This window comes from Ambystoma mexicanum, chromosome 9 (genome assembly GCF_040938575.1).
Source record: "Ambystoma mexicanum isolate Mex_15411 chromosome 9, UKY_AmexF1_1, whole genome shotgun sequence".
NCBI classification, from domain to species: Eukaryota; Metazoa; Chordata; class Amphibia; order Caudata; family Ambystomatidae; genus Ambystoma; species Ambystoma mexicanum.
This window is the reverse complement of record NC_090931.1, coordinates 157900213-158044391: the sequence shown is the minus strand read 5'-3', so window position 1 is coordinate 158044391 and position 144179 is coordinate 157900213.

Here is a 144179-nt window from a genome sequence, read left to right as displayed (position 1 = left end):
ACCTATACATACGTTACAACCTTCCATATGTAGTGCGAAACTCGATTTTACATCAGAAAATGGCACAATCTTTTACTGTATACGGCCTACATCAATGCTACTTCCAATACGATGGTATGAGAAAAATAAACACTCCCGATTGTTTTGGTGACATGGCCCTCTGAGGGTCTCCCGATTTTTCGAAATTGTCCTTATAATAAGAAACTACTGAAATGTTTCCCAGCAACTATAATGAGCTATCGATTACAAACCTCTCTGCTATACATAACAGAGCTTAAAAGAAACAAGGCATTTTCATAATCTTAAAATTGTACTCATTTCTAAATCACTTGCAACTGACATACTGCAAGTAACATACAAAGGCAGCACATAGTGAAGTTAAATGCACACATGCACTCTGTTAAATATCAAACAAGAATACTCAGACGACAGATGCAAAATTAACATGTACAGTAACATCACTGCTTTAAACACACAAAGTTACTAACTTTTTCTTTTTACAATCGCAGTGAAGACTACTGTCCTGAAAATCAACAGCATCTACATTGCAAACGACATATCCGAAGAAACCTGGTAAGTCTGCAAAAGTACAGCACAACCTTTATTTTCTAACTATTCCTGAAACAGAGTGTGTCGGTTATGTATTTAATTTGTGCACCAAACCTAACGGTGATTTCTGAACCATTCTACCCACAAATTCCCATTTATTAAACACAGATAAACAGGCAGAATGGCTCACAAATCCCTGTCTGTTTGGAACCCAAATAATATACAAACGCCTTACAATGTTAGTACTAGAAAAGAAATAGCTGTTTCAATTTAATGCCATTATGTTTACTATTAATGCATCTCCTCACCACTAGACCTCTTTGTATTCTCATCTAAAGCACATTTTAGTAGTATACAAACCAAAAAATACCCGCCCCAAATCATTGTAAGAGACCAATACACATTCACACACCACCACAACGAGTTTCCCCATTAAACTCATGCACGCATGCAGACAGCACACATACATTGTACAACACACCAAACCATGCCTTCTTTTTTCTACAGACCCCAAAGAATGCCTATCAAAAAGCAAGTCCGTAGAAAGTAACGCAGAAATAGAGCCAATAAAAATAAAAGTGTCCAACCTAACCATCCATCTGTAACAGAGTTTGTAGAGAACGTTGGAACAATACAGCTAGCACAGTCATTTAGCAAAACAAAGGAAGCTTCAACTAACAAAACTTTACCTCCTCCAACAAAATGTGGCAAGAAAGACAAAACTCCTCACAAAAAATCGTCTACCAGTACTCCTAACAATGCTACTATTAATCCTGATATAGTGACAAGAAACTATAGTAAAAAAAGTATTTTAGCCAAAATGTTTCGCCATAGAGTCCTTCAGAATCTAATAAGAAGAAGAACGAAATCATCCTCAACTCTTAAAATCTACTGTAGAAAATTAATCGTACAAGCTCTTGCAGACAGTGCAATCCTTCTGAAAAGGAAGCTGTTTATATTAGTATTAAATAGGATGAAACCAATAACAAAACTAAGTACCAAACTACAAAAGAAACTTATCAATAAACAGAGTGTGAACAAAAATAACTTCTTTCATATTTGTGGAGGTGAATGGAGTCACACAACAACCACAGAACCATATTTTAATGAAGAAGCATACAAAAGAAATCAAACAAACACAATTGCCATCCATAGCAGTGGACGAGAGTATGAAAAAATCAACCACAGCATCATGGAACAAGAAACACTGCTTACAAAAGTTTCCCTTGAAAACTCAGAATTACCTCTCGCTTTGACTGAACCAGACCATCCAATGTACAAATGGCCGTGCACATCAATGTGTGCCATTCCTAACAAATTATTCAAATCTTTACGTCAGTTTCTCAATCAGTATGTGAAAGGTACAGACAAAATCAAAATTAAAGTGCTGCAAAATATAGATATCTGTTCAGTGCGCAAATACACAGGACTACAAGGACATTCATTAGCCTGCATTTCTGGACCTATTTGCAAAAGCACTTTCCATGATATCAAAAGGATAGCAATACATCATGCAATTGACATCTAGTGTATAAAATATACTATGCTAAAAGTCCAGCTTCAGAATTAGCCAATTTAAAACCCACTCTTCTACATGGTACACCCAAATATCTACAAGAAGAAATGGACCGTATTCTGAGAAAATATTTTGGAAGTGAAACCCACTTACAAAATGCAACAGTTGGAGAACAGAGTACCAACAATTCTGCACATAGCAACCTTCTATTACACACATACAAAAAAGAAATACTAAAATTTAAAAGTGCATCAGCTGAAATACCAAACCATGTGTGTTTGTTTTGCCGCAGAAAGTTTTACAAAAGGAACACAAAAAATAAAGGCGTAAAATTCAAATAGAAGACAATGAACATTCCAAATGGTTTGAATTAGCTCTCTACCTTTTACCTGAAAACAAATATCAAATAAATGAACCACTTATATGTTGCAGTTACTGCCCTACAAAACTAGACAACAACCAAACTCCTTCACGTGCTTTGACAAATCATTTGGAATTGTTCCCACTACCAGAAAGCCTGCAACAACTCAATTTGTATGAGAGCATCATAATTCAAACAGTTCACCCATTTCCAGCAATTATACACCTTCATCCAAAAACAGTAAAAGAACCTCCCTCTGAATTGGTGGAAGGCATTTGTGGCAAAGTAGTTTACTTGCCATTAGAACTAACAGAAAATGTACACACTCTAGGAGTGCAACGTTCAATAAAGCATTCTTTAATTGTCTTGGTAAATGGTGTACCAACAAAGAAAAAATAATTGGCAACAACTGGTGGACTTACATAAAGTTAGAGAAGCCTTGCAATATCTAAAAGACAATAACGAATACTACAAGGAAATAAATATTGAAGAAAGCTTAGGGGAAATAGCTGAAATAATGGAATAAGCAACAGAAACTGGACAATTCGAACTTCTAGATCCTGCTGCAGTATCCACTCTTTTGGACCAGTACACAATTCATCCATTGCATTCCAATGAAAGCATAGATGATGCACTAGAAACATGCCAAATGCGACAAATCAAAGGTTCACCAATGAGCATATGGGAAAAAAGTATAGAAGCACGTGCTTTTCCACTGCTATTGCGTACTGGCAAAGGTGGAAGATACAATGATAGACCCACTCAAATTACAGCATCAGAATACCGCTCATTACGAATGTATTCGCAAGATCCCAGGTTTAGACAAAATGTAGAATACATATTCCACCTGCTCTTTGAAGGTGAACTAGCAACCCTATGTTACGGAGTTGCACACATGTTGAAATCTGGAACCAACTTTCAAAATATGTCAGCTACGTAATTAATACAAAAAGTACAAGAAAAAGATGAGGTTTTACAATCAAATATAACAAATTTGTTTGCAAACATGCGTGGTACAAAAGAATACTGGTTCCGACGGCACGGAGACGTACGTTGTATTATCAGAAACATTGGAACATCAACTTGGTTTGTTACACTAAGTTGTGCAGAATATGCATGGGAGAATATGCATGGGAAGATTTACATGAGTTCCTATGCATATCAAACAACAACAGAACCGACATACATTTATTAACACCTGGAGAACTTTGCTCTCTAGATCCAGTTAATGTGTCAAGATATTTCCATCATCGTTTCATTGCTATGCTACACTTTATTTACAATAAAACTGTTCCTCCACTCGGAGAAGTGCAACACTTCTTTTGGAGAAAAGAATACCAAGCGAGAGGAGCACCACATATTCACATGCTGTTATGGATCAAAGGTGCACCCAAATTTGGTCACAACACTGATGCCACTGTTTTTCAGTTCATCCAAAAATATGTCACTTGTGAAATCCTTTCACAACAGACACATAGTGACCTGCATAGGCAGATTTTACAATTTCAAAGACACAATAATGTGGCAAATATGGTCGTTGCAAATACAAAAACAAAGGAAAATTCGACACCAAATGCTGCTTTGGTTTCCCTATGCCAGTTACAGAAACAGGTGAAGTGAACAACTTCATGTCTTCAGTTTGACATAGTGTTAAAAGTAAATCACCTAAGAACACATATTACATAAATAGAAAAGAAGAATCAAATTACATCAATGATTACAATGCAATCATTGCCCTCTTATGGAATTCAAACATAGATGTGCAGTACATTGCAGACAATTCCCCTACTGTTGCACGATATGTTACAGTCGACTTACCAAAGGCAGAAAATACAGAGCTTCAAGTCCTCTGGGATGACCTATCATCAGACAAAACACTATCTCAGAAATGGTACAGTCTAGGCATAAGAATACTCTCTCATAGAGAATGTGGTGCCCATGAAGCAGCAGATTGTTTAACTGGTACTGCTTTGTATGGAAAATCAGACAACATATTATGGCTAAGTCTTGGTCCTGCTAAATGTAGAAAAAGAGTTCTGAAATCATATGAGGACATAGAAACAATTGCCAGAAATGATCTCAACAGCGAAGACATTTTAAAAAACAATTTACTGGACACATACTATCCGAACAGGAGTATGACTTTGGAAAACATGTGTCTATACCACATAGCTCAAAACTTTGCATACAAAAATAATATAAAACCCGATGAAAACAAAGGCAGATATAGAGTTACAGATTGTGAAAGTAGCTTAGTTAAACTTACCAAACGTAGCTTAATAAATCATGTTAAATTGTCATTAAAACTCCTCAACAGAAAGAACTATTTTACGTGTCTCTGCTACAACTTTTTAAACCATGGAGAAAAGAGGAAGAGATACTAGATAACTATGACTGCTATGAAGATGCATTCAAAGCAAATGAAAGTGCTATCACCGATGTGAACTTTACGCAGTACAAAACAATGTTGCACAATGAACAGCAACACGAAGAAGAACTTCATGCCCAGTTAGATAAGGACTCTTCCGACAGTAGTCAACCTCTGTAACAGGAAGCCAAGAACCACTAGGACAGCCACTAGTAACAAATGAGGCAGAATTAGCTATGACAAAAGTGGAAAACACATGTGTCATTATCAAGAAAAGATAGAAGACTTAACTGTACAACAAGCAAAACTTAACAAAGGTCAGCGCACCATTTTTGAAGACGTAACAAAACAAATACTACATGGTGTACAGCACGAAAATAAAGAATGTACCTGCCAAAATTACAAACCAATACTACTGTACATCAGTGGTGAAGTTGGGTCAGGAAAAACATTCTTAATCAAAATCATCAGCAAGTTCCTTCAGCAATTGACAAACAACAAATTGTCAGCGGTTGTAACTGCCCCCACAGGTTTAGCTGCCTACAACATAGGCTGTGTCACTTTACACCAATTATAACTTCTTCCAGTAGAATACCAAAACAAATTAGACTATTACAAACTTTCTGCAGAAGCTGCAATGGAACTACCCAGAGTATTAAAGCAAATTAAAATGCTATTAATAGATGAAGTGAGCATGGTCTCCAACCTAATGTTTGTTTTGATTCACCTCAGATTGCAACAAGTACTTAAAACAAACTACAAAGAGCTCTTTGCAGGGAAACACATTATCGTTTTCGGAGATCTTCTACATTTGACACCAGTGAAAGGGGAACCTATTTTTAAAATCTTAGGACACAAACTCTGCCGCAAAACAGTTGGCAGCATAGGAAATTTCAACCTTTGGCAACATTTCCAATACAGAGAATTAACAGAAAACATGTGGCAATCTGCAGATCTCACTTATGCCAACATCCTAAAAAATATAAGAGTTGGTGTACTATCTCAAGAAGCACAAACAATATTGAGAAACCGGCACATTCATTCACTTTAGGGCGATAGTGCATGTGCTACTGATGTTATGGAACAATTAGCACACAAAAATGTCAATTGTATGGCCTTAATGCCGACTCTTTCAAGCTGTTTCAAATTCAATGAAACAATGTTAAATAAAGAAATGCAACCAACAATGCAAATTTGCGCCACAGACAAACTAGATGTACATGGCATGACACTACCAATGTGTGTGCAAGCCTCAACAAGACTAAATAGCTGAGAAAATTCAATCTCCAACACAGGGTTGGAAAAATATTAAAATTATCCTTAAATTGTAGAGTAATGCTTAAACGCAACCTTGAGTAGAGCAAGGGCTAGTGAATTGAGCGCTGGGTACAGTTGTTGGCTTTCAGTCATACCCACGTGACACCAACATTTAGTTTGTCAATATTCGCTTTGACAAACTTTCAGAAGTGAAAAGGATAGGGTGCTCAACTGCTCGATTCCTGCTATTCAAAGACATGTATGTATGTAGAGAACAATTTTCTCTAACTCTTGCATATGCAGTCACCATTCATAAATCCCAAGGTCTTACTCTAGACAAAGCATTGATAGATATAGGAAACACAGTCTTTAAAGAAGGCAAGAGCTACGTGGTACTATCATGCTTACGTACAATTGACGGTCTATTTCTAATCAACTATGATGCAATTAAAGTGAACGCTGCTATTCCTTGCATTTTAGAATACAATAGACTACGTTCACTGTACAGCCCCCATCTCAAACAATATCCTGTTCCAGAAAAAGTAAAACGTGGTAAAAGAAAAGTAATTGAAACAGAAATGCAACAGAATCTCACAGCAAATCCTTCAAAGAAAACAAAGGAAGGTAAAGGTTCCTCAAGTACCACAAGGAAAGAAGAACCTATTAGGGAAAGTAAACCAGGTACTTCTTCAAAGAAGGAAGACAAACTCCGAAAAAAGCACTCAGATACAGAACTAGCTGGTCCATTCAAATTTGCAAATGAAAGTGGTGTAAGTTGCTATGCAAATGTAGCAATAAATATTCTATTGCAATTGTCACCAATTGTTAACAACATTTACTTACACAGTACAGACCAATTGTGTTTACAACTGTTAGTCCTTCATAAAAACGCAACAAACATTCCTGACAGCACGTACAGTGTTCACGTAATAAGACAAGATTTGGACTACTGTGCTGGAATAGTAAAATTAACTATAAACTCACTTGAAGATCCACAAGAATGTCTAATGTACTTACTAGAAGTAATGGAAAACAAAAGCATACCTATAATTGAAATCTTCCAGATTTCATACATGTGGAACCATACATCCACTCTCTGTAGCAATGTGGTACAGGAACAAATCCCAAATGACGATTTGTGTATTTATCCATACCTAATTGTGATTCCATTCAATTTCAGCATCTTGTACAGAATGCAAACCATGGCAGATTATGTACTATGTGTAATTCAGACAATCGGTCCACCTTAGTAATACAAACACTTAGTAAGTACATAATACTTATGCTGCTACGTTATAAAGCAGATGGTACCAAAAACATCTGCTGCAAGCTGACTGGATTCACACAGGGTCAAGTGTCACTTGGAAAGAAAACCTTTACAACAGTAGGTATAATCTACCACGCAGGAGCTACAACCAATGCAGGTCACTACACTGCATACATTAAAAAGAAATGTGGATGGTTTGAATGTAATGATAGCACCATTACTCTAAAGCAGAGATTACCAGCAAATCTTACAAATGCGTATTTAATCTTCTTGAAGCCAAAGCTTAATAACTAATGAGTACTTCTACATTACCAAAAAACTAACTGAAAAAGTACAAACAGTTAGAATACGCCATCAGGTATCTATCTGCCCAACACTGTATAACAAGGACACAGATAAATGAATACCGCAGAACTGTAACAATAAATGCACAATTAGAATACGCCAACAGGTATCTAACTGTTGTTAAAGATCGGCAACAAGGCAACAAACGTAACATTAAGCAGAAAGAACAAGGAAACATTCAAAGAAAACAAACAAATAGTTTGTAGCATAGCAAATTAAATTTTTTTTTAATCCAACAAGGATTTCTTTCCCCCAGACTCAAGGATTAGAAAAACAAACACAGAAATTGAGCATAATGCACAGTACACTGGTTTGTGAACTAAATATGAGGGTCAAAACAAAAAAATGAACTGTCTATTATACTTTGTAAACAATCTTTATAAAATGCAAATACTAACATTCTTTTTTCTTTTAAAACAGAAATTAAAAAAGGCTACTTTCGACAAGTACTGCAATCATGTAACACATGTATGGATTCTGAACAAATTAAACAGTAAGTATAATAACAGTTATTTCTTACTTATGCGAATGTACACGGCTATTCTATATCAATAATATGGTACAGAGCCTTCAGGCAGGCCTAGCATCTTTGATAAACAACTTACCACCTACACCCTACAGCCAATCAAGCAATACTATAGGTCCTACCCAGAACCATCACTCCATATTAAAGCCATGCTGCTTCTATTTTCAATACTTCTAAGTGTACTTTTTGGTGCATGCTCTGCAGCCATGCAGCCAAGACACTACAACGTGTACACACCCACCGCACCACACCACACCCATGTTCACTTATAACCTCACTGTTTATGACTTCAGTGTTGGGTGCATGCCCTTTGGCCATGCACCCAAGCCTCTGGGTGCTGCCCAGAAGCACCAAAGCATAGCGCAACCATTGTGGCATATACTTTCAGTATGTATAAAGTTGGTTTAGGGAGCAGGGCCTTCGGCCATGCTCCCAAAACGATATGCCCTCCCCACAACCACCTGAGTAATGTTTCATAGCACGAGTGTACCTATACCTGTGATATGCTGCAGTAGTTGTGGCAACAGCATACACACTTGGCTGTAAGTCCATAGATTTCTCGATGTATGGGTATGCAGCATATAAAATCCATAGAGAGTTACATCTGCAGTGCTTATGACTTTGTTCTTGGCTGCATGCCCTTCGGCCGTGCACCAAAGACTCTACATCTAGGCCACAACTACCACACTGTAGCATACCCATTGTGCTTTTAACAACACTACGTATGGATGGGCTGTTGGGTGCATGGCCTTTGGCCATGCACCCATGACTGCAGGCCCTCCCCACAGTCACCTGACTGATGTTCAAAACTACGGATGTATCTATAGCTGTGACATGCTGCAGTGATTGTGGCCAGGGCCTACAGTCTTGGAAGTATGGCCTTCGTCCTACGGCCTACAGCCATGCATCCAAGACTCTAGGCCCTGGCCACAACCACCACAGCATGACACACCCAAGGCGGGGTAGTAATAAACATCACACCCATTGGGAAAAGTAATGTAATAGCTATATGTAGTCAATTGCAATGTTCGCTAACACCACAGGTGTCCTTAACACAGTTTCAAGGTGCCTTTCCACAGCACTCAATGCCCCCATGGCGGCGTTTGTAGTAGCGATATGTAGTCAATTGCAATGTTCGCTAACACCACGCTGTCCTTAGAACAGTTTCAAGGTGTCTTTCCACAGCACTCACTGCACCCATGGCGGCGTACTAATGAACAGCACACGCATATGAAAAAATAATGTAATAACGATATGTACTCAATTTCAATGTTCACTAACCCCACGCATGTCCTTAGAAGAGTTTCAAGGTGCCTTTGCACAGTACTGACTGCACCCTTGGTGGCGTACTAATCAACAGCACACCCATAGGAAAAAATAATGTCATGACGATATATACTCAATTTCAATGTTCGCTAAACATCACGCGTGTCCTTAGAACAGTTTCAACGTCCCTTTCCACAGCACTGTGTGAAATACGACCCTTATTAAACCCGTCATTTTCTGTAGGTGCAAACATTTCGAACAAGGCGAGCATATAAAATACATCATTAACACCTACCGCCTAAACAAATACAGTTTTTCACCCATCTCTAATGTCACTGAACATCCCATTGTAATGCTTGAAGCTTTTTCAATAGCAAATATAGCAACAGCTAGCGCTTGTTCTCAAGGGTAGTGCCCTTTCATTACTGGATCTACAATCCCACTATAATAAGGCAATGAAGTGTGTCAATTTCATAATGTAACTTTCTGTGTGAAACTTTCACTGCTGTCATAACTTCTCAATTTGAATGGGAAAATAAGTAAAATTCTTCATGATAGGCTGGAATTCTTAACACTGGGGCTGTACTGATTGCCTTTTTTATGTCTTCAAATCTGTCAACCTATATCCTTCACGGAGGGCTATTACTGCTCCCCATCCTCTTCCCTTGTCATCTGTCCCATGGACAACCACCCTTTCTTCTCTGACCACTGCTGCTTCTAACTCTAAGGGAATAACCTGCCCTTCTTCATCATCCATAGGTATTTCTGGTCTAAACAAAAGCTCTTCTGGTGTTCTCAACCTTGTACCTACCAACCTGGGTAACCACATTAATAAAACAATCACTCCATACAAAAATACTTCGGATCTAAAGGGACTCTTTGTAATGCCTTCTGGCCTGTAAAGGCTAATATAAACTCGTTCACATTCATATAATGTATCCCTGGAGTGTAGCACAGTATTCCTTCATCAGTAAAAGATATTGCCATGTTAAGTTTTGTCATCAAGTCATGCCCTAATATGTTAACTGGTGTCTGCCAAGGATACAATAATGTCATTGATACACATATTCTCCTAGAGATTTTGGTTATTTGCCTGTACAAGTAACTATGCTCATCGCCCCAGAGAATCCCTGCACATTCATGGCAATGTCTGACATTGGGATTTTTCCTCACAGACACAGGAACGGGTTTCTCCAGTGTATACAAGGAACGAAAATGTATTGCCCCTATCGTTACCTTGATCCTTTGTCCTATTTGGGAGTCCGGTGTCACTTATAATACTGAGCACATCAGGTCCCTCTGTGGGCTGTCCTATTGTGGATATAAATGCATCCCTGTACCTGTGAAAGGATTTTCTCCTACCAAGGTCACACACCCAATTCTATGTGCATGTGTTTGTGGGACTCCTGCATTCATATTCCATGGTGGTACCGTGGCCTGATATGTCTGCGCTTGCTGGGTTTGTATCTGTTGTGTTTGCATAGGCACTTGCTCTAGTTGCCCTTGTGGTGATTGCATTTGTAAATGAGCTTGCTGTGTTTGCTCTGGTTGTGGTGCACCTTTCCGTTTCTGCGTGTGATCTTAGCCATAATATGCCTGTGGTTCTGTATTGTATTGTGGAACATAGCCCTTCCCCCTCTTGGAGTTTGTCAATTTTTCTGCATGCCCCCTCTAGTTCTACATGCTCTGGCTATATGTCCCATCCTCCCACAATTGCAACATTGTTCAGGCTGTCTGCCATTAAATCCTCTTCGTCCCTGAGGGTTTTGATATCCAACTAGTCCTCCCCCAGCTCAATTCCCTCTCCCTCTAGGTAAAAACTGTGCCCACTTCAATCCATAGGTTACATTAAATTGCTTTGCTGCCCTGTGCTCCTGTGTTGTCAAACCATCACCAGTAGTCAATACCGCTCCCTCGATGGCCAGTTTTGACAATTGTTTCTGCACTAACTTTGCTTCATCTTGCTTTCTACTCTCTGCTTTCTTCTTATTCTTCTCCTGCAACAATCGACATTGATGTACGATAGTCAACTGTATTTCTGGCCATGGCTCTGCTTCCATCCCTACTTGTTTCTTCATCTGCGGTTGCACTGGCTCAAGCAGTCCCTGACAAAAAATGTGGCAAAATAATGGTACTGATTAATCCCATGATGCTCTCTTCTTGAGACACCATTGCTCTTGAATCTCCTGAATAAAGGCAACAGGATCTTCATCCTCACCCATCTTCCTAGCCAAGATCGCACCCATGTATGATGTATCAAGATATTGTACCCTGAGAGCCCACCAAACATCTGCTCTGTAATTGTTAAATGGTGCTCCATCGGGTGTTGTGTTTGTGCTGTCACTCCCCCATACCCGGCACATTTGCAAATGTCATCAGCCCTCTGCCCAAGAATGGCTGCAAGCAGGCCTTTTAATTCACCTATTGCAACGTCATTCCTGATGTCATTCTCTCTAGCTCATTAATCAATTTTCTTCTACCTGAAGTCGAACTAGGTAATTTACATTTCAAATTACCCTTGTCCATTTGTGACCATGCTATATATTGTGGTTGTCCTCCCACTTTCTCTAATAATGGGAATTGTGAAAATCCAGATCCATATTCATACCCACCTAGACTTCTTGATTTCCAGGTAGCGCCAGTCTACCCTGTTTGTCTCCATCCTGGCAGTGACCTTCATCTGCTTACATAAGGTGGGCATATATCCCCTTTACTGCACAATCATGCTTGTGGGCGCTCAGTGTATGGTATCGGTTCTGATGTTTTTTTGTCTTTAGGATCTTCTAAGTCTAACCATTTCAGGCCTTGTTCTACATTTGAGTCTTTCGAAAAACCGCATGTGCCCTATTTTTGTGCTTTCTTGTTCTCTTCCCTTTCTTCGTCTGAGATCGTTATGCCCAAGCTTGTATGGCTTTTTCCCTTTCCATATCATCAAGATCTAGTCTACTTAAAGACAACGTTATATGTTTGTCTATTATGATGTCATCTGACCTTCCTCCTGTTTCCCTCGATAAAGATCCTTTGACATTATTTTTGGTTTTATACACATAACTATCCTTATTTTCCTATAGAAATCTCCAATTCTTTTCCCTATGTTTTCTGCTTCCTGCTCATCAGCCCATGTTTGTACTCTCTGTATCCATTGAGCTCCCTGCTTCAATTGGCACCATGACTTTATTGAATAGATCATCTATTTCATCATCCCTTGGTCCCCTACTTGTGTTCATCTCTTCTTCCTCTTGCCTTCTTTGCAACCTATGTACTTTCAATCTCTGTGTTTCTATCTCCTCTCATATCTTCTCTTCAAGTCTCTAATTTATTGTCCTTGCCTCATACCATCTGTGTTCTTCCTGTTTGCTTCCTCTCTTTTTACTTCTGTTCCTCGTATGCTTTCTCTTATTCTCTTTCTTTCTTTTCCTGCTCTTCTCGTTCTTCTCTTTGTCAAACCCCATCAATGTCCTTGTTATCTACTTTGAGTAAAATCTGTCCTCCCATCCATTCATTTTGTACTATCGTCACTCCCTTAGCCTTGATCTTCACTTCTCTTTGTCACTTTGCTTCTTCCTCTTTCTCTAGCTGTCTGTCCTGTCTGTTCTTTCTCTCATCACACTGTTTACTTTCATCACGTGTTGACATATATTTGCATTCTCTACTTTTGTTCTCTACTTTTGTTCTCATCCATATTGCCCTCGTTGTTGTAAGTGGGGGGCACATATGTTGGATTAACATACCCCGCAGCTGCTTTAAATTCCTTTAAAGGATACAATCCAAAATGTTCACTATCTGCACTTTTGTTTTCAGATGGGGAAAGAGGAGCCAAAGAGGTTACATCCTCTCCTTTATGCTGATTAAGCATCTACTCCTTCTCAGGCAGATCTTCTTTCTCAGTCTGGTACATCTTCCATAACTCTAAAACGGCCAGCCTTTTCTGTAACTTCTTCCCCTTATATGTAGCATGCAAGAATGTTGTCATGTGTTGCAATACTGTTTTTGACAACAAGTCTTCTTGGTGCCATGGTGTAAGTGTTTTATTAGTCGTGCCCTTCACCCACTCCACGTGATACTGACTTAATTTGTATGTATATCTTGGCAGTTTTCTGCATAGATATAAAAGGGGTGTGCCCCCCATGGTGACAAGTCGATTTTGACTGCTAATACTTATCAGATCTTTTATTCTTTTATTTACTGATCAAATGTACCACACTGATTGATTTGAGCAAGCACCATCAATCAACAGCCATTACCAAAAAACAAGGTTTTACTAATTAAAAAAAAATCATATGCAGTGGTGTTCTTTGTATTCCATTGTTTACAGTTTCTATACATTTTGGCTGCCTTGTTTTATTGTTGACACTTTACGAATGTCTTCTTTATGTATTTATTATTTTCCTTTGAAGTTTTTCCTCCTGATTGATGTCAATCTCTTGATTTAAAAATCTGATGGTCACCTTAATTTTTTACTATTGTTTTATATCTCCTAATCTAGACACAATTACATTTTTATACTGACATATTTATAACCCCATACACATGTGCACTTTATTTTAATTTGTTTTATTTTAATAGCATTTAGGTTTACAAAAATGAAAACCTTTAGCTATTTCGTATTTGATTTTCAATTCAAAGATAGAAATAAAGATCAGAAAAGAAAGCTACCATACAGTCATTTTCACATAAAATACAAAATATGATAAAAGAAAATCAATACCCCCTGGCACAATTTTTCTCAGAAAAGGCATCCAAGACCACAGTCAGATTTCTACCACTCTAGATCATTAGAACCCATTCATTCTTTTTTATTCCTTGCCGTTTAAAACTCTCTAGAATGATGGTCTTGCCAGATAGCACCCAAATGTAGCTGTCTTTCTTCTCTAAGATTAGTGCATTCAAGTGTCAAATGTTTCAAAGTTTCCAACGTATTGATGTCTTGGCACAATCTACAATATTTAGGTTCTTTTAGGATTCTTTTCCGATACTGATCATCTCTACAGGGAAAAATATTGAGGTGAAATCTTAAGCAGTAAAACCGCAGAAACCAGTTTGGAAATAATGACAAGTATTTCGGTAATTGATCCAATTTTCTTGATTGGCACCAAAAATCTTCATGACTTCAGTACTTATAGATGTCTTCCTGTGTTTGGATCCAATCTTTCATGAACATCTATTTTTCAACTTTGACCAGTTTCTTGAATAGCGTGTCATCCGATTCATTTAGATCCTCTAAGATAGAGTGGCAAATTGTTTCCCATTCTGTGAGTGTTCAATCCGAGTGGTCCTCAATTGCCTTTTTCAAGATTTTGAATCCACCAGTTGATGACTCTTCCAAGCATTTTCAATAAAACAAGATTACTTTCCAGTCCGCTATTGCTCTTAAAGATGTTAGTGCCAGCTCTTTTCTGAGTATTTGGATAGGGAATGATTTCGGCAATGGTAAAACTGTTTTCCGAAATACTCCTTCCAATATTGCCCATATTTTAGCTGACAACATAAATGACATTTCTGCTCCGTAAGTCAGGATTGGCACGACCTTTGATCTGTAGAATACCACCAAAGGCCTCAAGGTGAATCGACAGAATTGTTATGACCCCATACAGGCGCTGGTCTTGTTTGCGCTATAGGAGGGTGTACTGCATTTATTCACTTCCAGGTTTCCCTCCCAAGATGGCTGCCGTTTTACCTCCCTTTGCTGGTACGATATGCATGCTAGCTGTTGGAGAGGAACTCTGACGGCGTTCACCGCTCCCAGCTTATCAGCAGTAGCGAGCTGTGGAACAGTGCGTCGCTACTGCAGCATCTGACACTTCAAAGTACGTGCCTAGACTTTCTAGGAATTTCTGTACTGTTTCCCCCTTTTCTCCCCAGCTCTCTACGCTGTTATCCTAGTTACTTACCGTTCGTTCTGTCCTACTAGGAATCTCACCTCCGTTACACGAAGAGATCAAACAGACATTGCAGACATCCACTTTTTATTCCCTTCTGCCTTTCGGGCTTCCTACAGAGACCACCACCTTCGCAAATCGCTAAGCGTTTACCCGCACTATCGGCTAGCCCCTCCCCCCCAAGTACTTCTCGTACTAACTGTTCCTCCTTTCCCACCTGCAGCATATTCCTGCCCTCCTGAACATGCTACAGCCGCTAATCCCTACAGACCACATTAAAGCAGACACTAGCATCAGTGCAGGTTAGGATTAGACCCTCCCAGCTCCTTCTATCCATCCTCTAATCAGTTTCTTTACACTAATCTACTGTCTCCATACTATTCAGTGACCCAGTGACTTAAAGGCTATCCCGGACACCATCCTTCGAGGCGCAGGGGTAACTCCAGTGACTTCAGAACGTTTCCTGTCTGCTGAAATCCAGAAGACCTTGCATTCAAATCCAGTGTCCAGGTTTTTTTTACCCCAGAGGGTTTCCCTGCGGCCCCTGTTCCTCTTTGTACCTTTTAGATAGGGCAGGGGATACAGGGGTTTTGGGGAGACCTCTCAATAACTGCTGCTTCATTTGATCCAGGGTACTGGGTTTAAATTCTCACTTATCAGTTGATTACAAGCATATCCACGTTTATATGACAAGAATCTTCTTAATAGGATTTTTGCTTGACTGGTCAAGTTTTTGACCTTATTCCTGAGATCAGCTATCCTTGGAGCTTCACTTGTGGTGTTATTCACACAGACACCTAGATAGTTAAAGGAGTTCACCTCTAGATTTTCTTCTCCTTCAAGAACCAACCACATTTTTTTGTGTCTTTCCTTCTACCAACATCGCCCAGTCTGACCATTCTTGATTTCTGTGGGTTAATGGTTAAACTATTGGTATCCACAAAGTCCTGAAGAGCCTTTAGTTGGTGTTGAAGCCCTATTGGTATCTGATCAATCAGGACTATGTCTTCCGCGTATATCATCCTCCCAACCGATTTTCCGGCAATCTTTGGAGGGAAAGTTCATATAGAGCCAAATGCTTCATCCACATCTGACGTGAAAAGGTTGTACAATTCAGGCGCTTGCTTTAGCCCGATGTTCGTAGCTACTTTTTTTGTCAAGTGGCCTGTCTTGTCCAACCTTATCTTGATTGAGGTGTCTTTATGTAGGTCTATCAGATGTTCGATCACCACTTCTGGGCAATTCCAATTTCTTAGTTTCGTCCATAGGGCAGATCTTTTACCATGTCAAAGGCCTTTGATACGTCTATAAAGGCAATGTCGAATGTCAGTTCTTTGTTTCTTGCTGCTCTTGCTTTCAGTAAGTTCAGTATTAAGAAATTTAGGGAGGCTCCCCTCCCCTTGATAAATCCTGATTGCCATGGGTCTCTGTATCCTGTTGATTCACTCCAATTTATTAGGGTTTTAAGCAATATTGAGGCATAGATCTTACCAGCAACATCCAATAAGGCTATCCGCCTATAATTTTCTGGGTTTGTTATTAGGCTTTTTTTAAAGATTGGGACTACAACACTCTCTTTCCAGGATTTTGGTACACTTCCTGCTGTTAAAATGTATTTGAACAGGTGGTGTAAAAATTCTGCCCATTACTCTGGATAGTTTTTTAATACCTCATTCGTCAACCTGTCTTGGCCCGGGGCTCTTGAGTTATTTAATTTTCTGTTGAGACTTTCTATTGTCCATCCAGCATCGTGGAGCAAACAAGGCAATCGTACCTTGTTGTTGGATCTGCACTAACCTAAAACAAAAGATTTCTGATTGATAATCTGAACTTTTCCGAAAATAAAGGATAACACAAACAACCAAGGAATTTAAACCAAATTATGGAAGGAAGAAAATATCGATAAGGAAATCTCTCCTGAAGAACCATGGCTAAAGCTATGGGAAAACACGTGTTGGGAGATTAACAGGAGATTAACCAAAGTCAGAAGGATGAGCAATGTATGAAACTAATACGTGGAATGGAAAATTAACCAGAATCAGAAGGATGATTAATGTATAGAACAAATACATGGAATAAATTGATGATTAATGTATGGAACTTATACATGGAATAAATTGAAATATTTACAATTTTGACTACTATATTTTCTCTGAGGATCGCACCAGGAGTACCAACTTCCTCTTTTAGACTTTCTATTGTATTTATCTCAATATCTATAAGATTGTTGCCATCTTTGCCCTAATGTGCCTTTGTTGCTACAGAGACCTTTGAGTCTTGCAGTTGGTTATAATAAATACGCCACTGAGTTTCTGAAATCGGGATGGCAGTGAGGTAGTTATGAGGGGCCTCCATTTTGTTAATCAACGCCCAGATACCTGCAGTGGTCCTTTTCCCATGGTTTGTAAGAAAATGGTTCAGAGTCTTGATTTGACATTGTTTTTTTGTGCATTCATAGCCAGTTATGGTGTTTCTGTTTGATTTATCAAATTTCCAATTGTTTAGTATCTAAGGGAATATTTTCCAGTTGTTTGATGATAGCCCTTAGTGCTTTTTTTCTTTTTGACAAATGCTCTATCATAGACATGACGATGTAATATTATCGGTTTAGTGATTTCTTTTTTTGAAATTGTCTGAAACATTGTCAATAATGGCACATAATCTATGGTTTGTGATGCATCATTTTGTTGTAATTGCGTAATTGTGAACTTTAGTTTTTCATTCAGAATTGGATTTTGTTCTGTTTGGATTCTCAATCTGTTTCTCCCCGGGTTTATTGACACCGGGTATCTATATAGCTGTTGCTCATACGTTAGCATGTTACAGCAGGATACTTTAACTGGGCTGTGATCACTGGACTCTGTGGCAATAACTTCTAGTTTTTGTATAAAGTTGGACAGGTTTGATGAAATTGTGATATAGTCAAAAATGTCTGCAGATTCTTTTCCGTGCCACGTATGTTTCCCCGGAATGTCTCCTTTTGTTATCCCGTTGAGGATTATACAGTCTCTTGATTGCAAAGCAAGATGCCATGCCACATCCCGGTTTTGTTTTTCTGTTGGTCTCAGCAAATGGTCTACAAATTCATTATTATTTTTATCAATGCAGGTGCAGTTCAAGTCCCCTGCAATTATCATAAACAGATCGATCCATTTTTCTTTCTGTTCGTCTATTAGGTGGAGAACTTCTGACAGGAGCGTTTTGTTCTGGGCAATCACTGGGTTCCAATATATATTGATTACTAATAAAATCTGCTTTTTCTAAGCATTGGATAGTGTAGGAAGTTCGAGTGCCACCATTTGCATATATGATGTCGGATTTTCGCAATACAGAATATTCCAATTCAAATCATTTCTAACTGCGGTAATTAATCTGCCCATTGATCTTCGTGTGGTGACTTTCAAGGCAGGGTTTATCAAAACATCCATCAATGCAATGTCCCTTAACCAGGTTTCCTTTAGGCATATGATTTCAGAGCCTTGTTTTCCAAACTCGTTTTTCATCATCAAATGACTAACGCCTCTAGTGTTCCATGTTGTAAGGGACCATTCTTTTTTTGGAAGTTCTTTGACCGTTACTGTGTTTGCATCCTTTCTGCTACCAAGTTTGCCAACCACTTCCATTTGGCCTGTTCCTCATCACGTGTATGCTTATTTTGATTCTGTTGCATTGATGATTTATGGTTTTCATAATCCTCTTGAAATTGCTGCTTCTGTTGCTGCTTTAAGGGGTCTTTTTCCATTTCGACCGGTAATTATATGATTTTTACATTTATGTTGAGCCCATTTGTTTCAATGTTGTGCTTGCATCAATAAAAGTTGGTTCACTAAACTTGACACAGTATGAATACGAACACGATCTGTGTGTTGCTCATCTGGAAATTCTATTAGGGTGAAGTCTTTTGATGTGATTAATCTCAAAGCTGGCACTTGATGGAACAATCTCACCACATAAATTGTGGTTTAAGATCAGAACATCATTTATTTGTAAAATTATTTCCAAAAAGAGTCCTTTTCCCTCTTCTGTTTGGCCAAGCATGATTTTTGGAGACACCAATAACTTTGCTGCTGATCCTGGATTACCCATTTTCTTGCAGAGTTTATTGTCAGCATTCTCTTTTGGTTCAACTCCTACATATTTTTGAGGTGGGCCTCTCAGGTCTACTTCTGTTTTCTGTATTTTGTCTCTGTCATCCGACTCCCGGTTTAGTTTGTTACTTCCTATGTTTTTTTTTGCGCTACTCTTTAATTCTTCAGATGGTCCTTTTCTGTTTTTGGAAATTTTGCAAGTTGGTTTAGATTTATTGAGCAACAATTTCTTGTTTTTTTTTGTTTTTGAATTTGTGCACAATTTTCTGTTGCAGATTTGTTCTGTCATTTCCATTTCTTCACTTTCACTATCAGTTGAGTCTTCTAATGTTGTATTTTCTTACCTATTTGTCCTTTCTTCTTCCGATATTGTGTAAGTAAACATATCTATCAAATTTTTAATAGATGAATCCAATACGTTCATTTCTTTCATTTCAAGAGATTTGTTTTGTTGGGGAGCCGCTTTGCCATTACTCTCAGCTAGGGGGATTGTAGTGTGCAATTTAGATTCCCTCCGCAGTGTTAAACTTTTGATAAATGTTAGATTTCTATTTAATTTTTTAACAGTCTGCGGGGGTTGATTTTTAGATTGTTTCTCTCTTTGCACTTTTGAAGGTAGTATCTTTAACAAGATCTTATTTTGCCCTTTTCCTACATTTACTGGGTCTTGTTGTTTTCTTGTTTGTGTCATTGCTGTTTTAGGGAATATTTCATACATTTTCGTGATGATGATCTCTTTAGTTTGAGTTGGTACAAGCGTTTGAGACTCATGTACGATGGTGTTTATTTGTTAAGTAACCATTATTGAGCCATTTGATTTACGCAGGGGATTGATGGATTGATTGTCCTTGCTTCCAGATTCTTGTTTACTATTTCTCAAGCTCATCCTTTTTTTGTTGTTATCTTTCAAATTCTTTGTTCCATCCTTTTTTCCCTAGATTGATTTAGAGGAGTATCATTCGTCACTTCACCCGTGTGTAATCGTTCTTTTTGGTTTTTCCTCTTTGTTTTTAGCGGGTCATCCTGAGTTGATAAGATTACATCGTTAAGCGATCTGTTTGATGCACTCTGATCGCTTGTAACTTCCTCCCCCGCGGATGTCATTGTTCCAGTAGAATTTTTGATTCCAGATTTCTCTTGTGTAGGGGATGTCATTGATTTAGTCAGAGCTTCACTTTTACTGTTCATATAGTCTTATTTGTTTATTCTCTCAGATTGTTGGATTTTCTCTCTTAATGTATCGGTCGCAACATTTTTGTCTGGTGTTTTTTTAGTGGATACCCCAAAATGGTCCCCAGGCCTCATTGGGCCTTCTCTTCTCAGTTGCTTCCATATGTCTCTCTTTTCCTTCATAATTGTCTCCAAAATTGTGTGAAGTAATTGTGAAATCCTCTGTTCAGTATTGTCCATGTTATTTTGAAGAGCGTTAATAAAGCCTTCCATGAAGTTCATTTTCAAATGAACCATTGCTAAAAGAGTCGTGTGGTCCTTTAGTGTCCCTGTAGCATCTTCATGTAACTTCATAAATGGAGCTAGAATAGCCGACATTGTGGATACTAGTAAAAAATGATCGTGTTCGGCGATTTCACATGGCTTGTCTTGTGTTGTAGAGTCCAGATTATTCTCAGAAGCCCTCAAGGCTGGTGCATCGATCAGTAAAGATGGGCTAATTACCCGCAAATCTTCAACGATTAGTATTTGAAAGGCTTGATCAGCTTTTTGACCCAATTTTTGCTCACTTTCTTGAGAGGGGGAGTCCATACTGCCTAAGGATTGCGTTGCTGAATCCACCTTCTCATGTTTTTGTTTCCATCATCATGGAGGTTTCAAGTAGAAGTGCATCAGATGTTTTACCCTCTGATCACATTTGATTTTGATTCCGGTTTTGAGATGTGAACACAAATCTACTCTGTACATTTCCAGTCGGTTTTAGTTTGAAGAAAGCGTTAATTGCACCAGGGACTTCAGTCATGGACAATCTGCATGGTTTACAACTATTTTTTTTCACTCCCTTGATATAGTAGATGTTGTCTGTCCAGTTTACTGTGACCCCTTCCTCTGTTTGTGATTTGTTGTTTCCATAAGGTTAAGTCATGATTTATGAATAATGGATCTTTTGTTTGGGGCCAGCTTTTCAATATGTATCTTTCTGTCGGATTGGTCGCCCTATCAACTGTTTCTTTTGAGATAACTTCTTCATTGTCATCAAAGACGGGAAACTTTTCGTCTTCCTCTATATTTGGGTTACTGGGTGCATCTGGTTCTTCCAATCGCCCCTTTAGAAGCCCATCAATCACTTTGTTAGTGTCTATTTCCTTAAGTTGTCAGTTATCCTCGGCTGTACTAACTTGTAGGTCAATTTGTTTTTTCTCAATGTTTAATTGGTCTAATTCGCCTTTGTCCGTCGGTGGTTCTATGACTCTTTTGTTATTCTGAGTTAGATAATGCCAGTCTTTTTCTTTGGCAACATTTCTTGATATTTGATCGTGCAGACCACTCTTTTCTTTTTCTTTAAGTTGTTTTAGCAGCATGTGAATGGGAGAACCAGTATGCGGCCCAATATTAACTTTTATGGTGAACGGGCAGAAAGTCTTGTCAGGGTTAGAATCCAAATAGATATTTTCATTTGAGGAAAGCATGTCTGTCTCTTTTAGAATAAAGCAATTTTCTTCCAAATTTAGATCGTTAAAGAACTCGCTCATGCGAGACGCATGGGCCACTGTTGAATTTAAGAGGGGTTTAGTTGGAAGTTCCAAAGTCTCTAAAATTGGCCCTGAATTAGATTCCATGTCACTGTATTCACTTCCCAGTTGTAAGATCATGGCCTTCTCCTTCCTCCGCCAACGCCTGACACCGGACGCTCAGCTGCACTCCGCTACGCTTCGCTAAGCAGCAGGTTTATGACTGCTAGTAGGCGATAGCAGAAGGCAGAGCGTTCCAGGCCAGGCAACTGCCAGTGCAAACAGACTTTGTTCCTGTTTTCCTGTTTTCCACTTTGCTACGTTCGTCCATGGTAGTCTCTTCAATATTAGCTGCAATCCGGGTCCTTTTAATATTACCAGCACAAATACTCAACGGAACTCCACAGAAATATTGCAGAATGTTCGGCACACCGGACACTCAGCTGCACTCCGCCCTGCACTTTAAATTTTTGGTGTACGCCTTGCTTTAATATCTCTAGTAAATGTATCTCATCTCTCGTTTTACCACATTCTGGAGTTTGATACACACTCTTCTTTTTGTTCTTGCCTCAGGAATCCTTAATACCCCTACATGGAGTCTATTTGAGTGCGTATCCTTCTGCACCTCTTGGAACCAGGAAACAAGGTATCTATTCCTTTTCTTTCTAATCCCCAACAATCCTGCCACTTATATGCATACATTTATAATACAGTCCCTCTACCTATATTTGCCACTTTCGCTCCTCTACTTACATGCATGGCTCAGCTTGAGTCCCTCGGCATCGACTCTTCCCCAATCGACCAGTTTGCCTTCAGTTCACAGGGTGCCTGCGGAGGCTGGACAGGAATTTCTTCAAAGAGTCACCTGCCTACCCATACTTTTCACATGTGTGTATTGTGCACCGCTTTCCACCGGAAGCTCCACGATCTTCTGGCTAATGGCAAAAATAGTCGATAGTCCAAGAGACTAGATCTAGGCCCAGGTCGACTGTACCAGAACCATCCACTATGCTACCAAAATGTGCTCTAGCACCTTGAAGCATCTCATGTGCTGGATGGAATTACCAATTATGATCTCAGACCCAAATAACCGGACAGATTCAAAAAATAAAGCAAAGTACTACTTTATTGTCAGCTTAAATAAAGTAGGGCAATCTGGTGAACAACAAACTGTACTGCATGCGCTCACACTTCAATTTTGATGACACAAAGATTTTATATCTCAATGTATGTCAGCTATGACGTCATCCTACCTGGCAAACTATAAAACCTATTGAAGGGAGGGATTGGTTACGGGAACATATATGCCTAAATATATCATATAAGTATTAGTAATATCACTGGATGCCCATTATCTAATAGGCATGCCTTGGACCACCTCTAAATATGTATAATACAGATTATAGCAGAATAACATCAGCGGGTAGGCCAGTGCAACATTGTATAGCATGTTGCTACATAGACCCTCTGATTGGTTGTCATTCTCTCCTAACCTTGGACTTTCAGCTCTTTAGCAGCACTTAAGCAAAACAAAACTCAGGTGCAGCGTGCAATGTCATACTGCTACACACTTTCCCAATTAGTCCATCATCTCTCATCAATCAGGCCCCAAGCGAAGGCTTCTTCTTTATAGTTGACCTTGCAGCCTGTTTGCTGTTCTGGGACTTTCAAGGGAGCGTAGGTACACCATTATCTTCGTATGCAGCTTAATGAATAGCCCTTGTTTTCAACTTCTGAGTGTGATGGACACAATTGTGTACATTTTGTCCTTTTATTCACTGCTATTTGATTTAATTAATATGGGTGTCATTACTCCTTTTGGCCTCTGAAGACTTGCTCACTGCACCTTGCATAAGCTTTTTGCATCTTTGATTGTCCAGTACTTGGCTCTTGCAAATGTTTCCTTCTTTGCTTATTCTAATATAAATATGTCTTTCGTACATGGCTCATGCTCGTGGCTCCCTTTGTGCCTTGCCATTATTCCTTAATGTGGCATCCTTGATCCCAGGCCAATAGACTGTTTTTTTGTTTTTCACACAAAGCTGTTTTTCAGCCTCTCCTGACTCTGCAGCCCTGGTCTGTCTCCGAGGTAGCTTGATTGGTTTCAACACAAGTCTGGCGTCCATCTTTTTCTCATGGCGGCCTTAGCCACATTATGTTTTCTTCTGCAGTAGCCTTCTGTATGCCTCAGCTTCCTTGCGTTTCTGCATATGCACATTCACTTTATCTCTCCTCACTTACTTTGTTGGTGCATATGATTTCTTCATCTTCGATTACATGTTTCTCTTATCACTCCAGTTACATCTTTATCTTTTAAGTATTTGCATATTGTTTCAGTGCGTCTTTGTATCTTTCCCTCCTGGCAGCACCTGCTCTCGTCGGATTTCACTTACAGCTCTTCCATGTCCAATGGCGTGTGCAGACATCATTCCACCCTTTCAGTGCGGGGGCACATTTGATACGGTTGTCTGAGCGCATATCTTCTCTCATACACTCGATGCAGTATTGAGACAATAGCTAGTGTCCCACGTAGGGCCCTTCTCCTGCTGTCCGAATATGATCGAGGTCAGGGGGCGGGGGAGCTAGGGATGACTTGTCCATCTGCTCCTCTACAGCAGTGATATTTTAAACATATTGTTCGTAGTGTATTTAGAAAAAATGCTATGTGATCCCATTTCCTGTATTGTCAGGGGGTTAAAGATCGTGTTCCATCACTTCCTATGATGGCACATTGGAGTGGGGTCAAATGACATCACTTCCTGTGATGTCATCAAAGGTGAAGCGTCATCTGTTGTCACTTCCACTACCTCTGGCATTTTGGTGAAGTGATGTGCCTGCGTGTACCCAATTCAATGGCAGTAGTGTTATTCGAATCGCATTGATACTGATATGAGTCCTGGCCCCAGTCGCCCATCCATAAAGTCAACCGATGCCTCGGGTCATCTTCCAAACTCTGGCTGATGTCCCTCCATGGAAGATCAAACATGTTAGGAATTATATCTTTCCATCATTAAAACTCCTCCCTCTGGAACTCTTCCCCACCCCTATTAGCGATTCGACTCAAGGATGAAGGATTACTTGTCATGAACTCTCCTTTTTAATGTGTGTATTTGTTCTGATTTTTATTAGTCAGGAACACAACAGAAGGGCACCATAGTGCCATTTCAAAAATAGCAGTAAAGGGAATCTTACAATGATGCCAATACTAAGAGGTAAACTGTTAAAATAGTTACAATGCTACGTCTCTGTATTCAAGATGGCGCATTACTGTTACTAAACGATAGGGAGTAACCACCGAACTGGGTCTGGTGAGTTATAATCAAAACTTCGACAGGTAAGAAAATATTTTTGACAAGGAAACAATCTATTATCTGAAATTGGACTCAAACATTAATAAAATCTTATGAGTATGCCCCTTTTAAGGAAACTCGACTTTGATTAATAATACCTGTCTCTTTATTATTTTTGCAGGAAATGCAACTGCAATGGGTAAAGAATGGGAAATAGTCGGAAGAACCTATACGAAAGTTTAATGCAGTCAGGCTAACGCCATCAGGAAACAGGTTACAAAACAGCTGCACCACGAGCGGCCCGTGACACACTTGTGGCATGTAAGCACCCCTGCAACAAATGAGAGGACCTTTTGGTGCCAAACCGGGTGCCACATCCTACCTCGAAATCTTATTTAGTCCTGCTGTCTCGCGAAAGAGATCATTAAACCCTTGTCTCCAGAAGCCAGGCATATATTGACTCATCCCTCCTCTCATCCTGAAACCACTCATTCCTCCTCCCAATCTGAAACTACTACTGTATTTTATTGTGAAGTCTCTACTATTGCATCTATAAAGTCAGATAGGACTGAGACGAAGAAGAACCAACGAAACATACAGAACAAGTGTAGAATGGGTTATTCAAGAACTGGGATGAGATGGTCACTACGAGGCATCAAGATAACGTCAGAGGCTTGCAAAACGAATTTTGACGTTACTATGGGCCGCATAAAGCAATAACAGAGAAAGGACAAGAGACGTTCGGGAGCAGGAAGTGCAACGAGGGAAGCTGGATTCTATTCTGCAGGACCCAGGAATGTCAAACAAGATTACTTTCCAGTCCGCTATTGCTCTTAAAGATGTTAGTGCCAGCTCTTTTCTGAGTATTTGGATAGGGAATGATTTCGGCAATGGTAAAACTGTTCTCCAAAATACTCCTTCCAATATTGCCCATATTTTAGCTGACAACATAAATGACATTTCTGCTCCGTAAGTCAGGATTGGCACGACCTTTGATCTGTAGAATACCACCAAAGGCCTCAAGGTGAATCTACAGAATTGTTATGACCCCATACAGGCGCTGGTCTTGTTTGCGCTATAGGAGGGTGTACTGCATTTATTCACTTCCAGGTTTCCCTCCCAAGATGGCTGCCGTTTTACCTCCCTTTGCTGGTACGATATGCATGCTAGCTGTTGGAGAGGAACTCTGACGGCGTTCACCGCTCCCAGCTTATCAGCAGTAGCGAGCTGTGGAACAGTGCGTCGCTACTGCAGCATCTGACACTTCAAAGTACGTGCCTAGACTTTCTAGGAATTTCTGTACTGTTTCCCCCTTTTCTCCCCGGCTCTCTACGCTGTTATCCTAGTTACTTACCGTTCGTTCTGTCCTACTAGGAATCTCACCTCCGTTACACGAAGAGATCAAACAGACATTGCAGACATCCACTTTTTATTCCCTTCTGCCTTTCGGGCTTCCTACAGAGACCACCACCTTCGCAAATCGTTAAGCGTTTACCCGCACTATCGGCTAGCCCCTGCCCCCCAAGTACTTCTCGTACTAACTGTTCCTCCTTTCCCACCTGCAGCATATTCCTGCCCTCCTGAACATGCTACAGCCGCTAATCCCTACAGACCACATTAAAGCAGACACTAGCATCAGTGCAGGTTAGGATTAGACCCTCCCAGCTCCTTCTATCCATCCTCTAATCAGTTTCTTTACACTAATCTACTGTCTCCATACTATTCAGTGACCCAGTGACTTAAAGGCTATCCCGGACACCATCCTTCAAGGCGCAGGGGTAACTCCAGTGACTTCAGAACGTTTCCTGTCTGCTGAAATCCAGAAGACCTTGCATTCAAATCCAGTGTCCAGGTTTTTTTTACCCCAGAGGGTTTCCCTGCGGCCCCTGTTCCTCTTTGTACCTTTTAGATAGGGCAGGGGATACAGGGGTTTCGGGGAGACCTCTCAATAACTGCTGCTTCATTTGATCCAGGGTACTGGGTTTAAATTCTCACTTATCAGTTGATTACAAGCATATCCACGTTTATATGACAAGAATCTTCTTAATAGGATTTTTGCTTGACTGGTCAAGTTTTTGACCTTATTCCTGAGATCAGCTATCCTTGGAGCTTCACTTGTGGTGTTATTCACACAGACACCTAGATAGTTAAAGGAGTTCACCTCTAGATTTTCTTCTCCTTTAAGAACCAACCACATTTTTTTGTGTCTTTCCTTCTACCAACATCGCCCAGTCTGACCATTCTTGATTTCTGTGGGTTAATGGGTAAACTATTGGTATCCACAAAGTCCTGAAGAGCCTTTAGTTGGTGTTGAAGCCCTATTGGTATCTGATCAATCAGGACTATGTCTTCCGCGTATATCATCCTCCCAACCGATTTTCCGGCAATCTTTGGAGGGAAAGTTCATATAGAGCCAAATGCTTCATCCACATTTGACGTGAAAAGGTTGTACAATTCAGGCGCTTGCTTTAGCCCGATGTTCATAGCTACTTTTTTTGTCAAGTGGCCTGCCTTGTCCAACCTTATCTTGATTGAGGTGTCTTTATGTAGGTCTATCAGATGTTCGATCACCACTTCTGGGCAATTCCAATTTCTTAGTTTCGTCCATAGGGCAGATCTTTTACCATGTCAAAGGCCTTTGATACGTCTATAAAGGCAATGTAGAATGTCAGTTCTTTGTTTCTTGCTGCTCTTGCTTTCAGTAAGTTCAGTATTAAGAAATTTAGGGAGGCTCCCCTCCCCTTGATAAATCCTGATTGCCATGGGTCTCTGTGTCCTGTTGATTCACTCCAATTTATTAGGGTTTTAAGCAATATTGAGGCATAGATATTACCAGCAACATCCAATAAGGCTATCCGCCTATAATTTTCTGGGTTTGTTATTAGGCTTTTTTTAAAGATTGGGACTACAACACTCTCTTTCCAGGATTTTGGTACACTTCCTGCTGTTAAAATGTATTTGAACAGGTGGTGTAAAAATTCTGCCCATTACTCTGGATAGTTTTTTAATACCTCATTCGTCAACCTGTCTTGGCCCGGGGCTCTTGAGTTATTTAATTTTCTGTTGAGACTTTCTATTGTCCATCCAGCATCATGGAGCAAACAAGGCAATAGTACCTTATTGTTGGATCTGCACTAACCTAAAACAAAAGATTTCTGATTGATAATCTGAACTTTTCGGAAAATAAAGGATAACACAAACAACCAAGGAATTTAAACCAAATTATGGAAGGAAGAAAATATCGATAAGGAAATCTCTCCTGAAGAACCATGGCTAAAGCTATGGGAAAACACATGTTGGGAGATTAACAGGAGATTAACCAAAGTCAGAAGGATGAGCAATGTATGAAACTAATACGTGGAATGGAAAATTAACCAGAATCAGAAGGATGATTAATGTATGGAACAAATACATGGAATAAATTGATGATTAATGTATGGAACAAATACATGGAATAAATTGATGATTAATGTATGGAACTAATACATGGAATAAATTGAAATATTTACAATTTTGACTACTATATTTTCTCTGAGGATCGCACCAGGAGTACCAACTTCCTCTTTTAGACTTTCTATTGTAGTTATCTCAATATCTATAAGATTGTTGCCATCTTTGCCCTAATGTGCCTTTGTTGCTACAGAGACCTTTGAGTCTTGCAGTTGGTTATAATAAATACGCCACTGAGTTTCTGAAATCGGGATGGCAGTGAGGTAGTTATGAGGGGCCTCCATTTTGTTAATCAACGCCCAGATACCTGCAGTGGTCCTTTTCCCATGGTTTGTAAGAAAATGGTTCTGAGTCTTGATTTGACATTGTTTTTTTGTGCATTCATAGCCAGTTATGGTGTTTCTGTTTGATTTATCAAATTTCCAATTTTTTTAGTATCTAAGGGAATATTTTCCAGTTGTTTGATGATAGCCCTTAGTGCTTTTTTTCTTTTTCACAATTGCTCTATCATAGACATGACAATGTAATATTATCGGTTTAGTGATTTCTTTTTTTGAAAATGTCTGAAACATTGTCAATAATGGCACATAATCTATGGTTTGCGATGGATCATTTTGGTGTAATTGTGTAATTGTGAACTTTAGTTTTTCATTCAGAATTGGATTTTGTTCTGTTTGGATTCTCAATCTGTTTCTCCCCGGGTTTATTGACACCGGGTATCTATATAGCTGTTGCTCATACGTTAGCATGTTACAGCAGGATACTTTAACTGGGCTGTGATCACTGGACTCTGTGGCAATAACTTCTAGTTTTTGTATAAAGTTGGACAGGTTTGATGAAATTGTGATATAGTCAAAAATGTCTGCAGATTCTTTTCCGTGCCACGTATGTTTCCCCGGAATGTCTCCTTTTGTTATCCCGTTGAGGATTATACAGTCTCTTGATTGCAAAGCAAGATGCCATGCCACATCCCGGTTTTGTTTTTCTGTTGGTCTCAGCAAATGGTCTACAAATTCATTATTATTTTTATCAATGCAGGTGCAGTTCAAGTCCCCTGCAATTATCATAAACAGATCGATCCATTTTTCTTTCTGTTCGTCTATTAGGTGGAGAACTTCTGACAGGAGCGTTTTGTTCTGGGCAATCACTGGGTTCCAATATATATTGATTACTAATAAAATCTGCTTTTTCTAAGCATTGGATAGTGTAGGAAGTTCGAGTGCCACCATTTGCATATATGATGTCGGATTTTCGCAATACAGGATATTCCAATTCAAATCATTTCTAACTGCGGTAATTAATCTGCCCATAGATCTTCGTGTGGTGACTTTCAAGGCAGGGTTTATCAAAACATCCATCAATGCAATGTCCCTTAACCAGGTTTCCTGTAGGCATATGATTTCAGAGCCTTGTTTTCCAAACTCGTTTTTCATCATCAAATGACTAACGCCTCTAGTGTTCCATGTTGTAAGGGACCATTCTTTTTTTTGGAAGTTCTTTGGCCATTACTGTGTTTGCATCCTTTCTGCTACAAAGTTTGCCAACCACTTCCATTTGGCCTGTTCCTCATCACGTGTATGCTTATTTTGATTCTGTTGCATTGATGATTTATGATTTTCATAATCCTCTTGAAATTGCTGCTTCTGTTGCTGCTTTAAGGGGTCTTTTTCCATTTCGACCGGTAATTATATGATTTTTACATTTATGTTGAGCCCATTTGTTTCAATGTTGTGCTTGCATCAATAAAAGTTGGTTCACTAAACTTGACACAGTATGAATACGAACACGATCTGTGTGTTGCTCATCTGGAAATTCTATTAGGGTGAAGTATTTTGATGTGATTAATCTCAAAGCTGGCACTTGATGGAACAATCTCACCACGTAAATTGTGGTTTAAGATCAGAACATCATTTATTTGTAAAATTATTTCCAAAAAGAGTCCTTTTCCCTCTTCTGTTTGGCCAAGCATGATTTTTGGAGACACCAATAACTTTGCTGCTGATCCTGGATTACCCATTTTCTTGCAGAGTTTATTGTCAGCATTCTCTTTTGGTTCAACTCCTACATATTTTTGAGGTGGGCCTCTCAGGTCTACTTCTGTTTTCTGTATTTTGTCTCTGTCATCCGACTCCCGGTTTAGTTTGTTACTTCCTATGTTTTTTTTTTTTGCGCTACTCTTTAATTCTTCAGATGGTCCTTTTCTGTTTTTGGAAATTTTGCAAGTTGGTTTAGATTTATTGAGCAACAATTTCTTGTTTTTTTTGTTTTTGAATTTGTGCACAATTTTCTGTTGCAGATTTGTTCTGTCATTTCCATTTCTTCACTTTCACTATCAGTTGAGTCTTCTAATGTTGTATTTTCTTACCTATTTGTCCTTTCTTCTTCCGATATTGTGTAAGGAGACATATCTATCAAATTTTTAATAGATGAATCCAAAACGTTCATTTCTTTCATTTCAAGAGATTTGTTTTGTTGGGGAGCCGCTTTGCCATTACTCTCAGCTAGGGGGATTGTAGTGTGCAATTTAGATTCCCTCCGCAGTGTTAAACTTTTGATAAATGTTAGATTTCTGTTTAATTTTTTAACAGTCTGCGGGGGTTGATTTTTAGATTTTTTCTCTCTTTGCACTTTTGAAGGTAGTATCTTTAACAAGATCTTATTTTGCCCTTTTCCTACATTTACTGGGTCTTGTTGTTTTCTTGTTTGTGTCATTGCTGTTTTAGGGAATATTTCATACATTTTCGTGATACTGATCTCTTCAGTTTGAGATGGTACAAGCGTTTGAGACTCATGTCCGATGGTGTTTATTTGTTAAGTAACCATTATTGAGCCATTTGACTTACGCAGGGGATTGATGGATTGATTGTCCTTGCTTCCAGATTCTTTTTTACTATTTCTCAAGCTCATCCTTTTTTTGTTGTTATCTTTCAAATTCTTTGTTCCATCCTTTTTTCCCTAGATTGATTTAGAGGAGTATCATTCGTCACTTCACCCGTGTGTAATCGTTCTTTTTGGTTTTTCCTCTTTGTTTTTAGTGGGTCATCCTGAGTTGATAAGATTACATCGTTAAGCGATCTGTTTGATTCACTCTGATCGCTTGTAACTTCCTCCCCCGCGGATGTCATTGTTCCAGTAGAATTTTTGATTCCAGATTTCTCTTGTGTAGGGGATGTCATTGATTTAGTCAGAGCTTCACTTTTACTGTTCATATAGTCTTCTTTGTTTATTCTCTCAGATTGTTGGATTTTCTCTCTTAATGTATCGGTCGCAACATTTTTGTCTGGTGTTTTTTTAGGGGATACCCCAAAATGGTCCCCAGGCCCCATTGGGCCTTCTCTTCTCAGTTGCTTCCATATGTCTCTCTTTTCCTTCATAATTGTCTCCAAAATTGTGTGAAGTAATTGTGAAATCCTCTGTTCAGTATTGTCCATGTTATTTTGAAGAGCGTTAATAAAGCCTTCCATGAAGTTCATTGCTAAAAGAGTCGTGTGGACCTTTAGTGTCCCTGTAGCATCTTCATGTAACTTCATAAATGGAGCTAGAATAGCCGACATTGTGGATACTAGTAAAAAATGATCGTGTTCGGCGATTTCACGTGGCTTGTCTTGTGTTGTAGCGTCCAGATTATTCTCAGAAGCCCTCAAGGCTGGTGCATCGATCAGTAAAGATGGGCTAATTACCCGCAAATCTTCAGCTATTAGTGTTTGAAAGGCTTGATCAGCTTTTTGACCCAATTTTTGCTCACTTTCTTGAGAGGGGGAGTCCATACTGCCTAAGGATTGCGTTGCTGAATCCACCTTCTCGTGTTTTTGTTTCCATCATCATGGAGGTTTCAAGTAGAAATGCATCAGATGTTTTACCCTCTGATCACATTTGATTTTGATTCCGGTTTTGAGATGTGAACACAAATCTACTCTGTACATTTCCAGTGGTTTTTAGTTTGAAGAAAGCGTTAATCGCACCAGGGACTTCAGTCATGGACAATCTGCATGGTTTACAACTATTTTTTTTCACTCCCTTGATATAGTAGATGTTGTCTGTCCAGTTTACTGTGAAGCCTTCCTCTGTTCGTGATTTGTTGTTTCCATAAGGTTAAGTCATGATTCATGAATAATGGATCTTTTGTTTGGGGCCAGCTTTTCAATATGTATCTTTCTGTCGGACTGGTCGCCCTATCAACTGTTTCTTTTGAGATAACTTCTTCATTGTCATCAAAGACGGGAAACTTTTCGTCTTCCTCTATATTTGGGTTACTGGGTGCATCTGGTTCTTCCAATCGCCCCTTTAGAAGCCCATCAATCACTTTGTTAGTGTCTATTTCCTTAAGTTGTCAGTTATCCTCGGCTGTAATAACTTGTAGGTCAATTTGTTTTTTCTCAATGTTTAATTGGTCTAATTCGCCTTTGTCCGTCGGTGGTTCTATGACTCTTTTGTTATTTTGAGTTAGATAATGCCAGTCTTTTTCTTTGGCAACATTTCCTGATGTTTGATCGTGCAGACCACTCTTTTCTTTTTCTTTAAGTTGTTTTAGCAGCATGTGAATGGGAGAACCAGTATGCGGCCCAATATTAACTTTTATGGTGAACGGGCAGAAAGTCTTGTCAGGGTTAGAATCCAAATAGATATTTTCATTTGAGGAAAGCATGTCTGTCTCTTTTAGAATAAAGTAATTTTCTTCCAAATTTAGATCGTTAAAGAACTCGCTCATACGAGACGCATGGGTCACTGTCGAATTTAAGAGGGGTTTAGTTGGAAGTTCCAAAGTCTCTAAAATTGGCCCTGAATTAGATTCCATGTCACTGTATTCACTTCCCAGTTGTAAGATCATGGCCTTCTCCTTCCTCCGCCAACGCCTGACACCGGACGCTCAGCTGCACTCCGCTACGCTTCGCTAAGCAGCCGGTTTATGACTGCTAGCGGGCGATAGCAGAAGGCAGAGTGTTCCAGGCCAGGCAACTGCCTGTGAAAACAGACTTTGTTCCTGTTTTCCTGTTTTCCACTTTGCTACGTTCGTCCATGGCAGTCTCTTCAATATTAGCTGCAATCCGGGTCCTTTTAATATTACCAGCACAAATACTCAACGGAACTCCACAGAAATATTGCAGAATGTTCGGCACACCGGAAACTCAGCTGCACTCCGCCCTGCACTTTAAATTTTTGGTGTACGTCTTGCTTTACTATCTCTAGTAAATGTATCTCATCTCTCGTTTTACCCCATTCTGGAGTTTGATACACACTCTTCTTTTTGGTCTTGCCTCAGGAATCTTTAATACCCCTACATGTAGTCTATTTGAGTGCGTATCCTTCTGCACCTCTTGGAACCGGGAAACAAGGTATCTATTCCTTTTCTTTCTAATCCCCAACAATCCTGCCACGTATATGCATACATTTATAGTACAGTCCCTCTACCTATATTTGCCACTTTCGCTGCTCTACTTACATGCGTGGCTCAGCTTGAGTCCCTCGGCATCGACTCTTCCCCAATCGACCAGTTTGCCTTCAGTTCACAGGGTGCCTGCGGAGGCTGGACAGGAATTTCTTCAAAGAGTCACCTGCCTACCCATACTTTTCACATGTGTGTATTGTGCACCGCTCTCCACCGGAAGCTCCACGATCTTCTGGCTAATGGCAAAAATAGTCGATCGTCCAAGAGACTAGATCTAGGCCCAGGTCGACTGTACCAGAACCATCCGCTATGCTACCAAAATGTGCTCTAGCACCTTGAAGCATCTCATGTGCTGGATGGAATTACCAATTATGATCTCAGACCCAAATAACCGGACAGATTCAAAGAATAAAGCAAAGTACTACTTTATTGTCAGCTTAAATAAAGTAGGGCAATCTGGTGAACAACAAACTGTACTCCATGCGCTCACACTTCAATTTTGATGACACAAAGATTTTATACCTCAATGTATGTCAGCTATGACGTCATCCTACCTGGCAAACTATAAAACCTATTGAAGGGAGGGATTGGTTACGGGAACATATATGCCTAATTATATCATATAAGTATTAGTAATATCACTGGATGCCCATTATCTAATAGGCATGCCTTGGACCACCTCTAAATATGTATAATACAGATTATAGCAGAATAACAGCGGGTAGGCCAGTGCAACATTGTATAGCATGTTGCTACATAGACCCTCTGATTGGTTGTCATTCTCTCCCAACCTTGGACTTTCAGCTCTTTAGCAGCACTTAAGCAAAACAAAACTCAGGTGCAGCGAGCAATGTCATATTGCTACACACTTTCCCAATTAGTCCATCATCTCTCATCAATCAGGCCCCAAGCGAAGGCTTCTTCTTTATAGTTGACCTTGCAGCCTGTTTGCTGCTCTGGGACTTTCAAGGGAGCGTAGGTACACCATTATCTTCGTATGCAGCTTAATGAATAGCCCTTGTTTTCAACTTCTGAGTGTGATGGACACAATTGTGTACATTTTGTCCTTTTATTCACTGCTATTTGATTTAATTAATATGGGTGTCATTACTCCTTTTGGCCTCTGAAGTCTTGCTCACTGCACCTTGCATAAGCTTTTTGCATCTTTGATTGTCCAGTACTTGGCTCTTGCAAATGTTTCCTTCTTTGCTTATTCTAATATAAATATGTATTTCGTACATGGCTCATGCTCCTGGCTCCCTTTGTGCCTTGCCATTATTCCTTAATGTGGCATCCTTGATCCCAGGCCAATGGACTGCTTTTTTGTTTTTCACACAAAGCTGTTTTTCAGCCTCTCCTGACTCTGCAGTCCTGGTCTGTCTCCGAGGTAGCTTGATTGGTTTCAACACAAGTCTGGCGTCCATCTTTTTCTCATGGCGGCCTTAGCCACATTATGTTTTCTTCTGCAGTAGCCTTCTGTATGCCTCAGCTTCCTTGCGTTTCTGCATATGCACATTCACTTTATCTCTCCTCACTTACTTTGTTGGTGCATATGATTTCTTCATCTTCGATTGCATGTTTCTCTTATCACTCCAGTTACATCTTTATCTTTTAAGTATTTGCATATTGTTTCAGTGCGTCTTTGTATCTTTCCCTCATGGCAGCACCTGCTCTCGTCGGATTTCACTTACAGCTCTTCCATGTCCAATGGCGTGTGCAGACATCATTCCACCCTTTCAGTGCGGGGGCACATTTGATACGGTTGTCTGAGCGCATATCTTCTCTCATACACTCGATGCAGTATTGGGACAATAGCTAGTGTCCCACGTAGGGCCCTTCTCCTGCTGTTCGAATATGATCGAGGTCAGGGGGCGGGGGAGCTAGGGATGACTTGTCCATCTGCTCCTCTACAGCAGTGATATTTTAAACATATTGTTCGTAGTGTATTTAGAAACAATGCTATGTGATGCCATTTCCTGTATTGTCAGGGGGTTAAAGATCGTGTTCCATCACTTCCTATGATGGCACATTGGAGTGGGGTCAAATGACATCACTTCCTGTGATGTCATCAAAGGTGAAGAGTCATCTGATGTCACTTCCACTACCTCTGGCATTTTGGTGAAGTGATGTGCCTGCGTGTACCCAATTCAATGGCAGTAGTGTTATTCGAATCGCATTGATACTGATATGAGTCCTGGCCCCAGTCGCCCATCCATAAAGTCAACCGATGCCTCGGGTCATCTTCCAAACTCTGGCTGATGTCCCTCCATGGAAGATCAAACATGTTAGGAATTATATCTTTCCATCATTAAAACTCCTCCCTCTGGAACTCTTCCCCACCCCTATTAGCGATTCCATTCAAGGATGAAGGATTACTTGTCGTGAACTCTCCTCTTTAATGTGTGTATTTGTTCTGATTTTTATTAGTCAGGAACACAACAGAAGGGCACCATAGTGCCATTTCAAAAATAGCAGTAATGGGACTCTTACAATGATGCCAGTACTAAGAGTTAAACTGTTAAAATAGTTAAAATGTCATGTTATAGAAGGAAAAAAGAAACAAGCGAGCAGAAAATAACATGGCAGTGACATTTCCACCACTACCAAATTCCCCCAACTCCTTTTCTGTCTAACATCAACAGATGTCCTGAAAATATGATTGCAGAGCAGATGTTCCCCCATAAGCCAGCATCCAAAACCAACCTTTCTTTGTTTTACTGGAAAGACAAACAAATCTGGAGTTCGTCTCAGATCGCCGGTGTGTCTTCCAAAGAAAGAGTAGAATAGGCCAGTTCAGCGAATACGACACAGTGACACAGCGCCACCTTGCAGCAACCACTGGAAGTTCCTCTGCAGATCATAGCCACACAGAAATGCATTATGGGTATGCAATTAAGCTGAAAAGATTGCATCTCTGCATGGACACTCCTTTGCTCCATGCAGAGACTGTTCATTGCCTTGATTCCAAAGAGAGACAGAAGATGATGATAACGCACTGTTTCTTGTGGTGGTCTTTTTATACCTATACCCTCTAAAAGAAGGTGATGCCTACGCCACAAACATCTATAGCTGCATGAAACATGCAGCTGATTGGTTAATTAATCAGTAGAGGATTGTTTACAATCCCAATGGAAGGCATTAGAAAGGGATGAACATTCGATAGACCCATCTCAGGTACTTGTCAGCATCTCACCATGACTGCTGTTGAAGGGGATACTTTCTAAAGGTCGACCTAAAGGCGAAGAAGCAGGAATTTGAGCGTGGGCTCGTCCAAATTCAAGATGAAGAAATATTTTCATCCACCCACTAGATGACTTCGGTAAAGTGAAAGCTTCTAGCCCAGCTCACACAACCCCAGATGTCTGTCTAATGATCAAAGCAGTGTTATAGTGGGGTGTAGGTGTTCATTTCAAAGCAACAATAATGCAGCTTTCAACCAAACCGGCATGGCTATAAGAATAATGGACGATGGATGGCATTGTAAAGTGTTGCCGTCATTTTGTTTTTGTGGATAGAGTGTTGAGTTTTGTGGCACTGTTCAGGGTGTTAAGGACGCGTATGTTCATTAAGGGCCTCATTACATGGATGGCGGAGAACCATGGCGCTATTAGCGCCATGGTTCATGCCGGTAAAATACCGGCACCGCCTTGGTGGAAAGGGGAATTACCACCTCATTCCAAGGTCGGCGGGGCGGTAATTCCCCCTTCCACCATTGCCCTTCCCCATTCCCATTTTTGCCCCATAGGGCATAATGGGAATGGGGAAGGCGCTAATTACGGTACCGCAAATTGCGGTACCGTAATTAGCTCCCTGGGTCCCTTTGCGGGTTGGTTTTTAACGCCTGCAAAAAGCAGGCGTCAAATTCCCCAACCCGCAAAGGGACCTCGTAGTAAGGTGGTAAGGATTTACCGGTATCGGTAAAATACCGGTACCGGTAAATCCTTACCGCCATCCGTGTAATGAGGCCCTAAGAAATGATTGTAGGCTCGGCCAACTCCCGCAGTTAAGTGGTTTCAATATATGGAGCACACATTTTCTCATGCATCTTTCCCCTGATTTGGGCTTTCTTTTGTATGCAGTTACTCTAGCTCCATCCCCCTTTACAAGCACACTATTGATAAACGGTCTGGCCCCTTTGCTTTGCTACGTCTCTGTATTCAAGATGGCGCATTACTGTTACTAAACGATAGGGAGTAACCACCGAACTGGGTCTGGTGAGTTATAATCAAAACTTCGACAGGTAAGAAAATATTTTTGACAAGGAAACAATCTATTATCTGAAATTGGACTCAAACATTAATAAAATCTTATGAGAATGCCCCTTTTAAGGAAACTCGACTTTGATTAATAATACCTGTCTCTTTATTATTTTTGCAGGAAATCCAACTGCAATGGGTAAAGAATGGGAAATAGTCGGAAGAACCTGTACGAAAGTTTAATGCAGTCAGGCTAACGCCATCAGGAAACAGGTTACAAAACACCTGCACCACGAGCGGCCCGTGACACACTTGTGGCATGTAAGCACCCCTGCAACAAATGAGAGGACCTTTTGGTGCCAAACCGGGTGCCACATCCTACCTCGAAATCTCATTCAGTCCTGCTGTCTCGTGAAAGAGCTCATTAAAGCCTTGTCTCCAGAAGCCAGGCATATATTGACTCATCCCTCCTCTCATCCTGAAACCACTCATTCCTCCTCCCAATCTGAAACTACTACTGTATTTTATTGTGAAGTCTATTAATAGATACTATTGCATCTATAAAGTCAGATAGGACTGAGACGAAGAAGAACCAACGAAACATACAGAACAAGTGTAGAATGGGTTATTCAAGAACTGGGATGAGATGGTCACTACGAGGCATCAAGATAACGTCAGAGGCTTGCAAAACCAATTTTGACGTTACTATGGGCCGCATAAAGCAATAACAGAGAAAGGACAAGAGACGTTCGGGAGCAGGAAGTGCAACGAGGGAAGCTGGATTCTATTCTGCAGGACCCGGGAATGTCAAACCCAGGCTGATCAAAGTAGCCAGAGACAGTCGGTCTCTAAGAAAGAGGCCCAGAGGAACTATGTGAGCCGGAAGGAATCCGATTTGCTGCAGAAGCAGGAAGATTCTAGCGGTGGCGTGATCCCTCCAAGGTGAACCGTGTGGTCCATAAAACATGCAGAGACTGCTGTGGCAACAGTTTAGCAGAGCCACAAAGATGTCATGATGCCTACCCCCAGGGACCCAGACCAAGTCCAGCAACCCCGGAAGCAGGCATCAAGTTACCCCAAGCAAGCCCAACAACCCCCGCTAGGGGCTATTTGGATGCAGTCCTGGCGCCTATTGCACCAGGCTCATATGGAGAGTCAGTCCTGGTGCCATAGGCGCCAGGCTCATAGATTAAAACTTACCTGATGCAGACCATGCTGCAAATTTACCTGATGCAGACCATGCTGCAAGAGCTCCAAGCCAAACGAGGCTTGGAAGGGACTATTTTACCTAGGGACTATTTTTTTACTCGGGTGGGGCTGGGGAGGAATACTTACCTGGGACTACTTTGGAGGCTATTTAAACCACGCCCGAAGAGCAGCACACGCTTCGCGTTATTCTGCATCCAGCAGCGTAACGCTCACCATGCCTGCAAGTCTGCATCCAGTCTTCTGCCACGCCCGCCTCCAGTTTGGAGCTCTATAGAAAAAGGGAGAAAGAAGGAGAAAAGGTTAGAACAAGAGCAATACCTTTGATCCTTACCTGAATTCCTGATCCATCGCGCCTTCGAGCTGGAAGAAAGAAGTTATTTTATGCGCGTCGCCTCGCCTGCTGCAGCGTCGCGCTGAACTCACCGGCCTTCGCAACATCTTCACATTTCACCGCATCCTCCTGCATGTTACCGCTGCACTCCGGCACCTAAGGAGAAGACAAGAACAGCAAGGTGAGCCAAGGAATACACAGAGGAATACCCCCCATAGACTTACCTGATTTTACCACCGGGGCTACTATTCTTCTTCACAGGTCGGCGCAGCTTCCACTGCATCCTAGCCAAACCCCGGCCCCTAAGGGGAAACAAAAGGACAGCAAGGTGAAACAAGGGACTAACAAGGGGAACCCTCCTCACCACAAAAGACTTACCTGATTTTACCGCCGGAGGCATCATTCCCCGAGACTTCATACTTTCTCTCAGCGCCTGAGTAAGGGAGAAAGCAACAGGTTACATATGGACATTATTTTATCTAACTGTGTTGGATAATACAAATCCTTACCAGAACATTACTGGTTGCCAGAACGAACTCTTCAGTAGGGTCAAGCTGCAACCTGCAAGGAATCGGACAAGAGTGAAAGTCAGGCATTTGAACTCTTAAGAACTACATACTTACAGCGTCTTGCCGGGAATATCAGAGTCAATATTGTCCTGGAACTCACCAATTCCTTCGAGCCAGTGAAGCAACTGTTTATCTATGGGCCCCTGCGCTCAATGCAGGATGGAGAGCTCATCTTTTCAAATCATCAGATGAGACTATAAGAGGGAACATCCAAGGTGATCAGTGGGGAGAACAGCGGGGTGGGGGGATTTACGCTCAACTCCACGGGTGGTTAATTCCCTTTCTCCACTTGCAGAAGAATATTCCTACGGGCCAAGCAAACGAAGCTAGGTGGGCCAGTCCAGTCTGTCATCTCGGCCCTACGCGTCACATTGGTGGAGACCGCAGCAGTCCAGTCCAGATCGACGCCTCTGTGGGAGCCAGGTGAGCATAACAGAACCCGAAGCCTACCCACAAATACCCACCCGAGCGTTATGGATACCTCAGAGTCTGACCAATTGGCCCAATTACTAGGGGAACTGAGGGCTGAAGTGCATTCCGCCCGTCAAGAAACTAATGCTCTTAGGAGAGAACTGATTTTGTCAAAGGAGCGAACTGATGATCTTGCTAGGCAACTATTGCAAAGCCAGGCGGGACAAGCACCCCTACCTGGTTCCGGGGAAAATCCAGCTCCTGTGTTATCGAGTAACCCTGTGCAAATAAACCTACCAGGACATATTATATTAGCCCCACCCAAACGCTTTGCCGTTGATCCCAAAAGGTTTGCCGTGTTTATGAACAAATGCCGCTTGCACTTTTTTATGCAGACCTGGAGCCTTCCCAAACGATCAAGCCAAGGTAGCCTTTGTATTGTCATATCTCAGCGGCAGTGCAGCTGATTGGTCGATTCCACTAGTTACTCAGGATGACCCAATTCTTCGGGATCTTCAGGGCTTTCAAACTAGCATGGATAGACTATTTGCCCGTCACTCCCAAGGACAGGCCCTGGATAACGAACTTTTGCCCCTACGACAGGGTAACCAGGACCTTCTATCCTACATCACGACCTTCAATAGGTTAATAGTGGAAACTGGATGGCCTGAGGTAAAACGAATTACGTTATTTCATCAAGGGCTTCGAGGAGAACTCAAGGATGTCTTGGCTCAAGTCGTGAACCCACCTCAAGACTGCGCTGAATATATAGACTTAGTGGTCCAGTTAGATCACAGCCTTCAGAACAGAAAGGCTGATGGAGCCAAGTTTGAGAATCGGGGGTTGGTCAAAACCCACGCTAACCCCAAAGGAGCAGATGCTTCAGAACCCATGCAAATCGGAGGGCTTAAAGGACCCTTAACCCAGAAGGAAAGAGAAAGGAGATGGCAAATGCAATTGTGTCTATATTGTGGAACTTCTGGACATTTTCTATGGGATTGCCCTGTAAAACCACCCAAGAAGGTGGTAGGAGCTGCTGATAAAAGCCATATGGATTCAGACTCGGGAAACGACCACACCCGACAAGCGTAGAGGTCCGCTGGCCGAGCTTGAAGAAGGATACTCAGACCTCGCATTTCATCATACCAATGGTCCTCGTAGATCCAGGGCAGCCATCGCGTATGCACGCAGTAAGGGCATACATTGATAGCGGGGCCATAGGAAACTATGTGGACTATGAATTGGCTTCCAGGATGAATCTACCTCTCTGCCGAAAAACCACCTCAGATGTCATCACCACAGTCGATGGAACTGAAATTGCCTCTGGGCCTGTAACTCATTCCACCACAGAGATGACACTATTGGGTCAGGATGGGCATCGAGAGACTATTGTGTTTGATCTAATCAAAGCCCCACAGTTCCAAATAATACTGGGGATACCTTGATTAGAAACACATCATCCTTGTATTGATTGGCGAGAGAAGAGAATAACCTTCCCGAATTGTGCACAAACCTGTTACTCAAAGAAAAATCAGAACGCAGGCCTGGCTACAGTAACCACAGCAGTAATGCGACTACCTTAAGAATACCAAGAATTCTAGGATGTCTTCCAAAAAGAACAGGCAAACACCTTACCTCCTCACAGATCGTACGATTGTCAAATCGATCTCCTACCCGGTGCACAACCCCCTTGTAGCAGGATCTATGCCCTTACGGAACCTGAGAACCTTCACCTACGACAATAATAAGACCAGTACCTTGCCAATGGCTTTATTCGCCCATCCAAGTCCCCTGCATGTTCAGCTTTGTTCTTCGTACCCAAAAAGGAAGGTGACCTCAGAACGTGTATAGACTACTGCGCATTGAACCAGATAACTGTTAAGAACCGATACCCGTTGCCTCTGATCCCTGAACTACTAGACCAAGTGAAGGACGCTTGTATATACACTAAATTAGATCTCCGGGGGCATACCATCTGGTACGTGTAAAAGAGAGTGACGAATGGAAGACTGCTTTCCGCAACAAGTATGGGTTATTCGAATACCAGGTGATGCCTTATGGGTTGTGCAATGCACCAGCAGCCTTCCAATACTTCATGAACGATGTCCTTCGTGAACTCATTGACGTTTGTGTTGTCGTGTATATTGATGATATTCTAGTATACTCTTCTTCAGTATCTGACCATGTGAAGCACGTCCGAGCAGTCCTTGAGAAATTGCGCCAGCACAAACTATATGCAAAACTAGAAAAATGTGTTTTTCATGCCACAGAAGTTGAATTCCTTGGGTTTATCCTGACCCCAAAGGGAGTCCGAATGGACTCACGGAAGGTGGACGCAATCCTTAAGTGGCCATCACCAAGTTCAGTTAAAGGAGTACAAAGCATGCTCGGCTTTGCCAATTTCTACCGCAGATTCATCCCAGATTTTTCACATGTCATACATCCCATCACAGCACTCTTGCGAAAAAATAAACGCTTTATGTGGACTGAAGAAGCTGAAAATGCCTTCCAAGAGCTGAAAGCGAAATTCACGTCTGCACCTGTGTTAAAGCACCCGCTCCCTGAACTTCCATACATAGTGGAAACTGATGCATCCAGTCTAGCCATGGGAGCTGTCCTGTCTCAAAAGGACCCTGAAACTGGCCAGCTTCACCCAGTAGCATTTTGGTCCAGAAAGTTCTCAGCACCTGAGTTAAACTATGCGGTTACCGACACGGAGTTATTAGCCATTAAATCCGCCTTCAAGGCTAGGCGGCACTATCTTCTCGGTGCCAGGCATACCATTACTGTGATCACCGATCACCGGAACTTACAGTATTTAAAAACAGCCAAGGCCCAAACGTCACGTCAACTCCGATGGGCATTGTTCTTTGCCGAGTTCGATTTTGTGATAACCTATCGACCAGGTTGTAAGAATGGTAAAGCAGATGCCTTATCCCGAATAGGGATGGGAGAGGCAGAAGTGAAACCAGAACCAGTACCTATAATTTCCGAACAAAGGATTCTTGGCATGACGACTCTACAGACACTAGAGGACATTCAGGTAAAGATCCAGCAACTCTTTGATCCTACAGACCTGCAGGACTGGGTAAAGAAAGGCCCAGACTACTCTGTCACCAATGATCTGCCTTATTACAAAGGGCAGCTATTTCTGCCACACAAGGAACTACAAGAGCTAGTCATTTCCCGTTATCATGATACCCTAATGGAGGGGCACCCAAGTATTGCAAAAACTGAAGCTAAAATTAAAAGACAATTCTGGTGGCCCACCTGGCGAAAGGATATTAAATCATTTGTGATGTCTTGTGGCATCTGCACCCAAAACAAAAGTCAAAAGAGAAAACCAGCTGGACTCTTACAACCTTTAGACATTCCGCCTACACCATGGCACACCTTATCGTTAGACTTTATTACCGATCTACCACCTTGTAATGGGTTTAACACCATTCTAGTTATTGTGGATCTTTTTTCCAAGATGGCCCACTGTATTCCTTTAAAAGGACTACCTTCAGCCTCAATCCTGGCCAAAGAATTCCTCGAAAACATTGTTTGCATACATGGATTTCCATCCGTGTTGGTCTCTGACCGGGGCAGTCAATTCATTTCACATTTTTGGAAAAAATGCTGTCAATTGGCACAAATCGATGTGAGGTTATCGACCATACACCACCCCCAGACCGATGGTCAAACGGAGAGGGCCAACCAGACTCTCGAACAATACCTGCGTTGTATGTTACATCAGACGGAGAGTAATTGGAAAGACATTCTTTGGATCGCCGAATATGCATACAATAATTCAGTACACTCTGGAACTGGACAAAGCCCCTTTTATACCTTATATGGGCACCATCCTCGAACCTCAGACCTTGACTCACCCCAAGACTTAGAAATGCCCGCAGTGGACCATGCACGGTACGATTACACAAGCCTTTAAGGAAGCAACTACACATTTAAAACAGCGAAAGAAAAATACAAGAAAGATGCTGATCGGCATAGAAATGATTCTCCACAATACCAAATAGGGGACCAAGTATGGTTAGCAACAAAACGTATACCTCTAAAGGGAACACGGACCTTTAACCCCAGATATTTGGGACCTTACTCTATTAAGGCCATTATCAACCCGGTGGCTGTCAAGTTAGACTTACCTGCTAATATGCAAATTCATCCCGTCTTTCATGTGTCACTTTTGAAGCCAGTACAACCAGGGACAAGACTAACCAAGCCACCAGACCCCATCCTTGTAGACGGAGAACCCGAATTTGAAGTTAAGAACACCCTGGACTCCAAGCTGATAAAGTCAAAACTTTTTTATTTAATCGACTGGAAAGGTTACGGACCACAGGAAAGGCATGGGAACCTAGTGACCATGTTCATGCACCCCAATTGGTGAAAAAAGTCCACCGAAATATCCCAGACAAACCGAAACCACAGGGAAGAATGACTTTAGGAGGGGCCTTGGGGGGGAGTGCTGTCATGATGCCTACCCCCGGGGACCCAGACCAAGTCCAGCAACCCCGGAAGCAGGCATCAAGTCACCCCACGCAAGCCCAACAACCCCGCTGGGGGCTATTTGGGTGCAGTCCTGGTGCCTATGGCACCAGGCTCATATGGAGAGTCAGTCCTGGCGCCATAGGCGCCAGGCTCATAGATTAAAACTTACCTGATGCAGACCATGCTGCAAACTTACCTGATGCAGACCATATTGCAAGAGCTCCAAGCCAAACGAGGCTTGAAAGGGACTATTTTACCTAGGGACTATTTTTTTACTCGGGTGGGGCTGGGGAGGAATACTTACCTGGGACTACTTTGGAGGCTATTTAAACCACGCCCGAAGAGCAGCACACGCTTCGCGTTATTCTGCATCCAGCAGCGTAACGCTCACCATGCCTGCAAGTCTGCATCCAGTCTTCTGCCACGCCCGCCTCGAGTTTGGAGCTCCTAGAAAAAGGAAGAAAGAAGGAGAAAAGGTAAGAACAAGAGCAATACCTTTGATCCTTACCTGAATTCCCGATCCATCGCACCTTTGAGCTGGAAGAAAGAAGTTATTTTATGCGCGTCGCCTCGCCTGCTGCAGCGTCGCGCTGAACTCACCGGCCTTCGCAGCATCTTCACATTTCACTGCATCCTCCTGCATGTTCCCGCCGCACTCCGGCACCTAAGGAGAAGACAAGAACAGCAAGGTGAGCCAAGGGAATACACAGAGGAATACCCCCCATAGACTTACCTGATTTTACCACAGGCGGTACTATTCTTCTTCACAGGTCGGCGCAGCTTCCACTGCATCCTAGCCAAACCCCGGCCCCTAAGGGGAAAGAAAAGGACAGAAAGGTGAAACAAGGGACTAACAAGGGGAACCCTCCTCACCACAAAAGACATACCTGATTTTACCGCCGGAGGCATCATTCCCCGAGACTTCATACTTTCTCTCAGCGCCTGAATAAGGGAGAAAGCAACAGGTTACATGTGGACATTATTTTATCGAACTGTGCTGGATAATACAAATCCTTACCAGAACATTACCGGTTGCCACGAGGAACTCTTCAGTAGAGTCAAGCTGCAACCTGCAAGGAATCGGACCAGAGTGAAAGTCAGGCATTTGAACTCTTATGAACTACATACTTACGGCATCTTGCCGGGAATATCGGAGTTAATATTGTCCTGGAACTCACCAATTCCTTCGAGCCAGTGAAGCAACTGGTTATCTACGTGCCCCTGCGCTCAATGCAGGATGGAGAGCTCATCTTTTCAAATCATCAGGTGAGACTATAAGAGGGAACATCCAAGGTGATCAGTGGGGAGAACAGCGGGGTGGGGGGATTTACGCTCAACTCCACGGGTGGTTAATTCCCTTTCTCCACTTGCAGTAGAATATTCCGAAGGACCAAGCAAACGAAGCTAGGTGGGCCAGTACAGTCCGTCATCGCGGCCCTACGCGTCACATTGGTGGAGACCGCAGCAGTCCAGTCCAGATCGACGCCTCTGTGGGAGCCAGGTGAGCGTAACAAAAGACCAGAGAGGAGGACAGCAGGAACATGGGCTGAAGACATGCAGCAGTAACAGCAACCTAAGATCCTGGGAAGAACTGACAGCACTCTCCAGTGATGAAACAGGTAACGAGTTGCAGGAAAGCTGGTTGGGGTACTGGGAGCAGAATGGGCCAAGTATTCTTCAGGAGTGATCTCCCTCATCACAGTAGTGATACCCAAAGGACCAAGACTCAAGAATTCTTCGGGGATTGATCTCCCTTGTCACAGTAGTCACACCCAAAGAACCACGTGTCAAATGTTCTAAGGGAGTAAACTCACACACAGAGCCTTAAGAGTTAAGTATTCCTCAGGAGTGATCTCCCTCATCACAGTAGTGATACACAAAGCCTCAACAGTCAATGACTCTTCTGGAGTAATCTCCCTCGTCCCAATGGTGACACGAGAAACCATACATTTCAAGAGTGCCTCGAGAGTGAACTCCCTCATCACTGTGGGGAACTCAGCATATGTGAAAGATATCAAAAGAAACAACAACTGTCAAGGATTAATCTCCCCAATCGATAGTCAAGATATAAAAAGTGCTGACAAAGCTCCAACAATAAAAAGAAGAGTCAATAAAGTCTTAGCTCTGTTGTTCACAAATCCTTGGGAGCAGTGGCCAAAGCATATGCAAATACGTATTGGTATTATGCTCCCTGCTGAGCTGCCCCCGCTCACCACAAACCCCATCACCATGCCCCCTCCCACCCACAATCCAAACCCCCAAACACATCTGATGTTTACGGGAATGTTCAGTGCAGTGCACTAAATGCAAGTTTCAACTTCTTCCTACACTGTTATTTTAAAACGAAAACATTCCAGAATGGTTTCTTTTTTAAATAAAAGTATAGGAACAGTACAACTTTAAAGAAAACGTAGAGGTGCACCAATCCCAACCACTCCTGTCGCGTTTGGACCACTGCTTGGGAGTAATTAAAGAGAATTCTAAAGACTTGTCCAAAGGACTTTCAGGGACAGTCACCAGAACTGTTCCAGAAAGACAAGGAGAAGTGAGTCAGTCTCTGGGTCTCAGCAGTAAATCAGTCCTTATTGCAAGAGACTGTTGTTAAATCATCAAAAGTTTGGATTGCTTCACCAAGAGAAGGGAGACATTCTCCTGGTGGCTTGGATTAGAAGTTCACTGAGCCTTTTTCTTTTTGGTTTATTTGTTAGTGGTAAGGATAGAGTAGTAGGTTTGGACAGAGGATGCTACTACGGTTTCCTTTGACTTGCATCCTGTCAAGCACCCGAGTTATGCTGTGTTGAGGTAGGGAAACCCCTGTAGGATTAGGGAGGGATATGTTTTTGAATAAAAGTCTAAAACCAAAAATGATACCATCTTGTCAGCCTCCTTACTCCATCCCGCCACAGCAGGCACAAAAGCCATGCAAGGCCACAGACCACAATAGCATGTTATTTAATGATTAACCTGTTCATACAATGGTGCATTTAATGTAAATGAATGCAAGGGATGCATAAAGTGCAACATAATGCATCAAACATGAGTCATTTCAAGAAACTAATCGACTGCAACACAATGCATCAAAACTCGTCAGTACACAGGATGCATAACAGACAACACAACGGGCCTCATTACGAGGCAGGCGCTCCCGTAATGAAGGGTGCCGGTACGGGACCGGCACCGTTCATTACGGGATGCCTGATTACGAGTTCCCCTAGCGGGACCCGCAACAGACGTCTTGTAAAAACAGACGTCCTTTCCGGGTCCTGCGAGGGGACCAAGGAGTTATTGGCTCCATCCCCATTCCCATTGAGCCCTATGTGGGCTCAAATGGGAATGGGGAATAGTTTTGTGAATGAGGAATTACCGGGTCCTCGAAGGTCGGAATGACCCAGTAATTCCTCATTCATAGAATCCGGTACTGGAACCCGGTACGGAGGCAGCCATTCCCTTATTAAGGGCATGGCTGCCTCCATACTCGTATTGAGGCCCAATGTCTCGGGAGGATAGTTCAGGGGCAACACTCTCGACTTGAAAACAAGACATGCGGAGCAACACAGGTTCAATCCCCGGGTCCGTGCTTAGAAACCTCTGTGTATTAAGCGTGTTATAAATAGCCAATTACAATTTACAATTACAATGTCAGTGCAAATGCATATAAATGAGTCAGTGAAAGGAGTAAAGTTCAGCACAATGCATCAATAATTAGTCATTTCAAGGGATGCATAAAGTACAAAACAATGAATCAAATGAGTCTGTGCAGAAGTGAAATTAAATGTATCAAACATTTGTCAATGAATGGGACTCATGGAGTGTGATGCAATGCAACAAAAGTAACCAGTGCAAGGGATGAATAAGGTAAAGTACAACGTATCAAATGAGTCAGTGCAGGGTACACATGAAGTGTAATTAAATGGATTCAAAAAGTGTTTGTGCAAGAGGTGCACAATGTACAATGGGCTGGAGGGTAGCTCAGGGGCAACATGTTTGTCTTGGGAGAAAGACAGCACAGAACAACACTGGTTCTAATCTTGACCCGGCACTTAGAGACTGGTTTGTGGTGTGAGGCGCGTAATACAAGATTAGTTAATGAATTACAATACAATGGGGGTCATTATGACCCGGGCGCAAAGGGATAACGGGCACCGGTAATGACACCGGTGCCGGTAATGCCTTTGCGCCTTATTCCGAGGTCCCTTTGCGGGTCCTTCCTTAATGCCTGGTTTTAGCAGGCGTTAAGGATGGGACCCGCAAAGGGATACCGGCGTCAATAATGGTACCGCAATTTGCAGTACCGTTATTGCCGCCTTCCCCCTATGTGGGCTCAAATGGGAATAGGGAATGGCATTTCAAATGGGGACTTACCGGTACCGCAAAGGGCGGAATGGACCGGTAAATCCCCATACCACCACGTCGGTGGCGGTACCGGTATCGGAATGAGGGCCGATGTACCAAATGCAAGGGTGCATAAAGTGCAATGCAATGTATCTTAGTGCAATGGAAACACGAAGTTCAATACAATGCATCAAAAGTGAATCAGTGCATGTGACTCATGAAGTACAATTCACTGCAACAAAATTGATGCATAAGGTACAATGAGTCAAATGAGTCAGTGCAAGGTGACCATGACGTTCAATGCAATGCATTTAAAATGAGTCGGCACAGTGAACACATTAAAATGGAATGCTATGCATCAAAAATGAGTAAGTGCAAGGAATGCATGAAAGTGCAATACAGTTAACCAAGAACTAAATCAGTGCAAGGGATACGCTTGAATTGTTACATAATGCATCAGATATTATTCAGTGCAAGGACGCATGAATTGCAATACAATGTATCAAAAGCAATTCGTTACAAAATATGCAAGTCGTGCAGCTTTATAATTACATGTAATACAAGTGTGATATTTAATTAGAATAACTAGGATAATATCATGCAAGGTGGTGCAATGGTGAAGTCCCTTATGCTTCTTAATATTGTCTTTCATTCCGTGCCTACTATTTTAGGAAGAGCTCCGTGAGACTTGAATGCTGCTGCAGTGTACGATACCATATATTATTTTGGGTTAGTCTCAATAAAAGTAACACACCCTGCAGAGCTGGTCCTAGATATGGGCTGTCTGTGCCGTAGCCCGGGGGAACCGCGCTCACGTAGTAGCCGCAGTCACCAGCCGCCACATGTATACCAACTGATTGCATGTGTTTCGAGAGGGAGTGTGCGGCTTCCAGGTGTGAGGTTGGTTTTCCTGCCTGACCCCTGATGAGGCTATGCTGTCACTCCCCCACACCATTTGATCTCAGAAGACCAATCCCACCTTGCCCAACCTCCAAAGCAGGCCATCAAACACAGCGTCGCCAAGCCCCACTGAGGCCTTGCAAATACTTAAGTGCTTAAAACTCGCCTTTTTATGGCAGATCATTTCAAATGGAAAGCTGTCTGGTGGTGATGATTTATGTGAGTAACCACTGTTTTCGACAAGCCCTTAAATTTAGCGCATAGGTAATAAGAAGTACAATCGAAACGTGCTTTATTCTAAAAGCACATACCAAACACCAGTTAGCTATCCAAGACAACTAAAATATATCACACACAAAAAGGCTTTGAATGATCTAACTTATTTTCACGTTTGCTTTCTTTGACACACTAAATAGTGCATATCTTTTGTGCAGCAAAGTAAAATAGCAGTGTATAGAGCTGAATTCCGAAGGTGGATGGGGGTGGTGGCTTCCCCTTGCTGGAGTGTGGACGCTGTCCTCCGCTTATCCAAATCCAAGGGAGGGAAATGAGTGCCCTCTTTGTAGACCCCCAGGCAGGATAGCATTCAGGGTAGGAAATGGCTAGGAACAAGACTGAGCTGAACTCCCTAACTGTCTCGTCCTGAAGCCCAGGGCTCGCCCAGGAAAGTACTGGGCTGTCTACGAACTGAGCTTTCACCAGAGCTCAAGTTGAGGGTACGGACGACGTAACCCTCAAATTTGTCCACTTTTTTCAGTGGGTGGACTCCTCCACATGGGTACTTTAAAGGCTGTGTGTAAAACAAGAAGGTCTGACGGTCTTTGGAAAAATGTACGCACGACCTGGATTCGAACCGCGGCCGTGCACTTCACCACTGCACCATATAACATGGTGACTGCACTCTCCACAGAAAATATTGGCATTCATGCGTTGGTTTAAAACGCACATACCTTTTAACATTTTTTAAAAACTAATAGAAGAACATATCCTCTCTTGCTTTTTTGTGTCTATTGATTTTATGAAAGTCAAATATCATCTGTCCTTGCAGTTTGTATGGCTCTGCAATGCCAATTGATTGAAATGTGCATATTTCGCATTGACGTTCTCATTTGTGGTGACGTCACGTCCCATTGTGTATGTTAATGAATTCCACCACTTCCTTTTAACACTGCACCTCAACGTTGGGCACTGTAAAGAAACAGCCATAACCTCACATCTCATTCAGAGGCTGTCACAATTAGTATATATGGCTTGCAATTTACAGACTCATTTTTCCTAGGGTGAGTATTATGACTATTGAACAGCACACAGTCCAACTGCAATTACTCACTCAAAATGTGTATTGCTAAATCACGAGTACTGACATATTTCCAATATAAACATTGCGGGCATGTTTTTGTTCCCAAAATGCTCTTTGCTTTTATGCAAATCACCATTCTTGGGTTCCATGAAGAGCCAAGAGTTTCTTGGTTGCATGTAATTATAACAAATACAAAATAACTAATTCCAAAATAACAAATTTACTTTTCGTTGTTTTTGGGGGGTTCCCCCCAAAGCCCGCCCCTTTTTAAAAATAATACTTACCCCCACCACTGTGGGATGTTTTTACCCATGCATCCGAGCCCTACCAACAAAAAAAAAAAAACTTGTGCATTACTGGCATTGAAAACATCATGATGGCCAGAGCTTCCCAGAAAATGCCCAGGGAAATGCATGAAGAATAGGCTGCCACCCATTTTTGCCGATGTTATGGGCACAGAAGGGCACTGCCTAAAACCACCATTGGACTACCCACACAGTAGCCTGAAACCATTGGGAATGGCAATGCTGATTGCCAAAAGCAACCTAGAACTGTGGGGAATTCATTTTCTTAAATCCCAAAAATGGTTGCATTACCAGTACTCACCACTATCAGAAAGCCGGCGTTTTAAAACAACACCAGACATTTGTGTAAAACTGAATAAATGAACCCAAAGCAGGCCAAAGAAAGACTTACTGAGAGGTGGATACAATGTAAAGTTATATTCTGAAGTGACTTGAAGGTTGATAACAAGACTGGCTGAGCTCTGCAGGTCTGCAGCGGCTTAAACTGAAACTGGATTTAAAATTACCAAAAATCGAAATGTGTAAATAAACTGAGGGACAGACTTGTGACTGCCACATAGTTTGTCACTGTTAAAATGTCATAGTTTTGAACTTAGAATCAGCATTCCAGCTGCATGTGTAAAAATTGTTAGTTTTATTTGAATGCAGAAAACTGGTGAACAAAAAGTGACATTTTACCTGAAACCTGGCTTAAGGAAACTGGAATTCTGCCAGTCAGCTACCCCCGACAGGAGTGGGGGCTTGCCCAACAAATGCATTCCCAGGCCTGGCTGCATTCTGTTGCTCCGGCCAAAAGGAGGTCACACACTCTCTGATTGAATTACCAGGGGATTGCAAGAAACTAAAGAAAGGGCCCGGGCAGATGGTTTATTTGGGTAGTCGTAAATGGCTTCCTTTTGAACAAAGCCCTTCCTTGACTCAGGCAGATGGTTTATTAGGGGGGCCGTAAAATAGCTTCCTCTTGGCAGAAGCTGGGAGGGGCAGGGTCTCTGAGCTTGGCAGAAACTGGATAAACTGGTTTCTACACCATGTGACCTGAAAAGAAACACCCCTGTTGGCCAGAATATGATTCTAAGAAAGATGTATAACTCACAGTGCGGACTTGTCAAAATTATTTAAATGATACCATAATTCTTGTGAATTTTCTGTGCACGTTTTAAGACGCGTTGGGAATTTGTGTGATGTTCTGGGGCAAAACCCCGCTATTTATGGATACTACAGACTCTGTGTTTAAGCTAGAGACATGGGAATTTACTGGAGTATGTAAGGACAGGCTGTGTATATGTGTATAATTTTTAATGAAGAACCAAGGTTGCATAACCCACTAAAATCGAAAATAAGTTGCCATTTTTGAATGCAAGCCCTCAGGAAGAGCAGAGTTTGAACAGAGTATACCTCATGTGATAGGTAATATGTACATGCAATGACAAACCACTATGTATTTGAGAAATGTGTATTTTGATCAAATATAGATTTGTGTGCAATTTGACAGGGGAGTGTCCCTTCTGCAAGCCATTAAATGACATCATTCTGACACACAATCCTGCTCTCCAGTGAGAACGCAAAGAATTCTCCAACCTATCAGAACTCTGAAGGGGTTGGGCCTAGAAAGCTAGCCTCTCCACCCACTTTCAAAACACATAAAAAGAGACTGCTGGGACAGGTAGGGACATTCAAAACCAGTTGCTGCAACGTGCTCTGCCGGACCATACAACATCCAGAAGATACCAGATTCAACACTTAGACTTTAAAACTCCAAAGAACTTGATTCAGAACTCAAAGCAAGGGCCTAAACCCACAAACTGAGAACTCTTCTCAGTAGGCTTCAGCATCCAGCAAACCTAACAGCGGTAGCAGAACCAGAGAGCTGACCCAGATCACTGTGAAGTGCTGAGACCAGAACCGGAGTCCAATCCAAAACCTGACCAGATCCGTGGGGAGGCCTATTTCAAAATATATTGTGAGTACCTAGCAGAACTGTACAGAACCAATCTCTTAGTTAAAATAATATAATTCAATCTATTTTAATCTAACCAGAACTGCCTCCTAACTGTCACCTGTCATTTGCAAAGCTGTCACCCATCATTTTGTAGCTGCAAGCTGTAACCTGTCGCTTTGAACTTTTAAAATTTCAAGTCCAAAAAACAACCTTCACAAAATCGTTCATAACTCCGTAACCGTTTGTGCTAGGAACTTGGTTTAACTTTCCTCTGAGAGCTTAGAATCTGGCCTTTCCAACAAGCCTAGAACCGACTTCCAACTACCTATACTTTCTCCGCAATCACGATTCACGCATTCGCGAATTTTGCCGCGATTTGCGATTTGGCCCGATTTCTTTACTTGTAAAAAGATAGCTGCTTTTGCCTGAACAGCTAAATTTCGTTTGCCTCTTAAGAACCATCCCTGAATCATTGCTAGAGTGAGTCTGAACTCATATTAACTAGATACCACTCACCCTGAATCTCCTGAAGGGAATTAAAAGCATTTTCAGCATATTTCTCACTGCATTGTCACCATATTCAAAGCATTGTGCCTGTGTTTCAAAACTCCTATTGTTGTATAAGCTGCTGAGGGGGAATTGAACTGAATTCTATTTGATTGCATTTCTAAGAACTGTGTGCTCTCCTCTTCATTTCCTTACATTGCATAAGGGGGGGGGGTGGATTGCCAGAGAAAAGTGATTACATTGTTTTGTTGAAATCATATTGAGTATTTTCTGTATTGCATTTTCATTCAACATTGCATCCATCTGAAACTAGATAAAGCATTCTCTACCACCTTATTCTTCTGTTCCTATTCCCAAGCGTGCTACCTCATCCTTTATACTACTCCTGGGTAATCAAATCAGTTTGTTAGTAGAACATTACCCATTGTTGTTAACTGCTCATGTTCTGAAGTGTGATATTAATTATTAATTTATCATAAAAGTGTGATATATATATATTGTTTAATTTTTCTCAAATAAACCTTTTAAACTTGCAAAACAGAACTACTTTTTGGCTCAGTGGGGTCAGGGGGATTCCAAGAGAGGGGTGTTATATAGGGGTAGTCATCCAGAACTCATGAACTGGACATAAGGATATATCAATAAGGGTTTCCATTCAGTATCCCAGACTAGGCATTGACTTAGCTATAGTGCTGGATTGAATCCTCTTACAAAGTGGGGGCTCGAGCCGGACGTTTGGGTTAGATCTATCACTTGTGCAGATTAATACAGTGTGCCAGCTGACCAGATACACATATCCGGTCGGATCACCACGCTGTGTTACGCTGTAAAGCACTCCTCAAAGGAACGCTCTAAGGAAAGGTCTGTTTTGCAAAAATAAAATACAAACTTCTGTAAGTCAGGAAGGAACTCAAATTCCAGAATGACGACCTTGGTAGATATGAAAATAGCCAGAGAACACTTCTTACATAAGCTATTTGTGAGAGGTGAGTGGACTCATCAGGACCAAACGGTCTGGTTGCAGGCAATCGCGCTACAGGTCACTGAAACAGGGTCAGATATATGGGGAGATCAGGGTCCCCTACATGTGGCCCTGAGTGAACTATATATGGCCCCAAGGCCAAGGATGAGCACCACAAGATTGCCAGGGTAGCGGCATATTTATATTTACATATGGGAGCCATGCAGGACAAATGTGCTGAAGGCCAAGATCTGGCGAGTAGGCAACTGCTGGCACTACAGAAGGCCCAATCTGATCTGGACTCTTCTGAGCAGAGGCTGCTCAGGAGCCAGGAGTCAGAAAATGACAGCAGACGCTACATCACTAAAATAAAGGAGGATATGGATGTGCTGCAACAGGAAAAGGCGGACCAGGATACCAGATTTCTGGCCTTGCAGAAGGAGTACCAAGAAGGTTTGGACTCCCTACTGCAGAGCCAGAAAAAGCTGGAGCAACAGTTAGACTTCAATAGGGCATGTGCTGAGCAGGTAGTCACCCTGCAAAGCCACCTAGATAGGGAGAAGGCAGAGAGCAATAAACTGATTTTGAAAGACCTGGATACCCAGGCAGAGTTTGACCAGGAGCGCCAGAAAGCTGGTGCCTTCCAAAGGCAAAGGGACGACCTGGCGGCACAGATGCAGGCTCTTAGTCAGGAAATGGATACCTTAGGCCAGGAAGTCTGCCACTTAAAAAGGAAAATGGAAGAAAATCACCTGGCCCTCCAGGGACTGGGTGACCTCCAAAAAGAACACCAGAACTTGTTAGAGCACACCAGGAGGGTGGAGGATGTTCTGGCAAGAAAGGAGCACGTCAATAGGGACACAGCTCAGGAGGTAACCCTCCTGCAGCAGAGACTGGCCCAGTACTCCAGGACCAATCAGGAGGCACAGAGAGAAAATGAGGCTCTCTGTCAGCACAATGATAGGCTCCAACAACAGGTAGCGATGCAGGAGCGACTGATAGAGTCTAGTAAGGCCTTAACTGAGGAACTGAAAGCGCAGGCTCTTGCATTGCAACAGGGAGAAGGGGCTGATAGAGACCAGGTTCGCTGGAAAAGGGAAACTCCTGAGCATAACCTCAGGAGCCCTAGTACCAGAGGCCTTTATCTCTCTCAGTCCCTGGACTCTGCCACCCCCATGTCCCCTGGCGCACATGAGCACCGGGCCACAGGGATGGCAGATTACTATCCAGCCAGAAGCATGGGGCTCATAGGCCAGTACCTCCCAGGAATGGATGGGCGGGCATCCGGGTATGGGCACCCAAGCACAGTGCAATTTAGTGGGGAACCCCAGGAGAATAGGCCCATTAAGGGCATCCTGAAAACCTCTGCCCAGTTAGGTCAGTGGGGGGTACCCATCAAATCCTGGCAGCAAGGAGGAATCTGAAGACTCCTCTGAACGGCGCAGGACACAGGAGACCAGGTCCCCACATTGCCAGCCAATCCCAGGCTCGCAGAATCCGGGAAAACCTGGAAGATCAGACAGGAACCTCTGGGAGCAGTGCCTCTGAGTCAGAGGATGAATGGACCAGGGTTACCCGAACCAAAAAGTCAAAAAGGGCCTTGCTTAAGGACCCATTGAAGCAAATAAAGGCAATAAGGAGTGTCATCACGCCTTATCACAAGAACGCCAAGTATTCTGTTTGGGAACACTTGGAGCTTTACGAGCAAATGATGGAGACTTTCCATTTGAAGGACAGCCAAAGCTGTATTCAAGATGTAAAGTGGACCTTCTCACCAGAATACTCCAGTTTCTTTGCGGGGCTGGAGGACCAAAATCATTTAAGATGGTCCACCTATAAGGCGGCCATCTTGAAACATTTTTCTGTTCACAGAAATCCTCAAGAGGCTCGCAAGGCAGCCTACAATTTGCAATGTGGGGAGGATCAGGCCCCACAAGAATTCGTGCAAGAACTGAAACGTGCCTTTGCGCAGACCACCAGAAGGGTGGGCACAGACAGCAGAGAATTTGTCAATACATTTTTCCATGCCTTGCCCAAATATAAAATGACCCAGCTTGTGAGAGATTTTCATGAGAAAAGATCTTTAGACTGGGTCATTGAACAGGCTACCCGGAGCTATGAGGTGCAGAAGCCCATAGAAAATAAAAATAATGCGCCCAAAAACCCCAAAACCAACAGCACCTCTGCTGCTGCCAAGGTGGCAGAAGTAAAGGTTGCCCCTGTTTTAGACTTGGAGATGGGGGGGCCTAAAAACCTACCTGCACCTAATAATCCTAAGCCCAGAAATCCCTCGGGCCAGTCACAGACAGGGAGTCGAGGAGGTAGTCCCACAAATGGGGTCCCCCGCTCCCCTGACTATGTAAGTCCCCGCTACAAGGGAAACCGACCAATCCTGGGTTATGTGTGGACTCCTCCAGCCCAAGGGGGGGGATCCAGCCAAGCACCTGACCCGGGGAACTTCCCTCCTAACTTCCCCCAGGAGGGCAGAAATTCTCCAAATCCTGGGCAGAACTTTTTCCCCAGGTATCCACCCAATTTCCAGCCCCAAAATCATCCATCCTTCTTTCCCCAATTCCCTGAGCTCAGACAACCTAATTCGGGATAGGGGAGGCCAAGGGTGGAGGGGTACCAAAATCTTCCCAACCAGGGGTACTACCAGAGAAGGGATAGCTACCCTTCCCGGGATCAGCCCAGGGGAGAAAATAGAGCCCCGTATCAGCCTGAGCGGGTTTCCCAGTATGAGCGCCAGGTCCAAAATATGGCACGGGATCTGGGTCACATACTGAGGGCTCAAAAGAACCCTCAGATGAGCGTACCACCGCAGAATGCCCCAAACTCTGGACCTGGTACTCCAGAACAATGACGGGGCAGCACCCCGATAACACACCGGTTCCCAGGGAGGAGGCACAAGAAAAAGGGGGGTGTAAAGCATTGGAGGAAGCTTCCTTCCCAACTTGTAAACAGCCCCTGGAAAACCAGGAACCGGAAACAAAATCTCCTGCCCCTGAAAGCCCGCCTCCCAAGGAGCAGAGGGGGGGTAGGAGAAACAAAGGACCCAAACAGACCCACTTTGTGGAGGAGGTACAGGTCTTCCAATTTGAGAGAGAGGGATCCTCAGAACATCCTGGGAAAAGGATCTTATCCTTCAGAGATGGGGGAACTCCTCCCAAGGAAAAATGGGTCCCAAGGGATGTCAATTCAGACTGGGGAGATATGGAGACTGAGCTACCACCGCCCATCGTCTCATCCCAGAACCCACAATACCGAAATCCCCTGGTTCAAACCCATCCTGGTGACTGCCTCCAAAAAGGGGGGGCAGCCCAGAACCGGAACCAGGGGAACCCACAATGGCTCTGATCTCCAGTTGCCAACTTTTTCTTTCAGATTCCCAAGACTCTCCACAGAATTCTGCCCAAATCTCTTCTCTAGCAATGTCCAAAACCAGAAAGTTAGCCCACCAGTTGTCCAGAAATGTGCATTATCTGTGCCCCCTTGAGGAGAAGGAGGCAGGATACTATGCCCCGGTACAAGTACAGGGGCAGGGTACAATTTTGGCACTGGTGGACACTGGATCCCAAGCTACCCTTCTGTCCAAAAGGGCCTTTGAGGAACTAAATGCAGGAAGTGGGGAGGATTACCGAATTCCTCTCACCTCTCTTCCTGGTCAACTGCAGAACTTTGACGGGAAGGAAATTCCCGTTGAGGGGACTGCAGACTTGGACATTAAAATTGGGCGACACAAGGTGAGACACCCAGTCATAGTAGTGACTCCAGAGGGCACCCCTTGTTTACTAGGGAATGACCTCCTGAGAAGGTTGTCACCCCTAATAGATTGTGTAAACAAGGTCCTCTGGACCCAGACTAGCCGACCGATAAAATTAAAACAGAGTGTCAACCATGTTAGTTTAAACGGCATCTGCCACATGGTTGAACAAAAATCTGACCAAGTACAATTTCACTTCCAGAACAAGCAAATTCCAGACGTGACAGTAATAGCAGTAGGACAACAGACTGGTGATGGGGGGTCCTCTCTATTTCTGAAAATCAACCTTCCTTCCAGTTTAAAGTGGTATTCCACACTGGAAGGAAACACCCTGAAATTCTTTACTAATCCACAATCAGAAACTCCCACTCCTATAGTCCAGAAAGATGTGAAATCAGCTCAGAGCCTGGCTGATATTCAGAAAATTGGAGAGCAGTTGTTCATCCCTGTTCAGTTAAATGATGGGAAGGACTCTGTTCGCGCTTGAGTGTGTGTGAACAACGGTAAGAGCTTCATCAGCGAAGCCATGTTCCGCAAAGTCCTAAAAGATCCAGCCATTCCCACATTCAAACTGATAGACAAATGGGAAATGGACCTGGAAGCACCTAATTCCAAACATCTCCTGCCAAGCAGGTGTCTGCTCAAAATCTCCATTGGCAACAAGAGCATAGTCCACAATTGTTGGGTCGTGCGAGACGTCACTGCCGCTTTTTACTTAGGCAGTGACATTCTCAATCGCTTTGCCATTAGTTTGGACCTAATAAACTTCAAAGCTTGGTCCCGATTAGCGGATAATCCCATGGGCTTTGATGATCCAGAAAAAGCATTTAGGTCAGCTCAATTGCTACCTTATGCAGTTGAAATTCAGATCAAAGAGGAAGTCACCATCCCAGAAAGGACCCGACGATTCTCCCTGGAAGTGAAAGTTAAAAGAGGACAACATTTGAAAAACCCTGATGCTTACATACATCTAAACACTTCTCTCCAACAGCAAGGGTTGGGGGTAAACCCAACTCCATTAGTCAACATGGAACATGACACCATTCCAATAGAGGTGGATAACAGTGACTTAAAGAGTATTACTCTAGCCGCAGGCACCATTATTGGAATGGCGGTTGGTGACCGACATTTTTCCATTGATTTAGGAAATGAACTGGTAGGACCAATCCCCAAGGACTGTTTTGACAGTGACAGTGATGACAATACAACACCAGACAGGATTTTTACCCGGCATGGGGGGAACTTCCTGGTGTACACTTCCTGCCCTTATGGTAAGGAAGATGTGACTTGTGACTTCAGGAGGGATGAGGTGATTTTCCAGGTCCATGAGGGTTGCCTTTCCCACCTGAAGCCTCCAGTCCAAATCAGCACGCTGACCAGGGACTTCTCCACCCAGCTGGAGGAGGCCGCTGAGGTAGCCAAACCAGAAGTCTTTCCATGCTTCAGGCAGATGGTGGAAGAGAGAGTCAACCTAGCTGATGCCTGTGTGACTCTGGAACAAAAGCAAAAGTTGAAACAAGTTTTCTTGGATTTCCAAGATCTCTTTGCGGTAGACTCATATGACTGTGGCAGCACCGACATCCACACAACAACAATACCCACAGACCCTGGCATGACTCCAGTGTTTGTGAAGCAATATCGTTTGCCTCTCGCATGCATGAAGTCCCTTACTGAAATAATTTAGAACCTTGAGTCCCGGGGAATAATTCGTCCAATATATAGCACCTTCAATAATCCGGTGCTGGGAATATTGAAGCCAAACGGCCAGTGGAGACTCTGTGCCGACCTCAGGGAGCTCAACAAACGGGTCCATACTTCCCGATGGCCTCTGCCCTACATTGACCAAGGGCTGGCCCAGATCCAGGGGTCACAGGTATTCACTGCAATAGACCTGACCAATGGATACTGGACTGTGCCTGTCAGTAGGGAGGACCAATACAAGCTGGCTTTTACCTTTGGGGGCCAGCAGTACACATGGACCCGGACTCCCTTCGGATACCTCAACTCCGGCAATGCATTCAACATTTTCCTACACAAGGCCATGCCCGACCTGGGTGCAAGGGGTAACCTGGCTTATGTAGATGATGTCCTCATCAAAAGTTCATCTGTGGAGGAACACATAGCGGAGATCTGTTATGTTCTGACCCAGTTGAGGGCCGCCGGAGCAAAACATTCCTTTCAGAAAGCACAGTGGTGTAGAACCCGTGTTAATTTCTTGGGGCATGAGATTACTCCTCAGGGTCTCTGTCCCCAGGAAAAGAAAGTGGAAGCACTTCAGAAACTGAAAGACCCCACAACTCTGCGGGAACTAAGGAGCCTCCTTGGACTGACTAATTACAGCAGAAAGTTCATTGAGGGCTACGCAGAGATCACCCGACCCCTGATTCATCTCCTGAAGGGGGGGGTCAAGTGGGAATGGGGTCAGAACAAGCCGAGGCGGTAAAACAACTCAAGAGAAGCCTCTCACAAGCGCCTTGCCTAGCTTACCCTGTCAGAAACAAGGAGTTCTTCCTGGAGACGGGGTTCTCTAATACGTGCTTGACGGCAGTATTATACCAAAAGCATGACAAGGTCAATAAAGCAATCTCCTATGCGAGCAAAACTTTATCCTCTGTGGAGGAAAAATTCAACGAGTGTGAGAAGGCACTCCTGGCAACGGTGTGGGCATTGAAGAATTACCGCCCGTTTATCCAGTGGGAACACATCATAGTGGAGACTCCACACCAGCCTCTGCAATATCTCCAAAGTGACAGAATCCGGGCCGGGAATGTGAGTAATTCCCGAATTACTTCCTGGATTCTGTCAATGCAAGGCTTTCCTGTGGAGGTCAGATATGGCCAAAACAAGAAGAGTCCCCTCGCGCAAGGTCTGGCTGACTTGCATGATTGTGCCAGAGAAAACTGTCTCGAGGACGAAAGTCTAAAAATCAAGGACAACACGGAGGCATACCTTAATTCCCCACACAAAGTCTTTGAAGAGGACAAGTGTGAGGGAATGCCCACTGTCTATGTGGATAGATGCTCTTACCATGTAGACAACGATGGGGAGAAAGAACTGGTGGCTGGCGTAGGGAATGCATGGGTGAAGGAGTTTCCAGAACCCTCCTATGGATACAAAATTGGTCCCCGAAGTAGTCAGGTGGCAGAATTGATGGCTGTGCATCAAGCCATCCTCACTGCTGTCCAACATCAACTCCACAAACTGGTCATAATCACAGATTCGGATTATGTACGGAACGGGTTCGTGGAGCACCTGGTTAATTGGAAAACCAGAGGCATGTTATGTGCTAACAACAAACCCTTGAAACATGGGAAGTTGATCCAAAACATTGATGATCTGGTCACATCGAATGGGATGACCATCTACTGGAAAACGATCAAGGGTCATTCCAAAGTAGAGGGACCAGACAAAACTGGAAATGACTTAGCTGATCAGCTGGCCAAAACCGGGGCCATCCAAGGGGATCTAATAGAAATAGAGTCCCTGTTGGGGGAAATCCAGGTCACTGCTATCACTAGGCCCCAGACAAATGCTCACAATGATCTTTCAACTGCCCAATGGAGCAAGGAGACCCCTGATGCTGATTTGATTACAGCTCAGAAGGGCTATCCAATTATTGGTAAATTTTACCAACACCTTGAGGACCCTGAGAACTTTCCCCTGACGGATACCGATTACATTGGGAAAGAGGACCTAAGAGTGTTGATGAAATGTCCAAAAATGTTCCGAATCCAAGACGGTTTGCTGGTAAGGAAATCCAAAGCTGGCCACGATCAGTGGGTGGTTCCTACCTCATTCCGAAGCCTGATGTTAAGTCACGCCCATGATGCGGCCACCGCCGGTCATAGGGGTTTCACACAACACTGGAAATCTTAAGAGAGGTTACATACTGGCCACACATGGGGCAGGACCTTGACCAATACTTGAAGGGGTGTCTTGTGTGTGCACAATTTCAGCCATCATCCCTCACGCACCGTGCACCCCTCCAAAAGAGGGGGATGACACTGCCATGGTCAGATTTGCAAATCGACTTTGTAGGCCCTGTAATCCGCTCGTCTAGAGGAAACAAGTACATGTTGACCGTTACATGCTTGTTTACCAAGTGGGTGGAATGTCTCCCAGCCCCAAACTGCAAGGCAGAAACAGCAGCTGCCCTACTGATTAACCACATCTTTTCCCGTTTTGGTCTACCTCAAAGGATTGAGTCAGACAGGGGTAGCCACTTCACCAGTGAAGTAATGACAAAGATGTGGGAGATACTGGGGGTCAAAAGGAAGTTACATATTGCTTACCGGCCAGCTTCTTCTGGGGCAGTAGAGAGATATAACCGAACCATTGTGAGCATATTAAAGAAGTTTGTGTCAGATTCTGGGCCAAGTTGGGATATCCGATTACCTCTGGTCCTAATGGCCATCAGATCTACCCCTTCATCTGCAACCAAAATGTCACCATTCGAGTTGATGACTGGACGCAAGATAGAGCTTCCCCAGCATTTGCTCTACAGAACCCAAGAGCAGACACTAATAAATGCCTCCACAACTCATGAGTATGTGGAGAATTTAAGGAAACACCTTCAACATGCTTTTGCCTATGCTCAGCGGAATCTAGAAAGATCAGCTGAGAGTATGAAGACCCACTATGACCTGAAAACTTCCAGGAAGGAATATCAGGTGGGGGACCGGGTCTATCTATAGAATTTCCAAAGGAACCAGGCCAAACAGCGAAAATGTTTGCCTACATTGAAGGGACCCTTTGAGATTATAGACAAGATCTCCCCTGTGGCCTACAAGATCCGCATCCCCAAAGGCGGTTTGGCAGAGGGGGAAGACAAGTGGGTACATATAAATCAGCTAAAGTGTTGCCATCCCAGGCACACTCTGCAACAACTGGAGGAATCCTCTGGAATCCTAGAGGGTACTGTCTCAGATTAATTCAGTTCTAACTTAAAATATCCTACATATCGCCTATCAAATTCTGAGTTTCTCAATGTGGGTGTTTTGGTTTTTGAATGCAAAAAGAAATGTGCATGTTCATGTGTTTTGACTATAAATTTATATGCCACCCCACTATATCAATGTTGGGGGAAAAATGTCTATGAATAGGTATTGCCGCTCTTCCTTTGTCGTCCTAGGAGAGAGAAAACCTTGAGACTGGCCAGGGAGGACGATCCGGAGACCGGGAGCAGAGACGCAAGGGGCCCGGGGTACCGCCCAACCCTCCCATCAGGACCGGCGAGGAGAACCGATCGATCCAACCGGATGGAGAAAAAGATGCTGAACTGTGCCATCTATTGGAAGAAGATGAGGAGAACATCCCAGATCTTGCGAGTTCCATCAGTGAAACAGAATGGCCATCGCAAGAGGAGGGCTTGTGGGATGTTTTTACCCATGCATCCGAGCCCTACCAAAAAAAAAAAAAACTTGTGCATTACTGGCATTGAAAACATCATGATGGCCAGAGCTTCCCAGAAAATGCCCAGGGAAATGCATGAAGAATAGGCAGCCACCCATTTTTGCCGATGTTATGGGCACAGAAGGGCACTGCCTAAAACCACCATTGGACTACCCACACAGTAGCCTGAAACCATTGGGAATGGCAATGCTGATTGCCAAAAGCAACCTAGAACTGTGGGGAATTCATTTTCTTAAATCCCAAAAATGGTTGCATTACCAGTACTCACCACTATCAGAAAGCCGGCGTTTTAAAACAACACCAGACATTTGTGTAGAACTGAATAAATGAACCCAAAGCAGGCCAAAGAAAGACTTACTGAGAGGTGGATACAATGTAAAGTTATATTCTGAAGTGACTTGAAGGTTGATAACAAGACTGGCTGAGCTCTGCAGGTCTGCAGCGGCTTAAACTGAAACTGGATTTAAAATTACCAAAAATCGAAATGTGTAAATAAACTGAGGGACAGACTTGTGACTGCCACATAGTTTGTCACTGTTAAAATGTCATAGTTTTGAACTTAGAATCAGCATTCCAGCTGCATGTGTAAAAATTGTTTCTCAACAATTTTACCTGAAACCTGGCTTAAGGAAACTGGAATTCTGCCAGTCAGCTACCCCCGACAGGAGTGGGGGCTTGCCCAACAAATGCATTCCCAGGCCTGGCTGCATTCTGTTGCTCCGGCCAAAAGGAGGTCACCCACTCTCTGATTGAATTACCAGGGGATTGCAAGAAACTAAAGAAAGGGCCCGGGCAGACGGTTTATTTGGGTAGTCGTAAATGGCTTCCTTTTGAACAAAGCCCTTCCTTGACTCAGGCAGATGGTTTATTAGGGGGACCGTAAAATAGATTCCTCTTGGCAGAAGCTGGGAGGGGCAGGGTCTCTGAGCTTGGCAGAAACTGGATAAACTGGTTTCTACACCATGTGACCTGAAAAGACACACCCCTGTTGGCCAGAATATGATTCTAAGAAAGACGTATAACTCACAGTGCGGACTTGTCAAAATTATTTAAATGATACCATAATTCTTGTGAATTTTCTGTGCACGTTTTAAGACGCGTTGGGAATTTGTGTGATGTTCTGGGGCAAAACCCCGCTATTTATGGATACTACAGACTCTGTGTTTAAGATAGAGACATGGGAATTTACTGGAGTATGTAAGGACAGGCCATGTATATGTGTATAATTTTTAATGAAGAACCAAGCTTGCATAACCCACTAAAATCGAAAATAAGTTGCCATTTTTGAATGCAAGCCCTCAGGAAGAGCAGAGTTTGAACAGAGTATACCTCATGTGATAGGTAATATGTACATGCAATGACAAACCACTATGTATTTGAGAAATGTGTATTTTGATCAAATATAGATTTGTGTGCAATTTGACAGGGGAGTGTCCCTTCTGCAAGCCATTAAATTACATCATTCTGACACACAATCCTGCTCTCCAGTGAGAACGCAAAGAATTCTCCAACCTATCAGAACTCTGAAGGGGTTGGGCCTAGAAAGCTAGCCTCTCCACCCACTTTCAAAACACATAAAAAGAGACTGCTGGGACAGGTAGGGACATTCAAAACCAGTTGCTGCAACGCGCTCTGCCGGACCATACAACATCCAGAAGATACCAGATTCAACACTTAGACTTTAAAACTCCAAAGAACTTGATTCAGAACTCAAAGCAAGGGCCTAAACCCACAAACTGAGAACTCTTCTCAGTAGGCTTCAGCATCCAGCAAACCTAACAGCGGTAGCAGCATCCAGGAGCCGTGCAGATCAGCGCTGGGTCCAGAGAAAGCTGTGCAGAAAGATCCAGAAGCAGTGCTGTACCCAGAGAAAGCAGAGCTGTATCCAGAACCAGAGGCCAAAGATCCAGAGTGACCCAGACCGCTGTTAGCAGAACCAGAGAGCTGACCCAGATCACTGTGAAGTGCCGAGACCAGAACCGGAGTCCAATCCAAAACCTGACCAGATCCGTGGGGAGGCCTATTTCAAAATATATTGTGAGTACCTAGCAGAACTGTACAGAACCAATCTCTTAGTTAAAATAATATAATTCAATCTATTTTAATCTAACCAGAACTGCCTCCTAACTGTCACCTGTCATTTGCAAAGCTGTCACCCATCATTTTGTAGCTGCAAGCTGTAACCTGTCACTTTGAACTTTTAAAATTTCAAGTCCAAAAAACAACCTTCACAAAATCGTTCATAACTCCGTAACCGTTTGTGCTAGGAACTTGGTTTAACTTTCCTCTGAAAGCTTAGAATCTTACCTTTCCAACAAGCCTAGAACCGACTTCCTACTCCTTATACGTTTTTTCCACAATCACGATTCACGCATTCGCGAATTTTGCCGCGATTTGCGATTTGGCCCGATTTCTTTACTTGTAAAAAGATATCTGCTTTTGCCTGAACTGCTAAATTTCGTTTGCCTTTTAAGAACCATCCCTAGATCCTTGCTAAAGTGAGCCTGAACTCATCCCAAGTATATTTCACTCACCCTGAACCTCCTAAAGGGAATTAAAACCATTTTCAGCATATTCCTCACTTCATTGCCAGCACATATAAAAGCATTTTGGGCCTGTGTTTCAAACTTCTGTAGTCTAAGCTTGCTGGGGTGAACTGAATTACATTTGATTGCATTTCTGAGAACTGTGTGCTTCCCTTCCATTTCCTTGCATTGCATAAAGGGGGGGAGTGGATTGCCAGAGGAAAGTGATTACATTGTTTTGTTGAAATCATATTGAGTATTTTCTGTATTGCATTTTCATTCAACATTGCATCCATCTGAAACTAGATAAAGCATTCTCTACCACCTTATTCTTCTGTTCCTATTCCCAAGCGTGCTACCTCATGCTTTATACTACTCCTGGGTAATCAAATCAGTTTGTTAGTAGAACATTACCCATTGTTGTTAACTGCTCATGTTCTGAAGTGTGATATTAATTATGAATTTATCATAAAAGTGTGATATATATATATATTGTTTAATTTTTCTCAAATAAACCTTTTAAACTTGCAAAACAGAACTACTTTTTGGCTCAGTGGGGTCAGGGGGATTCCAAGAGAGGGGTGTTATATAGGGGTAGTCATCCAGAACTCATGAACTGGACATAAGGATATATCAATAAGGGTTTCCATTCAGTATCCCAGACTAGGCATTGACTTAGCTGTAGTGCTGGATTGAATCCTCTTACACCACCAACACCACTATTCCCTCTCACAACCCCATCTTTAGTTTTTTTGTTTAAAAATTAATTGTTTTTTCATTAGTTATTTTTTCATTAGTTGTTTTGGATTTGATATGATCACTGTATACAGAGTTTGCTGGCTTGGCCTAGGCCACGCCCCTGTCCCCCGCCCCTGCCACCCCTGACAAGGGGAGGGTGTTCCCCGGGTAATTTATTTCCATTTTCACTACTGGTGGCATGAATTTCAAAATGTTGCCAGCAGCAGAAAATACATATTGCCACATAAATCTGCAACACTGCAGCATCTACGCTTAATTGAAATAGCAATAGGTAGCTGCTACGCTTGCAGAAATGCATGACCATTCCTGATTGGCACATTCTTTCACCGAGGTGTTTCCTTGATTTAGGTGATGTGTGGGGCCTGGGAGCACTGGGGCTCTGAGGGTCAGATAGCTGAAATTGCCATTAATTTGTGCTTAGACTAATTCAAGTCTGCGGCAGATGGATACTGTCACGTTGACGTCTCCAGGACCTTGGGGGGCGGGCTGAGGGAAGATAGGGAAGTGACGCACGGGGGGCGGGATCGGGGAGTTCATGTATGGAGAAGGGATTAAAGCAGACGTTTATGAAGAGCTCTGTGTCGGCCCTTTTATCCCTGCGACATCGCAGGCCTGCTGCGCGTCTAGGCCGCTACACTTGCAACGAAGGTGGGATCGGGGGCACGGCAGCACACAACGAAGCCGTTGTAGCCCGCCCACGGATTCCTCGTGAGCGAGAGCGCGCGCAGAGCAAGGAGGCCCAGGAACGCTGGATTACTACGCGGCTCGGGCCGCGGCTGTGAAACATGTGGGAAGCGAGAAGACCCCGCGGAACGGCGGACGAGTAAGCACACAGGACACGTGCTTTCCCGATCACAGCAACGGGCGCCGGCAGCACGAACGCACGTTCGCTGATCACGCAACTGTGGCCCAAACTCGCCTGGGTGCCTCAGAAGCCCTCACACCCCACGGAAAGGGAGGCATTCGTCACACGTGCCCTGCAGGACCAAGGAACAGCGCAATCCAGCAGCCCAGATCAAAGAGCTCACTAAGACCCAAACGGCAAGGGGCACTGGAACCCCAGGGAGGGGTAGGATCAACGGATGGTGCTCGTGCCAAATTGGCGGCCATCCCCAACGACCAAGGAAGAGACCAATCCTAGGAGGAGGCGAGTAACTGCCACCTGAGACCACCAAGGAAAGATCATCAGCACCAAATACCCTCAGCGCCATGTCAGGCCAAGATGATGGGCAAGGAGGACGACCGCAGGCAAATGCACCGCAGGTTCCAGGCATACCAGCGATGGACCATGTACCTTATCAACTACCGGAAACACTGGCCGCCCAGATGCCGGGGCATTTGACGTGACGGACACCAGCAACATGGGTCCGAGATGGACTAAATGGATCAGAGACTTTGACCTATACATGGGCGCCACCGGACCCATTGCCGATGCAAGACAGGTATGCCTACTCAAACTAGCTGTAGGATCTGCCACACGAGACATAATTGATGAAATGCCCCAAGACTCGATTGACACCATTCAAGACCTTAAAGATGCGCTCGCTGCGTACTTTGCACCGCACACCAATGTAGACTACGAAAGGCATCTATTCCATAGCACCAAGCAGGTCAAGGGGGAAACCATGGACGCCTATGTGATGCGCCTGCGCACCAAATTAAAACATTGTGACTTTGCAAACTATTCAAACACGCAGGCATTAAGGTCACAAATCATCTCCGGATGCGAATCCCAGGCTTTCCGCTGGAAGCTGCTACAAAAATCACGCACGCTAGAAGAAATCCTAGCGCTGGCCGGAGTCGAGAGAGCCATAGACTCCCAGGTAGAGAGCTTTGGAAGCACAAATGCGGGGGAAAGTGTAAACAGACTACAGCTAGGGAAAAAGTCAGAGGAACTTTTCTGCTATAAATGTGGATTTGAATACCCACATGAAGGAACCTGCCCCTCAATAGGACAACGATGTACATCCTGCGGTGAAGAAGGACACTTCAAAGCAGTATGCAGGCTGTTCCGTGACCGGGGGAGAGACCGACCCAGGGACCACACAGCTCGCCCGAAAAGCCGATACAGGGGAACATCCAGCAGCATCCCAACCCCCACCACGTCAGCCACCCTGAACCAACCCACAGATGATCAGCGAGAGCGCGACTCGGGAGAAGATCGGCAGAAGAGGAAGGACAGAAGAAGGTTTGTAATGCGCGCTAAACCAGAGCGCAGGTCCCGACGCCATGTACGATACCTAGTGGAACAATCCCCCACAGACTCCGACCCGAGCTCATCCGGGAGCGACCAAAAGAAGAAGGCCTACGGATATGCTCTGGGCAACCCCACAGCGACAGCACACAGCCCAACACTAATAATCAAGTTGCAAGAAAGACCGACGGAGTTTCTCATTGACACAGGAGCCACGGTCAACGTGGTGAGTGGAAAAGTCTACACTGACCTCCTACAAAAACCGAAGCTGATCCCGGCGACGGTGGACATATACGCATATGGAGCCAAAACACTGCTCAAGTGTCTGGGACAATTTAGTGGTTTGTGCCGCTACAAAGGGCATGAAATCAGAATACCCATACATGTTCTGGCCACAGAGACGGACAGTGGCTGTATCCTCAGCTTCAAAGCGGCTGCTGATATGGGACTGATACATATCTAGTACAACATAATGGTCCACAAGTACATCGATCCAGTGGAAATGATCAACAATCTGTATCCCAAGATCTTCAGAGGTATTGGAAGACTTTGGGATAGACGAATAAAACTCCACGTGGACAACTCGATCCGGCCAGTGGCACAGCCATACCGCGGGATCCTGGTAAACATCCAAAAGAAGGTCGAAGATGAGCTTCAAAAACTACTGGAGCAAGACATCATCGAAAAGGCCACCGGCCCCACCACGTGGGTGTCCCCGATCGTCCCGGTCCCCAAAAAGGGCTCAGAGGCGATTAGACTTTGTGTTGACATGCGACGCCCGAATCAGGCCATCAGAAGAGAGAGGCACCCTGCACCACGCATAGCCGACATGATATATCTATTAAACGGAGCAAAAGTCTTCTCGAAGCTTGACTTGCAAAAAGGCTACCACCAGCTAGTCCTACATCCAGAAAGCAGAAATATCACGACCTTAGTGACACATGCGGCCTTTTCCGGTACAAAAGGTTAAGCTTTGGGGTATCCTCGGCAGCGGAGACATTCCAAGCTGAAGTGCACAACATCATAAAGCACATTCCAAACTGCCTCAATTACTCGGACGACATACTAGTGTTCGGGACTGATGTCAATAAGCACGATGAAACCCTTATGAAAGTATGCAAGGCCCTTCACGATGCCAACCTTACAATGAACAGGGACAAGTGCGAATTTCGAAAATCGACACTGAAATTCTTCGGCCATGTCTTCTCTGAATCTGGCATGACACCGGACCCGGATAAAGTGGCCGCGCTGAATGACACTGCTGCCCCATCCAATGTGTCGGAACTCCGATCTTTCTTAGGCCTGGCCAACTACTGTAACCGATACATACGGGACTTCGCGTCAGTCAGCGAACCGTTACGGAAACTGACCCATCAAGACACAAAGTTTGAATGGACCAGCGACTGCCAGAATTTGTTTGAAGTGATCAGGGAGCGTGTCGCAAAGGCAGAAAACATGTCGTATTATGACCCCAATAGGAAGACGGAGCTTACGGTGGACGCCAGTCCTGTGGGCCTCGGTGCCATCCTGGCGCAACTCGATCCGAAATATCCGTCACAGAAACACATTGTGGCGTACGCCAGTCACAGCCTATCCACCATGGAACAAGCATACTCACAAGCAGAGAAAGAAGGGCTTGCGGTGGTATGGGCATGCAAGCACTTCCATCTGTTTCTGTATGGCAAACCATTCCAGGTCGTTACGAACCATCAGGCCCTCTTATTCCTGTACGGCAATCCTCAGGCCAAAATGCCCCCGCGCATTGCAAGATGGGGCCTGAGGCTTCAAGACTACACCTTCGAGATCATTCACAGGCCTGGAAAGGGAGAAAACCCAGCTGATTTCCTGTCCAGGAGACCCCGGGAGGAGTGCGCTCCAGAACCATCGGTAGCCGACAGATACTTAAGGTACCTTATCCACCAGTCCGCGCCAGAAGGAATCAATATGGAGGCGCTCGCCACAGAAACAGAGAAAGATGCAGCGTGCAGCATCATTCGTGAGCGACTGGAGTCGGGGCTGTGGCGAAGGGCAAAGGAAAGGGGGAGGGCCGTAGGAGGCACGGTGCAAGAGGAAGTGGAGAGTCTACTGCAGGTAAAACAGGAACTTGCAGTGTCAGATGATCACCTGCTCGTCAAGGACTGCAAGCTAGTCATTCCCCAATCCATGAGAGCCAAGGTCATAGAACTAGCTCACGAGACTCACCGAGGGATAGTGTCAACGAAACGCATGCTGCGCCAAAAGGTGTGGTTTCCCCACATGGACAACATGGTTGAAGCTGCACTGAAAGCGTGCCCCACGTGCTGCGTAATCACACCAAACCGACACCCAGAGCCACTACTCATGTCGGAACTACCACAGAGAATATGGGAAGCGGTGGCGGCTGATTTCTTCGGGCCCCTTGAAGGAGGAAAATATGTCCTAGCCATAATGGATGAATACTCACGATACCCAGACGTGAGGCTGGTATCGTCAACGGCTGCTCACCATGTCATCCCCGCATTAGACCAGATGTTCTCAGCCTATGGGGTGCCGAAGGTGGTAAAGACAGACAATGGGGCTCCGTTTTGCAGACATCAATTCGCACAATTTGCTGACTATTTGGGATTCCACCACAGAAAGGTCACCCCGTTGTGGCCCCAAGCAAATGGAATGATCGAACGATTTATGGCCAACCTGAAGCGAGCCCTACAGATAGCAAGGCTAACCGGCCAGCCGTACGAACAAGTCCTGAACCAACTGATGAGAGACTACAGAGGGACTCCTCACAGCACCACAGGGAAAACCCCAGCAGAACTGATGTTCGGCCGAAATACACAAACACGCATTCCCCAGACCAACGACATCTCTCGCCACCGATGCTGGATCAGGTGGTATGAGAACAAGATGGAGCAGCAAAAGCCCGGATGAAAGAATATGCTGACACCCGCCGGAAGGCGCGGCCCTCACACCTAGAAGTGGGCGATGTCGTGGCAGTACGCCAACCTTCGACACACAAGTACACATCGGCATTTCGCGATGAACCGTTATTAGTCACCCAGAAGAAAGGCTCTATGGTGACAATCACAAGGAATTCCTCTCATTTCAAAGAGCTTCCACCGACGGGAGCTCGGCACCTGAGTGGACGAATTCACCCCCCCCTCCTGTATGAATCGGATGATCCGTATCAGGCTGACCAGTGGGACTCGACAGAGTCAGAACAGGAAGAAGGGAATGAAATGGAAGGGAGCGGACCTTCACCAAGGCAAGAGCAAGCACGACCACAGAGGGCTCGGAACAAACCTGGAAGATGGATAGAGGAAATGGAGTAGAAGCCCACCAGGCCACCGCCTGTTGCGAAGAGCCTGGTAACTACTTAAAAAGGGGGGAGATGTCACGTTGACGTCTCCAGGACCTTGGGGGGCGGGCTGAGGGAAGAAAGGGAAGTGACGCACGGGGGGCGGGATCGGGGAGTTCATGTATGGAGAAGGGATTAAAGCAGACGTTTATGAAGAGCTCTGTGTCGGCCCTTTTATCCCTGCAACATCGCAGGCCTGCTGCGCGTCTAGGCCGCTACAGATACGATTTCAAATTGTGTGATTTTGTTTGCACTTTTCCGAAATATTGTGGCACATCTAAGAATGACACATGTTGTGGCTTTTGTTGCGAGCGCAAAATCGCATTAAGATGGATGCCTGACTTTGACAGAGCAGTTACAGCAGCCGCGCCTCCCGGCAGTCTCTCCTGCTGGGCTGCATTCGCTTCTCTTATGGGGATGTCACCGAGTTTTAAGCTCTGCATGTGCACCTGCAGCTTCTATTAGCAACCGTGGATCACGGCAGGCAGCACAGTGTGACTTGTCTCTCCCAAAAAGAGATCATGTTTGAGCAATGGCCACCATTATGGAGACATTAGCACGTCAACGCCAAAACAACAGTCATAATATAAAAATACATTGTTTTTGTTTTTGAACTCTATTTCTCCATTTCCATCATGAAAGCTATTTTTGAAAGACTATTTTTCTTAAGATGTTAATTTTTTTCAAATCATGCATTGCACCAAGCTAAAGCACAACGTTTTATTTGAGACACGCTCTTCTAGAGCGTTTCTTTAAGTCGTACAAGTAGAACCAAAAAGGAAGAATACAGAATATACAACTTTTTACATTTCAGGTGTGAAATGATGAGCTGGTCCTCGATGTTAGGACCCCATCACTTGGCATTCTGGTACTCGTAGTGCTGCTTTTCCAAAAAGCAGAGTGTGTGGGCGGGAGAGCGGGCATATGCTTCATGCAAAATGAAATGCAACGTGGCAGCTGCTAAAAAGCAGACATTAGCAGGGCATAATAACTTGGGAGCTCTGCTTCTGAATTTTGTTTCAGTTTGAATGCATATGACGTAGCGAGGTTAAATGTTAAAAGTGGGTGTTACGTTTGCCAACATTACTAGTTTCTTTTATTTATTTTTTGACTTTAAGAGTTTTCTTAGCCCTACAGTACGCTTACATGGAGAGTGTTTGACCTCACTCTGGAACACTAACTGGGTTGCATCTGCCTGTCTCCTCGCAGGTTTGATAGAACGAGTATTATTGAGTTATGCAAAAGTAAACACTGCTATTTTATATTAATGTAATACATGCAGCCAGTCATTTCTGTATAAAAGCCTGGGAATAAAGTATTTATTACAGGCTAGTAGTGACATCACAACTGAACTGTAATAAGAAAATGACATCATAACTGCTCTCTATTCAGTCATTACGCTTCATTTGGTACATCACCACACCTGCTGCTTGAGTCAGCAGAGAAAATTTCAGCTGTCACTGCAGCACTTACTTAAAGCCGTGAAAAGCTTTACAAATTCCTTGCTTGCAGTGTAGTTTTCTGTGACACACCGCAGTCAATAATTGAGAAGGAACTGTTTGTGGTAGAATATGGCTTTCACGCCCCGGTGGGGGGTGGGATGTGGTGGGTGGACATGGCCGGTAACGGCCTGCGTACCCAAGCCTTCGTAGGTTGGAGCAAAGCAAGAGCTCCGAGGCTCGGGCTGTGGGCCATTACCGGCAATGTCCACCCCCCCCCCACACCACCCGCCGGGACATGAAAGGCATTCACAGCCTGGGGTGTGAATGGCTTTCCATTGTTCCCCTAGGGAGATTTTTGCCACTTGCCCAGCAATCTCCTGAGGGGGAAAAAAGGAAAAAAGTTGGCTGCCACCATACGGAAAAGGGACTAACTTCCTTTTCCATTTCTATGATTGCGGCAGGAGGGGGGTGTGCGGTAGACAGAAGCTCAAAGCTCCAGTCCTGTAGGTACGTTTGGATCGATGGAGGAGGTGAGGGAGAGGTTTTGTTTGGAGGATTGGGAGGGGTGTGGGGAGGCAAAAGGGAGAGTCTCCCAGTTGCCTCCCCCCATTAAAAAATATAAATATAATAATGGTACCACTTGGGAAGGACCTCGGGTGGCTGGAACAGTGGGCACCTGATTGGCCAATGGTCCTTTCCTGGGTGCAAATGTTTAACTTGCAAACTGCTGGAATTAAACACATGCGAGCAAGAATCTGCATATTACTTATTTTAAATCAGAAAATGAAACGTCATAAAATACATTCTATTAAACTGCTTGAACTATTTGCCTGCAGCACAATAGGAGCTGCATGTTTGTGTTTGTTTTTTAATCCAAACAGATTCTATATTGATTATATGGATAAGTGAATGGAAAATCTCTTACATTATAGTAAGCCAGAGACGAGGTGTTTTGAAAGGGAAAGACAGTGTGTGGCTATGCATTATAAGGAACAAAATACCCCATACCATACATAAAAAGGATATAGTAAGTCCCCTTGGAGATCTGTGACCTTATAAAAGGCCTCAACCTTCGGCCGCATTTCTCTTTTTGGTCAGAAAACCCCTCAGTGACTTTCAATATCCTTATAATGTGGGGTAGGGGGTACTTAATCCCAATATAAAAACTCTAGAACTGTGGTATTAACTATTCTCTGAAATAAGTGGTGGCTATTCTTTTTTACTGTCGAGCTATGATCATGCACAAAGTGCTTATCTTGGGAGCAAGAGGATGCCAATGCGGCAGAGGGTCGATACCCCGTTTGGCAGAACCACCTGCCACACCCAAGTTGATAAATTGAGTTTATCAAATGGGTAATAACAGTGGCATTGATTGTTATAGAATTTAGAGGCTGACGGAATTTGACATGGACCCATGTACGCTTATTTTAACACTCTTGTGCCAAGGTGGACAGGCTCGGCTAGATGATGGGTCCAATAACAGCTTCATTCCAAAGAGTCTGCTCTTCATGTATCTGTAAATGTCACTCTTGGAATAAATTGCATCCTGAGTTGAAGGACAAGTTACTCTTTGGCTCCTCACATTAAGAGTAAAGGGTTATACATAACTGTCGGTCAATTAAATCCAATGATGCGGCTTCCATTGTAACTGCAGACTACAGGCCCCAGAATGCAAAGCAGACAATAGGACTGCGTGGGTTATAGATGGTACACATGGGTCTAGTTGACAGCTATTTTTAATAGAAAAACAGTTTTCTCCTAGACCGCAGCAAATGGAACTAACTTACTAAAAGAGGGTGTTTGTTTGTTTGTTTGTTTGGTTATTTATTAATTGTGCGCACCGGACCCAGAGGTACCAGGGCGCATGTGACAAGAGGGCTTTCAACTTGGTTACATGAAGCACGCTTTGTGCTGCTGTGATACACTTTCCTGTGACATCATGTTCTCTAACATTGTACAAAGCATATGCTTATTAGACACACACCTATTATTTTCACTCCTATTGGGAGGATAGCTCAGGGGCAACGTGCTCACCTTGGAAACAAGACGACATGGAGCAACACAGGTTCGATTCCTCGGGTCCGTGCTTAGAAACCTCTGGGTGTTAAGTGTGTTGTAAATAACCTGTGATCACATAACATGTGCTTTGGTGAAGGAAAAAACGTGTGTCCAAGCCACTCTACTGTGTTCAGTAAATTGAGGAAAGAGGACACGTTATCAGGGCCCTGCAGCCTTCTTCTGCTTTGACTTGGTTTTGTGCCTGAAACAGTCTCATGGCAAGAGGTGGCCTCTTAGCTATGCTAATGTTATGTTACCTTAACGATCTATTATGCTGCACACATCACCACCATAGTGCTCTTAAAGCAACAAAGCTCTGTCTGAGTGTGGGTAGGTGTGACCCGGATGCGTAAGAGGCGTAAACAGGGTGAAGGAAGGCGATAAGACAAATACGTGTAAATTCACGTGGGCAGGGTTATGCATGCAGGGGGGTGTATTATGGTGATTGCCAGAATAAATGTAAGGTTAAGAGTTGTTTTGATAAAGATACATGTATTCAACGTAGGAAGGAAGTCTGCCATTTATTGGCCAACCAACATGTTTGTAATGACACAAGTTTAAATCATGTCATGGGTGTTGCAGTGGGCTCAAGGGTGCCTAAGGGAATTGAAGGCAATATTATCAAATACTTGTAATAAATACACCATCTGATGCAAGTGGAGAGGTATCTCGTGGTACTGATCCTTAGGATACAAGTGTTAGTCCAAGAAACTGGCCCTGTGCAGAATGAATGAGCACGAACACAGCAAGCGTACATGTAAGAAGAGCAGAGGCTCTCACCTATCCTGGACCAAACATGGATGGCCACCAGGCGAGAGATATGAAGGTGTCTGGGACTGGGCCATCATTGTGGTGCATGGATGCTTGACTGTGATATAAGCGGCAAGGACTCACATCTTGGTTCCAGAGTTCTCCACATCCATTATGCAGGCACACATATTACATCTGTGTGGGAAGGATGGGGGTGGGCATTGTGAGTCAAAAGTAAATAAGTCCCTTATTTAGATGGTGGTAGACCCTCCTGGACCCATTATTGCCAAACCCTGCAAAGATTGTGTTGCAAGAGGATGCAAGCTGATGAATTGATCCAGTGAGACGACCTTCCCTGTGCCCAATTATTCCCAGCGGGAAAGGTCTATACTGAAAAAAAGGCATTATAAAATGAGCTAAGCCTAGTATTGAATAATTATGGGTCATAGTGCCAGCCACAAGAGTCCAGTATAAGCTCAAAGGCCATTCTAATAATTTGGTCTTTGCCCACATAATAGAGCACGATAACAAACTAGCTGGTCTAATGTGAAATGAATACCTACAAAATGGCTACTCAGGTGTAGAGGAGCAGGTGGACACTTTTTCCCTGGTTTCTGCCCCCTCACCACTGTCATATTGGAATAGCAGACAAAGAGCTACAGTTGGAAACCCATGTATGAATCCATGCAATGTTCCTGTACTGCGTTGACTGTATGAGAGACCATATGCACTCAGGCAACCGTTCAGAATATACCCTCACGTTGAGGCAGTGGAAGGCTGCTATCAGGAAGGATGGTCACTGCCAAGATGCCAAAATGCGGCTCTGGGTAATATGGATGAACTCTAAGTAAAGTCTGACGACAACAGAATGATGTCATAAAGAAGATGTATGAACCTATGCCGAAACAATATGAAAAAACTCAAGACTGACAATGTACTGAAGCACTAAGAGAACCATGTACCTAAAGATGAAGTGATCATGAATATAAGAAGGTGACGCAACCTTCGGACCAATAACTGTACATACGCTGTAATGCAAGGTAGAAGAGACATATAGAAGCGTTCTAAAACAAGGTATATACATAACGTTTAGGACAGCAATTGGAACAAAATGTATGACGGCCCATGTTAAGAATCAACCCTGCTATCTCAAAATATGAGCCTAGGATTGCAAATTGAAGAACTTTTGAAGAAACTGGTTTTGTGTGCAGAATGCAGAATAAGGGATTACCTTGGCCTGGAATCAAGGAGACTATTTCAAGCGATGGGTGCTAGGTACAAAGGGAGTCGAATGAGCAGACCATGTGCATAAGACATATTTTTGTTAAGATTAGGACAATTAAGGACATTTGCAGGTGCCAAGGGCTGAACAACCATGAAGGCAAAGGTGAGGTGGAGTGAGCAAGTCTCAAGAGGCCAAGAGGAGCAACATCACCCAGCATAATAGAATCAAATAGCAGTAATTGAGAGACTGAAATGGAAAAAAATGTGGTCTCCTAACATGTGACTTAGAAGGCAAAGGCAAGGGCTATTCATTAAAGCCAGATGGAGGTAATAGCATGCCTATACTCCCATAAATGTTCCAGAAAAGTGAGCAGACTATGAGGTCAACCACAAACGGTAGGCCTTGACAAATGATCAAGTCAATTACATCCGATGGACTAATTTGGAAAACAAAGAACAAATTGACACAGCTCGAACACCTAGGTTTCGTATAAACTCATGTGCTGCTAGCAGAGATAGCATTCCAAGGCTAGATGGGGTTGCCACCCAATCATAAGCCTCACACTTTTACATACAATGTTGCAATTGTTAGACTGCTGCCATATTTTCTGCTATAATCAGAATGTGACGTGTATAGTAGCTCAGAGTTTGTCCTACAGGCAAGGGGCAGCCAATGAGATATTAACTCTTATATAATTCTATAAGTAGACATGTTCCCCTAATCTAATCCCTCCTTTGAATAGGTTTTACAAAGTGACACATTGGATGATGTCACAAATGACCTATGAAAAAGTATATAAACTCTGTACAAGCAAGAGACAGAGTGAATATTCATACAGCTATTTTGATAGGAGTTATATCTCCCTGCTTTCTTTCATTGAGATGAAAGCAGTATTTTAACATTTTCCTTGGGTCTGTATGGTTATTTGGTCTAAGATATTTACTGGTAATTCCATCTAGCACATATGGGACGCTTCAAAGTGCTAGAGCACACAGGTTTTCTCATTATGTAGGAATAAAAGGCAAAAGTGGTCGCGAGGAGGAAATATACAACAAACCAATATAGAGATTGCGTAAATGCAATGAAGGTTATAGTTTTCTTTGAGCATCAAGCGTGTTCATTGGCATTCCAGTTCATACAAGTCTGTAAAAATAAGAATGCAGAACATTCTAGGATTCAGTCGAATAAACTGGCAGTTGTACATAATGGACCATTATCAAAAAAAGGCACATCTATTTATTATGTTCTTATTATATGCATTAAAATTATGGTAAAATACCATTTAAACATACTGACCAAAGGTTTATGAACTATGTATGTAAAGTTTACAAAATGTGCATGTGGTGAGCAAGTAATATTTTACCAATTTATGCATGCAGAGTATGAAGTAAAGTTATTGCAGAGCCCTCATCTGCAGTCATTTGCTCTAGGGATAGATAAATGCGTTTATATGTTCCTCGCTCCACCTTTTAGTTAAGTATCCCGATATTAGTTAGCTAGGTTCACGGGAAATTCAGTCTATGCCAGAAGTGACATATTTATTGACACAGCAAATCAAACAGCACCCCATACCCAGCACATAAAACTGCTAAAGAGAATGTCACAATATGTCATCTCTGCAAAATATTGTCATTTGACTGCAATAGAACATGTTTGTTTTCATGTCATTCCATTCCTCTGGATTGCAATGCAATGTTTACTATGTATGTTCAGACAACAGTCAGACAAACTCACAGACAGCATGACAATGGCAGTTATGTGCTCTGGAAATATCCCATCACATCTGAAGCCATCATTCAACCACATACTGACAGATTTTCACACTTCCTTAAAATACTAAAATGTGACCTCATGAGTCTTACATGTTATCCCTTCTCCCCCATTGTCGGTGTACTTTGATCGCTCTTCACTGACATTACAGGCTTTTAAACTATCACAAACTCCACACATCGCTTTCATCCACTTCCACTCTCTTACCTTTACAAATCTTTCATCATTGGTTAACTCTTACCCTTCCTCACCTTCAGTCCTCTGATCCCTCTTCCTTTCTACTGCACTCTAAGGTTTCGATACTCCAGTCGGGGACCCAATAAACCATTTTCAGTGTGCTTGTCACACTGCACTTATTCTCACCAACCAGCCAAGTACTGCCCCCTGGGATTGAGCTCATCACTAGTTCTGGATTATCTTCTCTATGGCCACTGTATCTTGTAAGGGTCTGAATTACAGCCCCCAGCAGGCAATCTTCCCTCCTTGGCAGTATCTGACTTTGGCCAGGGTCTGGACTATAGCCCCCAGCAGGGATTGAGCAATGTGACCTGTGTAGTGTTTCCAACAGGTCAAGGAAAGAAAACGATTTCAATAATCAGCTCTGACCTGTCTCCTCAATCACCATTCCTTTCACCTCTCTAGAATGCAGTTCCTCAATGTCAGATACTGTGTCTCTTTTTATACTGCCTAACCATCTGCAATAACCCAATGACCTACAGGATTGTTTAACACCGCCGGGTTTCACTCTTCCACCATATGTTATGCCATCCCTCAACATTCTCATAGGTGGAGACTTTATTTCCAGGCCTGTCTCTCTCATGACTTGCTCGATTATCCAGCGATTTTGGGCAGACGTGTTGGTAAGTGATGGGGACCTCTATGAAATGCAACTATTTGGAAAAATCATCTTGAAAATGGCAGAAAGCACTTGAAGGCATGTGTTACTTCTTTTAAAGATCTTGTTCCCTCCAACTTCTGTATCCAAACTATGAACCGAGCCTTGGGACAGGGCGGCGGGTTGGCGGTGATCTAACATGCTATCAGTGTAGTATACTGTAGATATACTTTTTATTTAATTTTATTTTTATATTTGTAAAGTGCCTGGCAGCCCAGAGGCATCGCGGCGCTGTTTCAACAATGTGACTTAGTTACTACATGGGTCGGTGGGTCTACATTGTTACAGACAGTGTTATACAGCTTTATGAATTACACATTGTAACCAGCGTGGTTAACACTGGTTATGATCTAGCATGTTATGATCTTGTATGTAGGCGTAAAGAGCACATGGCTAAATGAACAGCACGGTTTTTTAATGTTTTTCTGAAGGCCATGTGGGATTCAATGCCTCTAATGGATGGAGGAAGCAGATTCCAGTTAGTCGCCGCTAGAACTGGGAAGCTGAAGCCCCCAGCTCTAATCCTGAAGCTTTTGGGAATGGCGAGGCGGTTAGTTTGGTGAGATCTCGCCGGTTTGTTTGAGGTGGGCGCAGAGAATCTTTGCGACAAGTAGCGAGGTGCTGTGTCGTGGTGACACTTGTGGGTCAATGCAGGGGACTTGAAAAGGATGCGTTCTTTAACAGGCAGCCAGTGGACGGATTTTCTGGTGTCCGAGATGTGATCTCTCTTGGAAATCCCTGTGGCCGCTCTGAGGGCATTGTTCTCCAGTTTAAACTTGTTAGGACTGGTTTAATTTCATATAGACGTCCCAATCAACATCACCTGTGGGAGTGCCTGTGTGTTTGATGGTTTTTAGGACCAGCCTGATTGTCTGGCTGCTAAAACATGTGTGTGCTGTCCAGTGATGTGACTGGAGGGCTGGCTTAGGTCGGCCCCTGGGTGAATGTATAGCAGGAGCCCAAGTGAATTCCTCAGACAGACCCCTGTACTCTTATAAGACTGTTGCTAATGAGTCTCTTGGTGTGGCCATGTTGGCTGGACCCTGGCTCCTTTTTCCTAATATATTACTGCTCCTTCTCTGCTAGTGGACCCCTGTCTAGGGCAATTCCTTTTCTCCCTGCCAGCATCCCAGCTAGCTGGACTGGCCGTTCCTTCGAAGAACATATGTAGTATTTGGTTGCTGTTTTGAGATGATCCAGGTCTCCACCTGAAATGCCTTTTTTTTGGTACAATTGTTCATTGGCAGGCTGCTCGTTTCTGCTCCACTGAGCTGACCTAGAAGCTTGAGCAGGTTCTTGATTGCTTCTGTTGCTATTTTCATGGCTGCTGACTCTTCGTTCTCATGTGTCATCCTCTAAGTGATTGGCTCTGTTGGTTCTTTCATCGTCTGAAGACATACAGGATCCCGGGAGAGAGAGTCCCCTCTACTGGACACCCTAAACACATCCCGCCTGAGCCAAACTGAATATAGGGACCACGCAGGTAACGTGTCCTGCAGTAGGATGGGAAAACAGAATAAATCCATACTCCAAATAATCAAACCACTCAGGAAGACAACAACGTCCTTTTTGCTGTTTTATTATCAATTGTCTAAAACAGGGAGTTGCAACAGACATCAACAGACATTCAATCTTGCTCTCAGAGCAAATCACATAAAAATACATTCATATATCAACATTTCATCATACATGATGTTATACTATGTGGCAGATAAGAAAAACCTACGGGGTTTGTGATAGGACTAAGGGGAACATTTAAGAATACTTTCCATAAGGGATTGGATTTTGGTTGGGTCTTTACAGTCAGGTGGACAACTCATGCCAACTCTAGTGCAAGTCATCCTCAACAGCCATTAGAGACAAGGCACATCATTGGCTCACAAACTATAAGCCCCTTCATTATACAGCCCTCTATAATTGGTTGGCACGCTTGTGCCATGTCTGGAACATTTGGTTCACTAGCAGCATGTAAGCTCAGACTCCAGGTGCCCGGGGTGAACTTGACTTCACCCCCCCCAGTTAGCCCAATATCTCTCAGTACCCATGCCTTCTGCCATTACAGTTATCTTTGAACTTGGCCTTACAATGGATTCTCTTCTCCTAGGAATAAAAGGGAGTATGGGCACACACTTATCATAGTTCTCGGACTGCATGTCCCATCTCTATTTTCATCCTGGGCTCACGTGACAAGAGACTGCATTTCAGGCCATTCAGCAGCATTTAATGGTCTTGAATTAATAGAAATTGGCACTCATTGTGTTCTTTCTTTGCATCTTAATAAGGGATGATCCAGCTTCTCGTGTTCTCTGCCTTTGAGAATAGATAACCAGTTCTTGGCTGCCTTCAGTCTTTACCTTAGGCCAGAGAGCCCTTCCAGCCATGATCTCGACCCGTCAATGCTCTCAGTAAATTCTCTGCTGCGACACAGCTTTCAGCCCCTTTCTCGATGGGTTTGAACTTACTATAATTGCGACACCAATGTCCAGCATCTATATAATGGCGGCTTTGCCTGCAGTCTTTTCAATACATATAGCCAGCTTCTATGATTACTTATTCTACTTGCGTTGCTGCATCTGTACAGCTATTGAACTGGGTAAATTTTCTTCAGTGTGTCACACATGCGCAATCTTCGTTTCGCACATGAAAGTTTACTCAATTCTTTACTTCAGCATCAGTTTCTATACGGTCCATGCATTCTCTTCAACAGCCAGTCTTCTAAGTGTGCCACGCTCACTTCTTGTGACGTCACCAACTTATCTTTCTCTCACCTTCATATTCCTTCAAGAACCTCTTCCAAGAGATTGTTATTTCTTCTGGGATATATAATGTACGGTTTTCTTAGGAGATACCTTTTCTTGATGACTCGACGCAGAATTTTCACAACTGCTGGTGTCACACATGGCACATCTTCAGTCTGCCAGCATGTAGGTAGTAGTGGGGCAGGACTTCCTGCAAGGGCATTTGACTGCTCCTCCACAAAACCGGCATCCAAAACCAACTGTGCACCTGCCACTATCAGGCCGAATTTTCTGCAAACAATAGCATAAGTATTTGTGTTCAAGACCAGGTCATGAATCTTTAGTTGGTTCGATATCATCGGAAATAAAGAAAAATGGCACATGCCATGATATTTAGGTTGTGACAGAACACATGTAAGAACAATCTAATACCTTTTCTGTTTGTATCTCTCTACCCAATCCCGTTCATCTACAGTTTCTCGCACCTGCCAAATCGAAATTCCGTTTCTTCTGCTTCTTCCATTCATTTCCATTCATTTCCCCTGCTGTACCTTCTCTGACCATTTGCTTTCCCAGGTTCCAAATTCATCTGCAGCCAACAAGAGTCGATGATGTTTCCACAAGAAGACTCTCTGCATATGCCCAATATGTTAGGTTATGTTATCTTGCATTTATATAGCGCCTAGTGCAATAGGTATTGTAAGGGTGCAGAAGAAGGAGGCTGAAACAAAGGTGGCTTGTTTGGGGCTAAATCATCAATTTACTCACCAAAAAGACTAGGCCCACTTTCATATGTGTTTCATATGTGTGGTCAATTACATCGGTTCCCATACAGGTAGTAACGGATTACTGCTACCTGGGTATGATTTTTGATGGCAATAGCAATGGTCAGGGACAACTTACTCGGTTGGAGAATAAATTAACATCTGCAATCTCGCAGGCACGCCTTATTATGTACAAATATGGCAAATTTTCAATCCTACCTGCATGGCACTTTTGGACTAAAAAAATTGTCCCAATAATGCTATATGGGTTAGAAACAATGCCAACTAATTCATCATTTAAATTCAAGCAATGGGAAGCCAAATTTTGGCGATCTGTGCTTCGGCTTCCTCAATGTACACCATGTACCTGGCTGAGATATGAGTTGGGGCTTATATCCTTACAGGCACATTATAATTGGCGACTCTGCGCATTCTTTAGGAAATGCTTACTTTCATCAAAGGAGGACATACTGCTAAAAAAACTTTCACAGTACATGTTCTCGACCAATTACAATTTTGCCAAAATGTGGTTGGAAACAGCTTACCACGTTTTGGCTACTGCAGATATTTCTATTGATCTGTTGTTAACTAATCCAGACAAAGTAAAATTTAAGATTCATCAGCTGGACTGGATTAACACTTGTCAACAATGTACCAATTTTCTTGTTGGTGATTCCTTGCGTTTTCCGCCTAAAAGATCAGGCATATTACCACCATATCTGATACGTTGTCCTACTCCTATGTATCGAGCAGATATCATACGATTACGCATGAATCTATGGAAGACCAATGATATAAATTTAAGAAGGGGTCTTATAAGTGCAACACAGAATGTATGCAGATTTTGCAGAATTCAAACTATCCCAGAAACACTATGTCATATATATACAGAATGCACAATGCTAATGGCAAAACGGAATATTTTTTTTACAAGACATTGTATTTATCTGGGGAGCCTATCGGAAAAACAATGTTGGGCAGCGATTTTGGCCTGTAATAATCTGGCCATTCAAATTGCAGCTGTTAATTTTCTGCATAGTTTAAACATAGTAAATGAGGTTCCTTTAACAATAACTTCGGGACGCGGCTGACGAAGCAAATTTGAATCACTTTTAGTTCTGTCTGTAAAATGTTTTTGTACTTGTTTAGCGAGTGAATACTTAAAACATGTTGATGCCTGATGCTGATTTTGATGTTGATGTCTGTTTATGAATCTTGTTTTACATGTATTTGTTTTCCTGTTTGTTCTTTTGAAATTTGATTTATTTCAGCCAAAACAAAATAATAATAAAAAAAAAAAAAAAAATCATTTATTTAAAAAATAAACCAAGAGAAAACGTATGTATCCCTATTCCTACTGGGGGTTTCCCTGGCTCAGCTAAAGATAAGGAGTCTGTCAGGTTGTCTTGTCAACTCAAAAGACTCCACCATCCTGTCTGTCCCTTGCCCTAGTAACTAAAGAATAAGGCAGTACTGTTCTGGTCCCAGTAGAATGACTCCCTTCTCCTGGGTTTTGGTTACTGGTCTGTTGAAACAGTTCCCAAATCTTAGAACAGTCTTGTGTTCTCACACATTGTCAGGGGGAATGGCTCCCTTCCCCTGATAGTAAAGTTCTGCACACAACTTTCTTGGTAGGCCGGGAGAATGTCTCCCTTCTCCTGGTGTCCAGTCTCAGATAGCCCAGGGGAATGGCTCCCTTTCCAAAGCCTTTGGACCTTACCGCCAGTCTGGGTTACCAGGAAAATGGCTCTGTTCCCCTGGTATCTTGTTATCAGTTCCTTACAATGTCTCCCTTCCCCTGGTCTTCTGTTCATTAAGCTTCACACCTACAACACCCACCTTTGAGTGTAAGGAAGGTTGACTTTTCTTCTTTGATCTGGCCGACTTGGTTCACTTCCCTGCCAAGTGCTTCCACGAGGAATGTGACTCCGATCACTTTCTTGCTTTGGGTCCCAGTCGCATAGACGTATTTAAAACAAGGACTACTAGGACCTTGCCTAGGGTGGCAGCTTGCCAGAGAAGCTGCATTTTATTGCAGTTTATTTTCAATTTACTGGTTGTTATTTTTTTAAATATAAAGCCAATTTTGTTTCTGTGATCCTGGCTGATCCACAACACTGAGCACAATGTTGAGCTGTTAGCAGTCATTCCACTCTGACAGCTAAAGTATTTGATGGTCAAACATTTAAACATGCTTGATACTTGCAAAATCTTTACGGTTCGGGGGACTTTTTTTTCTTCATTTTTTTGTTATTCAGTCATACAACTCTCACAGACATATATGATCTGGGGTAAAGCTTTTTGGTCATTCTTATCTTCCCAAAAGGCGCTTTAATATGCCAAACAGTCAAATCCTCATTGGTTTTATTGGTGCCACTTCACATTATCTTTGGAGTTCTTTCTAATCAATACACACTTGCAGTTTTAAGCAATCGCTTTTATATTCAAATACACAGCATGCATTTATTAACTGCTGCAAAAATGAGGGTTTGCCATTCAGAAAAGTAAAGGTTAAAAAATATGAATCATTTTACAATATTAGATGCATTCCTATGTTTAAGTCAAGAACAGAGTCCCCACAGTTGGCACTCAAATGATGTTCAGAAGCATGCACTAATTTCCCTCCCCGGCACCACAATTCAGAGGTTTATTTCCACCCAAAAGGTGCAAGCATGAAATAGATCATAGAGAAGTTAAAATGGCAAAGAATAAATCTGAATGTGCAAGTGCATCAAGAAACCTGTGAAAGGATACCCAGAGCCATAGAAGGATGAGAACAAAGACTGTGTGCCAGAGTTACACACTGCTTCACAGTTGCAAATGTGTCCCGTAAAGATATCCATTCAGCCATCTTTACAGAAGCTGCTCAGTGCTAAGCAGCAAATGCCATCCCTGCTGGGTTTATCATGTGTCTGTGATGGCATTCTGCTGTAAGCTCAGTGCTGCCGGGAGAACCAACTACAAAGTATGTCAAACAATACGTAACTGTGATGCTTATAAGTAATCTTTATATTATTTATATTTTAAATATAAGCTTGGACTTTTACTGTGAAACAGTGCTACAAACGACAGCAGGACATCTATGTCTATAACCAGACATCTCAAAATGTTCCTATGTATTGTACAGTCCAACCAAATCTACGGTGTTAGCAAACATTTTAAATTGCCTTAAACGCAAGCTGGGAAGACCCAAAGCCTAAACCACACCCACAAAGGTAATATTGGGCTGAAGGACCTGATACATCACTCACTTTTACTCTTGGAGTGTTGGGTATTTTGAACAATTGCATAAACAGCAATGAAGTAAACAGTATGGACCACTTCATTTGTTTTAAAAGAAAAAGTGCCTGCATTGTGTAGCTTCGAAGAATGCTGTTGCTTGCCACACATGAATGTTCAGGGTTGCCACTATCCATTACTCCGCCGTGATAAGGTGCGGCCGAAATTCCAAAAACCGTCCCTTATAACGCCACCACAACCCCATCCCGACCCACTTCCCTTTATATATTTATTTAATCTCTTCTGGTGTTTTTAGGTGTTATTGTTATGTACCACTGTGTAATGTTTGCAATAAAATGACTGGATACACTTTACTTTCTTGAGGTGATACCAAGGCAGAGTTTACACATTTCACTTGTGATTTTGCCAGATTTTGATGGGATTCCAACCCAAGTGATTTGAGGTACATCGGTTGCAGCAGGCAACTTGGCTTATTTCCATTTTGCCCCCTGCTAACACCAGAGCTGTAACCATGAGAAGGGCGTTGAGTTATTTTTATTAAACATTTTTATAAAATGTGTCTGTACAACTTGCATATATTTCATATATAAACTTCACCATTTGACAAGACTGGATGGGGAAATTTAGTTATGTTTCATTAATATTAAAGACCAGTCTAGGTGCTTCTCATGGAGTGACAGCAGGCAATTTGTGAGAGAAACCGGATATTGGCATTGAAACCAGAATTCCTCATTCCAACCTTCTCTCGCTTGTGTCCAATTGGCAGCCAGCTTTTGTTCTTATCACTTCCTCTAAAAAATTGTTTTCGGACTCAACACAAAGTAGACAATTAACCGTAACAATTACCTCTAGTGCACTCAACTGTAGAACACACAGCCTTCTCCAAATCTTCGGCAGCAGAGATCTGAAAACACTCTTTCAACTAACATAACATAGAAGATGACAGGCTTTAATGTATAGAGACGAAGCAATAACTTTATAATCTCTGCAACCTTAAAAACATCCTTATAATGTTATGGAACCAAAATCTGGGACACAATGGGGTTGAAGAGGGCATAGTTTGGAAAATGCAGACAGAGTTTGCTGAAGGGGTGGAATCTGGTGAAGGCGCATAGTCTGGCACAGATGGAGGAAAGTTTGGGGGTGCATGCACTTATTTGGGCCTAGGGCACCAGAAAGCCTAAATACGCCACTGCTCCCAGACCCTGATTTTTCTTTTTCTTTGAACTGGACTACTTGGTGCACTTCCCTGTCAAGTACTGCCACGAGGAAGATGACTCATATTTCATATTTTATTTGGGTCTGAGACCTGTTTCCTCTTCTTCCTTGAACTGGCTCACTTGGTTCACCCTCTTGCCAAGTACTGCAATGAGGGAGATGACCCGTATTACTTTCTTGCTTTGGGTACCAGACCCTGTTTTCTGTGAGTGGGTTTATCCCCACCACTGTTGTGAGGGACTCTCCCTACCAAGTTATCTTTATGGAGCATAGAGTCCACAGTGCCTCCCTGGTGGTCAACTGGATTGATTCATTACACCATTGCAATGAAGAGGAAAAGCTATATAGGCGTTTATGGTTGCAAAGGTGTGTAGGATCAACTGCATGAGGTGTGTAGGATCAACTGCATGAGCCCTCTTGGTAAGACATGCTGCAGTCCCTCTGTGTCTCCTGTGCCACCCTTTAACTTGTTAAGGGTTTCAGCACTTCATTGGGTCTTCCTCGGATGGCGGGTGTCCTGTTCGGCCTCTCCGGCGTCTAGCTATCCCTGCTGCTGTCCCATGCCGTTCCCGGCTGCCTTCTGCTTTCCTTCCTCATCTTGACACTGATGTGCCCCGGTCTGCATCTGCAGAGCTCTGGATCATCAGACGCGGCAGACTGCCAGCGTCTTTGGAGCTCTCTCTCTCCTGATCAGCGAGGCAGGTTCAAATTTCACACATTCAGTGTGCAGCACACCTGCCATTTTCCATTGCTGCCCGAGACTTTGTGTTTAGTCCAGTATTGAGTTTTATACAATGTTGCCCGCACTGTCTGGGCCCATTGTAAGAGGTTAAAAGAGGAAGGAGAGGCTAATGTATGTGAGGGGGTGATGTTCCTAGAAGGGCTGTACCCTAGATGGCCATCCTTATCACCAGAGGGAGAGTCTCTCCTCATGTGATCCTCCCACATTATACCATCCCCAGGGGTTTAACCGGGTTAGTGGCCTCACCTCCCTTGCCTCATGCGGAAGGACTCCCCCTTGCGGATAAATGGTGACATCTAGTGAATCATCACATACCCTTCCACTAATGCTGCTCGCTTCCCTATATCCTTTGATAGGAAACGGGACAGGAAATCCACATTTCCCTGCTATTTTCCCTTCTTATGTTCTGCACAAAAACAGAAGGACTGTAGGTCCAAGAACCAGTGCATGAGCCTACGGTTGGTGTCCTTTATGAAACTAAGCCAAGTGAGGGATGAATGGTCAATGATAAACCCTACATTTCCTCAATGTTAGATAGTGTTTTAGGTATCCTACGGCCCACTTTATTGGTAGTGCCTTTATTTCGATGGTGGCATGATTTTTTTCTATAGGAAATAACCTCCGGGAGATGTATAGCACAGGATGTTTCACACCATCATATTCCTGAGATAACAATGCACCTATTCCCACCTTGGAGAATCAGCCTGAAGGATGAATTTCTTATTGAAATGTGAGACTTTTAAGGATTGATTTCAACATGTTGAAACTGGCCTGATCTTCCCTCTGCAAATGCAGTTTTCGGGGTTCTGCATTCTTTGACTTATTGGTTTGACAGGATGTGATGGCAGAGTAATTGGGGATGAACCTCTTGTAATATTCTTGGGTCTCTCTTTTCAGAGCCAGTGTTTCCTGGACAGCACAGACCTTTCTAACTGGGGTTCAACTACCTCATTACTCATAAAAAATCCCAAGTATTTCACCACTGACTGGGCTGGGTGGCATTTCTTGGGTTGGTGGTGAGGCTGGCACATCTCTGGGCTCTAGTTATTTCATAAATATAGAACATATGCTGTTCACAGGACTGACTGTAAATGGCTATATCATCCAAATATGCACCACAAAAGCTGGAATATGGTTGCAAAGTCTGGTCCATTAGTCGCTGCAAAGTAGTGGGAGCACCATTGAGCCCAGATGGGAGGACCTTAAAATGAAATAGTCCTCTAGGGGTGGAGAATGTCATCTTTTCTTTGTCTGTGGGATTCAATGACTTCTGTCAATAGCCCTTGGTAAGATAATTCATGAAGAGATAGACTGCTGACCTCAGCCATCTATAAGGTTGGCAATCCATGGCATCAGATGATTATTGAGAAGGGATATAGCATTATGTTTTCTAAAGTCTATACAAAACCTCCACGATTGATCGGGTTTTGCCACAAGGACTACTGGGATGGTCACAGACTTTGAGATTCTTCAATAATATCTGTGGCCAATATTATCTCCAAATCATGGAGAACTATTTCCTTCCTTAGCTCTGAGATCCGATAAGGCTTTAAGTTGATGGTTTTTCCAGGGGGAATGCGGATGTGATGTTGGATTCCTTTAATTTATAATCTTTATTGTGATTAGTTCAATTAAGAACTTTACACAAACAGACGATTACTTCATTATCAAATATATCATATCAGATATATCATATGTCGCTTACAACAAAATTAAATCAAATTAATCAAACAATCACCGCACATCGTAACAATATTAATACTGTTCCATATAAAATTATAGGAAAGTTAATGATAATAATGTACATGATGATGATAATTATATCCCATCATAGTTCATAATTCTAAACAACCTAAAAACGAAACAGTATGTGACCTAGAATCTCTAAAACTCCAGACTCACCTACTAAAATACTACAGCATCTCCATTCAGACCATTATCTCACAACAGGGTCCAAGTACACAGTTCTCCCGTCACCTCTCTTGTCAAACTCCTTGCACAACACACATAGGCTCTAATCAATGCCAAACATGTTTACTGAGATTGCGCAATGTCATTATATCTGTAAACAATGCAATACAATATAATAGGGCCTATATGAAGTTGGTTGACACATGTCTCCACACCCGCCACAATGCAATGTGTAAAGACAGTGATTCCGGATTCAGAAAATTATCCCAGAAATCTTCACTAAGTATAGTTTCATAGTTATGCACAAACTGGCCATAATTAGTCATATAAATATCGGCCATTTTAATACACTGAGTGAGTACATGTCTAGCTGATTCCAATTGTGTTTTAAGTGTACAAATACAACAGTAACATTCCTCAGCCCCCAAACCCAGGCGAGAACCCGTTATTGTCTGTAAGGGAAGTTGATTAGTACGTAATTTAAGGATAAAAGTCCTTAATACCGGATCTGGACTAAGTAATAAATACGATTGGACTTTACAGTAGCAGTGTACAACATGGGATACTTCCTCATATCCTTTCAGTTTGGCTAGGTGGGTATAATTGTTACACCAGTCCCATCTGTCAAATATTTTCCTGAATGCTTTCCTCAGATGAATATACCGTTTAGGTAGTTCAGCCACAGTAGGTTTATAGGCCCAACCAATGACTTTGAAGAGGTCTTCATTCAGCTCTTGATAGTTTTGACCCATAAAAACCTTTCACTAGCCATATTCTGACCCACTGTTTCCAAAAGCGTGCAGGATGGTTTAGAGCATGCTTTAAGATAAAAACACCATCTAGCCCGCTTCGCCATACCACCTAATGATATTAGACCAGGCTCTAATCTCAGATATTCCATGGAGCAAGAAGGCCCCAATACGCAATAATGAATGCCAAAAAAGACCCTCAAGCAAATCGAGCCATGAAAAATCTTGCATGCCCAAGGCATCCAAACCATAGAGCATTGAAGGAACAAAACATTGCTTATACAACAATCGAATACCAGCCAAAGAAAACCCGGCCTGTTCTATAGCATACTTACGCACCTGTAAGTTAATTGCTTAGCTCCACTGTTTTTTTTATCTCTAAAATCAACGTAATCCCCCCTAGAGCTGAAATCAAGGCCCAAATATGGATAGTTGTCGATGGAATCAATGACACCAAAAGCTGTATCCATCCGGGCCTCTTTAACCGTGTCCCTGGTAAACAATATCAGATTAGTCTTATCCAAGTTGATAGACATGCCCAGTTCCACGGCATAGATATTCAGCTCGTCTAGCAATATCTTCATGCCTTTGTACGTGCGGTCGAAAATAACTAAATTGTCCGCGTACAACATTCCCGCAATAGATAAGTTGCCAATCCTATGTGGGCAGTTTGCCACTACCAACATACGATGCAAAAGATCAGCTGTGTACAGATTATGGTGCCTTCCTGTTTGCTGCTCTCTTTCACCACTTAGCAAGCCCCGCCCACCTGGTGCCTTCCTGTTTGCTGCTCTTTTTCACCACTTAGCAAGCCCCGCCCACCTGGTGCCTCCCTGTTTGCCGCTATTTTTCACCACTTAGCAAGCCCCGCCCACCTGGTGCCTTCCTGTTTGCCGCTCCTTTTTCCTACTTAAGGAGCCCTCCAGCCTCTTTTCCTTTGCAGATGGGGAGCAGGTGCAAGTGGATCTAGGTCATCTGGCCTACGCCCTGCCCATCTGGTATCTTCCTGCCTGCCGCTCTTTTTCACCACTTAGCAAGTCCTGCCCACCTGGTGCCTTCCTGTTTGCCGCTCTTTTTCCTTACTTAAGGAGCCCTCCAGCCTATTTTCCTTTGCAGATGGGAAGCAGGTGCAAGTGGATCTAGGTCACCTGGCCTAAGCCCCGCCCACCTGGTGCATTTCTGTTTGCTGCTCTTTTTCACCACTTAGCAAGACCCGTCCACCTGGTGCCTTCCTGTTTGATGCTCTTTTTCACCACTTAGCAAGCACCACCCAACTTCTTAGCCCTGCCTCTTCCTTCCTGCTCCTAACTATTAGATCAAGGGCGTCTCTCGCCCGGCCGTCCTAAGCGAAGGGCAGACGAAGAAAGGGGGAATTCCTGTTTGGACCTGTTCGGACCAGGAGGACCCAGGGCCCGACCCTCTGCTCAGACAGCAGGTAGGCATGCACCAACATGTGTTACTCCCTCTGGTCCCCCCGTGATGTTCCCTTGTGCCCCCCCATTCTCGCACACAGGTGTTGCCTGTTTTGCTTGATTCTTTTACCTTGCTCCCCCCTCACCCCACTCAAGCCTACTTCTGCAGGAGTCTGGCCTCATACATTCGGTTTCACCATCACCGTCTTGTGGACAATGCTGGATTTGACTTTTATGGACTTCATTCAATCATGGTGCGTCACCCTTTCTCAACTCTCATGCTGAACTTCTTTTGCATCTTGTACTCATGGTGGCCCTGAATCATGCTGTTCCCATCTTCATCTTGTATCCTGGCTTGCAACATTATGAGTTACTATTGACTTCTGCAATTGTATTCACTCTCCCCTCTTGCTTCTCCACTCTTTTGACTGCTAACTCTCTGTTCTCTCCTCCTTTCCCTTCTCCCTTTTCCTAAATCCTCCCCTTACTTTCTTCTATGCACTTACTCTATCAGAATTGTCCCTGGACCTAGTATGATAGGAACGTCGTCTGTCTCCTCCTCCCTCCCCTTACTGTTTTTTTCCTCCCCAACACCCCTCCAGCACTATCTGAAATGTCGTCAGTCCTAATATGATAGTTGCTTGTTTTGTTCCTCCCCTTGCCTTTCTTCACCCCTCCCCCTCACCTCTTGTTTTTTCCAGCTCTACCAGAAATGTAGTCAGGCCTAGTACGGTAGTCGCCTGTTTCCATTTCCTTCCCACTCTCCCCCTCCCTTCCTTATCTATGTTTTAGCTCTTGCACTATCTGAAATGTCGCCAGGCCGAGTACGATAGTTAATTTCACATCCTTACTGTTCATGGCCTGTAAGAATGTCATTGTTTTTTTCCCTTGTTCCCTCCCTTGTCTTGAAGCGCTTTGAAACACATTGGGCCTCATTACGAGGTATGCCGGTAGCCATGCCGCTATTGGCGGCATGGCTGCCGGCAAAACCGCATCCGTGTCCGTGTCCTCGGAATGAGGACTTACCGGACCATTCCGAGTTGGGATGGGCCGGTAATTCCTCACTCGAGGACATGGACACGGTTCATCCCCATTCCCATTTCAGCCCCCATAGGGCTGAATTGGAATGGGAGAGGGAGTAAACAATGGGCCGTTACGAGATGGCCCGTTGTTTGCTCCCTCTTCCCCTCGCGGGACCCGGTATGCACGCCTGGTTTTCCCAGGCATGCTTAACGTGTCCCACGAGGGGACCTCGTAATGTGGCGGAATGGGTTGAACGGCGCCGCAGCCTTTTACGGCGCCGTTTAACCCGTTCCGCCAGGGTCATAATGAGGCCCTTTGTGTTTAGGCGATATATAAATAAACTATCATATCATATCATATGTTATCACATCATACCATATCGTATCATTATATATGGTAGGTGCAGTGACACAGCCCTGTTTCACTCCTTTGTTGATAAGTATGGGGTTAGTGACATTCCCTCCCTGATCCAGGCGTACTCTTGCATAGTCATTGCTGTGTAGCAGCCAAAGAACATGCACAATCCACTCAGGGCAATTTAAAGCCCACAATTTGTTCCACAAAGTGCGCCGATCAACCTGGTCAAAAGCGCTCTTAAAATCTACAAAAGCGATGTATAAGGTCACATCCCTGTGACTCCAAGTAGTCTGTATTAAATGATCTAACACCCAGATGTTATGGGTTGTTCCAGAGCCTGGACGGAAGCCTGTCTGAGCTGAGTGGAGAATATTATTTTTAACCACCCATTTTTGCAGTTCGTTTAGAACCAGTGAGGTAAATATATTACCCGTGCACAATCCAACATCATTAATAATCGATAGTTGTGTATTTTGGCTCGGTCTCCCTTTTTATAAACAGGGAGAAGGACAGACTGCTGCCAGGACGATGGAATTGTCCTGGTTCTAAAAACTCTACTAAACAAAATTAGTAGAATTTGTACCCAATGTTCCGGGTTATCTTTAAGCACCACATTGGCCAGTCCATTTGGTCCAAGTGCTCTGGATTCCCTCAGTTTTATAATGGCTTCCACCACTATCCTATGACTTAATGGGATAAGCCAGGGACCCTTTGAGTCAGGCTGGAATGTAGGAGTCACCGGAGTAAAGAACTTATCCGCTACATGGTGAACCCATAATGCTTCAGGAATAGGATTAAGTATGGTAACACTCCTATCCCCCTTGACTAAGGCCAATGAACTCCATACCTCACTAATATCCCTAGTTATTACTATGTTGACTAATTGTTGCCAAGCCGTTTGTTTCAATGTCATACGGTAGTGCCTTAGCCAAGTCCTATATGTGGCCTTAATTGGTTTAATTTTCCATTGAATTTCATAACCAATGTCCCTGCAGTGGCCCTGGTCAATAATGGCACGGATACTCCGACACATTTTACATTTGGCATCTCGGATATTAATGTTGAACTCTTTCTTGTACCTAATACTCCCAGAGGCCAATGCAGGAATTATGGTATTGCTAATGGCATAAGTCCATTTACGAAACCATTGCTCAATGGCGTTATGATCCATTTCCCTAAAAAGCAGACGATCAACCAGATCGCTAGGGAGCAGTGTTGCATTTACCCTATGAATCTTTTTCCGACTCCACCTAATTCTATTACCAGCATGATTGGTCCCCAGGCCCCCACACATTAAAATTCTCTTGTGTGGGTCGATATTTACTAGATCCAATGCCATAATTGAATGATCGCTATGTTTATTAGATATGATCTTTAAAAAAGAGACACGCTCTAAAGTACCATGATTTCGGGCCATATAATCGAAAGTGCCCTTGATAGTACGCACTTTCCAAGTGGTATTTCCTGGCTGATCACCAGTTGTGCGTCCATTGAGCAGGGTAAGCCCCCAATCATGCACAAAATCCAGCCACATATTTCCTCTTGCTGTGGCTCGGTTCTGGACCATAATGCTACGTTCAACAATGTTAGCATATGAACCTGCCCTTTCCCGGTCTACACATCTGGCATTCCAGGCCCCACAAATGAGGACCAGTTTATCTGATAGCATTGGGCACCAGTTAGACAATGTGGTATATAAAAGCTCCAAGAGCCTCTCCGTAGTGTCCCCAGAAAGGGGATTATATGCATTCAATATTAGAAGTCTCTTGACCTGTGATCCTTCTGCAGAGATGACCATTTCTGCAGCCAACAGATTACCACCCGGTGGACCCACACAACAGCTTTGGGTTCAAAATGGTGTTTGATACCAATCATGAGTCCAACTGCCGGTCGACCACGATCCCCCTTTAAAGTTGGCGTTTGGAATATTGTGTATCCATCCAACATAAAGTCAAAGGTAACCCAAGTTTCTTGCAACACAAATAAATCACATGCAATAAGACAATCCCTTCATCCCCCTGGTTGAATGCAATGGGAAAAACCCCTGGTATTCCAACTCAGACTCGTTAGATTTCATTTTGCGGAACACTTCTGGGCAATCACCCATTGTAGCCATTGTCAAGCAAAGGCATCATCAAGGTTATCCTGCGGCTTACTCATTCTGGCTATCCGTTCAGGCTGTGTGGACACCTGACCACAATTACAGCCCCAGACTTTGTCAGCTCCCAATATCACCATCTCTGGGCTATCCAACTTGTAACCCAGATGGATTAAAGACTGGTGACTTGCCTGTATCAGTGCAGCAGTCTCTGGTAATGGACAATGTAACCTGGACATCCTAGATGACTGATTCCTCAGTGGTTCAACAAACTGAAAATCCCCTGAATTGAGCATTCTCAATGAGAGGATTTTTTTAAAACAATTCCAACAGAACAGGGCGATTCAAATAACCCTTTTTTGTAGCGGTTTGATTGCAGTAATGGTGATATTTCTTTGTATCCAGCGGGGGAAGAGCTTGGTCAGCCAGTGGCAGGGAGGATGGTTGATCCTGCTGAGCCAAAGGGGTGGTCAACACTTTGTCCTTCACCTGCACGGGCAGGACTGTGTCTGCTGTCGGAGCTTCCACAGAGGGAATCTGCACATTTCCCGCTCCCTCCCCAGCCAGCCAACTAGTCAACGTCCCCACCGTTTGAGTGGACCTCTGATTTCTGTGGGACGCTCTCTTACGTTGCTTTTTGCATAACTGATTTTTCTCGTTACACAAGCTGGAATTTAATGGTTGGATGTCAACTGCAGTAACACTTTCTTCTGTGGGGTCCTTATTACTTTTCAATTTATGATTGCATTGCTGTAATCTTTTGGCCACTCGTCGCTGCTTCCTATAGGGATAAGTGGTAGAAGAATCCACCGTTTCCATGTCCACCGGAGCTGGAATAGGGGCTACCAAGCTATTCCCATTCTTCCCCACTGTGGGCACGTTCGGTGTAATCTCTGCCCTAGAAAGGGGGTGAATATTCCTCTGATCCGCTTCTCCCTGTATTACCTTGTCCTTATTTAAAAAAGGTCGAGGCCCCCAATCATTTCGACTGGTCAAATGTTCATTAAGAGTATCTATAGCTTCACCCTGTTTTTTAATGTCCTCGTGCATTGCCCCACAGAACTTAAGCAATATTTTAATTGCAAATTGTAGAATGTTGGTGCTCTGAGATTCAGTGGAGCTATTATGAACACTGGAGTTGTCATTCTCAGAGTCAGAGTTAGTCTTAGTTTCATATAATAGATTAGGGCTAGCAGATAACCTTTGAGAGTCATGAGGCACAGAGACCACCTGATAGGGGCCAAACCCTCCTGGGGGCCAATCACGGCCAAACACACCTGCACAGTAGGGGATGCATGTGCAATTGCTGGGTTAATTATCACCGTCAGGGGCACATCTGGTACTTTAAGTGCCCGCGCTTGATGAGATCCCACTGTTTTGCCCATCCCAACATCGACCAGGACCACCTCAGGATGTAGCTCCCTAGATTCGATAACTGGAGCCGGCGGCAAATGCACCCTTCTGTAGCGCATAGCATAGCTGTAGCAGTGAATCATTATCCAGATGAAGTGACCAAGTGCTACAATCAGCCTGCAACTCCGTATCAATTGATGGTACAATGGGTATCACCAAGGGAAGATTTGCAGGAAAATATGCATCTAAGTGTCCTTTTTGACCCACAGGTGCCTCTTTATCCAGTGAGGGCCTGTCAATAATAGAGATATTAGCTCCCTTATTACTGCGAGTATGGGGTCCATGGGGTTTTTTACCCCGTGTCGCAGTCGCCTTAGCTCTGGTATAAGCTTTACCAGGCATATTAACTGTTGAATATTATTATATATAACAGGAATCAAAATACCAAATCACAAGTAAGCTTTTAAACCATACACACTCAATCACCCTCTCACGTAGCACTTCTCCCAGGGCACTGAAAATTCTAAATACACAATGGTTAGCATAGTACAAGAAATGGCCAAAAGGCTGTCGAGTACGTATTTTAGTACTTCACAAATATTTTACATAACAGTTCTGTGTGCGTTCACCTACACATTAATTCAATTGTAAAAGCAGTAGTAAACAGTGACCTATTAAAACTACTAAAACAACAGTCTATTCATATCAGTCATTGATTAAAAAAAGAGTTAAGAAAATACTCAAATCCAGTCTCTAAAAACAAATGTTGAGGTGATTATTATTTCTGTGTGCAATAAAGAGGCATCAGTTCCTCCACAGCGTCCAAGAACAAGTGGCATATAGCCATGTTAGGCCCTGGGCAATGGGGCCTATAACCCGTACTTATGTACCACAACCGATTCTGAAAAAGAAATTACTGTCCGTGCCAGACTCGGAAAGGAGAGCCTGTCACAGTTAAGCAGCCTACCGCAACCGATCACAGAACGCTACTTGTCCGAAGTAACAGGTGGGACACTACCAAGCCTCGGCCCAAGAGTTTGATCCGACCCAGATTACAAGCTGACAATAGCGCCCTCAAGGAACATACGCGTGGCTCAAAGACAAGGTCTCCGCAGTCACCAGGCGTACAGGCGGTTTCCCACAAGCTGTTCCACTAAGAGTCAACCTACGAGAGGGCAATAAACCCAACCAGTTCTGGTCAGCTCACAATCCTAGCCAGCAACTCAGCTCTCCTATTCAGGTTGTGTGACTCAAAGAGATAATCTCCGCAGGCACCAGGCACAAGAGCGTAGTCGTCACCGTTCTTAGCGCTAGGATCACTGGCCCCAATGAAAATAACAATTGACCAGCCTAAAGATACTAGACCAAATAAAATGGATGTTTTCTTCAGATGTGCTCACCAGCAAAGCATTGTATCCAGAACTCCAGCAACTGCTCAACCAGCAAACGCAAAACACACGGCTTGCACACTGCGCATGTGCAGTGTTTTTGAAGGGTGAGACTCTTCAAACTGCAGCAATAGTAAGCGGACTATAATGTTATCCAAGGCTCCGTGGAACAACAGAGGGCAAAAGCAGCAGCGCCTCCTTCACTGGCTTCACAAAACACACAGCTTGCACACCGTGCCTTTAAGTCTCCCGAGTTCACAACTAAACACCTCTGGGAACTGGGCCAAAAGATCCTGGATGTCCTGCTGTTGCTCTGGTGGAAGGTCAGGGGGGACTAAATTAGTTCCATCCGTCTCCTCTGACAATAAACTGACCATTAACACTGAGCAAGATTCCACTGGATCCTCTTTCCACTCCTTCAAGTGGTTAAAGTGGTATATGTCGGTCTTGTTTTGTCTATCTGGCTGGGCAACTCGATAGGACAGCATTTTGTGTTCTGAAGTGGGTAGAAGTACCAATACCTTCTGTCCAATAGAACATGAGCAGGGTATTGCCTTTTTATCATATTGGCCTTTTTGATTTTCATGTACTTTCGCTCGGTGGGAATGTATTATATCTCTTACCACAGTCATATGTTCTTTAATCCACTGTGCAGTTTAAGAGAGAGGTAAGATGGATTCTTCTTCCTATTATTCCCACATCTCTATCATCATGTTTAGGATGTCACTTGGATCACGTCCATAGAGGAGCTTGAATGGGGAGAACCCCAGGGAAGCTTGGGGGGCCTTCCTGATGGTGAAAGGAGCCCAAGGAATCATATCCTAATTATGACTGACCGCCTCTTCCAATTTCTTTAAAATGCTTTTCAGGGTTTTATTGAAGCATTCAACCAGCCCATCCATCTGGAGATGATGATAAACAGAGGTTCTTAAGGTTTTAATCTGTAGAATCTTTTTTTACCTCGTCCATGATATTACTCATAAATGTGGTCCCCTGGACTCTTAAAATTTCTTTTGCGAAGGCCACTCATGCATAGAAAAGGAATCAAGTGTTTTAAGATCTGCTGAGATGTATTATTCCTCAACAGGAAGGCTTCAGGGTAATGTGTGGCATAGTCTAGTATGTCCAGAATTGACCTATTCCCACGTTTAGATGGTTCCAATTGGCCTATTATATCCATCCCTATCTGAGAAAAGTGGACCTCTATTATTGGCAAAGGTTGTAATGGAGCCGGAGGAGGGTTATGTCGAGTTGTGTTTTGAAAGAGAGAACATGTAGCAACAAAGTTCTTAACAAATTCATACACGCCTGACCAGTGAAACCTGCTCACAACCTGTCTCTGTATTTTTGCCATCCCCAAATGCCCAAAAAGTGTAATGATCAGTACATTGATAGGAAGTGCAGCAAAAGATACAGCACTAACCTGAACGGCTGCAGTCCGTGAAGAAAGGAGAATCCCCCTGGTTGCCCTGCAATGTCCTGCTATAGTTAGTAGGGAAGGGGCAGAGTTCCCAGGGAAACCCTCTGGGGAATAGAACTCTGTGTGGCGTCTGATGCCGAGGTCTGGTTGTCTTCAACTTTTAGGTCTATGGAGCTGGGAGATGTCTAGCATACAGATATGGGTGAGGCGTGGATCGGATCAGTGCAGATTACTGCAAGAAGAAGGAACTGGGTTAAACAAAGTTCATACCTCTTCTGTACATTTCTAAGTACTGACTCCTTATCCAGTAGTCCTTGTACATGCCTGGGACTGAGTAAGAGGAGGCGTTTGACTTCAAGAGCATCTGTATAGTTAGGTGGAAAGAAGAGAAATGTGTGTTAAGGTAGATGGTAAAGGAGAAAGGACACTCTCTGACACGAAAGAGATTCTATTGCTTACCTTTAGCCATAGGGTTTTTGATTTGTCAAAGACAACTGCAGGGAGACGCAAGGAGGATGAAATGATGGCGTATGTCTTAAGTGCATTACACACTGACTGACATTGGCACATAATTATTTTTAAGGCTTGACATGCACATACAAATGCATGCCACGCATCTGCAAATATAGGCACGCCACTGATATAATGACTCAGAATTGGCACACAATTGTAACAAGACTGGACATCCACTGGACATCCACACACATAGGCACACCACGGACACTACTTAGCAACCCTACCCCTAATCAATGAGCTATCCTATATAACTACAAGTCCCAGGTCTGCCAAACCACGCCAGGCGCATGTGCAGAATCCAATGTTTTTCTCTCCGCACATGCGCGCATCGGCACTACCCGTTACTCGCTAAGCGTGCATGCGCATAAACACCTTTATTAGACCACAGATCACAGCCCACAACCATACAGGCAGCAACGGCAACAGACCGCGTTACAATGCAGATCCAGGTAAGGCTTAGCACCGGACCATGGCACCGACATCCTCCTCCCGATCTAGGCCAGTAGCAGCCGTCGCAATTACCCGAGCTCACAAATCGTACTGTAGGCAGACCCCGAGCCACTAGCGGTACATTGCTGCACTCCACCCACCGAACCCCATACAAACCGAGCCCTATTAGGGCACCACCACTATGATATAGACCAGTCACCCCCTCAACCCACGGGGTTTTCCACTTCCTGTCAGGTCCCTCATGTAACAAAGAGGACACCGCCAAACAGGTCACTAACTGCCTCCAGTTTTGCAATAGCCATTACACTTTTTACTCTCTTAATCAGGCTGCACATTCGCATGGGAGGCGGCCCGCAACCAGCACTCACTGCGGCACCCCGGCATTCACAACTCCATCACAACACAGTACCAACACAAGCACAAGCCTAACCAGATAGGCCCTTCACACACACCCCTGCCCAACATCCAGTGCACCACTGCACTACGCATTAAGCAACCAGGCACGGACAACCGTCAACATGCGCCTTTAGTTTTAATTGTATCTCAACATACATCACGCCATGCCACACAAGCAAGGGCCACTCCTGAACCACAGACAGCAGCATTACTCTCAACCTCCATGAAGTGACAAATCAATCACAGGCATGAGCTTTTAGGTGCCATGCTGAACCAGCACATATTGACCTACCTCAATCTTCCATCCCCTTTTCACAGGGCCCAACAGGAGCCACTATATATACAGGAAAACCGACAGAAATCTTACAACAAGGACCCCACAGGGGGCACCGTGCTAGAACCAATAGGTAAGAGGCATCCAGTACCCACGTATGACTAAGCCTGAACCCATCCAACCCTTGCTATCTCCTTTCTCTCCTTCCTTCTCTCTCCCCTCGCCTGCACATTTGCTTATGATGCTTAAACGTATAAAATTATGTATAAAACATATGATGCAATTATGAACACACCTATTCTCACCTCACAGCATGCACTCTGCACTTATCTTAAACATATATGCCACACCAATGTCACAAATTGTCACCTTACATGGCTTTGTATTTGAATCAGCCTTGATAAGGGCCTATGGGTCGAAACACATGTCGGCTGACCATATGAGGATGTAGGAGCCCAGGAAGTACTATAATATGTACCACAAACTCAAGACAAATAAACAATTTTCATGAATAAAAATGATAAAAACGCAACTAATAGCGTGAAAAGTAATTTCTACAAAGTAAAAAAGCAAGATGTCCAGGAGAAACCCCCTCCCATTTCTGCATTACACAAAAGTTTGCACCTATGGTAGTCTTCTCTGAAAGTGCGCAGATGGCGTTCTTTCAGAAGAAACAAACAGAAAGAAGGTGAAATTCTGTTTGGCGAGTGTGTGGTTCCCTTGGGAACAGGAACGCGATAGCCTACCAGGAAATGCTGTGTCAGGTTTGCAGTGTTGTAGAGAAGGCCGACGGAACTGCTGTATGCTTGCGATCTGGAACAAAAGTTTAGTTAGTAGCAGACTAGAATTAAAGGACAGTATCAAGGTATGAAAAAAGGCTGAGATGCAAAGAAACAAATTTTCGATGCGTGTGCTTAGAGAAGCTACATGTGGATCTGTTGGAAGCGGCTCTGAGTGCCGGTAGCTCCAGAGGGCGGGGCCAAACGCACTTGCTTCCCTCTAGAGCCTGGAGCAGGCTCTACACCTCTAGCCGCCATCTTGGGAGAACACTGGGTTATAGAGGAAATACCCCTCCAGTGCTGCCATACGGACCAGCGGTGCCCACGCCTCATGACACAAAGTTAAGAGGGCATGTGTGATTTCTAAGACTACCCTTTGATGGCTTCTCTGGAACACTATTTGGTTTTGAGGGGTCGCCACATTGGAGGGGGGTGTCTGTACTCCTGCTCTCTATATGGCAGAGGAGAGGCACAGAGGACCCCAGCCAAGATTCTCTATTGTTGGTAGCAATGGATAGGCCATCAAGGCTTAGCTTCTCAGGAGGTGATGCGGGCTGGTTCTAAAGTAGAGTATAAGCCCCAAGTATCCACAAAGGAATGTCCACAAACTGTATTAGTTAAAACGCAGTCTTTATATAAATAAGGTTCAAGGTCATATACACAATCACAATAACACACTTTGTACAATGATAAATATGTACAGTTCTACGTGGTACCACGATTACTCTAATTCCATTAATATTCATCAACTGTACTCAATTCAAATAGCATACGAATCAACACAGCAAAACAATATCAACCATAGACTTAGGAGGAAAACAAGTTGTTTAGACAATTGGCAGAATACTGAGCCCCTGCCGTCAGGCCAGTTCTGTATGAGGATCCCCCCATCTGGGCAACCTGTAAATGAAGATCCACTACAAGCCCAGTCCATGTATTTTCTATTAGAGTCTTATCTCCTTCTATAAAAGTTCTACTGCCCCAAAGTACCTGGTTTTGTAGAGTTCTCTTGTGAGTCATTGACAGGCCCTTCTTGAGTGTACTCCCTTTAAGTTAGGAGCCACAGGTCATTGAGATTCAGTGAAGAGAGGGATCAACGTTCTCATAGAGGGAGCAGCTTTGATCTTCACGGTGTTGGTTGACGAAAGCTTGTGAACGTCCTGTGAAGAAGAGGCATGCGGTGCACCTCGAGAACGAGTGTTTGTTGCTGCAAAGAGTCAATGAAGAACTTTGGACCTGCAATGGCGTCGGGTCGTTGGCATCTGGCATTGGCGAATGGGAAAGGACCACGGCTGGCTTCAGTAGCTTAATCAGCATCTCTGAGGTCTTCGGGTGGCTGGAAACCCACCGGGAGATTTCCCTTGGTTGTCGGGGGCCTTGCCTTTCTCTGGCAGGATGAAAGGGTTCGACGGTGATGAACAAGGGTGCCCTTGGATCAAAATGTTTTTAGGCAAAGGGAGCAAAGCCGCTCCAGTCATCGACGGCGGTCGACGATGGTGGACGGCTGTCCGGTGCTTCTCTTCATTCTCCTCGGCAGTCCCCTTCTCCGTCGGCAGCCTTTCGCAGGTCTGTCTACCAGGGAGCTTTGGCAAAGATCAGCTGGTGCACAATGGTTCCTCGTAGCTCGGGAAGAGGTCTCCTAGCCAGGTCCTCTTTTGGATCATTTCTTGAAGGCACAGCAGCTTTCAGATTGCAACAAAGGGAACAGTGGTTCACCTTCTTCTGGGTCGGCTTCGAGAGTAAGCATCAAGTATCAACTTTAGCTTCTGAATGATTTCTAGCAGTAAGAGGCCCCCAGATATACTGTTGATCTCCCATTCACTCTGCTAGGTCACACTCATGCAACCAATCTTTCAGGAGGGCATTCAGGAAGCCAATCAGGCACACAGTGCATTCAGGCCATTCTTCTCCATCCGATACTCACACTTGTGTACGAGCACGATAGAAATAAAATATCAATTTCAATATCAACACAGAATGTTGATTCTGACAAGCACTCTGCCATTCAGCACTTCACACTGCATTCATGCCAGTTTCGGGCAGGGCGGTCTCAGTCATTGTGTCAAACACCTGATACTAGCCACCCATAACACGGAATGCATATTCGTCACACACTCCATTCACCCAGGTCCCACCCACAGCGTGTACCCACAACATATAGTCACTGGGAAGGCTCCAGCCAGTCTGGCCTGGATTTCTCCACAATACCCTATATGGAACTTTCACCCAACAGCCAGTCAGGGGGAAGGGACAGAGTCAGGGCTTCCCGGGACTTTGGAAAAAGTAAGGTAACAGGCAATAGAAAGCAAGAGGCCATGGGGGCCATCTTGTCTCCATCAGGAATCCACTGATTCCATTGACAGGGCCTGGGCATCCTAAAATGAAGCACACTCATGGCACCTGTCGATTCAGCACAGAGCTGCCACCAGCCCATGCTCTGCTCTGTGGGCCACACACAGGTGCCGAAAAACATACACTAAGAGAACAGGGTCATACTCCCACCCATGGGTGCCATAAGGGTATACCAAGGGTCTGTTCACCAAACCAAATACAGGAAGAGCTGCACCGCCAGGAGTCCCACATGAACTCCTGCGTGGAAAACAAGACAGAACATACATGATAAAGCATTAAAGGACAAGGATTCAGAGGCCCTGTCCCTCTGATGCATTTCCAGCATCATATCTCCCCGATATAATAACCTGTAACGCTCACCTGACTCCCACGGAGGCGCTGGTCTAGTCTGGGTTGCTGTGGCCTCTTCGTGCGTGATGCGCAGAACTCGGAACACCGACTGAACAGGACCCTCAAATCTTGCTTGTCTGGCCAGTAGGAATATCCTTCTGCAGATGAGAAAGGGGATTAACAGTCTGCAGAATAGTGTGCTTGCTCCCTCCTTCCCCCCTTCGTTCTTCTCTAACTTCCTGCGAAATCCCCGGTTGAATCTCACCTTATGGTTTGAAAGGATGAACTCTCCATCCTGCTTCTGGTGCAGGGGCGCGTGTTTGTCCAGTTACTTCACTGGTTTTCAGAATGGCGCTGGCAAAATCCACTTGACTTTTCCGAGCGGAACGCCGTAAGTATGAAGATTACAAAAGTTCAAGTGTTGAGCCTTCTTTTCTGTTGCCTTCCTAACCTGTGATCTGTCCTTTATTTCAGATGCAGAATGAAGGCGATGCGTTGAGGGATTGAATTGCCGATGGTAAACTCAGGTGAGTTAGCGATGGGGGCGATCCCTCTTAATGTCTTTATATTCCCCCAGTAATGTCTTTTGTCCTTTCCCCATAGGGGCGGGGGTGCGGTACCTGCCAACGAAGCGGCGCCGACCCGAAATGAGGAATGGTCCACCAACAGAAGACAGGTAAGTGTTATGGCGGAAAATTAGGCTTTCCTCATATGTTCCTTCTGCTCACCTTTTGTCTCTTCTTCTCTCCCCTAGGCGCAAAGATGTGGCGACCGGTGCAGACAGTCGCGGTGGAGCCAGAAGAACTCCCGAGGACAGGTGAGTGAAGGGTGGCGCTGCAGCGAGCAACGCAGTGCTTTTAAATGAAATTCTTTTCTCAGGAACGATGGCGTGAAGGTTCCGGATGCAGGTAAGAAGTTTGATAAAATTCTTGGTTTTCACCTTTCTCTTCTCTTCTTTCCTTACAGGTGTTCCAGGATCGAGGCGGGCGTGGCTGGAGACCAGATGCAGGAGCAGACACAGTGAGCGTTCAGCTGCTTGGATGCAGAACAACGCGAAGCGTGAGCTACTGTCTGGGCGTGGCTTAAATAGCCCCCAAAGTAGTTCCAGGTAAGTATCCTTCCCTGGCCACGCCCGAGTGGCAAAATAGTCCCAATGAAAAAATAGTCCCTTTCAGGTCTCAGGGAGGCCTGAATCTTGCAGCATGGTCTGCATCAGGTAAGTGCACAAAACACCTTCCTTTATGAGCCTGGCGCCTATGGCGCCAGGACTGATGTCCAACATGAGCCTGGCGCCAACGGCGCCAGGACAGAGTCCAAAGAGCCCCTATAAGGGGCCGCTGGGCTTTTACCCGGGGGCATGATGCCTGCTCCCGGGGGTTCTGGGCCTGGCCTGGTGCTCCGGGGGTAGGCATTATGACATAACCCTTGGTTTATAAAAAATAATGGACCATCTTTTCTTCTGCCTTCATCCTCAGGAGCAACTTTGAGGAAGACCTCGACCAGAATAGCATCATTGCATTATGTAAATGTTATGTTGAGAATTATCTCAGGTTCACTTTCTTCTGTACTGGGTTTTGGTATTTCTATTTTAGGGGGTTGATCTTTATCAGCTTCTCCAAAGCCTTTGGTCCCTCTTACCATCAGGTATTGCTCTTGGATTTCTATAAATTTGGGAAATAGGGCATTTCTAAAAATCCCTTGGGTGATTTTCTCTCCTGCCTTTACATGATAAAGAGTATTTACCATTGTTCTGGAGTAGAACTTTGACATCCCCTCAGTTGTCTGGGTCCACCACCCCAGCGATCACATCCAGACAGTGTTTCCAAGCGAGGCCTGACTTGGACACTAATCAGATGTATGTACCCTTGGTGGCCGTTAGGAATAAGTCAAATGGTATGACTGCCTTTCTCCAGCCTCTATTGTAACATTGTGGCTTCTGAATAGGTAAAACCCTATGGACTCACTGGTAGCTACAGAAGGGTTGGAGGCTTGGTTACTGAGCTTGGAAAATGTTATGGTTCCCCAGTGTGCATCAACTAGGTCAGATCCGACTACTACAACATATGTCCTTCAAGAAGTTCACAGCGGAAACCCTCACAGATGACCTCACCAACCTCAACCTTACATTGACTGAACACCCCCCCAAGCCCTGAACAACACCCTTTCAGTCTCCATCGATCGACACATGCCTCTGAAACACCGCACCTGCAAACCGAACCCATCAGCACCCTGGTACACGCAACAACTCAACCTCAGCAAAAGAGTCATCCTGAAACAAGAGAAAACCTGGCGCTGCTCCAGGACTGCATCCGACCTGGTGCTCCTCAAAGAAATCCAAGCAACCCACGACAACACAGCCAAGGCCTTCTACTATCAGAAAACCATAGCGGAAGCCAACAACAAAAGCAGAGCTCTTTTCAAAGTGTCAAAGAGAGATCAAAGGTAACAGACCTTACGCGGAAGACACTCGAATCGGGATTTAAACCTATTGTAAGACGGCTATATGACGAACACTAAGGCGACCTGCAAAACGCACGTATAAAATAACCGGTCATCTTTAAAATTTTCAACTCCCTGCACCTAATTATCAGTCCATGCCTTGAAAACGACATCATTGTCGAAACACGTGTCTGCTGAGCTTTTCACAAAATAAACACTACCAACCTGTACTGGATGTTTTCGTCAGTACATTGGAACACATAATCAAGATGGACTTTAACTATTGAAACTTAACAATAACATTTCCTAATTTAACGGCTTTGAACTACTCCAACTTTGAAATAATCAACCAAACTTTGAAATTTTAAGGGAGAGCGCGTATGAACAACTGGTCATTTATCTTTTTGCATTTGTTCTCTATTCAAAGTGGTCAAGCACTGTGTCAACCCGCTACCCATCCCTTCCCTACCACACTCCATCAAAAAAGATCAACACCTTCTTCATCAACATAATCAGCAAGATTTGCCAGCACATAGACAACATCTCTGCATCCACAGACCAATCTTATGCCCCTCCTCATGCAATCTCCACATCCTGGACAACTTCAAGACACTTTCGACAGAGAACCTGGTAGAAACCCAGGCCACCCTCAAAGCAACATTGTTTACAAACAACATCCTCCCAACATCCATCCTTAAGACTGTCCCCACAGAAGCTCTCCTTCCCTACCTGGAGATCATCAACAGCTCCCAAACTCAAGGCAACTTCCTATCGACCCTAAAAACAGGACAAATCATCCTTCTACTGAAGAAACCCACTCAGGATCCTGACAACCTAGGTAACTATTGTCACATCACCCTGTCGGGGTACTTCTCGCAGGGCCGGCAGAGCCGTCCACAGGCCTCCGGGCTGAGGAGGCCCCAACTCCTCCCGTGTACTCAAAAGGAGTATGAGACACACACAAGAGGCAAGGTGGTTCTGCTGTTTATTATAACAACGGCAGGGATGGGTCTCGGATAGTACGCGTCTGATGAGACTCTCAATCTTAGCGGGGCTTGCAGGCCCTTTTTACAGCAGTATGACGCGCTACTCGCGTCACCTGGGAAAGTTAGCACAAAACCTATCGCCACTCAGGATTGGTTCCCCGAGTGGTAGGGTTAGTATAGGTAACATATGGAAAGAAATATTAGTGGATGAGGATGGGTCAGGTGGTACACTTGGGTTGTTCCTTGCGGTTGTTACTTTAGAATTGTTACAGGGGACCCTTGGTGATTGGTTACGGGTAATGGCATCAGTAATAAGCCCCCCTGGATTCTGATTGGTTCTCCCGCGAGCCCCCAAGCCTGGGACCATCGTCGTTCCCAGCTCACGGTGTAACTGTCATTAGCAACAATGTGCAACTATGTATTTGTGCAGGCAACGGACAGGTCTGCTCATGGCTTGTGAGCGGGTCTTTCCCATCGCTGTAGGTGTCCATCTTGCCGCTTCGTTGTTGCAACCGGTGTCCCTGACGTGGGACCCTGGCGACTTTCTGTCTCGTGAGCTTGGCACTTTGTCAGTTCGGCTTGGTCATGTGTGGAGAAACCGTAGCTGGAGCAGAATTATGAGCATTAGATTTGTATTTCGTTTCTGTGGGCTTGGCATTTTACAGGTATAACCTTGGCGCTGGGCTTGCGGCATGGTGGTTGCAACATTGTGGCCTTGGCCGTGAGCTCTCGCCGGGGACTTGTTCTGTATGGTCAGAACTTGTACTTTTGTTCTGGGAGGATTTTCATTGCTAGGATCCTGCCTGGGGACTCTTACTTGCGGCCTACTCGGGCATAGTTCATGGGTGGCGGTACATAATCCATAGTATAGAGGTCGCGGGTTGACAGGGTGTCGCAAGCAGCATTAGATATACATGATGGTGTCGTCATAGGGGTGGGTGGCGGGAGAAGCGTCAGCAAGCATATACACAAGCTCTTCAGGCATCTTGCGTTTCTGCGCTGCTGTAAAAAGGCCTATGTGAAAAATAACAACGATGCACGTCAGTGGGTGTGTCAGTCACCTATGTCATAGCACTGTGTATGTTCTTCGTGTAGGTTGGTGTCTGAGTGACCTGTGTGCATGGTGGCAAGTGTGTTCTTGGCAGTTGTCTATGTCGTTATGGCATCTCTAACAATGTGGATACTTGTGGCTGTTGCTCTAGTCGGGCTCATCAATGTCGCAGGCGTCAGCTTGAGCCGGGCGGGCTGGTGCCAGGCGTGCTGGTGGGCATACTCCTCTTATGTGTAAGTTTCTTAACCAGGGTATTTTTTCATCTGGTAATTAGAGGAACTCGTCTCGTGGTGGGTGCCTGGGTCATGATCCTCTAGGCCATGGTCTGGATGAGATTGTGGGGTGGGTATTGTCCCATTCTCCCACTTCAACCCATCTTCCCTTCCTAGGTAAGATCATTGAGAAAGGGGTTGCTGCACAACTACAGCAACACATCAACACCAACAATCTCCTTCAAACCTACCAAATCCGGGTTTAGACCCAGATGCAGCACAGAGACAGCAAGCATACAGGAGGCCGACGACACTCTCAACATCCTTCATGATGTCCACTCCTGCCTCCTGGTTCTACTCAACCTCTCTGATACTTTTCACACAGTAGGCCACAGTAGACCCCCAGGTGCTTATGGACACCCTGCATCGGTGCATGGGGATCAGCAACCTTGTCCTACTCTGATTCAAGTCCTACCTCGCCAACCACCACCAGCTTGTTCAGATGGACTCCTCTGGATTGCCAATGCTACCCATCACCTGTGGAGTCCAACAGGGTTTCGTCCTCTCCCCAGTGATCTTCAATCTATGCTTGGAGCCACTGGGAGCCCTACTAGCCACACACAGCATGCATATCCACCAATATGCCGACGACACACAGCTATACCTCAAGATTGACTCCATCAAGGACATCTATAGGCTCAAAACCTGGCTCTTGCTGATCCACTCCTGGATGTCCAGTGCATACTTGAAGCTCAACCCCTCCAAAACTGAATTCATACTCCTCACCAACAAAACCAAACCTCTAGACATACAGACCTGGCTATGAGCCATGAGCTCTGAGGGATTCACACCTGAGCTCACCTCCTATGCCAAGTCCCTCAGGTTCCACATTGACAAACATCTCTCCTTCAAGACACACATAGCTAAGAAAACTCGGACAGCTTGGTATCAGCTCTCCCTCCTGTGAAAGGTCAAGCCCTTCCTCCCTCCGGACAGCTTTATGTCCACTATTCAAGCACTGGTCCTACCCCACCTGGATGGGGCAATGCACTGCTCGAAGGCCTCCTGTTACCATTGCTTGTGCCCCTGAGAAGTGTCCAACACGCAGCCCGCACCTCATCAAGGGTCTACACAGATATGACCACATCACCCCAGCCCTCATCAACCTTCTCTTGCTCCCACTCCACGCACTAGTCACCTTCAAGCCTTGCTGCATCATCTATAAGGCAGTGGCCCTCAAGTCACCCATCTACCTTGCAGAGAAACTCAGCATCTCCAGCACCAGATACCAGGACACATGCAGACTTGTAATCCACCATTGCAAAAAAGAAAGGACTGGTCTGTTGAAACAGTTCCCAAAACCTCTAACAGTCTCATTGGTTGTCAGTTGGAATGGCTCCCTTTCCCTGATAGAGAAGTTCCACAAAGTACTTTCTTGGTAGATCAGGAGAATGTCTACCTTCTACTGATGCCCAGTCTCAGATAGCTCATGGGAATGACTCCCTTCCCCATGCCTTTTGGATGTTACTGCTGGTCCGTGTTGGTTTCCTGTTATCAGTTCCTTACAACTAGGGGAAATAACTCCATTCCCCTGGTATTCTTTTCATTAGGCTTCATGCCTACAGCACCCAACTCTGAGTGTTAGGAGGGTACACAATCCTTGCTTCTCTTCTTCTTTGATCTGACCCACTTGGTTCACTTCCTTTCTTCCCTGGTGGTCAACAGAGTTCATTCCACCACTTCAATGAGGAGGAAAAGGTTTTTAGCCTTTTTACCCCTGCCTTGCCAGTCAAGCGTCTATGGTTGCAAAGTGGCCTAGGGAAAACTGCATGAGCCCTCTTGGTAAGCCGCCCCGCGTCCTCTCTGGGTCTCCTATGCTACCCTTTACCTTTTCGATAGTTTCGCCACATCAGCAGGGCTTCCTGGGATGGTATGTGTTACATCTGGCTTCGCCAGCATCTTCCTTTCACTGCAGCTCTGCTTTCCTTCTTCCTCTTGACACTGCTGTGCACTGGTCTGCTCCTGGATCATCAGATGCAGTGGACTGCCAGCTTCCTTGGAGCCCCCTCCCCCAGATCAGCGATGCAGGTTTCAATTTCCTACGTTTGGTGAGCAGCACACCTGCTGTCTTCCGCGGCTGCCCGAGACCTTGTGTTTAGTCCATTGTCGATTTGTATACAATATTGCCAGGAGTGTCTGGGCCCACTTTATAATTCCTTCGTCTCTTTCACCAGTTTCATCTTCATGTTCTGTTGTTCTTCTTCATCTCAGTATTTTCAAGAACTTTATGGTTCTCTGCCTTATAACATACATAGGCCTACTGTCTACAAATAGGTTAGCAGAGTAAGAAGAGGCTAAAGTATATGCGGGTGTGATGTTCTTATAAGGGTTGCACCCTCGAGTGATGTTCTTTTCCCTAGCGGGGAGTCGCTCCCCATGAGATCCTCCCGCATTATACCACTCCCAGGAGAACTCTTGTGTGTTTTTGTGGTTGACATCTAAGAAGGTCTGCCTTCTTCCAGCACCCGTATGGTTGCGCGGTACAAATAATAAAGTAAAGTAACTAGCGGCCTCACCTCATTGGTCTCATGTCAAATTGCTCCCCCAGGGCTGGGGTAGACTGGCCTATAGGCAACTCTGGAGATTTCCCAGTAGGCTTCTGCACCCTGGGGTTGTTTTGTTTGGTAACCTATGTTACTTCCAAATGTCGTCATAGGCAGTGGTCGAAGTGTACGACAAGAAGTAGTGGAACTATGTTCCCTGCTGGCTTGCACCCACTCCCCACAAACCCCATCGCCACACCCTCCCCCACACACAATACACACCCCCAAACACTTGCACCTGCTGTTTAAGGGGACATTCAGTGCATTGCACTGAAAGTGAAGGTTTCAACTTCTTCCTACACTTTTACTTTAAAATGAAACCATTCCGGAACGGTTTCTTTTTAAAACAAAAGTATAGGAGCTGTAGAAGGTAATTTAAAAAAGTAGAGGAGCACCGCTCCCGACCGCTCCCGCTCACTTCGACCACTGGTCATAGGCAAGGGGTTTGGAGCTTGCTGAAAATGTGTACTATGGGGTCACTTTGAACATTATTTCCAGGGCCTCTTTTTGTTCCCAGTCCACCCTTGCCCCCGGGGAGAAGTGGCGACAGCTAGTGAATCGTCATAGTATGCATTGACGGATTGAAGCGTCTCACCGCTGCTGCCATCTGTCTCTGAGCATCCGCAGTAAACATGCTCTCGAAGGGTTCCGTGACCTCACGTAGATGGGGCTATTATTCTTGTGTGAGAGCAGAGTGAAAGACAGCATGTTGGATAAAGTAGCTATTACCTTGTGACCCCTCTGTCCCCTTATCGCTGGGCACCACTGTTGTCTCGAAAGAATTGACCTGAATTAATTGGCCAATGGGAGCGTTTTGTTTGTCTATTCGAGCACGGGGCGGTATAATGTTGGGGGATTCCTTGCCCAAAGTGTTAATGTGAACTGATTTGAAATGTGCACTGTCGGAAACGTGAAGTCACGGGAGGCTGGAAAAGTCAGGCATTCTGGAAAGTTCTCTCCAAACTGAGGAAAAGCTCCACGGCAGCCTGTGGCGGGGATGTAGCAGCGTCTCCCACAGAGGTACTGAGCCTGTTTGTAAAGGGCCTTTGTTGTCTGCTGCTTTCATTTGAATAATGAAACATCTGCTGCAGAATCTGTTTACCAGTCAAGCCTGTAACTGCTTTCTCTCCTCCTGCAGAGATGGGAGGCCTTCGCTGAGCCTCCCTCCTGACACAACTTAGTAGAGTCTATCCAAGCAAGTCTGTGCCGACTGTGCTGCTCAGCTGTGGGGCGCTTTCTTCCTGAGTGTGATTTTAATTGAGGAGCCGGCTGGATAGCAGAGGAAATCTGCTGGGTGGAAACAATAACCAGGGCTCGCTCTCGACACCAGTATCCTTAAATAAGGGGTTGGTACAGAGAGAGCACAGAGCTGATCGGCTCTTGCTGCTCTCAATGACAGGCGGTGGTCAGGTGAGGACAGCATCTTCGACAAAGCATCAAGGTGGTCGCCGACAAGGCAAGGAAGGTCCTTGGCCAAAACGTAGCTCCCTATCTGATGAAACCTCTTGGAGTCTGGGAAGGCACATGTTGTATTAAGCTTGCGTGACATTCATGGATGAGTGCCTGCATGGATCCTGGACCATCGTTTATACTCTGGAGCCTGAGTGTAGTTATGTAAAATAACAAATAAAAAAATAAATCATTTCCAACTCATTTCTTAAGGCTCTGCCAGCGTCTCGCCACCCAGACCACCTCTCCCGCGCAAGGAATACATATCGATGCAAAGTAGTTACCAACATAAATACGTGGGAATAGCCATGAGCAAGAATATTCTGGTCACGTTATTGGGCTTCCAGATGAAAAAACCCTGGGGCCAGGTTACGGAAACTGCACCAGTGCAAGTGCGAAGTTTGCACAGTATTAGCACTAGGGCAAGTTTTCCCCGTTTCTAAAAAAAAAAAAAACATGGGGACATATTAGAAACCATTGCACCATGACAAGTGCAGTTTGGCATGGTATAAGCCCCAAGGCAAAAATTGCTCTTAGTCAGAAATAATACATTTTCAATGCATTTTTTTTCAGTGCTGATACCCTTGCACCAGTGCAAGGTTTCTGTAATCTGGCCCCTGGTTGTTGTGTAGTGTTTACCGTGTTGCACATGCCTGCATGGTGGTAGAATATTGATGTCTGGGAGAGAATGACAGCTTGGATGAACAGTCTGCTTCATGGAAGGTTCCATGAGTGCCACTTGGGCCTGAGCTGGGTTGACTGGCGATGGTTCAGTGTATGTTCTCCCTGTCAACACGTGACCTGTAAGAATGACTGGAGCTTCTGTAGAATAAAGCAATTGGTTGCCTCCATCCTGGCTCCTGAACCTTTCCTGAATGAAGGACCCCTCCGTTCTCTACCAACACATGTCAAAAGACTTAATTCTCCTTCACAGATCTAGCTAGCTGTGATCTGCAATGGTGTACCTTGCACGTTGATGGCTTTGGACTACACCTCCCATGATCTCTTGCCATTTGTTATGTTGGCTGGGACTGATGGGAGCTGTAGTCCAAAACATCTGGTGAGCTATTGCAGGCCCCTGCTCCATGAGGAGGGTGGCTTTTGGAGTGCAACTGGAAAGAGGGGAAGCTATTGAGAAGTCGCAAGGCCTCATATCGTAGCATGGCAGAAAGCAAAATGACGTCACATTCAGCTCAGGTGAGAAGTTTTTTTTTTCTTCCTAGGATAGCGGGAGAGCTTCAAGTCTGAGTGCAACCTTTTAAGCTTTCCCCAATTTAAGTTGGACCTCTTGTAGAGTATGCACTCGTGGAACGGTGTTACCTAGATTGGGTCCAGAGCCACCTGATCTTTGACCATCAGCAGAGGCGTTGCTGGGGGGGGGGCGTAGGGGCTATAGCCCCGGGTCTTTTGGTTGTAGCCCCAGATAGAAGCTCAGGAAATACAATCAAAAGGCTAGCCAGCCCCGGGTCCAGACAGTCGCGACATTAGGCGTGATCATTAGCTCTCATATTTCTCTTTGTTTTGCTGAATTGGCTGCGAGGAGATGCCCACCTCTGTTGTCTGGTAGGGTGTTGTGTGATAGGTAATTGGGTGCCCATTAACCACAGTGAGTGATATATAGAGTTTTAAGAACACTGTTGGGGGTTGGGATTAGTCAATGACAGGGGGATCTGGTCCTATTTTTAAGAAGCAACTAGCTACTGAACGAATATGCAGGAGGCAAAGCTGGCATGGCAGACCTTTCTTGCAGCTCACCTGCCATTTGACTCCCAAGTCAATCAGCATTGCACGTTATTTCCAGTCCCATCATTGTGGGGGATAAAAACCCTTCTGTGCAGACTATTCTGCTCAGAACTGTATGCTAACAATGCTTTGTCTGCTTCGAATACCTGCAACCGAGATCATGGCTTGTACTCTGCAGCCGGAGGGTACTTATGTAAAATACAAAAAAAAAAAATCAAATTAATTTCCAACTCATTTCTCAAGGCTCTGACAGCATATCACCGCCCACTGCCACCGCGGCCGCCTCTCCCGTGCAAGGAATAAATATCTTCGCAAACCATTTACCAAAATAAATATGTGTGAATAGCCATTAAGTGACTCTCAGATGAGTATGCATATTCTGCTCACATTACAGACTGTTCAGCTGAAAACCGCCCGGTTCTTTTTCGTCTTTAATCCACGGGCTGTTGGAGCATCCAGCCGAGCTTGGGCCAAAACCGTGCATGCCTTTCAATGGCATAACACAATACACATGATCTACATTGCCTGCAGTGTTCTTTACAGCACATACAGAAAAAAAAGAATGAATTTGTAAAAGTGTGTTTCACTGTGCAAGAAAAAGGATGAGACTCTCACAGACCGAGTGCACGCTCACAATATGTGTGTTTCAAGGTCTTACCTCTACGACTGGATCATTAAGTAACCGTGTGCAATGACATAGCGATGTTACCCTCTGTAATTGCATGGCGGGCTGCACACCAGGCAACCCCCACGCTAGGGGACTGTTTCTGTATCCCTACAGTTCCCCTGCCAGCCCTTGACACCCGATGTATGCGAGCCACTTGTTGGCCGTACCTATTATTGTTATCATCTTCTCATGTACTGCACTGTCCCTGCCCCTTCCCATGCACTTGGTGATCTGTTTGACACCTGGCCTAATAGGATCATTGTCCGTCCTCCCTTTGTTCCCCTCCCTTGCCTCGCATGCCATATCATATCATATCTCCGGGTTACAGAGACTTTAACCTCTGGAGTGGGATGACTCAGCAGCTAGAGTCGGGGCTGCAGAGACCTCAAAATATACAGTTCGGTGACTCAGCTGTTTGAAGTAAGGTTGCAGGGTGTTTACACTCTAAGGTGGCATGTCTCAGTGTCTATCTCCAGATTACAGAGCATTTGACCTCTAGAGCGGGATGACTCAGAAGCTAGTGATAGGGTTACAGATACTTCAAGATCCACAATTCACTGACTCAGCTATTTGAAGTAAGGTTGCAGAGATTTTAAGCTCTACCGCTGCATGTCTCAGTGTCTATCTCAGAGTTAAAGAGATTGACCTCTAGAGCCGGATGACTCAACAGCTAGTGACAAGGCTACAGATCCTTAAAAATGCACAATTCAGTGACTCGGATGGTTGAAGTAAGGTTTCAGAGTTTGTAAGCTCTACAGCTGCATATCTCAGTGTCAATCTTAGGGGGACAAAGCATTTGAACTTAAGAGCTGGATGACTCAGTAACTAGTGACAGGGTTGAAGATCCTTCAAAATCCACAATTCGGTGACTCAGCTGTTTGAAGTAAGGCTGCAGAGTTTTAACTCTACGGCTGCGTGGCTCAGTGTCTATCTCCGAATTAAAGAGCCTTTGACCTCTAGAGCTGGATGAGTCATCAGCTAGAGAAAGGGATACATAGACCTCTAAATCTAAAGTTAGGTGGTTCCGCTGTTTGGAGTAAAGTAGCATAATTGTACAGTTCTACAGCTGCATGTCTGAGTGTCTATCATAGAGTTAAAATTGTGTTGACCACTACAGCTGGATGACTCAGCAGCTAAATTCAGGGCTACAGAGACGTAAAAATCCAAAAGTCTATGACTCAGCTATTTGAAGCAAGGTTGCAGAGATTTTAAACTCTACAGCTGCAAGTCTCATCGTCTATCTGCTATTAGCGCCATGGCTCTCCCCAATACCGCATACCGGGTCCGAGTTCCCTGAATGGGGACTTACCGGGTCATTCCAACCTTGGAGGACCCGGTATTTCCCCATTCAGGGAACCCATCCCCATTCCCATTGAGCCTCCATAGGGCTCAATGGGAATGGGGAGTGAGCTAACGAGCTAATGAGTGAGATAATGGGCCCGTTGTTAGCTCCACGGTCCTTTAGCGGCTCACACTAAGAGCGGCTGGTTTTACCAGCCGCCCATAGCGGGACCCGCTAATGGACCTCGTAATGCGGCGGTAAGGGGTTAACAGCACCAGCATCCTTACCGGTGCCGTTAACCCCTTACAGCCGACCTTGTAATGAGGCCCATTGACCTCTATAGCTGGAGGAATCAGCAGCTAGAGATAGGGCCTCATTACGAGTTTGGAGGTAGCCATGGTGCTATTAGCACCATGGCTCCCTCCAAAATCGTGTCCGGGTTCCTTGAATGAGGAATTACTGGGTCATTTCAACCTTGGAGGACTCGGTAATTCCTCATTCAAAAAACCCATCCCCATTCCCATTTGAGCACCCATAGGGTTCAATGGGAATGGGGATGGAGCTAGTAATGGGCCCGTTATTAGCTCCCTGGTCCCCTTGCGGGACCTGCAACGGACGTCTGGTCTGACCAGACGCTCTGAGCGGTCCCGCAAGGGAACCTCATAATAGGGCGGAATGGGTTTACCGGCACCATTACCGGTGGTGGTAAACCCATTCCGCCCACCTCGTAATGAGGCCCATAGATTTACATATCCTTAAAAATCAACAATTCAATGACTCAGATGTTTGCAGTATGGTTGCAGAGTTTGTAAATTCTACAGCTGCATAACTTGGTGTCAACCTCAGGGTTACAGAGCATTTGACCACTAGAGCTGGATGACTTAGCAGCTATTGACAGAGTTACAGATCCTCCAAAATCCACAATTAAGTGACTCAGATGTTTAAAGTAAAGTTTCAGAGGTGTTAAGGTCTACAGCAGCATCACTCAGCGTCTATCAGAGGGGTGTAAAGTGTTTGACCTCTAGAGCTGTTTGACTCAACATTTTGGCACAAGGACTTTGGCCTATATTGGTGGATCACTCATAGCTTTACTATAAGGGTGCAGAGGTTTTGACACCTGCATTTGAATATGATAGTGCCAAATGACTACATACTATCCACAACGCTGGATAATATGTATTTGCCTCATTAAATCCAGAAGCTAGAGGGATTACATAAAACTCCCCAATCCTTCCAACAGAAATCATATTGCTGGCTGCTTACCACATATCCCCCTTCAGTTGGCATTACCTCCTGGACCCCCACCTCAACATGGTTGGTGTCAGGAATTTCTGGTGACAGTCTCCCCCAGATCACCAAAAATAAGGCCAGCTCTGTGCTCTCTTATTTCTAGTTGGTATTTCACCTGCCACCTTTGACAATATGTTGGCAAAATGGTATACAGGCAGCGGCTGCACTTTCACGGGGCATGCTATTTTTGTAATGCATGCGTACCAATCCTCCATAAGGGTGGGGATTTTAGCTGCTTCCTATCTGAAAGGTGTTTTTTGATGGGCAGAAAATACTACAGGACTGTTGTGATCATTAGCAACAGGCAGTGAATCCATTTGGTGAAAATTGAAATATTTCCCAAGTATTACAATTCCACACTTTGTGTGATACCCTCAGATGTTTTGATTTTAAAGCTTGATAAATTTGTGCTTTGGCACAGTGTTACAGAGTATTTGTCAGCCTCAAGTGGATCACTGAGGTTTCTTGACATACATATTCTTTGACCTCTATATCCGGATGACTCAGCGTTTTGTCAAAGGAAAGTTGTAGACCTCATTGTCTGGATGACTCTGCGGTTTGGCTAAGGAGGTATACATCTGCATCTGGATAACTCAGCGGTTTGGCATAGGGGAGTTGTACACCTCTACATCTGAATAACTATGCGGTTTGGAAAAAGAGAGTACTATGCCCCAGCATCTGGATGACTACGCGGTTTGGTACAGGGGAGTTGTACACCTCTACATCTGAATAACTAAGCAGTTTGGTAAAGGAGAGTTGTATATCTCAACATCTGGATATCTCTGCGGTTTGGCAAACAGGAGTCATTATACCTCTACATCTGTATATCTAAACGGTTTGCCAGAGCAGGATGGTATACCTCTAGAGCTGAATTACACATGTATTTGGTTCTATGCCATATCATTGTTCACCTGTACAGCTGGATGACTGAACGGTCTGGCCGAGGGGGGGTCTCTTATCTCTACAGCTGGATGGTTCAGAGTGCTGGTAAGGGGGAGGCTTCTTTTACTTGTACAGCAGGATGACTCAGCAGTCTGACACGAGGCTGGGGCTATCCACAAAGTTGGAAAACTCGGCAGTTGGGACATAGGTATCATTATCTTTCAACTCTGCAGCTGGATGACTCATTGTTTTGCATAGGCTGAAGAACATGTACCTACTACAGCAGTATCAACTGGTGGGTGATTCATTGGTTTTGCCTTAGGCCGAAGGGCCTTTACTTACTACAGCAGTATAGCTTGGTGGATGAGTCATCAATTTTGCACGGGGTTGCAGAGCCTTTACTTGGTACCAAAGCATCACTTGGTGGGTGACTCATTGGTTTTGCACAGGGTTGAAGAGCCTTTACTTACTACTACTACAGCAGTATAGAGTGGTGAATGACTTATCTATGTTGCACAGGGTTGAAGAGCCTTTACCTACTACTACTACAGCAGTATAGAGTGGTGAATGACTCATCTATGTTGCACAGGGTTGAAGAGCCTTTACCTACTACTACTACAGCAGTATAGAGTGGTGAATGACTTATCTATGTTGCACAGGGTTGAAGAGCCTTTACCTACTACTACTACAGCAGTATAGAGTGGTGGATGACTCATCGATGTTGCACAGGGTTGAAGAGCCTTTACTTACTACTACTACAGCAGTATAGAGTGGTGGATGACTCATCGATTTCTCACAAGATTGAACCGCCTTTGCTTACTACAGCAGTATAGCTTGGTGGGTGAGTCATCGATTTTGCACGGGGTTGCAGAGCCTTTACTTGCTACCACAGTATCACTTGGTGGGTGACTCATTGTTTTTGCACAGGGTTGAAGAGCCTTTACTTACTACTACAGCAGTATAGAGTGGTGGATGACTCATCGATTTCACACAAGATTGAAGCCTTTGTTTACTACAGCAGTACAACTTGGTCGATGAGTCATCGGTTTTGCACAGGTGAGCCTTTGCTTACTACAGCAGTATAGATTGGTGGATGAGTCATCAGTTTTGCACAGGGTTGAAGAGCGTTTACTTACTACAGCAGTATCGCTTGGGGGTGACTCAATGATTTTGCACAGGGTTGAAGAGCATTTACTTACTACATCAGTATCGCTTTGTGTTGACTCATTTGTTTTACACAGGGTTGAACAGCCTTTACTTACTACAGCAGTATAGCTTGGTGGGTTTTGGCATTGCACAGCAAAGTCTTTGATTGTTGGGACCATTTGCTTTAGAAGTTTAGCAAAAGGTCACCATACTTTCACCCCCTCTCACCCCTTAGTATCGATATTTCAGCAGATGGTCCGAGGGTTCCAGGTCCAGACACGTTCCCCTCTGTGGCTCAGTGGTTTGAAACAATGTTACAAAATGTCCGACTTGCAGTGATAGGCGACACTTTGGATTCATAGTTGGTTAAAGATTAGATCAATCTCCAACAGACCCCCCCCCCCCCCCCGAAATACAAGACTTTTGCCCAAGTGTAAAAGAAGATTCTCAGTAGTGGAACCTGCGTTATGCAACAATACCCGTTCCGTCAAACTAAGACTGTAGCGCTTTCTTAAAAGAAGATGACTTTTCTTTGTAGATGTTTATTTTTAATGATAGTAGCCAGATAATTATAACACTTGGAATTTCCAATCAAGCAAACTTTTGATTGTGAAATAAAGTTCTAAGTGGTTAGATCAAATATTCAATCTTTAAGCTGGTAACACGCTAACAAGATAGCCAGGGACGTCATTTCACCAAAATGCTAGGGGTAGCGGAAGTGAAATCACACGACCCTTGACCCACCCTGATGACATCACAGGAAGTGATGTCATTTGACCCCACCCCAAAGTGATATCACGGGAAGCGATGGAGCACGACCTTTCACCCGTTGACAAAACAGGAAGTGGCATCATATAGCATTGTACACTACGAAAAATATGGTTACGATATCACTATAATGTGATGTACATTTCATATCTGAATGGCTTGCCATATGTATCTTACGATCAGTGTGTATAGGCCCATATTACCAAATTACTGTGAATGCAAGCAGACGTCCATGACCAAATGATAATGATGTGTTATTATGTAGCACTTACGCTTAAGCGCTTTACATAGAATAAATATACACCCAATATCACCCAACCTGTGTTGGTACCCATTTACCGACCTCAGAAGGATGAGAGGCTACATGTGACATAAATATAACTGTCTTACTGGGCAGGGCGATTTTATACATAACTATCAGACAGGAGCAACAGCCCAGCTCTTATTGTGCATCTTGACCTTTACCCAACACCAATGAGATCATTGTGAGAGCATCTCTTGGCTAGAGTAATATGGGTGTATGTTTTAAAATGAATGTCTGGTACTCATCTTAGAACTGAGAATGTTCCACTAACTGGGATTCGTTATGGCTTTAAGCCAGTCTGCCCTGTGATTCCTGGGAAGCTGTTGGTGCCATTTATGCATATCATAGGACAATTAAAACCTATTCTTGGGTAAAATGGGTAACCTTTGGTTTATCCATGCTTCACCCTGTGGATGGGAGATTCGTGACGTAGTCAGGCTTAATAGTGGCCACACACATCACCATTCACAGTTGTATCTTAAGAAATGTCAATGTTGTGCAAACCTGTATGGTTCTACAGTGGACTTAGTGTTCGGCAGGCCATCTCGGTGTCATTGTTTGAGACCAGGGGCTAGATTACAGAAACTTTCCACTGGTGCAAGGGAAAAGTTGCACAGTATTAGCACTAGGGCAAAGTTTGCCCTATTTTTAAAAACACTAGGACATATTAGAGAACTATTGCACCATGACAACTCCACCTTGGCATTGTATAAGCACCTGGACAAAAATTGCTCTCTGGTAAAAAAGATAGATTTTCACTGCATTATTGCAACAGGGCAAAGTTTGCCCTAGTGCTAATACCCTTCCGTATTAGCACTAGGGCACACTTTGCCCTGTTACAATAATGCAGTGAAAATCTATCTTTTTTTTACCAGAGAGCAATGTTTTCCCTGATGCCTATAGCATGCCAAACTGCACTTGTCATGGTGCAATAGTTTTCTAATATGTCCCAGTGTTTTAAACAATAGGGCATACTTTGCCCTGGTGATAATACTGTGCAAACTTTGCACTTGCACCGGTGCAAAGTTTCTGTAATCTGGCCCCTGGTATTTGCCTGACAATTTCAAGTTTGCGCCAGTTTCACGTGTATACTTCTGTCCCCTGAACTGAGATCCTTATAACAAAATGGGTTCGAATTGGAGACAAAGCAGAAGCTGGTAGAAGAACTTGGTGGGTCCGTCCATAAAAAGGCCCGGTTTCCAGGAAAGCAAATATTGGGCATCTTGAAGATGTGCAAATACATGATTTTCATTAGTGGAGAAGTGCCTAATGATATGGTAGGTTATTTATAACGCGCTTAACACCGAGTGGACCCGGGGATCGAACCTGTGTTGCCCTGCGTCTTCTTGCTTCCAAGGCGAGCACGTTGCCCCTGAGCTATCCTCCCGAGTGGCTTTGGAATGCAGGTTCCTACTTTATTTCTGTATATGTTTTTTATGTTCGTTGTTGTGAGTGGTAATTGTGTGTTCTGAAAGTGGCCTTTCTTCTTCCAATGTCAAAAAAGGAACATCTGTTTCCATTTTGTGTTTTGCATGTCCATCCACACCCTCTATGAAAAGTGCAAAATCAATTGCAAATGATTATTAAAATGAATCTGTTCAGGGATTCTGAGTCCCTGATTTCCACTGTGATTTATAGAAGCAAGACAGTTCTGTTCTCGCTTCTTCAATTCATAATGGATGCTTTTCCTGAAAAGCCCCCCCCCACCCCTCCCCAGACTAAATGCGCAAGCTCATACTTATGTTTGCCAAAGTGCCACTGCCTCCAAGAATAACACATATGCTAAACACAGTTACCACGTGCAGTAATCTGAGGGGCCTGGACCCATTGGATATACTGCCACAATGACAGTAACAAAGGGCCAGGCATGCACTGTTACTGAAACACTGCACGCAGTGAGAAGGTTTCTCCATGCAGTGTTGCTCCTGGTTTGGAAATATATTATAAAGGGACGCATTTTCATTCTCCTGAAAAGGATGGAAATGCACGAGGGACATCAGCAGTTCTCCTTGCCTCTATCTGTTGGTGTTAAATAATGCATGGAAGGGTTACTTACGACCCTTCAATAAATAACCATCAAAAATGTTTAAGTGTATGATCAAAATATAAATTTGCCGTCAATTATTAGGTGGGGGGGAAACATAATGAGGTGATCCCTTATATTTTCATGAGGCATTAATGACACTAATCAGGTGGTATTTCCAGCATGCACTTAAATTCCACTTGAGGTAAACACTCAGAGTTCAAAATGCATGTGGTAGTAATACTGACTGGTTTTAGGTATGCTGTTGCACGCACAATGCACCGTTTAAGCTATAGAGTTAACAACACTCGATGAAGGAATATGGAGACAGCTATAACGCCAGTCAGATAGCACCGTGAGTTGAGTGCTCGCCACTGACAACCGCATGGACTTCGCCTTTCATCCTTAAAAGGTCAATGATTTGAGTACCACTCTGTGGAATGATAAGGTCTTCTGTTATTTCAGCGCTCTGAGACCTGTGGGTGTGTAGCGCTACATAAGAATTTATGACAATAATATAGTCTTTTTTTTTTTAAAGCGCAGCAGCCTGCTTAGACAAAAGTGGTGTGGACAAGGTGTGCTACGAGGGGAAAGGACCACACACACCGTGCAAAACCCAACCAACCTTTCTGGCTACAACCCAGCTGTGTTCAGATCCATTTATTTCCGTTGGTTGTACATATGTGCTTTTTAATGGGAAAAATGCAAATGTAATGTTTTGCATAACAACAAGCTGCATGCATGTCTGTGTCAAATATGATTACAAACACGTGACCTTTGCCACATAGTCTCTTCTGGCATGTGATAATAGTAGAGACCACTGGGCACGGTTTTAAGTCATTGCATGCCAAGTGTGAGCTCATCAACATACCTTGGCTTTTAGGCTCAAATGACATGTAATGTTGGTACTTATAAACTGTGCCAGAATATAAAACAATGTGTGTTGGCAAAGGCAATTCTGGGATGTGTCTTGTAACCCACTCCCACTTGCTGGCTGCATTACCACTGTTTGTTGCCTTTATTATTTATTTATGTATTATTATTTATCTGTTTCTCCTTTGTTCTGCACTTTCCACTTCTCCCCTCTCCCATGGACTTGCGCGTTATCAATGTCACTGGGCCTAGTAAGGTAATTGTTTTGTTCTCTGCCATTCCCCTCCCTTGCCTTGTCGCGCTCTGAAACAATTGTGTACGAGCGCAATAGAAATAAAATATCAATTAAATTCAATACTGGGCAACGTTTCAGATTTGAAATATCAACCTGTCTTAGCTTTTAGGTTCCTATCGCATTGCATTCTGGTACTTGCAGACATGCATTTATAAATTGTACCCAGATGCAAAAAATAAAATATGCTATAAAGGCCAGGACTTAAAGCTTGATTTCAGCGCCCAGGCTCTGCATATTATTTAACAAACAGTGTATGTTATGTTTCTGGGATCTAAAGGGGTTCTGGTACATCTATGGGAGGGGGAGGTAGGTTAGAGGTGAGAGATGGAAAATGCAACATAGTGTTGCTATTGTGTTGATGTGTGCAGACTGGAAGTGCTCTGAGGTCAGCCTGTAGCTCTGTTTCGAGGTGTCCAGTTTATCAAGAATCGAGCCGTTGGTGTCCAAACAGAAGCTTTACATGCATGTGCTGCTAAGCTGCATTGCCCAGGGCAGTGATATGTAAGTCGATTGTGGAGGCATAGAGCTCTTTTATTGTGTGTCTGTTGGGAAGGTTATTCTTTTGCCATGTGTGAATGGCTTGGTGAGGGGAGATTAGTGGAGGGCCTGGTGGGCAACTTGGAGCCCCCATCCGGTGTGACCATGGCAACGTCCCAGTCATGGTGTCCTTCAGTGGGGACACGTGTGTGGAGCTGTCATGTGAGTCAAGCAGTTGGTTTAGAAATGTGGGACACGTTGTGTCTCCATTATGAGCTTTAGAATGTTCACACTGATCATTATTTAGAGAAAACATGTGCCTATGTGTGTATGTACAGCATTTAGACAGGGATGTCATTTAGGGGTCGCCAGGGGCCGCACTTGCGACCCCTGAGGTGTCCCTTGCTTTTAAAATTGAAGCTCCTGGGCTGTTGTCAATGATGTGTGCCTCTTTGTTTCTAGAGTGGCTGGCTTTCTTTTTCAGGCTTCTTAAAAAAACAGGGGGTTCCACAAGTCTAACACTTTGAGTAATAACCCTAAATAAGAAAGAATAGCAATAACAAGTTATTTGTCTTTTCGGAATTCTAAACAATAATTGCTAGACTCATTGAAGGTGTATTTCAGGCACACTTCACGGGGCGAGTCAATGATTTAGTCTGTTCTTATACACCTCAAACTCACAATGCAGACACAATCCTCCAAAAAGCATTTTGAGTAGAATAAGCATTCATTTTGGACTGTGTATTTTGCTTTTTGCAAGCAGCAGTTATAGCATGTTTTGTTCTGCCGATACATATGGTGATCCATTCTTGTATGAAATGTATATCATGTTACAGTGATATTGTAACCATATTTTTCATGGTGTACTTAGAAGCAATGCTATGTGATGCCACTTCCTGTTTTGTCAAGGGGTAAACGGTTGCTTTCCATCGCTACCTGTGATGTCACTTTGAGGTGGGGTCGAATTACATTACTTCCTGTGATGTCATCAGAGTTCACGGGTCATGTGATGTCACTTCTGTTACCGCAGGCATTTTGGTGAAATGACATCCCTGAATTTAGGTAGTGCACAGCCAGTTGGGAAGCAGTGGCAACATAGAGGCATTGCTTGGGGAACCCAAGCGGGAGGGGGGCTATCGCCCCAATTCTTTTGGTTGTAGCCGCTGATAGAGCTCAGGGGCTTAACCGAAAGGCTAGCTAGCCCCCAGAGTTCCAGCTTGAGCATAGCACTGGATCTTTTCCAGACCTAGCAACACCCCCGACTGTCATGCTGTCCAAAGGAAGCAAAGAATACCTGGAGAGAATGACTGGGAGATCTAGAGAAGTAGGGGCCAATTTTGAGGCATATTCCCATTGGCCAGATTTCACATATATGTAGCTCTACAGAGATCCTAGCCGTACCTGCATGGTTATGTTTAAATTCTGACAGAGTCCTTTCTGAAATTCATGCTTACACAATGGAATGACTACAGCCAATTATGTGTAGAAGGAAGACACCTCATTTTCAAAAATACCTGCAGATCATTGCATGGTTCTCTGAGTTTTACTTAGCGATGGCAGTCTATAATGGCTGATGCCTTCAAATTAGGTAGGCGTCACCTCTGATTCTGTCAAGTGGAACGTTCCACATCAGTACACTTACTAGGTTGTGCTACGCATTACAGCGCCGCCTAGTCCTTGAAGAGGCAGAGGTATTACAGGTCACCTAATCTTAACTGGGGCTTCACAGGGCCTCTCTCCCTGCAGGTGCTGGGTAGAGTTAGTGGGCATAATTGGGCATTGAGAGTCACAAGAGATGACTAACTGAGCACTAAGGTTCACACAAGGGGGCACGTGCGTGGGAAGGGAGAGCTATATGTGCTAAGGAGAGTGACAGGAGCCAGAACTGGAGCAAGCAGAATGAACAAGGATTGTACAGTGGTAGTGCTGGCATAATTTTCATTTGCCACTAGCAGCATAAACATATGTTGTACAAAGTTCTCCTAACAGAACCAGTTGTGAAAAGTATGGGGTTTTAAACACCATGGCTGAAATCTGTGTTTTAAAGTACACTATTTGGCCCATCATTTAAAAATAAAAATCATGAGAGGAGAACTCCGAAAACACCCTTACATTATTCCGGCCAGTTCTCTCTGCTCACTAACTAGGACCAATTTGAGAATAACTTGTTCGCCCTATCACTTTAAAATTCCACTGGGCACCATTGGAACATAGGCTTGTACATAGTGTAATGTCAATTCTGGTCCTTTTGGCGCATGGATACAAAGACACGTAGCAAACCAATCTCAACATTGAATCCAACCGCTTTTCAAAGGAGCAATCACTCCGCTTAGGCCTGGAGCAGATGGAAGGGCACCACAAAAATCACCAACCGTTTGCTTCGGACTGGGTGATAGGAGCTTGCAAGAGAAACACAGAGATATTCGGGAGAGAGGAAGTTTTGGAGGATAAGAGAGAGAAGGAGCTGTAAGGTCTCTGGAGAGAGGAGCCTGGCAGGATTTGTGAGGAAGGATGAGTGGAGCGTATAGGAAGGAACGTTGGAGAAACCATTTGAGAGGAGGTTGGCAGAGTTATGAGGGAGGAGAAAGTATTGGGGTGAAGGTTGTAGAGAAGATTATAGAGGAGGTTGTATGGCATTGTGAGGATAGAAGTGAAGATAATACAGTAGAAGAGGTTGTAATAAGTTGTTAAGAAGGAAAGGAGAGGACGTCAAGGAAGTGGTTAGATACATTAGCACCCTGAGAGGCGCCATCCACTAATAAGAATGCTCGGAACGCGGGCTGCATTCACCAAGGAGAGCCCATGTTCTGAGAATTCTCATTGATGTCAGGCGCTTCCCAACCCTGCAACCCATTCACCATTTAGCACCTGTGTAGCTTCCCTACATGGGTGCTAATGATGTCCCTTTTTCCAAAAAGGAAAATAAAACTAAAACGTACCTGTTTGGTGGGTCTCGGCTGCAGCAGTGCTGCTCTTCAGGAAGTCTGTTGTCCATGTTGATGATGTCCCCCTCATCCACATGGAAAATGGACTTCCCTGACAGCACTGCCAGAGCCGATCTGCGACATAAAGGTAAGTTTACTTTTTATCTTTTCTTTTTTTTAAAACACCATTAGCATCCGTGTAGGGAAACTACATGGGTGCTAATGGCAATATTAACCTCGCTTCGCTCGGGCACTTAACCTGACCAGCGGGCTGTTACCGACAGGGTCGGCCCGCTGCCTCTGTTAATATCGCCTCAAAATCTGGAGGAAGGTGGAAAGGAATTCTCAGTAATAGATTGGAAGAAACCATAGCAAGATAGAGACAAAGTACATTAAGGAGGAGGCTGGGAGGATCATCAGAGAAAGGTTTGGAGGTGGAACCAAAGAGTTACCCAAGAGTGAGATTTAGAGAGCACTGGAACCACTCCGGAAATCAATAGAGGAAATGTAAACCCAATCAGTAGATCGCCTAGAATTTTAACAACATACCAATCATCACAAACCATCATGAACTGGAATTCAAAGACCCATCGGTGCACAAACCAAGATGAAATAAGGATCTGACCCATTAGGCGATGCTCTATGCCTCATGCAACTCACCATTGCACAATGCTTAAATCAAGAACACCTGGGAGATTGGACTAATTTAGGCCACTTGCTTGAGCTATTTTCTCACATGCCTTTGTAGTTTTTAGTGCTGGCACAACTGGCTTCAGATACAAGCCACCAACACCTACCCACAATGTATCGTACAATGTAACTCAGAATAGTAAGAACACCACATCCCGATGATTAACATGTAAGGGAAATCTGCACTCTCAGCCAAACAGCAAACTGGAGCTTGACCAGTTCCGTCTAATCCTAGAAACTCCTACAACAGGATATCCAGCTCACCTCTCAATCAACTATCACACTCACACTACACACAGACCCTCGCACAGGATAGCCCCCTCTCTAGCCCCCTCACCACTCCTCTCTCTTGGAATGACCACTTTCTACTCTCCGCTCATCTGAAACTCTTTATCCCTCTGGCAGTTTACTCACCACACTGAATCTGTTGGCTGTATCCATGACCATCAATCTGGCTTCAGAGCTGCCAGAGGCACGGAAACTGCTCTCCTGAACACCCATGATGATCTGCTCTCTAACCTTGTTTCCAGCATTCCTTCTGTCCTCATCTTTCTGGATCTTTCCTCTGATTTCGACACTGTCAACCACGCCATCCTGATTAATCAACTCCATGAATGGCTGACATCCTTCCTCTTAGACCACCCCTCCCATGTCCAACTTGGTCCCTTTCTCCGCGCTACCTCCCTCTCTACATGTGGCATTCCAAAGGGCTCTATCCTCTCACCCTGGTTTTTCAACCTCTACTTGGCCCCTTTGGTCAACGTGACCTCTACCTTCTCCTCTAACTTTCATTGGTTTGCGGATGGCACTCAGCTTTGCTTCAGTATCACCTTAGCCTCCTCTCGTCTCATTCCTGACTGGCTATCCATGATTCAGGAATGGTGGGCCTCTAACGATCTCTGCCTTAATGCCAGTAAAATGGAGATCCTTCTCATTGGGACTCTTGCCCCTGCTTTCCCTCTTTCACTCTGGCCCACCTGCCTTGGGCTCTCTTCCTTTTCCCTTCTTGTGAGGGCCTGCTGTATTTCAAATGCTCTCTTCCAAAATTCCTTCCTTCTCGAGCCCTTCGCTCAGCTACCTCCAACTCTCTAAGAGTTAGACGCTTGTCCAGGCAGAGAGTGGTGGTAGATCTCTCTCTTCTGCAGTTGCCTCCCTCTGGAATGGCCTTCCTGCCCCTCTCCAACTTGAGCCGGACCACCTGAAGTTCGGGAGCAGTTCAAGACATTTCTCTTCTCCATGGCTTTCTCTGCCTACCCTGCAGACCTACCTGATCTACTTGTCTGCTGTACCGACAGGTTGCTTGGCTACCCTCAGAGTCTCACTGGGTACCAGGCTCTTTCTTGATCAGTCACCCTTGCACTGCCTCTGGGTCTACCACACACCTAGGGGCTGTAACTGTTACCCTACAATCTCTTGTACTCCTTGCACTACCCAGAGCCGCGCTGCCCTGGCTGCACTTACTCAGAGCATTGCTGCCCTGTTTTCCCCTCCCCTCTCCCTTGCACTTCCCTCCCTTGCTTTTCCCTTGCACTTCCCATTCTCGCACTTGCATGATCTATATGGCACAAGGCCTAGTAAGATCCTTTGTCTTGTCCTCCTTCTGTCTCCCCTCCGTTGTCTTGTCGCACCTAGAAGCACTTGTGTACAGGCGCGTTATAAATGAATTATCATATCATATATGTCATATTGACAGAACCGCCACCATATTGACCTTGGTGAAGCCACTGGGAACAAATAGCATAGCCCCCCACATCTTTAGACCTATCAGACAACTTGTATCCCATCCATGTAGGTGGATCTACTGCTGCTACAGCACTATCATATATAAAACCTCTGTCTTCCCCTACACATAAAACATAACGTGACGTTTCACCACCACAGAACCACACCAGCACTCAGGACTTGGGTACTGCTGGCCTGCAGTCATCAACAGCACAGGTATGCACCTGCCTCACGTCTACCCTCCTAACACCAGCTTTTCTTGCAGCGTCATGCACAACAAGGCTGCCAAAATGGTGGAGGTGTCCAATAGCTGATCACTTCAAATTACATTACAATACATTACAATACTTTGGTGTGAAGGTAAAATATCCCCCCCCCCCCTTGAAGTGAATTTGCAATTAAATGTGACCTTGTAAATATAGTGCACAATTCTGAAATCTAAAAAAAATATATTTTATCGTTGCAGCCCATTTATACTTTCACCTTTTTTATGTAAGGTCTTACAATTATCTACAGATTGCTACATTGGAAAGTTGTGTGAGGACACAGCATTATTTGGAGGCACTCATTTAGCTCTCTGTCTTGGGTTGAACAATGCTATGTATGAAGTAGAACTGCCCTATAGACCAAGACCCACAAAGCATTGCCCATTTGGCTCTGAACTGTGTGTAACTTGTCCCTTATGGCTTACTCTGCTTTCACATTTCAGGTGGAACGTTTTTTTTTCAACCGTTTTAAATCTGTCTGAGCCTCAAAAAGAAGGATATATTTGACCTTTTCTTGGATTCATTTGTCTCATCCTTCGGCCATTTATCCCTTACAGCCTGTTTCTTCTTAATCATTGAAGATGCACATGCTCAGCTCTCGGGAGGATAGCTCTGGGGTAACGTGCTCGCCTTGGAAGCAAGTAGACACAGAGCAGCACAGGTTCGATCCCTGGGTCCGCGCTTAGAAACCTCTGGGTATTAAGTGCGTTATAAATAACATATCATCAGATCTGATCTACAGGCTCTTTCTCCGAATCATTACCTTTTTTATTGGTTTTTGGGGATTTATTGAGTGCTAATCTAGCTTCGTAAAGCAACGGAGCACTTTACATAGTAATAGCGGAAACTACAAGTAGAAGGAGTCAGTAATAAGGGGTACAGCATAGGATCAGGGGCTGAGCAATGCAGTGCGGAGGGTGACAATGCTGAGGTGCCTGCAACAGAGGCCTAGTGCCAGGTAAACATAGGAACCAGGAGGCAATACACATAGAAGGGGGTACAGTAGAGGGGCCATACCAGAGGGCTGAAGGCTTGCATTGCCTGCAGTGAGCAGGCAATGGGAAGGGTCATTACAAGGCCGGGGGTGCATAGAGCACTCCTGAGGGTACGGTCCAGGGGTAAAATCCTAGACGATAAAGAGGAGAATGCACTTGAAGAGAAAGGTCTTCAGCTGCTTCCTGGATTGCAGAAATGTGGAGAGAGTCGTATGTTGACAGTGAGGAGGTTCCAGAGTCTGGGGATGCAGACAGAGAAGGCCTGTCTCCTGGGCCCTTCTTTCCTACAGCTGCATTGTTTTAGTCTGCTCAATTCCTGGCTTCTGGTGGAGCGCTGGCCGCCAGAAATCCTGAGCTTCGCTGCAAGGTAGTTGGGAGACTTGAGGATGACTGCCTTGAAGATACTGCAGCGTGCATGAACGCAACGGGAACCTATGCAGATTGATAAGGGCTGGTGTGATGTAGGTGAATTTGAGGTGTCCTTTCATGAGGGGTGCTGCAGCATGTAGAACATTTCTCTGTGGAACTAAGGTGGTCATCGGGAGGCTTTCAAGACAAGCATCGTCAGCCTCCAGTTAGGCGAGGACAATGGCTTGGACGGATCCGAAGTAGCTTGCTGGGAGAAAACATGGTTTTCATCAGGAAGGACAGTTGGTACTATGCCATGTTCCTCTTCTTTAGCCATGACCTTTTCCTATGTGTGTTGAATGGGCATTGTCGGTCCTTTTGTAGTGGTAGAGGCGTCAGCTGACATTTCCACAATACCGCCACCCTATGTTCCACTTCATTCAGAGTAACAAGACACTGTGCATGATTCATTTTAAACATTCCATATCTGGTCAAACCTCCCACAGATTGTTATGAGTCTGACGTATTGCTTGCTTGTATTCTAGCTGGAGCCCAAGAACTGTGCCAAGTGTTTGCCTTGATAGGCCTTACACTGCTTACATGGCCCTTTTTCTGTCAAACACCAACCAGTGAGTTGGAAATACTGGAATATCTTCTTCTCTTGACCTATGGTTACACAGGTGGATTATTCTCTTATCTTCTGGTAATGATGTATATATGTCTCATTGTGACAAATCAACTTCCAGGCACCAGTGGTCAAGGGGTGAATATCGGTTTCTAAACAATTAATCAGCCCCACACCCCTACCACACCAGAAGGGATCCGAACAGATTGGAAAAACAAGCAAATTATAAACCTCCTTGTCCAATATTGATAAGGTGGACGGAACGGCAGGCTTATCTCTGCAAGGGGTTAGTTGCAACACAAAGAAAATACAATTATTACCCAATGATAAAAGGAGTGTCCAGTCAAGGTTGTATTAAAAACATGTACTTTATATATCACAACAGACAGTCTAAAAACACAACGAAATACAACCCACTCTGTAAAGGAATACATAGGACAGGCAGTTTCAAAGAAGGAAAAGGGATGCACTCTGGATACTGACTGGAGGGTAGTCAGTCTGGTAAGTAACCACAACATTTTTGTTAAGATTTATCAGCTTTAGCATAAAGGTGTAATCAGATTTTAAAATGTATTTATGGCCCTTCTGGGAAAGACCACGGGGACAGAACCACAATATACATTGTGCTGCAGGTGTTCTTAGCGCTCAGCAGGAAGCTTGATGCAGAGCCTAGCAGGGCATGCTGCGTGCTGACTTGGTACCAATTCAGGAGCGAGTGGAGTATCCTCTGAGTTTTGTTTCTCCCTCTGTTTCCTGGGAGAAGTTTGAGGAGGGATCTTGCTTCCCTCTTTGGATATCTCTACCTTCCTTCACTGGCTGAAGATTTAAGGGTCCAGGGTGAGTTCTTCTTTCTTCTTGTGAATTCTTCAGATGACCTGCTTAAAGAGGGGCTCCAGTCCTCTTTTAAGCCAAGTGGGCCACAGTGATTGGTGTAGGCTAAGGCTCCCTTAGTGAACTAATCCTGGGGTCCCTACCAACAATTTTCTATGTGCGTGAGGTCATAACCAGCGTGCTTTGCAACCGGAAAAGGTAAAGGGGTGGAACAGGAACCAGGGGTCCCCCAGAATCAAGATGGCAGAAACCTCCACTCAACAGAAAAAGCTCTGTGCTCACTTCTTTGTGCTACTTAGTCCTACCCAGCTGCCTCTCTCCTGTGATCAAAAAGTCTGTCCGGTTAATGGATCTCCCTGTGGTTCCTGATTAAAGTGGCAGTGCTCACTTCACAATGCTGAGAGACCAGACTCTACTGCTTCAGTAAACCACGTGTTGGTATCTTATGAATGGGGTAATTGATACTGAGGGCGGGAGCTGACTTCAGTTTAACACAGTTACATATGATAGGTTGTTGGGTTTTCTGCCTCCTTTGTTATCCTCTGCAGCCAAGCCCTGTGAGGGCCTGTTTAAAGTACCCTCTATTTTTATGTAAATCGCTGCCTCCAGCTGCAGGGCCGAACAAAAGAGCAGGGTGGTTACATGGAGCCTGTGTCAGTTAATCCGGTTGTCCATGGCAGGGTGTAGGTTTGTCCTCCCCCTCCTGGAGATGACATTGTGCCCTCCTCTGCATTTCAACTAAATATGGCAGGGCAGACTTTGCCTGTAGGCTGTGTCCATGCCAGAGTACACAAGTTGATGCTTTTGTTATGGTGTGAGCATAGGAAAATGACTGTTTTTTAGCGCCATACATTTTCCCGAGGTTGATCCACTTAATTAAAAAATTCAAAAAAGCCTAGGTAAACCCGTGCTCCCCATGTGGTTGGTCGAATTCCTCACACTCATACCTCCATAGGTATCTGTGTATGATGCTAATGTTTGCGTTAGGGGCCCTTTGTCAAAGTGTGGCATGAAGGATACAGTGTGCATCATTGAGTCTACTGTTAGACATCCTGGAAGAGTACCTTCTTAAAGTACACATAATGGGTTGACAACTCAAGTTGTCATATCAATGGCTAATTAGTCCATCCAGTATACTAAGGTGCTCATGTAGAAACATAGGCATTGTGTGCAGCATACACGATGGAGGTTCAATATTCATAAGCTTGCCATGTTGAATAGTCAAATGATAACTGTTTTCTTATTAGACTTTTGCATACTGTGAAACATGTGAGAAGTAGATAATAAAACCCACTTACTACATAATTGCATTGTTATAGACAAAACACAAAGAGACAACACCACATACAAATATGAGTATATACAAGGAAAATGAAGTAAGAAAAAAAACAGCAGTAGTAGCAAAAAGTGTTCATAACCTAACTGATTCCTTTATGCAGAGAAATGATTGCTCTGTTTCAAAGCTGCTACTTATCCTATGTATATATATCGCATGATGTGACTGGACCCTAAGGAAAGTAGTGTGAATACAAGATATAAAAATAGGTGCATATACAGGGAAAGTACAGTAATAAAAAAACAACAGAACTATCAGAAAGTGCTGATAACTCTACTGATAATTTTAATGCACAGAAAGAATTGCTGTCTTTCATGCTTGTGTCTTCCCCTATGTATGTTTCATATGATATGACTGGACCTTAAGGGAATTATTGTAAGAACATACTTGAAGGATAAGTCTACAAATATACTACCTTTTCCACTTTTAATTCCTGACTGTTACTGAAGAAAACCATGTGGCCTAGATATGTCAGTAAAGGAAAAAAGGGGGAGCCAGACATGTGATGTCATCAGTGATGTCATCAATGACATTTGTGACGTCATCTTTGATGTCCTGGGTGTTAATCTTAGCAGTGCACGGTGGTGGCGCGAGTTATTGTTGCTTAGCTTACCATAACTGGCGAATTTCAGGGGTTTTTCGGTTTTACTTGGAACCATAACGTCCCTTTTTACTGAATCTGATAGGTTTTTAGTTGCGCAACTTAACCATAACGCCCCTTTAACAACGTTTTATTACTGAATTTCCTAGGTTTTTAGTAGCGCAACTTAACCATAATGCCCCTTTAACAACGTTTTTTTACTGAATTTCATAGATTTTTCGTAGCGCAACTGAACCATAACGTCCCTTTAACAAAGTTTTTTTACTGAATTTCATAGTTTTTTTGTAGCACAACTTAACAATAATAACTTTGACTTTATGTACATGTAATATGGAACATACTGAACCCTTTCTACTGAATTTGACTGTCCGCGGACATGTTCGGACAACAGTACCACCACCTAAAAACTCTGGGGCGGTATGTGTAATTGTTATATCATAACATAGGAACATTTAACAAATTTACAAAGCAGCACACATACAAAGTATATGTCCTAATACTTAAGAAATGTAATCCATATATGTAACACACTAACCATTCATTTAAATACAATATGTTCTAAAATGGAATATACCAAAAGAAGATAAAGTGGCTTCCAACATAATTACCTCACAGACACTCCACAACTAAGAGCAAGACCAGACGTACAGACTACTCATCACATATCTTACCTGAAATAGTAAGTGCACTTCATTTTACTCATATATTTATAAACTTTCTGTATTAGATAAAAAAAATATATTACTTTTTTGTTTTCTCACAGAAATGTGTAGTACTCTGGAGTGGCTAGAGAAGCATTTCCCATGAGAGGAAATGTCAGAAGATAGTGCACCTAATGGTACACACTTCACTATATAAACCAATTAATAAATATTATTTTGTATACATTTAACATATACTATTTTTTTGTACAGACCATACAAAAATTGAAACTACTACAGAAAAAGAAGCGGTGGATAACACTCTGGAACACATAAACGAAAAAATGGACCAACTTATGGCAAATTTTACCAATTTAAAAAACTTTGTGGAAGATCACTTAAAACTAACAACAAGATACCATTGTCCCACCTGTACTTGTCCCCCCTTACCATATCCCACTCATTTAACCCCAAATCCTCTCCATGGACCAAAACGTTTTGATGACCTTTCCATCCCTTCTTCACCTGATCCCAATTATGTTGAAATCCCTAATTCTCCTGTTTTTGTTTCCGTTTCTGCCCCACCTTCTCAGTCATAAATTGTTAATATATGTCAAATAAAGTTACTTTTTTATATTGTGTTGTAATTAGTTTCAGTTCTTTTTGTTAAAACCAATTTAGGTGTCCACGGACAGCGCGGTTGTTTGGATATGTTCGTAAATAGACGAAAATGTAAGTGTCCTGAGGACACTATATCTGTCCGTAATGTTCTCATGCAAGTTGAAACTGTTCTAAGAACACTCGTAGTGTCCTGAAATGTTCGTAAATACACGAACATGGAGGTGTCCTTAAGAACACTATGCCTGTTCGTAGTGTTCGCTAGCAAGTTGAAACTGTTATAAGAACACTCGTGGTGTCCTGAATTGTTCGTAAATAAATGAAAATGGAGGTGTGCTGGGGATGCTATGTCTGTCTGTATTGTTCGCAAGTAAGTTAAACTGTGCTAAGAACAAACGGCTGTCCGTAACTGTTCGTTTTACGTGTGACGCACTTTTAATTAGTTCTGGACGTGAACACTGTCCGTAGAACATCAACGCGCATGCGCAAAGCAATGTCCGTACATTGGGTGTCCTGCGGACGGCCGCTTCCTTAGCGAACATGCTCACGAAGCAATCATGTGACCGCGCCCACGCTGATCGTGTGCTCTGAATGCGGACACTGTTTGTGTCCCCGAACAGTTTAAAAGTACATTTCCAAGTAATCCACAATATTTCTCATTAAAAACTCACCATACCACAAATCCCACATACTAATCCTAAGTTCCCACATAGTTTTTGTGACTTTTTGAACCTTTTTTGGTGTTCGATCTGTCTTGCGGACGGCGCGCATGTCCGCGAACCGCGTACAAGCACCCCTATAAAACACCACACCCTAGAGCTCATTCTCATTGTGTTTTTGGCTATTCCACAGAGCACACTGCATTTTGCTGCACACTTTGCAGATTTTGAGATTTCCATCTCCAAGACGATGACATCCATGGCTCCACTATTGCCACCTGGTGCTACATCTGCCTCAGCACCACCCCCACCTCCTCCACCACCACCATCTCCCCAAGGGCCTGAAGTGGGGAACAGAAGTGAGGATACAGAAGAGGAAGAAGAGGATGACGAGAATGAGGTAGAGGAAATCCCTACTACCCGCCCTCAGCGTGATTTTTGGGTGTGGCGGTTGTTTACCGTTCATGGGAATGGTCCTAAGGCTCGTGCAAACCGTGTCACCTGCAATGAGTGCAAAATGGTACTCAGTCGCGGGAGGCATGGTTCGTACAGCTTTCGGACCACTACCATGAAGCGACACCTCAACTCATTCCACACTGGGGCCATTCGCCAGGTTGTACCTTGCGAAGAGCGTAGTAGGTTGATTGCCTCTACTTCATACTCCGTTTCTGATCCTGTCACCACAAGGAACACCTCTGTGGGACAGCGTCTTCCTCAAGCTGCCTCACAGGCCATGCAGAATTGTGATGACCCTTACATTTCGAGGGTCACAGTTGTATGTATGTACTGTGACAGAGTAATCTGCAGGGGGGAGCGACTTCGGAGTACTTTTGAGACTATCGTCTCACAGCACGAGAAGACCTGCTCACTACCCAAACAAAACCCCATCTACATCTTCCTCTCTCAGCTCGCCCTTTCTTATCCCTGTGGTTAGTGTCCCCCCTTTACCCTCCTCTGCCCTCCTCTCCTAGTGTGTCGTGTATAAAAAACCAAAACAAATACAAAATAACAAAAATCAAAAAAAATAAGGCTCTTTTCAGAGCCGCCTTTCACAGTTAAAAAAATAGAGGTGAAGATAAATAAAGCAGGGCCTTTGTATTTCTTGAAAGTCCGTGGACAGTTCGCAAACATAAAAAAAATGGGGGTACTACCCTATTGTAACCATTGCATTTTTCTCTGGGAGGAAGTGGTGGCTCTGAAAAGAGCCTTTGTGAGGTGTTTGTATGTCAAAAATTATAAATACTTAACACCTACTTCAAAATGGATGCTGTATTTCTAAAAAAGGTTGCAATGCATTTTGTACATTTCTCAGAAAAATCTGATTGCCAGCATAAGTAAGATGGACTCCATCTCTGCGAAAAATGTATGCACTACGAAACATAATATTTTCATTGTGAAAAGAGGACATGCCAAAATCTCTTAGGAAGGCACAAACAGCCTTATTAACATTACGCCTTGCTTTCTCCATTTGTGGACCACATGAGAAAGAATGAAGCCACATTTGTCTCTGCGCAATCCGTGAAAAAATTACTTTGGAGTTTGGAAACCTGTCCATGATCTTCTGAAGTCCTTCTTTCATTGCAAATTGCAAAGAAATTCCAGACACATGTCCTAAACTGTTCCCTCCACAATGAATTAAAATTATGTCTGGATGTTCCTCTATCTTCAAAGTTGCACAGAGAGGTAGCAAGTCCAACCACTTCATTCCACGCACTCCATGCCAGTGCACTTCCACGTGTGTGAATCCAAGATCTATTGATACTCCACAGCTTTCTGCATGCACCTTCAACCAATGTATTGACGAGTCTCCCAAAATCCACACAATCTGTTTTTTGAAACACTCAGCCATAGCTATCTGTTCTTCTCTCAGGAAAAAGAATATCTGAGAAAACCTCTCCTAGCACAACACACTCACTAAACTTTACTGACCAATCCCTTGCTACATTCAATCTCATTTGCTTGCCTCCCCACCCCAAATTCCCTGGATGTAATACGCGGTGTCTTAGAACTACCGTCATGTCCGCGAACATATCATAACATGGACAGCCCTTCTACCATTCCACTTCACTCTCTGTGCCATTCCCTCATTGGATGTAACTAAGAAATCACATGACCATCCACCAATCAAATGCAAGACCTCTACATGTAACTACATCATCATAGATCAACACTGCAAATGTACGGTGAATCTCTCGGAGTACAAGTCTCATGCCATTGGCAAGCACGATCTACGAGAAATACTATACAAGTCTCCAAGATTTCTACTTGCAGCTTCGTCCATATCCATATGCATGACCACAAACTACAGGTATGCATGTTTTCTATACAGCACATGAACACATTTTGTAACCGACTTTTACCTTGTATAATCTGTAAAATGAATCTACGATCATTTTTTCATTGTCCTAAAATGAACTGTGACCTACAAACCTTTATACCGTTTCATTTCTTCATACACACACACACGCAAATAATGTTAAACTAACATTTTTGAAATCAAATATATAGACTACATATAATCAAACAAAATTACATGCACACTCTATGATCAAAACTCAAACAATAATATTTGTACAAACACATAATTGTTTTTAATTTTTTTATTTTATATAATTACTTACATTTATATAGAACAAGCAGGCTATGACATTGACTCACTATTACGTGGGAAAGCAGGCTATGACATTGACTCACTATTACGTGGAAAAGCTTAGTTACAGGAATAGTGGCATAGAATGGTAGATTATGAATTTCACAAGCCATAGCAAAGATATTTTCTTTCCTACAGTTAGTCATAAATTGTTTTAATGGTTTTGTGGAAGGCGCTGAGCATTTCAATTTAAAAAATCTATGTCTAAATTAAAAACAGTGCTATATACAAACCAAATTACTAATTTCTTTCTTTTACAATTGCAGTGAAGACCATTCTCCTGAAAAGAAGCTGCTGAATTTGAAGTACTAAGAACAACTAAGAAGCAAACTGCTCATTTTAGAAAAAAAGTAAGTAGAATGTTACCATAATATTTGAATTATTACTCAAACACACTGTAAGGTTAATTCATGCTATTTCTGTGCCTAAAAATAGAGATTCTGCACCATTCTGACCAAAAATCCCCCCGTCTTAAACAGTGATTTACTGGCAGAATGGCCCACAAATTCCTATTTTTCGACACACAAATTGCCCATCTAAGCCACTAGAATTTAGATGTTGTAGAACAAACAACTGTTTTAATTGTATAGCTTTAGATATACTATTTATACTTCTCCAAACCACTGGCTTACTTTTTTCTGTCAGCTGAACCCCAGTTTAGTAACACATTAATTCAAGAATACCCATCCCTTGTAGTTGTACTTCCCAATGCACAATCACACACCATTACATACATCTTTATCATCTCACTCAAACACTCATGCACACAACACACATGTATTTTTTTCAACAGGCCCTAAAGAATGCCTACCAAAAAGCAACTCCGTAGAAAGGAATGCAGAAGTAGAGCAAATGAAAAGAAAAGTCTCCAACATAAACATCCATCTATAGCAGAATGTGTAAAAAAAAGTTGAAACACAACAGCTAATACAGTCATGTAGTGAAGCAGAAGAGGTTTCTAGTACAAAAACTTTGCCTCCTCTATCAAAAAGTAAAACAACACAAAAACAATTATCAGAAAATCAACTATCACTACAAATAAAAATTCTTCTATAAATCTTGATATAGTACAAAGTAAGCATGCCAAGAAAAGTATTTTAGCCAAAATGTTCCATCACAAAGTCCTTCAAAATCTTATGAAAACAGGAGAGAAACCAGGTTCAACACTTCAAAAGAAGTTTATCAACTTAGAAGCGTTGATAGACAGTGCAATTCTTCTCAAAAGAAAGTTATTTATTTTAGTGTTAAATAGAATGATACCACTAACAAAACTAATAACTAAATTACAAAAAAGACTTCTCAATAAACGAAATTTCAACATAAATAACTTCTTAAATATCTGTGGAGGTGAATGGAGTCACACTACAAGCACAGAACCATACTTTAATGAAGAAGCATACAAACAAAAGCAAACAAATACAATTGCCATACATAGCAGTGGTCGAGGTTATGAAAATGTTAAT